Below are 144179 nucleotides of genomic sequence, written 5' to 3'. Positions count from 1 at the left end.
AGACCAGCAAGAAGTTAATATACAATTTGTCATCTCTGTCCTAGAAGAAAAACCTGCATTCTTGGCACATGCAGAGAAGAGTTTCCATGTCAGATTTTAAGGACTTACTAACGATACTCACAGTCCTCAACTACTGAACCATAATAAGCTTTCTGAAGTAATGCCCTTTTATATTATTCCCTGTCTTTTCTGCATCCTTTCTTGCTACCAAGCTGTGCTTCATGCAGAATCATTTCTCATTAAACTTTGTCAGCTGGCTATTGTATTCCATCACTCTTAATTCATTTTTTTAGCTTTCCTGCAGAATCTGTATCTAAGAATTCACATTTAAACCACCTCTGCCACATACACTATAAACACATCTTCAGAACACATCTTCAGAAAAAAAAAAAAAAAAAGAAAGTAAGTTTCTATAGTATTAGTTATAAAGCATAATGTATTCGCAAAGGATTTGCATAGGGAAATGCAAGTATATGAGAAGTTACACATGACTTTTCAAATATTAATGTTATAAGGCAATATTCTGCCCTTCCTTCCCTTTGATGCCTCAAATTGCCTGTTAAACACTTTTATCCTTCCACTATATTTTTCACAAATGTGGTCCATGATCGTTTCTGTGACCTGGGTAATCAAAATAGATTTAAGGTCAGACCAGCTTTCTTTCTGTCCCCTCACAATTACTGCAGCAAGAACTTCTTCAGCTCTTGGTACCTGAAAATGTCTTCTGCTTCTCATAGTTTCATGTTTAGCATCATTCTGTGTGACTGAGAATTCTCAGTTAAAATATGTTCAGAAAATATGTTAGTCTTTCTTGTTTTATCTCTATTCTTTCTTTAAACTTGAACTCTATTAGAATGTTTCTAACTACAAGTCTTATCTACATAAGGAGACAATATTCGATGGGAACACTCTGCCTCACTTCTTGAGCTATAGTTGGGCATAGTTTGAGAGACAGGCTGAAGTAATGGGAAATGTAAGAACACTTTCTTTTGTGAGCAGGAAGGAAAACAGACTTTCCCATTATTCCATTTAATTTTGTTGGAATTTCTGTAAAACAGAGTACCTATCATTCTTTCAGATAAATTCCCAGACCACAAGACAACAGACGGACCTGTGTCTGATGCAGTATAGAATGCAATGTGAAAGCAAGTAAATGAAAGAAAAATGAAACAGCATATGCACAATTTCTGAGCATTTGTTCGACATTACAGTTTGTTTCTTTCAGATAGGAGAAACAAATGTGGGAGTTGGAAGTACCAGAGTACATGCAGCCTTCAGTAAGCAGGGAGTTCTTTAACATGATTCATCATGGTTTCTGTGACTTACATGATCAAATACATTGAAGGGCACTTGTGCTAGCACATCTTATATTCATACCAACACATAACTGAGTGATCAGTCCTTACTATAAAGCTAGTTCTTACAGTTGCAGGAGACAAGATTGTTGGTGTTGAAACATATAAGCTGAAATAATTTTTGGTATACTATGACCTTCATTTCTACAGAAGTTAACTACTTGGACCTCTGCAGAAATGGGCACATAGGAACAATGATGACACTTATAGCAAAGTCATTTTAAAAAGCAGAATTATCACAATCTTCCACTGTTTTCTCTTCTTATTTTTATCTAAACTCTCAAAAACTGTAACAGACAGAAAAAAATAATCTTCGACACTCTTCTTTTATGACTATGTATAAAATTTTCAAAAGTGACTCCTAGTTTCAGTGATCTCAATTTGAGCTATAAATTTCCCATTTTCTACTGTTTAGTTCTGAAAGAGTTACATCTTTACAGCTACTCTTAAGTGTAGTTATTCTTCTGGTCATTTTGCACTCACAAATATGATTTCTGACCATCTAACCATGAGTAATTAAAAATCACCCCCAAACACATAAAACTAAGGCATTAATATTAATGAAATAGGAAATACTTTGCCGGTCCATAATCACTCCCATTTAATTTAGATTACTAGCCGATTCCCAATTTTGTGAAGAACATGTAATTTTAAGCAGAGCAAACAGCATGCATTTTATTATGAATGAGCTACAGAACATGGATTTCCAAACCACTAGTTTTACTAGTTCACTTATTTTCTGTTTTAGAAGACAAAACACCTATGTTTGTTTATTAACAGCAGAGTTTAAACATGTTCCTTTACGTATCCTCAACCTTAGGCTTTCTGCAAATAGAGATGCCAGGCTGTCAAACAACATTATTGGACTTAGCTACACACATTTCATTGAAAGCTGCAATATCTCTGCATAAAGACATGTCTAGGAGAAGTTTTTATTTTCCTCCTTATCCATGACATAATGCATTGCTTAATTGCCAGCAGCCATAGTAGCCTCCTTCCCCAGAACTGGGAAGAGTCACAGAATTTTTCCCTTTAATTCCTCTAAAGTACACAACGTTCCAGTTTTCCCTGGTGATATTATGCTTTTGTGATGAAGTCTAGATTGGATTTGTGCATTTGCTCCAAAAGGTAGATTAGAGGAATGCATTAATATTAATTTGCAGTACGTTTTGTAGACTGTGTTTACAGTAATTCTGTGATTACTCTCTGGTAATGGTGTACTAATAATGCTAGTTGTTTATATACAACTTCAAAAATAAATAAGAAGCAGCTTCATTAGCAATGGACTCTCAAGAGTGATTTCATAATGAGGATAAATTTCCTCTATTTAATATGGAGAGGTTGCAGATATATTCAGATACAAACAGGTGTAACATCATTAAGACAGTCAGACAGACACAATCAAAAACTCACAAGCATTTTTGGCTGGATTCACATCCACTACATTTTAGGCATTTAGCTGAGACACATAAATTAGGCATCTGGTCAGCAGAGATCACTTTAAGCCAGTTTAGGCTACTAGAGACCAATAATGCAATCAAAAAGTGAAGCTAAAATGTAGGACTGGAAGGTCTGGAACAGGTCTTATAATAGGTTTTCAATGCATTTATACACAAGAAAGATTCCAAAAGAGTTCAGAATTGGTGTGAATGCCAGACTTCAGCAGCAGCTATGACAATGATAATTCTGAACACATCACATGTTTCTGCACCACTGTGCTAGTGGGGACTATCTGACTGAAGAGATACATAAAATTGCAGCTTGTAAACTGATATTCATGAATGATCCTCATTAAAAAGTGGGAATACTATTACATGACCAAATGCATCTTGGAGTGATACCTGTGCTACTTCACCTATTATTTCCTTTCCACTTTTTTTGGACATATATTCTTTGCTTCCTGTAGCAACCTGATACCTACTGAGCAGTTGTTCTGCTGTGAGCAATTAAATATCTGTCAAGGGTGGTGATACATGATGATGGATTAGGCAATTGTTACCTGTTTGCAATTTTGGTCAATGAAATTAAGAAAGAACTTCAGCATCTTTGGCTGAAGGTCCCTCTGTTAATACCAGTGATTAACTATTAACAAATGTGCTGTTATTATTTTAATAAGCCTCTCAATATGCTTATTGAGCTGTGGAAAATCTTCCACCTCTCTTAAAAGGTTTGCTTCAAAATACAGAGGGGATCTGCTGTGCATGGAGATTGAGTCCCACAGTGTGTCAGTTTTACAAGGGTGGTGGTGGAGGTCTCAGCACAGAAAGATATGGTCCTCCAGCTTCTGTTCAAGTTTGTTCAGCCTGGAGAAGAGAAGGCTGAGAAGGGATCTCATCAATGTTTATAAGTAACTCAAGGGTGGATGTCAGGAGGATGGGATTAGACTCCTTTCAGTGGTGCCCAATGATGGGATGAGGGGCAATGGGAACAGATTGAAGTATAGAAAGTTCCATCTGAATACGAGGAGAAACTACTTTGAGGGTGCCAAAGCCCTGGAACAGGCTGCTCAGAGAGGTTGTAGAGTCTGTTTCTCTGGAGACGTTCAAGACCCTCCTGGACACATTCCTGTGCAACCTGCTCTGGGTGAACCTGCTTTAGCAGGTGTGTTGGACTAGATGATCTCCAGAGGTCCCTTCCAACACCAACCATTCTGTGGTTCAGTGATCTGGAAGTCTGGACCCAAACAAAAAATCAACACGATCCTCACCTAATATATTAGAAAAGTTCCCCAGATGCGTATCACTCTGCTAGCAAACAAGGACACATTTCCACTGTCAAAGAGATCTCAGAGCACAACTAAAGGCTTTCGGCCATCACAGACAAGGCACCCTCAGACTTGCCGTCCATGAATGGCTCCATCCACCACCTGGTACACAGAAACTCTAACACACATCAGCAAGAGCCAAAATCACACATGGCCTACAGCACTTGTCGAGAAAGTGTGAGACTGGGCATTAAGCCCATCTCCATCAGGGGAGGTTTCTCCTTGAGAGAGGAGCTGGGGGCTCAGCATGTCTCTGGCAGATCCAAGCCTGCTGCCCCAGGAAGGCCTCGTGCTTCTGCCCCAACGAAGCCCCTGCTACCTGCAATGAGGCTTCACATCATGGCACAGTGCTGCACAACCCTGCATGCCCAGCTGTTGGGATGGGCTCAGGGTCTGGTGTGAAAGCCTCACCCTGGGGTTGTGGTCACCATTTGCTGTGAGGCAGCTCTGGCAGGAGCAGCGGAGGTCACAGAGTGCTACTGGTGGCCAAAGCTCTGTGTGTGCTGCCGATCCAGGCCTAGAGCCACAGCAGGGCCCCAGGAGGGTGTTCCTTCACCAGGCGGGAACGAGCTTACAAGGAAAGTACAATGATGAACTGACTGAGGCAGTGCTGGAAAACTTGTTATTGGACTGCCTCAGAGAATGTGGTTGCTTTTCCCTCTCTGCATTTCCCCAGAAGGTAGGACTTGAATTAAAAATCCACCAGCAAGAGTGGCTTTGAAATGTTTCAGGCCATCCTGTCCCACAACAGTTTGCTGAGATCTCCAGAAGGCACCTTGCAAAGGCTTTTGCGTCCCCCAATGCCTGAACCCAGTCCTGTTGTGAACAGTTACACATTCGAACTAAGTACCTCTGCTGCATTTAGTACTGTAGACACCACGGTGAGTGACAGAAACTGCCTATCAAGGGGATGTTTCTCAGGACCCACACCCATACCTACCTTAATCACAATGTCTCTCCTCCAAAGCACTTAGCACAATTACCTTCCTTATAGTGTGAATTATAGACATTCAATTGCTGATTTTGTCCATTTGATTAATGAGGACATGGAGACATAAAAGCTCAATGATTTGTCCAATGCCACACAAAAAAAAATAGTGTTATGGTAAAGATTAAAATTCCCTGAATGGTTATTTTTGTCTTTTCCCATTCCAGTTTCTACTTACCATTGCTTTATCCAAAACTCCTATAATTTACTGACATTCCTAGTCTCACTGAGTGCTCACCACTCCTACCACATGTTTCTCCATCCTTTCAGTGAAATTTTTCACTCCTCTGCTCTGTATCAGTTAATTCTTGGAGTGACTCCATTGGATTCTGCAGATCCCAGAATGTCTTGTTGGAGACATTTACCTTTTCTAAAAACAGTTTAGAAATACTTAGAAGGGATATGGGGATCTAACTCCATAAGAGATGTGTCTGTGTGCATGCTGAGTAAATGCATTATGCACACAGAGGTGTCCTTATCACCCTCGCAATTTCATTCTCAGCATTTCCAACTGCTCAAGTGGCCTACATCTGTGATACATAGTCATAATCTTCATAAGACTTAGCGTTCATAAACACTTTTCCATCTCCAAATGGCTTCACAGACTTTAACTGAGTATTATTGGGCAGTTCAATATGGGTCTTGGAGGAGATACTGTAGAAAAATACCTGAATCCTCCACCCTCCCCCAAAAAATACCATATGGCTCTTCTACTATTATTCTGCTATATTTTCATCTGGTCTTGTATACTTATTTCACTGGATGCTCGCCCTGCAGGACACTGCTAAGTTATTCAGGCAGTGAAATGTGAGGTTTATCTGGTTCCTAACCATTGCAGCCTGCTGGATAAAAAGTTTGATCTCTTTCCTCCCCTATCCACAAGCTGGAAAACTGACTTCAAATTTAAACAGGCACTAAAAATGAAAAATCAGATCTAGTTCAGCATTCATATATAAATTTAGCCTGGTTCTTGGCAAAACACCCATGGTGCCACAGAAATCACTGAATATTAAAAATGCATTAGAAGTCAAAGGTCAAGATTAAAAGGAGAACAGAGAGTGTGCAGTTGCATATCATCTTTTCTACTCAGAGATGGAGCATAGTTTCACGTAGAAATGTCTGGGCAGATGTGTCCATGTCACTGTTGTTTTAAATCATATGTATTTTCACATCACAGCTCTGTAACATTATCTTATGATCTGATCATTATCTTATGATCTAAGAAGTTGACAATTAATATAATAATTATTCTCTGACTGTTTTATTATATAAGTAGCATGAGGAAAAATGTTTGAGCTTGGAGTTTGGACAGAGAAAAGTGTGAACGAGACTACATGTACTGTGCCATTGTCTCTGTCAACTGCATGCTATGTAAAGTTTTCCTGTCTCAAAAAACATGAGGAATCGTCTAGAACTGTGAAACAGCTGTGTTGTAAAATCGAATTAATTCTCTTAAATAGTTTTGAAATCCTCAAATGAGAGAGTTAAGTGCTGATCTTCATGCCTGCTAATGTCACAGAAAAGGATAGGTTGTCCTCTATAGCAGATGCCCAAGTGGTTATGATTATTAAAATACAAAAAAATAATAATAATGAACCAGACTTTTATCATGGACATTAGAGGATCCATTAAGAGCATACATTCTATGCCAGTTTTTCCTTCCATGTTTGTGCTCTGCATTCTCTGTGTTGTACTATGCTCAGAGGTAATGCTCAGCACACAACTGAAGCAAGTAGCAATGGACTAGCAGTCAGAAATTATCTGTAATTTACTATTTTGTCTATGACTTTTGATTGCTTTATACCCACAAGCAGAACAATGTTGCAACTGTATTTCTTACGTAGAACTATATCAGTAAGGGACTCTTGGGCTTTGAATCTGTGTTTGAATCAGTTTAAGTAGTATCACAAAACACAGAAGTTTCACTATAACGTAGTACACTTTGTAGAGATGGCAGATGTATGTAATTACCAACATTTAACTACACTACCGATATTATTTCTAGTTCATGTTGCTGAAGAGCTACACGCACTGTTCAGTAAAGGAAGCAGAAATCAAACCATGTTACTTTTGCAGCTTACTATCATACCAGTTCTGAATCCCAAGACTCACAAGAGAAATCTTGCTTGTCCTGAATCACTCCTCTCAGCATCTCTGTTCCTCAAATATTTACATTCAAGGGTTCTCAGAAGGAAACACAAAACATTGTAGGATAGATTCATTTACAATTTATGCTTATTTTTTTTTTCTGTTGTTCATTAAGTCCCAGTTGAGCATCCCATGGGGAAAAAGAAAGTCATAAACAAGAACACATTTCAAGAATATACTTGTCAAATATCTTCTCCAAGGACATACTGAATCCTCATACTGAGATTGTTTACTGAAGGTGAGAAAATTCTAAAAGGATATAACAAAACAAACAAAATCAATTACTAAATATAGAAACAGGAATCAACACCTTCTGTGATCATTGCCTCAACATTCATGACAAGACAATCAAGTAAATAGGCAAATTTCAAAGGAAATCTTATATTCCATCCTGCATACCTAAATTGCAGACATTTTTACTAACAGATACATGTTAGAATTTGATATGATTTAATAAGGAGATTGAACATTTTTAAAGATAATAAGAAGATCCACAGACACAAGAATAAACACTTCTAAATATTCTTGGGAAAAACTAAAATCACCTGGGCTTTGAGGGTTAGGTCTGTACCATTTTGACATTCAGGAACTTAAATCCCATTAAGAAGATCTTTTTGGTAAAGTAGCAGTTTATTTATAGAAATAGAAGTTAATTCAAATAAGGCTAACTCTTTAACAGTAAGGGTCCTAATCATTGCCACAATTCTATCAAGGGTAAAGTGGCTTCTCCATTGACAGAATCTTCAAAGGAGGATTTTTTTTGAGGAGGAGGCTGTTTTGCTTTTTTGTTCTTGTTTTTGCTTTCCTCCCGAAATATTCAAGTCTATGACAGCCCCTGCACTTGAAACAAGAACTAAGTCACAGAAATCCTCTGTATTCCACAAGAGGTCAGATTAGAGAATCACGATAGCCCCACCTCTCTTTAAAAAAATCTATGAATATGTAAGATTCCACCTGAAAAATGACTTCTCCATTTTGATATCACTCAAAGAGAAGTATAAATGTAAAAAATTGACTGACTCAAGCCTATATAGGGCACAGCGCCTTGGTCCTCACATTTAGCTTTCCTTTGACCTCTGATACAACTGCAGATAAAGTCTTCAACCCCTCTGTATTCTTACTTTGCACAACCATAAAATATAAACAGTAAGTTCCCACAGCATAGTCTGCTGAGCTGCTTAACTGGTAAATATTTTTAAAGGAAATCTAAATCCTTGGATTGAAGAGGAGAAAAACATGCAAATTATTATTGAATGTGGGTGTTCACAGTTCTATAGGAGCAGAGAATGTTATCCTCCCTTGTACATTATAATGTCTTAGAAATAAATGTCAACTGTAATTTTAAAAGTACTAAGAGCAAGTATAATAGGCTGTTCCCAGGTAATTTCTCCCTCTTGGCCTCAGCTGACAGGGCTGAATTTTCTGTATCTTCATGAATCACCTTAATGTAGTAACTGAGGAGATGTGTAATAAGATTTGTATATTTGTAACTTTGCAGGGCTGCAATATTTGCAATTCAGTTTTTAAATACCAGCTGTTTCTTTTCACACTTATTCCAAAGACTTTGGCGATTATTTTTACAATAGACAACATGGATCTGTCTGTGGGATACCCCCTTGCCTGAAAAGGAATTTGCTCAAGATCCAGGCAAAAGGCATCTGAGGCATAGTAAGGTACTGCATTGCATCAGAAAAAGGTCTGGACATCCATGTGGGCTAACAAATGCCTCTACTGAATGTGCAGCTGTTGCTTGGCCTGAAAGTCACAAGCACCATGTCTGTGCTCACCTCCGGGATTCGCCAGCATACCTGGATCTCACAGCCACTGTGAGCTAACATCCTCGGGGAAGGAAGATCTGTCTAGCCCTGTGTTCTCTAGACCATTGCAGAAGTGTCTTAACATTACCTTTCAAGCCCTTTACAACTATTAACCACTAGGTAATTAAAACTAGATAATCACTTGTATTAATTATATATCCAAAAGTGTTTATAGAACCTATCAGTCCTGTTTCTATTAATGTTACATTCAATGACTGTAGCTGAACCACAGGGAAATAATCACCACCATAGTTGGTTTTATTCTAGAAGCTGAATTAATTTATTTTGCTCTTTTTGCTCTTCCCCTTTTTGTCCTGCTGTTGACAGTAAAATCCCTTATTAATGTCCTTATTGAAAGGGTTGTGCGCAAAGCAGATAGAAGAACTGTCAAAATTGTATACTTAAAGTACCAGGTTTTCATCTTTTTCATGTTACCAATGAGTGACCAATTAACTATCTCTGAAGTACAGAAGCAGAAAATAGGGAAGAATGAATGTCATCAAATGCCCACTTCCTTCAGTAACATGAACCAGATTGCATTGGATACACCCTTTTTAACCCAATGAATGAACTTTGCCAAATGCAGCACAGAAAAGTCAAAATGTCAGAATGCTCTTTGTTTGCCTTAGTTTCTATATCCTGACTGCTAATTTTGTAAGTGATGCTTGCCCTTTAAAAAAAGAAATCCCTGTATATCCAGTACAGTAAATATTTCTGCTGCATGCTATTATTTGCCCCTAGGACTCAAAGCTATGCACAAATTCCAAGGTCCCTGCCAATATTTCCACTGGTTCTAAAACAAGCTCTGCTTCTGCTCCCACTGATGTAAGGGGCAGACAATAGCATTCACACTGTGCGCAAATCCATTCTAGCCTGAGAGATGTTGAAAAGATTTTGTTTTTAAAAAAGGGGGGAAAAAATTATAAATATTAGCTCCAGAAACCATCACACTAAGGGGCCCAAATTTTCTGAAATGTTACCAGGAACAGATGAGAAACAACTGTTTTCATTTGTTTTTCAGATCTTCTGGGTAATGGAAAAAGAAACAGCTTCCCCATGCAGCCTCAGAGCATGATGGTGGGAACGTCTCTACACATTAGTGCTATTAACAAGCTGTGCTATTTCTTTTCCTGAGGTCTTCGTACACCCTGCTCTTTTGCTTCGCTGTACTGGCTTATTGTTTGAAATAGACCTTTTTATCAATGTCAGCAGCACATGCTGTGACTCAGAGTTTGTCTTTAAGGTGTACCTCCCAAACTTCACTTCAGATTTGGGATGTGAATCCCTTGTTACGCTTCTGTGCTTGTTTCTTCAGGCTAGAGATAAGTAAGTACTGGAAACCTACCTTCTCTTACTTACTTCAGACATAGAAAGTTCCTCTAGGAGATTAAGTACCTCAATAGAATAAATGTGCTAGAGAACCTAGGGCTTACTGTTCAGTGAGAAACACATTAACGCAGAGTTTCTCCAATTTTCTTTAAAAATAATACATATCTAAAAAATCTCCAACTGCCTAAGCTGTTGGGGGTGAAACCTTTTGTCCTCTACTTCAGATCTATAAAGTCTCATTCATTAAAACAAAACTCACAGCTGACTTCTAGCTTACATTTGCTCATATTTAGCACCCACATATCAGAGTGCATCACACAGCCTATTCTCCAGTCCCTGACTCTTTTGAATTATGAGAAAGGAGAAAGGTCCCAGCACAGCACTGAAGCTCCCCAGTGAGGAATGCATGAAGGAAAGTGCCTCCTAGGAGACCCACCCTCCAAGAAGCCCTGTTGAAAGCAACCCTTTCCACCTGTAGCCTTGACATGTGGCCATTTTCTTATTATGTGGTGTCAGAGTCCCAACACACAAGTGAAACATGTTCCACTCAGTGGGACAGAAGAGCATGGTATTCATGCATCACTGACATAAAGTAGATCCCACCCGTGTCTGAAGATACGTTAAATCTAATTTCTCCCTTCTGTAACATAAGAACAGTCAAAAGCAGAGTTAAAGAAACTAAAAGTTGAAAAATTCAAGACTGAACAAATACTTTCCCCCCTTCACATTGTTACAGGCATGTTGTTACACATGTCAGAAACACATGCTGTTCACCACTGAATATTTGCTGCTATATACTCAACTGTGTCTCAGAAGTTTCGGCTCCTTCTTGATGCTTGCCCAGGAGAAGCTAAGCTCTCAGTATTCCTGGCAAGTTCTGTTACGTAGAAGATGATCAAAGTTTCAATGCATTGCACTATATCCATTCCCATTCTCACAGATTAGTACCAAAGGAAAGCAGTACAGTTGAATTCATGTAACATATGTATTACTTACACCCAAGCTGTGATGGCATGGAGCAGACAGAGTAACAATAACACTGTGTGACAGCAAATCAGCCAGTATATCCCACAGAATCTATTCAATTTTGGTAGGATTAATTTTTCACTTTTCTTAGCATTCCCAGTTCATTGTCTTTGGGAATCTTACATTAAGTTCCATAATTATGTCTAAATTCTTTTTATTAACTGAGTGCATTAATTTAAGCAGAACTTAGATGCATCTCTTCTGTGCTGCAGTATAGACACATTACAAGAGCTGACTGCAATAAGCAGTCAAAGCATAAATGTCCTCCCTCCTTTTCACTCCATGCCTTTGTCAGCTAAATTCTAATTAGCAGAGGACAGATAACACTAGACAAACTCCATAAATATGCAGACACAGCTTCCATAAGTACACTGCTGTACTCATAATATTATTAACAATAAAGATATTCCCCACTGTTACCATGGGACCACATGTCTGATAACGCTGAACTGAATTACTGCATGTACCGGATATTCACACTGAGTAAACAAAAGAAAGGAGAGATGGTAAAGATTTCAGCCCAAATACTGACAGGAACTCAAACTTGTAAAAATTGGAATAATAAAGTCATATTTGCTCTGGGGATAAATCAATCTGGCAAGAATAAAGACATTGAAGTCCTGTGGCAAGGATGAGAGGTGAGAATGGAAGAATTTAAAAGTATGGGATCTTTCCTGCAGACACTTGCAGTCACTATGAATAACATATTTCTCTTGCTTTTTGCCATACAGTATTTTTTTTTCTTTAAAAAACATTATAGTTTAGCTGTTAGAAAAGCACATAATGTAGTATGTGGGGACAGTCAAATGCTTTGATATCTTTATAATGTACTGCAATTTCTACTATGACTTTAAAAACTCAGACAAACCTGACAGGACTTTGGGAATTTTCACTGGCAGACTAAACAAATGAACAAAAGTTCTTACATAATGTGTACAGTAAGGTGTAGTGAACAGGACCTTTTGCTACCCATTGCAATGCACTTAGTGTACTAGCTGAAACCTCTTAATTAAATAGAAACATTCCAAGAGAACACAACAGTTTTGAAATTATGTTTGGCACTAGGTAACATTCTTCTCTTTAAATCCCACCTATTCACAACAGCAGAAGAAAATCCATCTGCTGTCTGAATTATCATGCATGTTGTATCCAGCTGTTCTGGAAAATCCATATCTAGCACTTGAAAACATTAAATTTTAAGTTATATACACACATCATTAGCTTTTAATAGTAGAGCAAACGGAGTATTTTCATTATATCTGCCAGTCTACGACATTTATTTGAACCAGCCATGAATTTTGTCCTTCTTTAAAGTATCTATATCTCTATAAACACAGATATAATTTTCTGATCATTAAAACAGGATCCTACACTTCTGAAAGGCTGGCAACAGAAAAAAGACATAACTATCTCAATTAAAAGCCACTGGTTAATTGATTATTTGATGATACCTCTTTACTCAGGCTCTAAATCAGGCTCATCAACTCACCACTATTCAATGGAAATCTGTGGTATTTATCAAATGAATAGTCTGAATTACATTCTTGTAAGTAAATAGCCAAGTTTATGCAGAGTGACAGTAAGCTATCTTGTGGATGCTGCAGCACAGATTGGCTTTTCTACTAGCATTGCAAGCGCAACTGATGTGGTTTTGGAATGGTTTTTGCATCCTGTAAGTAGCAGGAGAATATTTTCTGGTTTAACTCTACCTATTGTAAAACCCTGTAGGCAGTGGGGTACCTGCACAAACTAAGCCCATACTAGAGATAACATCACTTTAAGATAAATCAGCATTTGAACCTCAATCTGATTGCTTTCCAGTTCTTCGGTTCTCTGAACCAGCTCCTGTGGTTTTAGCTACAGCCAAGTCAAACCAAAACCAGACAGAGACTGTTTCCAGGGTCTGACTCAGATGTATCTGATAGTGCCTTGAATGAAAACTTGAAACCTGATCTGCCAGAAATCTGAACTCTGAGGTTGTGGCTAAAACTCAAACAGTGAAAACGCTTGAAAAACCCTGGGTAACTGACATGACCAGCTTCCCAGCCATTTTTTTTGGCCCTCTGCCACTTTCCTCCTTCCCCAGTTCAGCCCACCACTTGGCAGACAACACAAGCATTTCTGCCAAACAGCCCAGTGGGCCATTCCAAGGGCAAAAACGAATGGCCAGAGGGAGGCAGTGACTACTTGTGACTCCACAGGCATCAGAAACTTGATTGTGAAGTTTCCACTTCAGCTTAATTCTATTTTAGCTTAGTCCATCCAGATCCTCTTGAAGACTTCAATATCTACAGGCAGTGCTTCAAAGAACTGTTTGTCGTCACTGAAGACTCACTGATTTCTGCAAATATGACAACAGCAACTCAGAACTTCAAGTTGATAGGATAGATGGTAGCCAGAGTAAGTGCAAAAGTGTAAGGTGTAAAAAGTCCTTCAGCTACCAGCAAAAGAGCATGAGACACACGAGAGATGTAGTACAACATTTAGTTTCCATTCCTTTCTGTAGGAATGCAATGAAGATAGCAGTATTGTTCTGTGTTTGCAGCCTGTAAAAGAACTGAGAAGTAAATCATATTAGTGTTCACTCTGGTTTGTATCCTCAAACACTGTTAAAACTGGAGTGAAATGGAAAGGGAAATGTTTGGTAATTCATCTTAATTGAATGACCAATATATCAACCCTTGATATTTAACAACAAAGCAAAACGTTGGTGTAGCTTAGGGCAAATAATTGAAATAATGTTTTATGCTGTATTTCCATGCTGGAAAACTCCCTACAATGCACAAAGATCAATACTCAGCGTGATGGATGGATGGTTTTGAAAGCTTCAAAAGTCAGCTGGCTGACTTCTAGTTCATGAGCTATAAGAAATGTGTCAACCATTGCAAAATTGTGCCATTAGTTTTGGAAACTCATTTAATATGCGTGTGTGAAAAAGAACTAAAGGATTTGCAACCTGCCTGTGTAATAACTTTCTACACATGGGAAGGCAGCTCAGCTGTTTTCTAACTCATCAAACTTTCTTCACACCTGGGAAGGCAAAATTGGAGTCTAAATTTCAGAAAGATTTTATTCTACACACTGACTTTATTTTGTGAAACAGAAGTTTTATTGAAAAGCATAGTATAGTAAAGTCAAGGGCCCAGCTTCAGCAGAGGGTCCAGATATGACTTCCAGATTACCTACAAGATGGCAAGTCAAGGGAAGGGTGGTCCAGTGCTCTCAGGTTGCCAGGGGAAACATGGAAGTGGAAAGGAAGAGCCATCATTTAATGTGGCTTCCTCATTGTTCATCCTGGAGGAAAACCTTGCCAAAACAAATGAGCTACATCTGCTCAACTTCTTGTGAGGTTGTCAGGTCTTAGACACTTTACCAGTGCGCTTTACTTGCTTTTTACTTGTTGTAGTAGAACTTAGTGATTGTTACTGATGTACAGCGACACAGAGCAATGGCCTCAAAGGGTTTATAGTCACCCTGATACAGAAGGTATAAGCAGCTTGATAAAAGCCCTTGTTTCTGACTAGGCACAACTTTTAACTTTGAAGATACGCAAAGGTTTGGTTTAGTCCAAATACTTAAATTAGAACAGGGTAGCACACCTTCACTTCACAGTGAGAAAAGGCATGAGAGGCTATCCAGGCTGCCTCTCATGGTAGAAATATATCCCATATGTCCTGTGCTTGGGCTGCAATGTAATGGTGCATGGAGATTCTATAGTCCATACTACGAGATCCCCTTTTCTCCTTCTGTTCTCCATTTAACTCTTCACTGAAGCATATGTCAGAATCTCATCTTTCAATGACTTAGCAGAAAGCATTAAACAAGCAATAAAGTTCAGAGCGAACAAGGAAGTCTTGTTAAGTGGTTGTTAATAGTTCTTGGTCATCTTTAAAAAGGAGACTGTTTACCATCTTAGGACACAAGGAGGTGAAGTAACCCAGCTGCTGCTGATCAAGGTTACATGGATACCACCATCAACATGTCCCAGCTCCTTGCCATTACATACTCGATCTACTCTCACCCTGGAGATTACCACTTCCATTTCTCCTCTCCCAATATTTATTTAGCTGTGTGCTTGTTTGGTCTCTAACACAGTCCTGCAAAGGAAACTGAGAAAAGGAAAAGGTAAAGGAAAATCAATGTGTATCACCCAGATCCTTTCAAAGATTGCAGAGTGAAGAATTAAACTATCAGAACAGAGTAACTGGTAACCTCAAGGTGAGGCTAAGGGAGCAGGGAACAGGCAACTTGAGAACAAGAACTAAGTAAACTGGAAATCTGAAGCTACATTAGGCTTTTTGATATTTTTTTTTGTTTGTTTGGTTTTTGGGTTTTTTTATTTTTTTTAATATAGATATGTATTTTTTTTTCCAGACTCTGATGTCAGTGCAGCAAATACTTAATCTAAAGAGAAACTACTCTAAACAAGATCAAAGGTAATGACTAGGTCGGTTGGATTTTTGTTTGCATGGTGGTCCAGATTCAACAGAAGATATGAAATAGGCACCCAGGCAGCAGATTAATGATCAAGGCATTCTCTTGTAAGGCAGAAGAGCAGGTCCAAATTTCCCACAGCTGAGGTGAGATCTGAACTTCCTGCATATGTTTTGTAGTCATAAGGCACTTCCATCATGAGTATTTGTTCCCACAGACACACTTTACATTTATTTCACTGTTTTGTTTTCTGATGAGCACAGTACTTCCAGTGTGCATTAAGTGTCATCTAAACACTCCTATCCAATTGGGATTCTCAGCTTTAAATGGAAGATAAGTGCCTAGATATTCATCTCATCTGCAATGGAGCTACCTGTGATCCTGCACAGCAGGACTCTGGATACCACGTAAGTCCTACAGGGCAAACAACAACATCTGTGGTTTCTTAGAATAGGTGTATGTCTCATTTTGCTTTTACTAGATGCATCACTCAGGGACTCTAAATTCTGCATAATCTAAAAATCTTCTATAGTTAATAAGCAGCAGAATGTTTGATGGTTTCTTTAGGTTAATCAAACACTCTGTAGTGTACCAAACATTATCTTAATATAGACTGGCAGAGTAGATAAGGTTAGAACAGCATTCACCTGTATCAGACAAAGTCTACAGGACTGTCTGTAATGCAAATCTTCATTAATTTCCATATTCACCTCCATTCTGAATGTAACCTATCAAACTCACCATGCACAATGAAACCTCCCCACATAAATTCAGAAATAATTACTGCTCATAGCTACTGCATTCTACTTTGAAATGCTGGAGGACTCCTATGCTACATTTTCTTGCCCTTGCTTTGAAGATGCACAGAGACACCGGGTATTCTTATAGAGTTCCATATCACTTCCTTAATACTTCTAAGGCATTCCTTAGTTAACAAACAGAGCAAGCAGATAATGAGAGAGCTCACATTGGCTTGTTACCAACCCCCGCCACATTCCTCTAATAATTTTAAACTAAACTGGATATTTTTTTTTTTTTTTTTTTTTTTAGATAAAGATATTTTTTGATCTCACGTTATTTAAGGTGAATCCTAAGCAAACTCTGAGCAATGAGTCAGCCATGAACTCTCCCAGGTTATTCTTCCTTCACCATTTTCTTCAGGACACATACTTTTTTTCTATTTTTTTCCAAAGTGCCGTGTCTCTGGGTGGGTAGGTTTTCATACATTCAGATGCAAAGAATGTGATCTTTGGTCTGTGGAGGAAACCTTATTTGTCTACGTGGAAGGAAAACCCATATCTAGCTTTTCTCAAGGTCTGGAGTAAGTTTTGTGGCATATCTTCAATGTACATTACTTCTATACAGATTTTACTTTAGGTCTTTAGTATTGAGCAGTGCATCCAGACTCTTATGCTGTACAACCAACAGATCCAAAAAGTACACACTGTCCTCCAATATGGGCATTCACATATTTAAATATCTTGCTTTGAAGCATAATGAAATGTTTTTGGTTTTGTTTTTTGCAAGTGGCCAGCCCTGCCTTCTGGTCAGCGCACTGGTAAGATCGCACAGCTTGCAACAATTGAACAACGCCCTCAGACACATGGTGTGAACAGTGGGGTTGTCACATGCCGGGATAGTAGCTGGACTCAATGACCCTTCTGGGTCACTTCCAGCTCAGGACATTCTATGGTTCTATGATTCTGTACGATAAAATGTTTCCCAGCATTCAGTATAAATGGAACAATTTTAGCCCTGTAAGTCCATAAAAGCAGAGGTGAAACCGTATTTTGCATAGTTAAATTAATCTCTTGAAATTTCTACTACTCTACAACACTTTCAAGGATCCTAGAGATCAGAGGCATGAACAATGTCAGCTCTAGGAAAACAGGAACATATGAACATGTGCAAATAGCATGAGGATAGAGGCTACTATGCAATATACTGCAATTCTGTAGAGACTGAGTCTTCAGTGAGAGTCTATCCACTCAGAACCTGCAGTGCTGCTGAAACAGAAATAATGCACAAACAACACAGTTGCCAGAAAAAAAAAGTGGAAAATGTTGACAGGCAATATTTTCAGAATCAATCATATTTTTCATACTGAAACAGCTTTGCCTGGTTTTTTATATATTGGAAATTACAGTATAGTTGAAAGTTTTAAGTCACAGCACACCTCTCACCAACTTCAACTACAGCTGTGTGTGTTCCAAACTATAAAGATGTCAGAGTTTCCCAGCTAAACAATAACAGGAACTTTTAGTGAAAGCAAAACTGTATATTTTCCTTTGATTTGTTTTGAATACCAACAAAATTGGAAGGAAAGAAGGGAGAAAGGATGCCTTAGGCAAGCACTTCAACCTAACTGGTTGAATGGCTTATGAGCATCTGTAAACAAGCTCCGATAGTGGGAAGTGTCATGGAAGTCACACAGTTTTTCCCAATACACAGAGATCTGAAATACTGTTAAGATTTTTACCGAGGTTCTCTGTACGTCTGCAAAAAAATATCTTATCTGTAAAGTACATTGTGTTTTTCTAATATTATCACTAGATGTAATCCAGGTACTATTAGCTTTATTTCTATTTACACAGATGCAAATATATATTTTCATAGCCCCCTTCAATCCATCACTGTGAGATAAAATAGAAAAATATTGAGTATCAATTATTTTTAATTACAATTTCTACACAGAAATTCATCTAGAATTTATGGTTTGTTAAGGCAAGCATGTGAACATATTTCCTCATAAGACTAGGCATTTGCAAAAGAAAAATTAATAAATAATGTGTATTGCAATCTTTATGACCACAAAAGTATAACTGCTTTACTGTTTAATTTTTGTTATAAATGAAAATATGATCTGCTCTAGAAATTCCTTATACATAACATCTTTGTCCTGAATTCCACCATAACTCAGCCCAGAGGATTCCAAAGGCATTTGTTGGTTTTGTCCTACCTTATTCACCTGCAATTAAAGAAAATCGTGAAAGACAGGAAAAAAAGTTTATCATTTTGCTCTGGAAGAAAGTCCCTTATAAAAGACTTAAAATTTAGTTCAGTGAATTTTGAATAATACGTGTACAAGAACAGATAATTTTTCTATTCAGCAGCAGTAGTGATACGTGCAAAACAGATGCTAGCTCTTCTTATAAATTTCTGGCATTTGACCCTTTAAATATGGAAAAATAGCAAGTTGAATTCCAAATTTTTTGCAGCACAAAAATGGCTGCTTTGTATCTACCATCTATAAACTCTCTTTCAGTGTTTCCCGTCTAGTAAACAGGATTAGTTTCTCTTCTGATTTTGCTTTTGTGACTTCCTATGAAAATATTTATATTGTCCTTATGAAAGAAACATACATAAGGCTATTTTTATTTTACTGTCTTTTGAGATCTGGCTCAAGCTGCTCCATCTCCCAGCTATTAGCCAGAAGCAGAACTCGATCCACCTGATACCTCCACCATTAGAAACTGCAAGCAGACAAGTTTAAATGTCAAGTGTGAATCTTTGTAGTGAATTTGATTTAAGACTAGTGAAAGATTTACTTAAGTTGTTTTCTGTGCAGGAACTGATCTGTTCCATCACTGCAGGTTATCCAGACATCCTGAGATCTTCCCTTGTTCTGGCAACCCCATTATTTCTTTTCCTGTAGATCTATCTTATTTTTCTCTTCACATCCATCACAATCTCTCTGACCTTTTTGTTCTTTATGACATTTTTCCATTGAGCCAGGCTCTTCCTCAGGCTTATCTGCTGTTATAGCAAAGGTCCCAGATGCTTCTTCTAGTTTTTAACCGGGAAGCTGTAGCTTTGTCACTTTCTAAGGCTGTTTAGATTATTTTTCTGAAGAAACAGACTGCTGCTGCAGACCTAGGAAAGTGATGTCCTACAAACCTGATTATAAAGGAAAAGTGAGCTTTCCTGGACCAGAATGCAACATAGTCTCCAGGTAGGTAAAGCAAGAGGAGCTTAATACCTCTAAGTGGTTTGTCTGTTTCCTAATGGGAGCATGCTCTGTCTTAAAGGAAATGGTAGATCTTAATTAGATCATCAGTCCTCATACAAAAGTAGCCTCCACAAGGTGAATTTAAGTATAGGTATTTGGACTTGTACCAACCTTTCCTATATAAAACCTCTTGTACGACAGACGAAGATCTAACAGGGACCTTGAAGAATAATTTACTCAAATGATATTTCCATTCCCCATCTGTTGGAAGATAATAATAATATTGCTCCCTATCATCCTTTGATGATCTTGTCTAGTGAGACAGCTTGATCTTTGTGAAAGAGATTTGTGCCTTTTTACCATACTAGCAGCATGAAAACACAGGAACACTTTTGAAGACCACAAATTGTTACTGTCTACTAATAGAAGTGTTAGCAATGGGTATGGAGACCACGGGTAGAATATAGGAACATTAAAGAAGAGAATGAACAGTTTTGATTATTTTAATGAGCACAATACATTTTACTTTTATGGAGATCTGGGTTGAATTTCTAACTGATTTTTATATTTTGTTCCATGAATTAGTTTTCTATTTCTAATTATTATTGCATTCAGTTCTCTACTGCTAAACAATGAAAGGAGAAATAAACAAGAGACTATTTATGAAAAAAGAAATGACAGAGCAAATATGAATCACCAGTTCAGCTTCTTCTGAAAGCAGATAATCCAGATTCTGTGAAAGGGTGAAATGAACAGCTTCCTACACAGTGAAAGCAATTTCCCTCTAAAAGTGAATCTGTTTCTGAGCTCTTCAGTGTAAGAATTATACATAACTTCTGATTAAAGTGATGTGGCAGGTGCACCTGCACCCCACCTTGAAAGCACCAGAAGCTTCTAAACCAATGTACTACTATGGTAATGTACACACCCCTTGATCAACAGAAAGGGCCCTTGGCCAATGAAATGCCTCAGTTAAGAGTTTCTGGACCACTGACCATACATGACCACAGCTCAGATTCAACCAAAGGGCCCGTCTTGAGTTATTCTTTCTCAGGGCAGCAAATCTGCAGCTGGAGACTCTCCCCTTGGCTCAGGGGCACTGCCTCAGGAAACTTCTTGAGGCTGAGCACCTCATCTTATACAGGTGACTGATTGTGCATTTTCACCATTCTAAAGTCTTGGGGATCCCCTGAGTATGAGTCAGCTGTGTAATAATTGGATTCCCCTTGGTATCTCAAACCTTTGGTTTACTGAATGTTTGTCACAGCATAAAGGGCACATTTTATTCTTGTTTATCACTAGTTAAACAACTTTGTTTGGAAGAGGAAAAATAAATTCCCCCTTTTGAGTTTGTCATCTGCCTGGGTTGATTTTTCATCTGTCTCTACAACAAGTGACAGCACCAATGTTAAAATTTAATGTTCCAAATATTGCCATGTTACAATAAATCAAACTGTTAGAAGAAGCTGTAAGACTCTCTCATTCTTTTTGAGAGAAGAGTTAACACTTTAATTTGAATGGATGTTAGCTTATGATTAAGAAGCAGCTTCTTCATAGGAAACTATGAATTTTTGTCTCTATGGCAATCAGAGTGAACTGCATACATAGTTCATAAAAAGTGCAGTGCATTGCTCTGTCAGTGTCAACTAACATTCTGGGGCTTTATTAACAATAGGTTATAAGGATAGCAAGCTTGCAGGTAGAAATAATGATCTAATGATTGTTTGGAAAATTTTCACTCCCTTGCTCTAAGCTCTGGTGTATTTTTTTTCTTGTTAGTCTACAGCGCTTTCAGATATACAGGTAAAAGAAGAATTTCAAAGCAGAGGATAGTATATTTAGTTACCTGGCAATAGTAACTCTTAGCACCTAACTGCTTTTTTGCACCCACAGATCTCAAATTCATAAAATCGTAGTATCATAGAATGTCCTGACTTGGAAGGGACCTAACTCCTGTCCCTGCATATGACAACTCCAAAATTAACACCATGTGTCTGAGGGTGTTGTCCAATTCCTTCTTGAACTCTGTCTGCCTTGGGGCCGTGACACCTCTGTGTGGAGTCTGTTCCAGGGCTCCACCACCCCCTGGGTGAAGAACCTTTTCCTCATGTCCAACCTAAACCTTCCCTGGCACATCTTCCCTTGGGTTCTATCATTGGTTGCAATGAGGTCTCCTCTTGGTGTCCTCCAAGCTGAACAAACCAAGTGACTTTAGCCACTCTTCATAGGGCTTCCTCTCCAAACCCTTCACCAACTTCGTAGCCCACTTCTGGACACTCTCCAGTAGCTTAATATCTTTTTTATCCTGTGGTGCCCAGACCTGCACACAGTGCTCCAGGTGAGGCCTCCCCAGTGCAGAGCAGAGCGGGACAATCACCTCCCATGCTGTGCTGAATGAGCCCAGGACACGGGTGGCCTCTTGGCTGCATGGGCACACTGTTGAATCATGTTCAACTTGCTGTCAACCAGAACTCCCAGATGCCTCTCCGCAGAGCTAAGTACTTTACAATCGTGGATATCCTTTGCTTTAAAAGTAACCTTTCTAAATTAGGGAAAACAAAGACAAGAAAAAGAGCTATAACAGGGTAGAAGTCTGGCAATCAACAAGCTTGTAACCAAGTTGGTTTTCTCCTGCTGCTAAAAGCAGGTGGGGCGTAGGTGAGAGTAGGTATAAGCTATTATATTTGGAGAAAAAGGCAAAAGCAGATGGGTGCTGGAGGGATATGTGTGGATGGTGGAAGGACTGATTGAAGACCAGTTGTATAATGATACTAAAATAAAAAGCCTGTGCCAAAAAGATTGGGAAGGTATAAGAGAATGCTTGATACTCTTTGAAAGAAAGGCCTTGAAGTTTCTAAGACTGAACTGTCTACTGTATTTGCGTCCAGGATTTCCTCACATCTCCTCTAAACCCATTCTTCCTGAGAGCTGTCCCCATGCTGAGAGCCCTAGATTCTACTGGAGTTCCCAAACTAGAGGCCACCTGCCTTTTTCACCTTGTCCAGAATGACCACGGACTAAGCTATTCGAGAAAACAGTTTCAACATGTATGAATACAAAGATTCACAATTTAGGAAAGCTGTAGGCCTGTTTTCCAAATTCCAAGTTCTGCCCAGTTTGAGTCAAAGAGTTGAAACAAAACCTCTTGTAGCCTTTAAATGTAGGCGAAGAAAGTGGTGGTTTATTCTACAAACATCTAGAGCTGTACATGAAAAAAAAAAATTATTCACAGTCATTGTTTCTGATTAAAATTGGCAGTGCCAACAGTGATTAATCTAATTCTCTTAGAATTGTATTGGGAAATTAAGATGTTAATGGAGAAGATCAGAAAAAAATTGCTTCTATGTTCCTTAGGAAATAAGGTACCATTGCCTCATAGCTCATGTGCCAGGTCAGCCTCCCTCAGTCTTTGCTATCCCAGTAGGTACTTAATTATTCATTGGACTAGAGGAAAGGGAAATAAAAGTTCTGTAATCCAAAGATTAAGGTGTCTAATGGGAGGAAAGTATCTCTTTTTGTCTCTTTTGGGGAACGAATTGAGCTAGCCTAGATTTTAATGGATCTTTTCCAATTTCCAGTAACTTTTCTTTATGAGGCAAGGATTCCCTCCTCAACCTTTCTAAACAGCACCTGCATATATTCCTGTGTGATTTGTCAGTCCTGCTCATAGGCACTTTGTTTTCTGCATACAATGAATTGGGTTGCTAGACATCCGACTCAAGGTTGAATATTCTGCCAGCTGATGGCATCCCAAACTTGCATGCCTAAATTATCTACACCTAGGACTAGAAGCATGGGAGGATTTAGCTGCTGCAAAATGGAGAATCAAATATCCTGACAGACAGAGGAATTGAACCAGTCTTCTCCCCATGATCCACAGCACTTCGTACTGAGCAGCTGGATTAAAGGGGGTCATGCTGTACTGAGACTTATCTCCAGTCAGGACCATGACCTTAGTCTCTATACTTCCTCCTCCTCAGGAATATAATTATTCTAGTTATTTGAAGGCTTAGATAGTTTCAGAGTTCTACAGACTGTCTTGTATTTGGGGAACTAAAGTAGCAGCAAACAACAGTGTATGTTTCGACCACCACTGTGCTTTGAATTCATTTATGGAGTTCTAAAATGCGTTCTGTTTGCTTTATTTCTGAAACCCCACACCACTTCTGCCAAATAGCATTATCAACTCCACCTTACAGAAGCAGACCTCAGGTGCAAAGAAGCTAGTGCTTTGTATCCGGTCACACTTGAGTGATTGGGAAAAGTTTGAAATTAATGTCAGCTCTTCAGACTTCCTGCCTCCTGCTTTAAAACTTTATCATTACAAATGAGAGAAAAAGTAGGGGACACTCCCATGCACATGAACTTTTGTATGGTTTTTTTCACCACCAAGCCAACTGCTTGGCATCTTATATGAGAGGTTCCATTATATGGAATGGGAAGAGGAAAAGTTAAAGAGAAGATTCTCTACCAGCCTAACCTGCTTATAGCCCCAAAAGCAACATTTCGTCAGCCCTGGAAGGTAGGGGTGAGACTGGATTTTTTCAATTATTGACATGTAAATTTTTATTAAAAAATCCTTCTTTCCTCTTAACTTCATCTTCCTCTGTGATTATATCCTAGTATGATTTACAGAGCACCCAAACATTTCGTCAAAGACTGAATGGGAAAGCAGCAGCTTTTCCATACAAACTGATTTGTTACCAAAGGATAAATCAATGTGGCAGGCAGAAATACAGTGGAGAGTATAACAAAAATGGTAAATGCAGAAGGCCTCCCAAATGAGAACGACTGGGTGTTGTAGTGGTGAAATAAATGATTTATGGTGCAGAAAAGATAAAGTTTCCTTTGTGGTAATGTTATATTGCCTTTAAATGGAGTAGTATGGTAGGGGAAGAAGGAAGAGAGAACAAGGAAAAAGAGAAATTATTTATTTCTAAGACATATGGAATGCTAAGTGATGCTTTTTGAACTACCTTGCCACTAAGATTTTATTCAGGAAGGTGTTTTTCATGGGTTTGTATTCAGGGAAAGCAATAGTCTAGAGAATTCCCAAACATATTTATGAATTGCTAATATGCATGAAATATGAAGGTCAGATGAAAAAAGTATTTGTTAATGTAGAGTGGAATATTCATACAGCCAGACAGCTACTACCAGGCAATTAAATCAAGGAAGTTAAAGGTGCAAACCAATTTTAAATCCCCTTAAGAAAACATTCTCTGCTTAAGGCAGGCATGAGCTAGGTATTTTACATTTCCAAGTAATTACAAGTCTCACAACTGCTTCTTACTGCTTAACAATGGATTAAAGACTCTAAAATTCAGAATGGGTTGCGACTTGCTTGCAGAACTCTGAACTACTGCGGATGGATCAGCTGTTGATGCAGAGGGATGATAACTATCAAGTCTGGGTCATGCAGTAAAGCCTCAGGCTCTGGTGAAACTCTCATAGCCCAAGCTATCTTATGCTGCTTAATCTATAGTCATCGCAAGTTAGTTACCCCGTTTCAATTTTATTATGTGCATGGAATGCTCGAAGTAAGGTACTGTCAGCACAACTGAAAACATATCATCAGCAAACACCCTTACTAGAGGGACAGTCACACTCTGTATTTTTGGTATCTAATTTAAATATCTGAATTAGTACCCTAACCTTCATACAGGCTGCATATAGGATAATCAGGGATGCTCCAGAAGGATATTTATCTAAGATTCAGCTCATAATGTGAAGAGCTCAAATGCCTAATTTGAGCATCTCCTTTAAATGTATAATCCACCTGTGAGTCATCACTACTCACAGGCTCTTTAATGCAAGCACTTTACAGGCACAGTGCACACTGAGGAGCATGAATTAGGAGAAAGATCTAATCAAATGTTTTGATTTACCACAGCAAACACAATTCACAGAGGTTTATTCTGGAAACTTAACAGTGGCTGCACTCCGATCAAACCTTCATTTAACTCTGTATGCCACCACTATCAGAGAACAATAACTGACACCCAGGGAGCGCCTGGTGCATCATAAGATGGTGAGCAGACAGTGATGATCCACTCATCTGCCAAATATGCCCCCAGGTCCACAGTGTATTGTGTTGTTATGTTTTTACAGAACAAACTACTTACTTTCACCAGCAGCATTTACTTCTTTAACTCATTTTATCAGTATCTTGTGAAGTGCCATAAAGGTAAGCGTAGCTCTTTGCTCAACAAAGGGGCTCTTAGGCAGGTCACTCACTCTATTCAGCCTGAAAGAAAAGTTTTATACAAGATGCTTGCCAACTCTGTGAAGTCTTAATGTCTAAAGCACTTTTTTTGCCTTGGGGATAGTCAGATGTGAAGACAGTTAAATTTGGCCTCCTTTCTAACAAAATCACATGTTCTATATGGAGACTATGTACCAAACTATAGTGGTGATCCCATGGTTTGAAATACATCCTTATTCATAAGAACTGGCCTATGATCACCCAGCTCTCTGCGTCAGGATCATCAAACAAGCATCCACAGATAGCTTTCAACATTTAAAATCTCGGACTGTATTTGGTTGTGATCCGAACTTAAAATGCTCTCTGTGATACTACCAAAGCTTCAAGTCAGTTTATGCCCAAATGAAATTTCTAAACAAAGATCTGAAACCCCTGAAAGTACTCTTTACTCACCCTGGTAAACTTAACTGCGAGAGACCCCAACAGGTGCTGAGGCTGAATATTATAAAGTGATTTACAACAGTGACACTTCATCATTCTTGGACTTTACTACTAAAAATATATTTCTTCTGAAGGAAATTTGAATCTACCTCCTTTTGGGAAAACTCCTAGATTTAAGTTCTTATAAAAATCCACTTTTAGCACAATCACAGCACCACTGTAGTCTTTATTTTTTATCAGTACCTTTTAAAACACACTCATGACATCCACCTCAAAATGAATCATTGTTTTTATAAAAGCAACAAAGTTAGTCAAACAGATAAAATATTAATCCTAAACCAGGGAATGAGACAACAGAAATTGCGGTCTTAAATTTCTTACCATAAAGGTTTAGCAATTCACTTCTGTTCATGGTGGATGCACTCAACCCAGCCCTCAAACTACTCCCCCGTGACACTGGTGCACATTAATCACCTGTGCTACCTTTGGGAAGAGATGTCCCCTAAATCAAGTTCTACTCGGGTGTTGGGATGCCTATTGTCAGTATTTATAGGAAGCAGTGAACAAGGATTCCTGAGTTCTCACCTTCACTGAAATAGTGAAATAGAGCTACGCAGCCTATTCTGGCCTCAGTTTCATTAGTTAAAATCAGTACTTTACAGGGGTTTATGAGGCTTCATTAATCACAGACTATAGCAAATAAAGCTGATGGACCGAAAGGGGCAGGGTGTCACAAAGGTATTTCCCTACTCAGAGGAGAAAATGGCTCTGTGTTATCCTCTGATTCTTGGAGAAAACATGCACAAAAATATGGTTTGCTTTTAATATAATATGAAACTAGGATGAAAACACATCTTTTTAATTCTTTATCTACTTAGAAAAAAAAAGCCAATATATGTTCCCATGTCATAGAAGTATAGAAGCAGGATTCAAAGTGCAAATATATAATTGTCACTCTGATCAAACTGAGCATCAGAGAGTGTCACTTACTGTCTCTTTAATGCTGCTGCAGTTTTATAGAGAGTGGAGAGCTTCTGCATTTATTTTCCAACCAGTTTTCTCCAGTCTCTTCATTGGTTACCTGAGAAACAAAAAGAACCCCCACAGGAGGAGCTACAAAAATTCATTCCTTTTACAAAAGATACCTTAAAAAACAACACCTTACCCCCTCCCCTACCCACTACCACATGCACACAGAGAGAGAGGAAAAAAATTATATTAAACGTTAAGTTGCTGATACATACTAGGCAACAATTAGATTTTGTGCTAGATTTTGTGTTAGAAAATGAGTGCCAACAACTGGGGAAGAGAGACGTAATTCTAAGTTAAATTGCAAAACAGAGAATGTTTGTGAGAAGGAATGATTGAATGAAGCAATAAAGAGAGAACTGAGACAATAACTAGAGGCTGTGTAGCTGGACACATTTAAAGCAAAAATAGAGTCATTCTCAATATGAACATAAAAGTGGGAGTGGAGGGTGTGAGAGTCCATTGCAGCAAATGCCCAATATAAATTGTATAATAAAAGCAAAGCATCTGGATTTTACAGTGCAAACATCAAACTGTAAAGGTCTGACTGGGGCAGTCCTGGATCCGAACACCATCCTGCTCTTTCAAGAGCCCTCTGTCTATATGATAATTATGAAGCCCAGAAAACATTACTTAAAGATACATGATCACAAGTGGGGAATAACTCCAGTAAATATAGCCTTAGATAAGTCATCTCAGGTTTTGCACAAATAACCCAATGAATATTGGGGCACGTTTCCAAAAGTTGCAGTTCATTACTGGTGGACACTGGGGTCAAATGAACAACTTGCTATTTCCAGCAATTTCTAACTCTAACTGCACATTACCTTTTCATCTGTTTGAAGTAATCTTGCTCATTGGAGCTTTTGTTGGTTTAGTACATCTTTGTCTTCTGAACACTTTGCATGAGTATTTACTTACTGAAAAGGCAGCACAAGTCTTCTGATCAAAGATAAAAGTCACACTGTGCATTTTTTTTTTCTAGTGAATACATATAACTTTTTAAAGCTAATTTTCAGTCAAAAGGTTAAAATATGAATTTGACTTTTGCTTTCTCCAAGTATTTGTGGGAAAAGAAGTCATTCTAAGAAGTACCTCCCACTAAAATCAATGTATGTATGGATTACAAATTCCCAGGTGGTACAAACAGAGTTGCAGCATGCTTAATAAAAATTGAAACAGTTAAAAACCCACAGAAAACAAGTGGAATAATTTGTTTGCCTCCTTCAGATGCTCATGCAAGTGGATCTGGTCCTTAAAAATGTAGAGTTCTACCTCGTATACAAGCTCCTCAGACTTCAATCATTCATTCCATCTTCCTTCACCTTCTCTGACTAGGTTTTCCCTCAAGCATTTTCTCACTTTAATTTTTCTCGGGAGTACATGGGGACAGAGAGACTTCCTTTTCTCCTTCTCCCATGCCTCATTCCATTTAGAAAAATTCTGAAAATACTTCAGAATTATCATCCCTCACAATGAAAGGCCTAAGGAGTTTGCATCACCTCAAAACTTGATTACTGGAGACTTAATTATTGTCTACAAGCACCTTTGCTGTCACATGATAGTCCCTGACTAGAAACATAACCAAGCTGGAAAAGTCCTGCTGCAAGATGTGTATGCAACAGAACTAATCAAGCACTGGAACAAGACTAAGGGAGGTAGTAGTTTCCCTATGATCTGAATATTTAAATCAATGTCAAAGACATAGCCATATCTCAGCCATAGCTTGTTATCCCTGTGTGAGAGTTAATGGGTGACATTCTTCTGCCCACATTATCCAGAAGAGAAGATTAGGTGGACACGGTAGGTTCTTATGGACTTAAAAGGTGAAGGTTTTAATTCTAATCAAGCTTCCCATCATGTTAGACAAATAGGCTACAACAGATGATATGAGTCTTCTTTTGTTCTTTGTTACAGTATCTTCTGCTTTTAGAATCTTACAACTTCAGTGTCTTTTGAATTGCAGCCCACTGCATGTGCTATGTGGCACCATAAGTCTGATCTGTAACCCACTGAAGTGGGTGGCACTCACTCATTAACTGAGAGTATATGTGACTACAACCTTCGTAATGGCTGTGGCAGCAGAATTTCAGTTTTCTTATGTACGGTCTTTATAGGAGTCTTCTGAAGACTGTGTATTTGTGTGAGCATACACATGCACATGAATGTTTGTACTCCTGATCTGGTGAAAGATGTACCTACCAGCTTCATTACCAAAACCAGCATATCATACCAAAAAAAAAAAAAAAAAAACAAAGAAAGAAAGAAAAAAGAGAGGGACAAAAAACTGGCAAGGGCAAATACCAGACTGGACTCACAAAATGAGATGGTATCATCGCACCTCTATTATAGTTTTGACAAACTACCTTAAGAGTCGCTTCAGAGGTCGGTCTCCTGGAAGGCGGGTCATTTTGAAGGCTGAATTCTTTTATAGGTGGACCAGAGGATCTTGTGAAGGCTACCGAAGCACACAGGAGGGTATCTTGTAGATAAGAACAAGATTAATATGCCTGTTAACCTACCCAGTTTGTTGTCAGGGAGCCCTGATCCTAACTGTTCCAAAGAGTTAGATGCATGTTATGATTCCTGATGAAGAAAAAGCAAGGAGTATAGTATCTTTTGCCCTTCTGAGCTATTGCCATAGGTTTTCTGAGTGTTACATTAAAAACCTATCAATATCTATTCAGCACTGATGCCAGCAGAAATATGCTGGAGAAAGATACGATCATGTCTGCCACTACAAATTTCTAGTTTGAGGCATAGTTGATTATCGTACAGTTAGTAATGGAAAAGAGAGTCTATCATGAGTATTTCCTTGTATATATATATATATATATATATATATGTATATGTATATATATATATATATCTTTTTTTTTTTTGCCTTCCATTAATGGGCAGTTCAGGATCATCAAGTGCTCAGATAAGAAAAAAAAAATATCAAAATAAGCCAAGTTTAAAAAAGCCTCACAATTTTCACTGTAGCCATCAGCCTGCAGCTATTATAAATGAGTAATTTATAAGTGTGTAATTTACAGAATGTGTATGGAAGTGCATTTAATGCTGATACAAAGACAGCTTGGATGTGTAATGAGGTTTTTATAGCATATTGTGCTAGGCTTAATGTAGGCATGTAGGTACAGCTTCCTCAGCAATCACTAAGGGCTGGTTGAGGGTGTTTTCTTTCTTTTCATTGTAAGTCTGAAAAATGTGCATTTAAATAGGACTCTAGGTAAATTTACATAATTATTTCAAATCTGTCAATGTCTATTCTTTGGACATGATCACTCTGTAATGTATGGAGGCTACATTAGTTATGACAGTTGTTTTTTTTTAAACTGTCACAATGCTACCAAGATCAGAAAAATAATCCTGTTCTTAATGCATGGATGGATCCTTCTGGAGAATGACAAGAAGCATCCAAGGGAGAAACGTCTACTTACCATAAAATGAATTTTCAATACATTTCTTCTCTTTTTTTTTTTTTTTTAAGCACATTTGCATGAAAACATGATCTCTGACTAAGGAAGCCCCTTGTCTCTGCATTGCCCCCCACCACTACCACTTTGGTGTTATATTTTAACATTCTCTTGTGGTGATTAGGGTCCAAATGCTGTCAACAATTACACACATTCTTAATCTTTCAAACATGCCCACTGATTCCCTTGAAGCAATACACAGTGCAGCACAGCCTTAAGTGTTTCTAAGACTGGGGCCCAGATGATCATTTCCAGATGAGTGTGCGCTGTGAAGAGAGTGGTGGAACCATCACTTCTGGAAGAAGGAAATTTCAAGGAACTGAATTCAGCCCAAGGTTGTACCACCCAGCAATTTCTTTGCCTGGAAGAACTAGAGCACAGGGAATTTGGGACTTATGAGAAACACGGGGACAGACTTTTAAGCAGGGGTTGTAGCAATAGGACAAGGCACAATGGTTTCAAACTAAAGGAGGGGAGATTCAGGCTAGGGGTGAGAAAGGAATTTTTTACAATGAGGGTGGTGAAACACTGGAACAAGTTACCCAGAGAGGTGGTAGATGCCTCATCCCTGGAGACATTCAAAGTCAGGCTGGACAGGGCTCTGAGCAACCTGATCTAGTCGAAGTGTCCCTTTAAAGGTCCCTTCCAACTGAAACAATTCTATGATTCTTTTACCAGTGGATCTCAGGAGAAGCCAACACTACATGGCCTCAGAAGGAACCTGAAAGAGACAAGAACACTTGCATACCCTGAAGGGATTTTCTTGGGATGCTGCTGATGAAGATGACAAAGCAGAGTTGATCTGTGTCTTTGTGGTATGAGCTGTGACTGCAGTCTGTATTAAGGGGCTCTTTTTTAGCTGAATCCACAGACTAAATTTTGGTACAGCAGTTTTTCCCCTCCAAGAAAGACCACTGCAGTTACTGGATCAAAACTGTCAGCTTTTCTAGTGCTCTTTTTTCATAATAACAGTACTGGAGAATAACAAGTGTAAAAAATGCTGATGAGATACATTAAAGATTTTAAGTCTATTTCCTCTTCACTCAGAAGTTACTTTTTCTGTAGGAAATCACATCTGTTCACATTTTGCTCTAAATAAGGAGAGATGGCTGGTTGTTTTCACGTCCATCTGAGCAAAATTTCTAGAAATGAACTGCATAGTTCCATGTGCTGGTATACTTTACCTGGGTAGTTAAATGTCCCAGTATAGTGGCAGAAGACATCCCATTTGGGGTGGCCACAATCAGGAAGGAAGCGTTTCCCAGGTTATCAAAGCCAACAGAAGTTCAGGAGAGGTTAAGAAAAAAATAATTAAAAAAAAAAAAAAAAGACAAGCAGACTTACTTAACTGTCAGGAAAAGATGAAATCTGAAGAGGAGGTAGTTGTGTTCCTCTGAGGGGTAGTTCCCATTTGGAATTTTCTCACCAGAAGAAGTAGCCATTTTTGGCACTGTAACAAATACACAATACTACTGAGAGCCAGATTTTCCTCCAGGTCAGGTACAGATCTGGAGAGAATAACATGAAACTTGGCAGTTTCATTGCATTGAAGCACACACAAAGCTCCAGTGCACCTTCTGATTCCCAATCTACCATTCAGTGTCAACAGAATTCAAAACCTCAAGGTAAAATTCAACCTAAACCACTGACTTCCATCCATTTCTGGGTTTAGTTAGAGGTTTTATATACAGTTTCCAACTAGATTCAAAAGTCAGGCCATCATTTCCAAACTAAACTTGACCCAAAGGTCCCAGGATCTCAGTGAATCTTTAAATAGACCCTGACCTGTGGTTCAGGTTTCCCACGCAATTTTGAAATTGGGTGAATTTTCACTGTGTGGCCTGGGGCTTTGCTGAGGATCCTTCTCACATCATCCTGCATGAACATGCCTTCCTCATTCTGTTGCGGTTTGCACCACTCTAGATAAATGAGAATAAACGCCAAGATTATTTTAAGAAAAATTACACACTGTCATCTTCATGTCTTTGTTTATAACTAGCAGGTAATGGACAGTATGGTTTCACACACAGTTGCTGAAGCAAAAGTATGAAAAATAATAGAATTTGATTGGATACTTAAACTAAGTAAACATAACATGTAATTTATCAACAGCATAAATACAAGCTACGCCAACATGTCTTTTCCTCTAGAATGATATATTTTACCAGAGGGATATTTCAGATTTTTCACTTTGTGCCAAGGTAAGTTTAATACCTCTCTAATCTACAACACATGGGTCTTATGACATTACACTTTAGTTGCATCACCAATAAAACAGCTCATTAATCAAACATGACACCGTAACCTCCAACAGTATAAACTGGAAAATGTGTTTTTTTCAATATTTTAAGTGGAATTATTTGCTTGAAATACTCTCTTTTGGTACAATAACCGTCTGTTAATTTTAACACTGGTCAAATATACTGACAATTATTTTCAGTCTTGGTTTAATCGAAGTATTCAATGGAAGAAAAAAACACTCTGTGAATACATTTATTATCAAATTATGTGGGTTTTTTAATTTTTGCATCACAGTAATTGCAAGTTTAGAATAGGACCATTGTGAAGGAACTAATATCTGTTCTTTGTGTAATTATATGATATTTTACTCAAGCTCAGTCAGTCTGTAGCAGGGTCTATTAGAAATAAGAATCGAATTTGTATACAAATAGATAATTTTCTTTATAGAATCTCATCTACTATAATGAAGCATTTTTGTGAAGCAGGAAAACATGCACTAATCAGAATTCTCACTTCAGCCTTTGGTTTGTAACAGTATCAGAATTTGAAAACAGGCACAAAAAATATTTCAGACAGAATTTATCAGCATTTTAGCATAAAACATGTCAGTTTAAAACAATAGTAATGGTTGTCCTCTTAAACAGACAAAGAGATCTGAATTCTGTATTGTTACTGTTATGTAAAATAGATACTTAAATAATCATTTTGCATACATTTACATTAATCTGCCTGGCAAATGTCAGTGCCCAGATGAACATGTATTTTGTTGGTCTACCAGATTTCATCTCCAGTATTCAAATAGGGCCTGAATCAAGAGGTGCTTAAGCATAGGGTTGGCTTTGAGCACATTTGTTAAGTCCTGTTTAAAACAAGGAGAAAGGGACGCTACAAGAAAACATTTTCTTATTGGGACTAGTTCACCAAATCAAAGGTATAGTTATCTTTATCACAGGTGTTAGTTGTCAGTCATAAAAGTATATCCAAAGGAACATGCCTAATAAGTATGGGAGGGTAGGTCTGTGAATAGCCATTAGCACTGTGGATTTTTCAATATTTTCATTTTCACAACTCAGTCTCTCTGTTTTAGCCTTTTGTCTGCAAAACAAGTACAGCAATACTGTTCCCCTTGTGTGATGTGAGACTAAAACATTCATGAGGCACTTTCAAAACCCACAATGACAGACACTATAAAATCACAGCGTTACCGCTGTTTATTAGAAAGCACATCTGATTAAAACTCTCTAACACTTTCCATTAAAATTATTATTTTGAAAACAAGTCACTGTTCTCATTAAGGAACGCCAAGCGGCTTTCAGATAAATTGGGAACTGACCTTAAACTTGATTCAGTACTCAGAGGGACTTGTAAAATTTCAGAAAAAGTTCAAAAACCTATTTTTACTGATTTCAGATGAATCATATGTAACCAGACTGAGGGTTTCTTCTGCTTGCATATGTGCTCAGGTTTAAGAGTGTTTCCAGAAAGAGTAGTAGTAACTTGTATAAATTTAGGCAAGTACATCACTGTCCGTAGACTCAGAGTCTAAGAAATCATATTTTTTACATTTCTCTGAACCTGTTAATAACAAACTCCTGCTGAATTTAAAGCAAACAACTTATTCCCAATAGTGTTATTAATTATTTTCCTGCTGAAAATACTTCAAAACACCTTAGATATTTTAATTTCATAAGAATTCATCAAAAATTATATTTTCCAAAATGTCAGGGCAGGTATACTGAGCCAGCCAAGAGAGGGTGTAAGACCAAAAAAGTGTGACATTTACACTAGGTGTCTGCCTAATGTAAATTTTCATTAGGTGTCATGATATTCAACTATTGTGAAATAGTAAAATACACCCAAAGAGTGCTATATTTTTTTACCTCTGGGTTCCGATGACATGCACAAGCTGTTGGAGTAATATTGTCACCAGCAACCCATGATAAAAAATAGTTCTGTTTAATACGGTTGGGTGCAGTTCACTCTTTCTATTGTAAATATAATGCAGAATATCACATGAGAGTCACTAAATTATATAACTGTTCATGCAAACCTTTGCATTACCCCTAATGGGCCCTCATAAATCTGGAATGTTTTGCTATTTCTTCCCCTTCTCAAGTATCCAGATTTGGTTGTATTTCTTTTCAAATACTTGTATAGATCTTTTTCTCCATTGCTGTCAGTCAAGTTACCATTGGGGTGAAGGTTCAGTACCAGTTGCTGTGCATAGCAGGAAAGCAAAACCTACAGACAATACTTGCCATCAGCAAGAGGTAGAGTTGAGCTGCTTGCTTGACAAATGCTTCTTAAACCTAAATAAGGCAAAAAGGAACAAGCACAATGTTTCAGAGAACCAGTCTGTAGTAGCTTGCATTCAAAAAGAAAGTGTGGGAGGCCAGACTCTCAACTGAAAACATTTAAAGTTTTGCTATTGTTTCTGAATAACAATAGACCACATAATAAAATCCCCATATAGAAGAATATAGAAAAGAAAGATTATAGAATAAGAAAAGAAGAATATAGAAGAAAAGAAGAATATAGAAAAAAAAAAAGTTTCCCACAAGAGTTGATGCCACTTTCTGATAAAACTAATTGGGTTTTTTTTTTCTGTATCAGAAAATGCCAGTCCATAAAAAAATTACAGAAATATATCAATTTCTATGAACTTTGACCAAAGCACACGGACGGTTATAATGAGTCAAGGCAAATTAAAAGCTGCTAACAGCTCCATTTTCTCATTGCAAAAATGAATTATGCAATCTCTGTTTTTTTCAAAGCAATATTTTTCTTTTAATTTCTTATTTTCTCACTGCTCAGTCCCCCACAGCCAACAGAGGACACTCATTAAGAGCTTGCTCCACCTGACCCTTGAATGGCTGCTTCATGATGAGGACGAGGAAGAGACCTCCTGTGAGGGCTGAGAGAAAAGCGTGGTTTCATTCCTCTGAGCTCTACAGGTCATGTTACCAAATGTTTTGCAATGGGGACCTGTTCTGTTCTGTTCTTCTTGAGGAATTTCACGCACTTCTGGCTCCTACTGATCCTAGTTGGTGATACCGGGGCTTTGCTGGAAGGACCGAGGGATTAACCGTCATTGCTTCAAAAGTGGACAAGTTAGGTGGTGGTGCACAGCTGGGTCAGAGATTTGTGTCCTGGTGCTCCCAAATCCTGCCCCCAGGCCTCTGACTGTGGCCTTTTGTTCAAAGTACCTGAATGAGATAAGTTTGGTTTTGAGTGTAGGCTCTGCTTAGTCATTCTGTTTCTATTCATATGGATCATTCCCGTTCTATCCCAGGGAATGTTCCTTGTGGAAAAAATCATTAAGAATGCAATCTTACCCCTTTCTTCTCAACTTTCTGGCTCTCCTTTTTGTCTGTTTATCTGTCACTTTGATCAGATAGTATCCAACTGTGCTTAGACATATTTTTTAATAATCTGCCCAGGTTCTGCCTCTGTCTTGACAGAGTGCACTTGAGTTTTCTTCCAAGATACAGTCAGTAAAATATCTTACATTCATAAAATACATCAGTAGAGGAAGAAAAAACAGACCTCTGTCTCTAATTACTGCACCACCACCTACTGCTTTCTCCACCTCTTCCCAGTATTTTGTGGTTCAAGAAACATAAGATTTTCTTATATTTTCTTCCCTATCTTTTAGGTTTTCAGACGTATTAAAAACTTGTCATACAGTATCATACAGCACTGCTGAAACTATTTCAGCTAAATTCATATGTCTAGTATTGAGAATTGCAAGCAGATAATAAAAAGAAATAATCAAAACAAGCCCTCCTATCAACTGTACTGCCACCTTGTCAGGATTTCCAAGCACATGAGTAGCTATATTTCACCATAATTTTGTAGAACTGTACAAAATAGACCTGCAAGATCATGAAACCACCTAATTTACCCTTCTCACATCAAGATCATCCATATCTAAACCATCTGTCACCTTTTTTTTTGCTTCCTTAAAGTCCAGTTGTACAGATTTAATTTCACCTGAAACACATTGATAAGAAAGTGCCAGTTTACTTTCTATTAGTTTTCTTTTCCCCTTTCTCTCTCTTGCTGTTCAAGAAAATCCTCAGCTGTTTGCCCTAACTGCAGGGATATGGTATCAATTTTAGTACTTTGAGTCAGCTGTGGTAAATTAAAATATTTTTCTACAACACTCTAGATAACTGGGTTAAAGAGAGTTGAAGTGGCAATGAAAAAACTGCTTTCTTGAAGACAAAAGAAAGTTAATGCCTTGGAAATCATGTTGTTTGGCTAAAAAACTTTGTTTATCCAAATTCTCCTTCTTGCTACCATTTAGAAGAGAGAAGTCTGAGTTTAAGCTGTGCTGTTTGAGAAGTGTGTGAGTGTTTTGATGGTATTCAAAACCTACTCATAGAATCTCTTAGTCTCACAACTTTGATTAGCATTTGATCAACACTCATTCATCCTATCAAGACAGAAAGAAACTGTCTCTTGTCTCTCTGTACAAAAAATTGACATGTAGTCCTATACAAGTGCACTGTTTCCCAATTCATTTAGGAAACTCTCCTTTGGTTGTGGTATTTTTCGGGAAAAAAAGAGGGGAAGTTTAGTAATGTGCTCCATGCAATTCTCCCAGTGCTACTACTCTTTTGCTTACTGCCTCTTATCTCTATTCCACTATGATAAACTGTCCCAAAATCAAGTAAACTGTACCTTCCTTCATAAAAATTCTCTTCTGTTCTCAGCATCACTCTGTGAAACATTAGTCCTTTGTTTTTAGCCTTTGTCTTCATCTCATATCTAATTGTTCAAAATGTTTGTTCTATAAGGAGAGATGGATCCCACCTATATACAAGATAAACCTGCCCTTTCTCCTACTCATGTATTGCATTCTGCCACCCTCATCATCCTTCTATCCAGTAACAGTAGTTGTCTGGGACCTTACAGGGAAGCTCCACAAAGGAGAAAAAAACAGTGACATGAAGTCTGAAGATGTTACTTAGTAAAATCTTTTCATGTACAGTTGTTAAATGAGGTAGTCACATAGCTTATAAAGCTGCTTACGAATCTCATCCTAGTCTACATTCTGTCATCCAGGGAGCATTTCTTCCTCAGTGCTTGGCCCTTCAGAGACAAAGGCAAAGGCACTTTTTGTTTGTTTTTTGCTAACCCACCTTCTTCCTGTACCTTCCTCAGCCCCAAAATTTGCTTCACTTAAGCGCCTTCATAGCTGATGGTGGAAAAGAGGTAATGACGGAAGACCTAGCAAAAACAAATATGTGACAGGCTAGCAAACGAGTTAATGTTAAAATTTTTAAAAACTTAAAATAAAAATAATTAAAAAGACAACAAAAGCCACAAAAAACACCACCTAAGAAACATTATTTCAGTCACAGGACAATAAAAGTTTGGTGAGCTGCTGGCTGTAGCTCTGCTCTGTGCCAAAATACATTTATTTCTCTCCTTGTTTGTTAGCTCTGCCTTTGTTTCTTCTCTGCCAGTTCAAGACCCATTAAGGCCATATATATTAACAATGGTGATTTTACAATCAAATATACAATGCATGAATTCACCGTGGCCAAAGCCAAATGCACTCTCAAAATGCTAACGCTTAGGGAAATAGTCCAGAGGGGGTTTTTTGCCATAATATTTATTATAGCAATACCATAGATTCTGTTAGTAAAACCACTGCTGTGTCAGCATGTTCTGGAAAAAATAATAAAATGAACTATAAATAAAATACATAAATTTAATTAAAGATTAAATCCTTAGGCAGAACCCCTTCCTTAAAAGGGACTATAAATACTTTTTGTTGTTTTATCTTTGTGATATATCATGTTTTATTCTCCAGTTTATATTTTATTAATCTTGCTGCTTATTTACAAACATAGTAATTATTCAAAAGATGAATGGATGAATGTACAGAATCACCGGATATAAAGCTATTCATGTAAAAAGTAATCCAATCTCTGCTATAATAATTCTACAGAAACACACCACAGAGGCGGTCAGGTCAAAAAAGTGAATCTTCTACATTTTCTGGTTGCTGCTTTAAAACAGATTTTTTTTTTTCTATTTTGAAAGTAATATAACTTGTTATTCTTGGGATACACAAAGATCAATAAACTAAACAAAAACACTTAAACATATATTATTGTTTTAATATAATTATTTATAATTTTGAAATGCTCCCCATTTCCCTGAGCTGCCTTGTTTCAGCATCAATCTGCGTTATGAGATTATTCTATTCTTTCCTGCAAGCTCCTGTGAAATGCCTGTATTTATGCTTAGGACAGAAACACTTTTCTACATATGATCAAAGCTGTTATTCCTACAGATACCCTTAAAGACCAATGTAGACCTTTCAGATACATGGTGGAAAACTTTTAGGATACTGTCATCCAACTTGAAATGCTTCTTTTCAGAAGAGAGCCTGCACTGCAGGCAGATGGACATAGTGGATGTTTGGTGTCTCTGAACAGCATGTTCTAGAAATCCAAGGTAGCTACAGATGAAGTTTCTTACCTACATGTATTGCCCTCTAGAGATGTCTCTCTAAGCACTGAGGGTTGTAGATGACACAAAAGGAATCAGGAACTGAGATAGTAGCCCTAATTTTCAGTTAAAAATAAAGGACAAAAGAAAAAGACGGGGCAGTTTATATATTGATTCCAATGTCAAAAGAAAAGTCAAGAGCAGCCCAAGAGAGAGGTATATCATGCATGTTTGTGACAGCAGCCCACAGGTGAGTGCTGACATTGCTGTGGGGAATCTGAACCTGAGATTATCAACTGAAAAACAGCAGGCATGCAGTGACCTGGATTCATGTTCTGATGTCCATGGAGAAGTTAATGAATTTCTGAGCATCCTTTAAGCATCTATTATACAAATATATCGCAGATTTCAGGAGAATATTGACTCATTGAGGCTAACCAGTAGGTAGGCATTGGCAACAGCAAGTGAACAAGATCATTATTTCATTGCTTACCTTGAGGGAGATGACCAGGTAAGTCCCATTGAAGTCCTTGTCTCTTGTTTCTTTTCACCCGTACTGATGGCCAGGGGCCAGAAGGACAACTGTGCATCTGAGACTGGTGCTTTGTTATCAAGGGTGAAGCCTTGTTCCCTCTTCCAGATCTTTGGTTTAAACATGCCAATGTGAGCTAGTCATGGTCCAGACACATGTAAGAGCTTGGTAGATGACAAGGGCAAGAACTTGGCATGACACATCTTGCAGTGAGGCCTGGGCAAGCGTGTTTAGACATACAGGCATGAGAATGGTATGCGTGAAAAGTCTGATATGTGTGAAAGAAGACCATTGACTTTAGGGACCTTAGAAAACCTGATAGATACAGACAACAAATACAGAAATGCCAAATCACTGATGGCCATCTGATTGCATAGAGCAGCCTAAAATGTCTAAAACTGGAGATTAATCTCAGTTATGAAGCTTGGGCATGTGCATTCCAATCTTATCACTGCAAATAAAAGACAAATTAGCTCCTGAAAGGCCAATCTCATTAAGAGTCTTGTGGGTTTATGTAACAGAAATAAATGTAGGACTTTAACATGAGAGGGCTTATAGTTTTATTAATGGGATAATAAAACAATAAAACGAGTAATGTGTTAATATGTTAGTTTGAGGTATGTACAGACAAGGTAATAAAGATGTTTAAGTAGCTGATATCCTTAAAAGATATTAGCACAATCACATCTTTTACGTCGTACATTTTGAGACAGAAGGTCAAGTTTTTATGTTAATGCATTATGTTAATTTTAAAGTTAAATTTACCATCTGACAGATTAAGGTGTCTTAAGTATATTACGGACTACATAGCCTTATATAGCTGAAAAATGAGTAATGGCCCTAGGTGTCTTTAGAAGCTAACAGTGTGTGTTTGCAGGAAAGGAGAGGAGCTGAGAGCAGTTTTCCCAAAACAAAGCTTCTGAAATCTATCATTCCCCTAGCTCCTGCCAAGTTGAGATTATAAGTATGATAAGAAACTAAAAAGTTCAAATTATTACTCGACTTTCTCAACGGAGTGGGAAATTGAATCTTGTTTCTTTCTCTTGTCCAAGTACACAGTGCTTGCTCTAATAACTTCAATAATATTAATAACTTGTATTTGAATGTTTAAAGAGGCAGATGTAGTAAAGGCATACAGATGTGTTGGCTGGTTGTTTTCTACCTAGCAGTCAACCGATCCTGTTCTCATCTGGTGAGATGATGTACCCTGCAGTGTATGTCTTCATGCTACTCACTGGACTAGGGCAGTTATATCCAAATTTGCCTTAAATTAGTCAGTTTGGGAGTTGGCAGCCATTTACCAGTGACAGCATGGAGCTCAGCACTAGCAATCAGCCTAGTCATTTGCCCTGCAGGCTTGTTTTCCAGGTGACATCCAGACTGCCACTTCTCTGGATGGATCTAGTTAGCTGAAGATGAATCACTGCAGCTGTACTCCGCCAGTGTTATTAAGCACCTGTCCTGTTAGGAGGAAGTCCTCTGATCCTTTAAGCACACAAATTGTACTAGCTCTTTGAAGAACTTCCAGGTGAGGAAAAAATAATCCTCTGTGCCCTTATTCTGTTAATTTAGGGAGGTAGGACAGGAATATCCTATGTTGAAGGCAGAGGACGGCCATTTCTCTCTCTGCTATTACACCCCTTTTCACAGGGCTCTCCCAGATACAATCCCACCTTCCCAGCCCTGGCAATCCTTCGTGCTGCCCCATGCCAGCTCTGCATAACACACCTCTCTCCCTCCAGCCTCTCCAGCACCAGCCATCACCTCCTTGCAGACCCTCTCAACAGGGAGCATTAAGCAAGTGGCAAGCTTGGCCAGATCCTTCAGACTGTTGCCCAGAAAAAATGACATTAGTTTTGCCACTAGCAAGTCATATATCTTTGGTATCACTCTGATGTCCAAACACATCATCCTTCACGAGAAGAACATCTAAAGCCCCACTAACACTCTGTATGAACATGGCTTGACCTACCACTCTTTTTGCTGTGCTGTTCAGAGCCATAAATATTTTGTTTTTCTCAACAGAGCAACATCATGTCTTCTTCTCTGGCTAGGCTTTATAGAGAAACAGCATGTATCACCATACCTTGTGTTGAGCCGGGGATGGTAAGCGTGGCATGAGAATATCACTCACACGTGGTTGGGGGGAGCACCTTGCACATGGCAGACAGCAGGCACTGGGGACAAGCTGACACCACGCTGCCACACTCACTTATGTAGAAAACCCTTTGAGCATCCACAGGAGTCAACACTGAGGTGCTGCAGGGACCTTTAATATCATACACTTAAGTTAGGTACTTGAAAGCTAGACTGCAGCTGAAGCAGAGATTTGAAAACCATGATTTTGGCTTGCAGACCTAAATGGCTTTCAGTAGCTGTATTAGATGCCTATACCTGGGCCTTAAAAGACAAAACTCCCTAAACTGCTTTAGATTACTTTGTATTTCAGTTTGTATTCTGAGGTGCCTCAGAATTAGGAACAGAAATATTTACCATAGATATAGAAACAATGTGGCGGTAGAAGCCCTCATAAGATCATCTATTCTCCTGCTCACAGGGGGATCATGTATACTTGCATCAGTACCAACAGATGTTTGCCTAATCAAGGCCTCCAAGGATGTAAGCACCACATCTTTAGGCAATCCATTCTAGTGCTGCACTCCCTTTATTACTTTGTTTTGGTTATTTTTTTACCTAATGGCTGACCTGGATTGTTCTTGTGGAAATTTAGTGCTTATCTCATGTACACTGAAAAGTATAGTCTTTTGGATCTGATTTGCTTTGATTTCTTTATCAGCAAAACCAAAATTCTATATGAGCTTGTGAAAAGTGGCAAATGCTTTTATATTCCCTGATATTTCCTGTTAATCAGATCTTTGGAAAGAAAAAAAAATTAAAAAAACATACAAAAAAATGCTTTGGCAACATATACCAAGTTTTAAGTTCTCTGAGATGTTTGTAAAGAAACTTGTTTTCAACACTTTCATCCTCCAGAAAAATTCAAAGTTTACAATCAGCTCTGCAGAAGCTGAACACAGCACAATCTCCACATGGGTAGGTGTTTCCCCATATTATCTGCAGCCTTAAATGTTAGCACAGCACAGATTCAAAAAGTTTTTCATATTTACAGTCACAGCCTTTAAAAAAAAAAAAAAACAAAAAAACCCACTGCACCTTTTATAGTAACAAAACAAATGCAAGATACCACAGCTGCTTTATGTTCCTGTTTCTAGTCTACTGAGCTGCTGAAAAAAATAGATGTGAATGATTAGGAAAATAAGTAAATAGCTAGTTGAAATAAGCACAGTATTGTTCAATTACATGTTAATACAAAGTGACTAAAACCCACAGTTTTCAGTTTTGTGGAAGGACAGATTGAAGAAATACAGCTAATGCCTGTTGAAGTTAGGAAATATCTCTCTACTATGATTGAATGTCATGAATCAAGGAGGCATCATTTTATCAGACATTAGTTGGATTCTATTCAATACAATTAACCATTTACCTTTCCATTCACCCTCATCTTGAATATAACTCTCTGCCATGCTGAAACGACAAGGTTATAAACATGCAATGACAGAGTATCATGAGTTGCCTGTATCTATCAAAGAAATAGTACAGAAATCAATAGCATAGAGGAGGAGGAGGATCCTGGGAATTACATGAGTAGATGAAGGAAACATATCTGCAGGTATGCCAAGAGCCTCCTGTCTGTTCTGTGACAGATTGTTTCAACACCGCTAAAGTGTTCCCTTTATTGCTTTTCCTCCTGTAGCTATAATATAAATATCTCTCAGGAGACCTTGTACATGTTCCACTTAGATATTTGGATTTGTATCTATTGGAAAATATGTTTCCCACCCATCTTCTTATTCTCCTGAAGTCACTTGGTTTTCAGAACTGAATAACATAATATCTGTTCTGCAGGAGATATAAACTATTTCACCTCAAAGTCATTGGCAGTAAACATATTCACTGGTGTATGTTGACTATTAATTACACAGGTAGGAAAAAGTACAAAATGATACATCTGAGAAAACAAGACAAGTAGTAATAGTTGTGACTTATGTCATTCCTAAAACAAAAATACAGTTTAAAGACTGAAGCAATGAGAAACTGTCATTGCATTTCTGTGCAGTCAGAAGGAAATAGTCCCGTGAATAACTAAGCAGAATTTAGTTATTAATATTTCTAACATGCATAATAATAAAAGTACTTTCTATTTTATTACTCTAAAATTGGAAGAGCCACAAAAATTTGTATGCAAGTGATGTAAAACTCTTAAATTGTATTGGTTAAGAAAAAAGTTTTTTCTAAATCTGTAATTTTTAAGATTTACCATTTTTTACATTAACTGAAAAATTCAGTTGTGACTGAATTTTTGACCTAAACATTGAACTTTTTTATTTAAAAAATAGAAAAGAAGAGGCTAGGGCTAATTCAGGACTTTTTTGTGGGAGTGAGGATAGTAAATTCATTAAAAGGTCATTTCCTCAAGAGCAGCTTCAGTAGAACTAATTGACATTTTCCAAAAAGATAAAGGATTATCAGATGTATAATAAGCACAGAACCAACCCTGAAACTCCATGAGGCACCCCTAAAGAGCCACAGAAAGGTAGCAAGAGGAAACAAAGCACCTTAAATATGACTAACTGAAAAAGAGAGAAGAGATTGAAATGGTAGAGGCCAGCCTGGTGAGCAAGCAAAAGAATTAGGTTAGCTGTTAAATCCACAAAGCTGGTACCACTTGTCTTTTTTGATTCTATGCTGTTCTGTTGCTATGAAAAGCTTATTTATTTAAAACATTTGTGTAACTCCATCACCTCCATGTGAACAGTTTTGGAAAAGAAAATCCTTACTACTGAACAGCAAAACCAAAGTGAAACACTTTAAAAAATGTCAACCACAAGAGAGTAGTAAATATGTTTATAACAAAAATACTGCCATTAATTATAATGAGATTTTCTCATGTGGAACATTTACAGGATTCAGCCCAATAGCTAAAGCATAGCACACACCACTGTTGTTCATAATACTAAATTTGCTCTCTAATGTCGTTGCACTATAAAGTAATTATAGGTGCATTTGATGTGGAAGTGATAACTGTGTAGTTTTGATCTGAAGTGTGTTCAGGTCTAGGTGGCCCACTGGGCAGGTGTCACTGTCCACCTCATCTACTGGAGCTGACAGGATGTGTCCTGGATTTTGGATACATTTGATTCATCTGCCTGAATGATCCACTTACAGTTGGGTGAACCGTGGATAGGGCTGTAAGTTTTGCCACTGGATCACTTCAGTGATACTCTTTGTAATCCCTCATGCTTTTTTTTTCTGTGAACCAAAATCATTTCAGACTAGTTGCTCAAGGGAGAGGAATGATGAAAGAGATTCTATGTTCATTGAAAAGTTGGAGGGATAACAGGTTGTTTTCTTAATGCTTTGAAATACAGAAAACCACTAAAAGCAAAAATATTAGCTTTCTGCCCTTGTCTTCTGACCCTTCAAACAAAATAATATATATCCAATAACCAGACAGAAAGATCCAGGCCTCCTTGTGTGAAGGCCAAAATAGCTTCAAGGCTCTATTTCAGCAAAAAGATACTGTTTTATCACCCAGACCTGACTACACTCTTACTTGGTAAAACCAGACCTGCATGCTATTGCTCGGTGTGGTCTGAGCAGTTAAGGATCTTCTGACTGGCCTGGAGGCATGAACTTGAATTCATCCAAGTTTTTTGATGAGTAAAACTTCTGATTCTTCTATGCGCCTTCTCTTTGTTTCTGTATGATAAAGGTAGCACCTTGTGAGAATTTACAGGCTTTAGAGGAACAGTTAATAGAGTTTCCAGACAGATCAAGAAACAGGTGGCTAGTGGGTTTAGGAAGGAAGGGGACTGTGCAAAGTTTGGAAGTTCAAGGAGACAGAGTCCAGTTAACTCCTTTCTCCCTCTTCCTGTTAGCAACAGAGTGAGCTGGTGACACCACATCTAACATCCCACCTTTATAATCAAAACTTAACAGAGAGCTGTGTTGGATATTAGGGACAGAAATAATATAGTCCTGTATGTATAAGTGAACTCTGTTTTTTAATATTATTTGACCTGCAGTGTGTGCTCACCAGCATGAAGGATTAAATGGACAGTTATTTTTTTTTCACCACTGGCTGTTTAAATGTTTTAACAGACTTAATTCACCTCTTCACTTGGTTGCACTTTCATAGCCATTTCCCATCCACTTGGCAGCTCTCTGAAAGGTCTCTCTCAGATTGGCCAACATGAATGCAATCAAATAATATTGTGGGGAAATAAAAAACAAAAAGCTGAACAAAATAAAAGACCTTTCAATCATGCAATTGTGATTCAAATTTGCATGTATCCAAATATTTTCTTTGGTAAAGCTTTTCACAATCCCCTGTGCAAGGCAGCAATCAGCTGTTAACAGGAGATAAATTAAAGAATGGAGAATTATAACACACATTCCCCCTGCATATTGGCCTTAACACAAACATCAATCATTTTCCAAGGTAATTAGTATTGTGTTGGCCCATAGGGACCAGGCGAGTGAAAAGGGTAAGATTTAGTGCTCTATGCAACATGCACAAACACATGCACATCCACACACATGCATGCACCCACAGCAAAGAGGTTTTTTTAGTGCTAGAGAGCTCGCTGTAAAAGCTCCCTGTGAATGTGACAAATGTCTTGAGACAAATTTTAAAAACAGAAGAGCCATATACTGATCAAATTTATACAGATGCAAACCCAGAACAACACCACTAATGTCCACACCATTTCTCAAAGTTCACACAGAAGTAAATGAAATCTGAATCTGGCTTAAAGTCCTTGCCAAGTTCTCAGGCAACAATACTTTCTTGATTAAGCAACAGGCTATGAAGAACAAGGAGCTATTGTCCAAGCAGCTGGCAGCAGACTGATTAATAATAGCACTACCAGACATCTGAGACATGCTAAAAGTTATTGAATTCATTAAGCTAAACTCTGTTGCAACTTGAAATCACTAGGAGTCTTGCCACTGATCACTGTTGAGGCCAGCCTGTCATTATTTCCCATATAAAATAGGCAATAAAGCAGCAGTGCCAAAATAACATTGAAAACCAAAATTGGACAGACCCTTAGGAAATACACAAGTTGTGAAATCATTTAATTTTAGAAGCTGAGGATGGACAGCAAATCTAATAGAAATCAGAATAAAAAGTGCTATGCTACAGTTCTTCAGACACCCTTAACCCCAATACACTATTAAATTATGTAGTAATACAATCCTAACTGATGAGTTTTGTCTTTGTTTTTTGTTTGTTTTCAGCACACACACACACACACACACACACGTGCAGACAAAAGTAAAATGAACAACTCTGTGATTCCACAGTCACATGAGGAGGTTTTAGTATCCCTTTTAAGTCCATACACAAAAGAAAAATAAAGCAACTTTCACACACAAAAGAAAAATAAAGCAACTTTCACTATTGGACTTAAGCATTAAACGTAGGAAAAGGACGTGCAAGTCGTCACTTGGTGGCAGATAAATGATTAACAGGCTGTCAGATAAATGTTTTTAAGAGTTTTTACAGTTTTAATTCCTGTTCCCTCTCCTTTCTTTTTTTTTTTCTTCTTTCGTTGTCATTCTAACTGGAGTCACAGATGGTTCTTGACTCCAAAACTATTAGAAGCAAAAGACAGGTTCCCACCATGCATCTGCTTTTGAAACCACATCTCATCCCACTTGGACACATTTCTGGTGCTCTGTCTGTGCTCACAGCAGATGTACACCTTCCACAGGCACTTGCCAGAATGAGGACTGCCTATACCCACAATACTGATTAGAGAACCAGATACTGTTATATCTTACTTTCCTACAGATACAAATTACAACCCAACACAGGGAAAATGCAAAAATACCTTTAAATGTCCTCTTTGTTGTGAATTACCAGAGGATTTTTACATACCTGCCCTGAGCTGCTGTTTCCCATCTCAGCAGTGCTCAGCTGCAGGGTGTCCCAGGGAGTGGTACAGCTGTAAACCTCCGGTGCAGGGCAAGAGAAACTGAGGCACCAGCGAGGAAGTGATTTGCTGCCTGTCATTCAGCAACTCGGTGGGTAAATGTGGGTAACCCAACGCACTTCTGAGATTATTGCCACGGCATTGTCAGTCAGCTTGTGCCTTATGCCAGTTCAGAAGACGAAAGGTTAACCTGGTCATTGAGAAACTTGCATCCAAACAGCATACCCAGCACTTCCAACTGCAGAGCAGAACACAGGCTGTACTTAATGCAATAAGTCTTGGATACAAAGGCCAAAGAAGAGGAGGGATTTCTTGCCCTGCTGACAATGCTGCAGCCTGAAAATGAGGAAGGTTTGCCCTTCAGCTATTGCTGTGGGATAATACAGACTGGACATTAGAGACTAAAACAGGGAGACTTTCCACTTTTACCCTGTAAGTGCCCTTTTCAGGTGTCATGGAAAGAAAACAAATTGCCAAGCTCTGAAGGCAGAGTTGGTGTTCAAACTGAACAAATTGAGCCCTTTGTGGGTCTACCTGAGCTAGCTCTCAGTAGCCCAGCTTGGGTGTGGGAGGCAGTATGGCCCCATTTTTCTGGCAGTCTGTCTAAACTAACTGACAGGCTAATCAAGCTGGGAAATCTCTGCTGACATGATTAAACTGCATTCAATGCCAAAACTAGTTGCTTGGGGATAGCTCTGTATCTGCACACCACTGACACTAGAACTAAAAATATCAACAGTGGAGAAAAATCAGCGTGGAGGAGATGGCAGAGGGTTCTCCTGTTCACTTGCAGCACATGTAACAGCAGCTCTTGAAATGATTCTCCACGATCAGTGTTTCCAGCTCACAGTCCTTGTGTGTTATTATTGAGCCTGCAGTACAGGAACCAGCAAGCCGAGTGGAGGAGGACGAGGAGACTGGGTCTGGAACGATGTGAGGGGAAACAGCCTGGAAAAGGTCAGGTAAGGAGATCAGTGCGAGTGGTGACAAGAAAGGGATATCAGAGGTTTGACCAGGATCTCAGGCATGCATTGACAGACAGCCTCAAGACAAGAAGTTGGTGGAAAGGGATAAAAATGTACAAGAAGTTTGAACCCTGCATGAGGAGGCAGAAGACATAAGAAGGAAAAGCTAAGCAAGAGCCTGGTTATAGAAACAGAGCAAGGGTAATGTGAGTTATGATCCCACTTCTTCCAGCATTTCGTCTTGTGGGACCCAACAGCTTTGTAATTTATTAATCCTTTTAACCTCCTTGGAGGTCCAGTCAAAAAGAAATTCTGCACAAATGAGGTCAGCTTTACCCTCCTTCCAGGGCTCAGGCTGTTACTAGTTTATTCTTTCCCCCATGCTGTGGATGACCCAGAAGAAATGACACGTATCCAAGAGTGAAGAGCAGGGTCTAGCCTTTGCTGTTGGGCTTGGTCAGCTTGCAGAGGTACTGATAATAAATTCAGAGATTCTAAGAGACATCAGACACAGAAGTACATTTATTCAGAAGTAGTATTTCCCACTTAAAAATCAGGCACAGGTGATAAGGAGACTGTGTGTGGAGGATTTTTGTTTGTATTCTTCTCTTTTGCTTTTATGTTTCTGTTCTTGAAGAAACCTTTGGAAAATAGCAATTTATTCAGAGCCTGTCACACAGCTGACAGTCTGCTGCTGCTATCAGAAGATACATCTTATTTCTGTTGAGCTAGTTGACAGACACTTGTAAGGTTTCTCTGCTTTACATCTCAGCTCCAGGAGACATCCTTACAAAAAGAGAGCATTCTATCTATTCCTCTTGTGGCTAACAGATTATTATTATTATTTGTTTCTTATCCCAAACAATCAATACTCAGCAGTCTGTCCTGAGCCACACTGCTTACATTTCTTTCCCCTGTTCGCTAGGTGAGCTTTGTCCTATTATTAACTTCATTTTCCTGCACATAAAGCTGACTGGTGAGGCTCTTTGGAATATTGCTGTCAAAATGATTTTTCAATAGAAAACAGTGTTTCTGCAAAATTGAATTTTTTTGCTGGGAAAATAGAATGAGTGGCCAGCACTCAGCCTGCCTCAAGGGCCAGGGTATCTCATGGGATATGTCACTCCAGAAACGTGTATATACATCGTAGATCAAGTGTCAGGCATCACTATGTAATGCCCCATGGAAGGAGGTATTGTGTGGGAGATGGCAAGGAGGCAAACATGGGAAAACAAGGAAAGCAAGCACAAGCAAACACAAGAAAAACATGGACCAAAGGATTTGGCAGACTGTGTTTCTGTGTGATTTTGCTGCATCCTCTGGACATGCAGCTTGAGATGAAACCTTCATTTGGGTGAAATTTCAACACACATTTTAACAGATTTTTTGGGATTAAGAAGTCCGTGATCTGACTTCAAGCCATTTGACTGCCTTTACAAATAGTTGCAATATTGTGCCACTAAACCCTGATTTATCCAAAGTGAGATAGCTCAAACTGTATATTATGCAAGCATGGTCATATGGCTTTAAATCAAAGTATGGCTTTGCCTTGCTTACATATCATTTGTGAAGCAAAAAATATTCACTAGTTCATTTTTTAACCTATTTTATTAAACTAATTCCAACGTTCTTTTTTTCTGAAGGGCAGAAATTATGACTTTGTGTGTCCAAAACATATTGTGATCCTGATGGTCTCACTCTCCAGGACCCTGTAAGAACTTACCATGTCTTGCATGCTTCAGAGTGTCAAACAGGGTCAAGGATAACCCAGGCAAAACCCTTCAGTACAACCTCACCTCTGTTGAATCCCCTATGACAGCACTGAAAGTCACAGCAAGGAAGTGAATTACAGTCAACTTCCAGGAGGTCCATGCTCTTTTTAATCAAGTCCTTAATTTCCACCAGTTTAATAGTGCCCAAGGAGCCTCAGTCCGTGCATTCAAACAGGCAGACCAGAGCCCATCTAGAAAGCCAACCAACCCCCATGAGAATTGCACATTATTTTGTCCACAGGAGACAGAGATAATCAAAGGAGATCATCCTGCTTATTCTTCTCTCTTTATTTAGATTGAGAGTCTTTCATAGCAGGGAGGTATTTTGTTCATGTTGCATAAGCACAGGGTGTATTCAAGTCACTTTTTCCTGTGTATTACACTGATCCTTTCCTCCTCTAAGCTTTAATCCCTAAAGGAAGTCCTGTCAAGCTCAGGGACAAAACCCTGTGCCAAGGAAGTCTGAACAACTGCTGCTCTTTTCTTTTCCTGGGATGTTGCTGTATTTAACTCACAGGCACATTTTAAATAAATGATAAAAAAATTTTGCAGTTATGTTTCCAAAGGATTAAAGAAAGTAATAAGTGGCTCTGGGACTTCCGTTCATCTACTTTTTATAAGGCATAGAAACTTTAGCTGATGGTATCCTTGAGGATATTTTCTAAGGCTGAGACACCATAATATTCTCCTGACACAGTCTGAGGAAGGGAAAAGAGAGCAAAAATGTGGCTGGAGCTGCATGACAGAAATGTAGATCAAAAACACTTACCTCTGCATTACAGTGTCAGCCTCTTGATTCTTCTCATGGCTTGCCCTGCATTCCTGAGGAGCCGGTCATGTACACCTTCTGGGTTTAGGAAGTGTGTGGCACCAACAGCACAAGCACAGCTTTACCAAAGTCAGGTTAACTCAGGAGGTCAGCTGACCCCTACACACACACACAAGGCCACAATTCCCAGATTGCAATTGCTATTGAATCTACAATTTCCCAAAATGTAGGATTTACAGTATTAGAAAGGATGAGAAAGCTTTGGCTACAGTACTGTGGTACACGCATTGCTCTGCAGCTACCACACCTCTGTTAAACATGAGCCATTTTTGTTCCTTTTGACCATGAAGTCAACATTTCTGTTGGCATTACTATTGCCTTTAATGTAGTGGTTTGGGATTTTTGTGTTTGTTTGTTTTGTTTTTCTACAGGATAGTATCTCTTTCATTTATCAAAAAAAATCTAGGCATGACTAAGATGTCTGTGGGGTGTAATAAACTCTGTCAAACTTGTGCTAGAAAGTGAAAGTGCTGGCAGGCAGGAAATGCTGGAAGAGATGTTATGTGGTCTCTTTGTTAAGGTTTTTTAACTCAAGCCTGGCCTGGCAAAGTCCTTCTCTGCTCTGACACAGATTTCCCACCCCACTCCATCAGAGGGGATGAGGCACTCTGGCCAACAGCTGGTCACTGGCAGTAGTCTCACCTCCAGATGTACCACCTGAGGATGCAGATTCTGAAAAACGACCAAAGCAAATATGTTTAAGTCCAGCTTCTATCAATGTTAATCCCTGAAAAAACAGGCCTTGAGTTTCTCATATGCCACACACAAATTAACAGGTACTTGGATCATAATCTCACTGTACCTCTCCTTCACTGAGCACCACTCCACCTGCGTAAAGAGGATAACAATAAGCCTTCATATTAAAGAAATTAATGATCACCTATGAAAAGTATGGTCAATCTAAAGACCAGCAGCATTTAAAAAAAAAAAAAAAAACAAACTGACATTTCAGAATTACAGCCCATACTGTCATGGCCATATAAGTCAGATTTACTGGGGAAAAAAAGCAGTGAGAGGGACAGAAGGGCCTTATACATATAATGCAGCCATCAAGTCTGTACCTGGTGTTTGAACATGTGCACACACACTTCCTGTGATAAATGGGGAAAAAAAAATTAGGAGCTCTTCTTTAAGTCTCTGAATGCCTAGTGGGCAATCTCTTTGTGGTTGAGCTACCTATTGCATTTTTACAACTGGAAGGTGAGAATTCTACACAAAGTATCACCAGGAGCTTCCAAACATTGTCACTGTCATACAATGATAACACTGAACTGCCTTAGTGGCTTCCTAGTTGCTGCACTTATTTGTCAACCCGGTCCTCAAAGCCCAAGTTTATCCTGCCAGGGAATAAAGAAGAAAGAAGTGAAACAATTGGTAGAAGAGTTGTTTGTGCATCATACTCTGGAAACAAAAAGCAGAGGAAAATACTTCCTTCTCCTTCCAACTTGACACATATAATAGCATGTTTCGATGCAGCCCTTTATGTGCAGCCATGTTCAATAGAGTGAAGTTCAATCACTGAGACGAGAACCGCTGCAGATCACAACTAAAGTGGCTGGCATTTGGAGATCTTAAATGTCAAAAAGAAGCCAGCAGTCAGTCATTGAAAATGAATAAAAATATCATAGCTTGAGTTACATCTGACTACATAAGGCTTTGTATGAATTAGGTGGGCTTTTTTGACAAAAAATTCTCCCTCTTCCCAAGCCAACGATCACCACTTCAATTGGACTTGGATAACATGCTGGTATAAACACAGATGCCTTCAAAGCTGGGTCAACAGTAGGTCAACTGTCCCACCAAAACTATTATTTCCCACAGGGAGACACAAGCATTAACCTGTAAAGGAAATGGTTTGTATAGACAGACTTCAGCATCCAATTCACACTGAACTCAGTGATTTGCTGATAGAAATCTTTTCTAGAACTAAGGTATATGCTTTTAGTGACATCTTCAACAGTTTTTGACCCATCATGCTTGGTGCATTCGTATATGTATATGCATAAGCTCTGGAACTGTTTCTAGCACTTTTAGCTCTGAAAGTCCAGAAAATGCAGACTAAGCTTGGTTGGCAGCAATGCGTGGTCGATGAGTCCACACACACATATAAACATATTCCATGCATCAATCAGAATAACCACTGCTAATTCAAGAGTCGTTTTCCACTGGCTGCATCAGTCATGACCCCATCAAATGAGAGCTGCTTCATCTGTGATAATGAAATACCTTATCAAAGAATGCATCAGCATCTCCACTACTTGGTTGCTTTAAAGAAAGATTACCTATATGAAAGTATAGTTTATATGCAGGTATCAGTCTTAAAGTAGAAATTACTGGCTAAAATTTTATGGCTTGCGATAGGTCAGATTAGATGATCACAATGATCCCTTCTGGCCTTAAAAGTCAATTAATTTTTAATAAAAAATTAATTTAAGTTGAACTCTGTCTTGTCTCTTTTATGCTGCTGCATTAAGATGAATTATCAGGATCTGTCATGAAAAATATTTCAAAAAAATCTTACAGAATAACTCTGGAAGAGAATGATATATCTGTGGACAGGCCTAGAAATGCCCTTAAGTTTTAAAATTTTATTCACCTTATGAAATATCTCTCCCTCCCATCTTAAGCCTCAATATTTGTAACTCAGTACTCCTAATGTTGCACTATATTCATGAAAGCATAAATGAAAAAATTACCTGCTATGTGAAATTTCCCAGACCACAGCTCCTACCAGATGTTTGCAGCTTACTAGGTAATGTGTATTGTTTGTTCCTACTTGATGATATCATAAGCAGAGAAGGGGTACTTCCTTGATTCTGAACCCTTGTAAATCTCTCAGACTTTCTGCTGTTTTGCTGAATGAGACAAAGTTCACAAAATCTCTTATCTGTGAAGTCAGAAAATTGCATGTTTCTCAACCTAACACAAGGGCTACATTTTTGTGTCAGAGCAGAATAATAAAGCCAAAGAATGTGCAAGAACAAACAGTTTGTAGAAGATAATGGAAATATCTCTTAGCATTTTGCCCTTTTCCCCACCCATTTTCTCTATGCAGAGTTGTGTCATATTCGCTTTTTTGCACTTCCTACCTTGTCTTCAGTTTTCCATGCTGTCTGTAACTCTGCTTTCCACTCTGCTTCCTCTCATGATAGCTGACCGAGGTTGAAACAGGAAACCAATAAATTCTACGGTTCTGTCAAACTTTCAAACCCAGAGCACTTAAGTAACTTCTAAATTGGTTGACCACAGGATAGACAAAAATACAGTAATGTGTGTACAGTCCTTCTGGAAACAATGCTTCATCTAATTAGCTTTTTAGCAACTCCAGTAGCAACCACAATGACAGCCATGATGGTAGTCACTGTGTAGTGAAAGAGCATTAACAGCATTTTACATTTATATTTTCTGCTGCACCAGAGAATTTTTTAATTTAATTTCAAATCTCATTACGTAAAGTCTGATCAAAAGTAACAAACCTAAAAGGAAAGTGATCTCATTTAATTGTAGTGCTTGGTTACACTTCATTTTTAAAGGTTGCTTTCACTTTATTTTATAGAACTGGTAATTTTTTTTATGACAAATTGTAAGGGGATTTCATTTAAAATCCTACTCAGCAAGTTGGTATGCCTCACTACCAGAAAGTGCAAACAGTGAAGGAATTATGGGCTTCATTTATCTTTCCCTTTTTATCAGCCATGTGTTACGTTAAGAAACTCACTTATTCTGAGTGCTGTTGGCTCAACTTCTTTTGGAGCTGCCATATGTTACATTGCAATGATCGATCATTGTGTACTGCTACAGTGCTATGACAAGAGAATGAATAGCAAATTAAGAAGTGTCCCTGGGGAAGGAAGCCAAAACATGCCCAGTTTAAGACTAATTACAATAGTGGTTATCACTGAAGACTCGTGAAATATAGACCAAAAGTATAATGATAGTCAGCCTGATTGTTACAGATCACCAGTACTGTCATTGACAAAAAAGACATAAACCTCAACAACCATATAAAGTGGGCAAAATTATCTTCATTTTATAGACAATTTAAGACATAGAGATTAAATAACTCAAGTAAAGTGATGTAGCAAGTCAATGGCAGAGTCAGCAATACAATGCCAGGCTCTTCACTCTATGCCAAGTGTCCTTGTCACCCGGACACTGGCCTAAGATTATAATAAGGTTCTAACCTGATCAAAATTAAGACATGCCACAACTTCTGCTTGTAAGCAGGGTTTGGAGTATCTTGGCATGTGTATTCCAGTGCAAGTGGTGGTTCAGAGTGTTCCCTGCTCCTGTTCCACAGCTAATGCAGAGGCCATGACCACTTCTTCCTTCTCTTTTCATTCTTCATCCTGATAGTTATCTCTTTAGGGATTATTAAATATGGTTATATTATGCATTCGAAAAGGTAGAAAGCTCATGTCTTTTTCCACTGGGAGGACATTGCACTGTCAAACAACAAAGATGGGATTTCTGCATGTTACATCTTGACCACAACTCTACTGTTATACAGACTATCAATCTCACTCAGCATTCCAATCTTGTAAGGCAGAATCATGTAAAAAGAAGAACCATTAGTAGTAGTACTAGTGATCTACTAGTGGAAATGGAGAAGAACAGTCAGCAAATAGATTAAAAAGCCTACATTCAACCCTTTGTGAGAAGTGAGATGTAAAAATGTGAGAAATAAAGGATAACTGAACAGATGGGTTATTATCTTCATTGAAAAACAACATTTCCTCAGGTGAATGGCTTTACTGATTGATCGAGATTGGCACTTTGTTTTCAACAGTGTCCTTTGCTGAGTGCTCAATTTATTAAAAAAAAAAATAAATCAAGCACTGTTGAAAATTTTCCAGTGCATTTAGGTTTGAAAGCACAAACCTCCAGCCAAAGCTAATTTTAAGCCCAGGTACAGATCAAAGTCATCAACAGACTCAGAAGTCTATGTTAACAGGAGATTTTGATGGAGACAGAGCATCAGAATCTAAGCAAAGTAGATGCAGAGAAAAATCACTGAAGGTGTTGGTCCTAAAATAATAATCCTGAAGGAAGAAATTTACCCATTGTCCCCCATATATCCACAACATGAGCCTTCCAGAGGAACCATCTGAAAGAAACATATTTCTAGTCAGCTTCAGTTTTCCATCTTGCAAGCATAGATGAGAGATACACAAGGTCAGGCTGTAGGAAATGGAGGCCGGGAAACAAAAATTATTTTGATTTTAAAAAGAAACAAACTAACAACAACAACAAAAAAATGCACACAATACCAGAACAGACAAATTATTTTTTAAAGGTTATCTCACTCCCAGAAACAGGTTGATGCAGCTGGAACTATTTAATCTAAGATTTTTAAAGAGTTTGGACGTGCATTGAAAATTTGTGCCATGGTTCATTTTGATTTCTAATCTGACCAAGGAATAATTTCAATCATTTTGGGTTTCTTCACATTGCAAAAACTGTCAGTAGCAATGTTTGAACCAATTTTATCCCCTTAATGAGGTTTACACTGTAATAGTATCCCAAGGCCAAACCTATCACTTCCTACTGACTTATTAAGGGTGGAGGGGAGCGTGGGTAATGTTTCATCAAGACATCTCATGTAAAGTAACTATTTTTTTCCTGTTTATTTACACAGAAAGAGTTACGTTGTGGAGCTGTTAAATTGGATTTTAAATGCTTTGGCAGATGTTACATTTTAAATGGGATTAACCTCTCTCTTCAACCTCCAAAGTCTGAACAAATTATTAAATATATCCTGCAATGATACCAACAACAAACAGTTGGTTAGAATCCACCAGGTGAAAGCATCAGTGTTATAGCCTTAAGCAATGCACAGCTAGACAGGGAGCAGAGAAGAAAAATGGGATAGATAATTATGAAATATATTAATAGACTCAGCCAGGAATAGAATTGCCATGCTCCATTAAGAAGATGCAAAGGCACGTGGCAGCAAGCTCTGACGCACCAGGTGTAGTATGGGAAAACCAGAAGAGTGTGTTTCTTCAAAAGCAGAAGCCCCAGGGAAGAAATCATCCTCTTCTCCCATGAGCTTGTGTCAGATGCCCCAACAGTCTGCTGGGAAATTTATCTATCCTACACATCTAATTTTTGTCTCTTGCAAAGGCAGAAGGAAACTCTGTGGAGACAGCTTGTATTTAAGATTGATCATAAAATAATACTTTTTCTCTGCCAAACAGCCAAGGTTTTGAAAGGAGCTTTCATTGCACATCACGAGAAGCTGTGGATTTTCAATTATTTTAGATGGGGCAGCAGGGGGAGGATGTTGGTTTACGTTTTCTTGTTGCTGCTTTTTTGATGGAAGACAGTGTACTTCCCCAGAACATCCAGCTATTTATGGGATAGCTCAGCCATGGGAATTTGTGAGAACTTTGGATTTTAGGCCAATGTCCTAAGCACCAAGCTACTGGCCGCACTTGCAGGGGTTGGTGGTTCACTGTTCCACTGTGGTCTGACCCAAATTCCACATCAGAAATTTTCTTGAGAAAATAATTTAGTCAAAGCTCACATGTTCCTATGAAGAACTTCAATTTTATAATGAGTTCTCTAACAAAAGATATTTTGCTGAATATGTTCTGCTCAGTCTTCTCACGGATCAGAAATATCTTCACTTTCAATAGCTACAAGATAAACCTCTGCCCTCACCAACACCTATGTCGCCATAGCCATTTCCAGACAAATTAGAACAAAGCAGGGCAAAGGCTATCACTGCCTTGAAAATCCCACTCCATGCCCGCCTTTCCTTCTTCCTGCTGCTGCTGCTGCTAGAGACAAATTATTTCAAGAGCTGTATTTCTTCAAAGCAGGTTGAAAATCTCTTCTTAAAAACAAGAAAACAGAATAAACTTTAAGAGAAATAAATCCAGAACATAACCCCTGTGTCACTGCTGTTAGCATCCTCTGTTTCCTTTCTTTGAGCCTGTCAAACTTTGTCCTCTCTTCCCTCCTCCTGTCTGAAAACAGGGCTGTGCTTTTTGCACCCATACTCATTTAACCTCACAAGAGGGGGTCCACGTTTATTTTAAAAACAGCAAGTAGGCAGGCACCAAAAAAAGAAAAAAAAAAAAAAAACCACACAAAAAAAACCCACAAAAACAGACAGGAAACACAATGCAGGGCCTTTCACAGGTAGCTTTGTTAGCAACAAGCTGTCCTCCTTACCAGAAGGGTGTAGGGCAAGCTCAGCAAACAGATGTCCACAGGCACAGAACCACCCAGGCTGCCTGGTCTCACCGCGGGCTGTCTCTGCAGATCAAGAAGTGCCTGAGCCCCACAGACGGGACTGCCACCTCTACCAGGAGGGATGCTGGGCAGAAAGGAGAAAAGGAGGGAGGACCTTTTGTGTCTGTGCAGGTAAATGAAGGGCTGGAGAAGACACAGGGCTACCCTGGGTCCAGCAGACTGCAGGAATGGCAGCTCTCTAAGCACAGGTGCATTTGTCACACATTGCCAGGGCACTAACACCTCGTTACTTCTAATCTGCCCACAACATATTTCACATGTGTAAACAAGTTATTATCCAGAAAGAGTGGTTCTTGGCTTAAGGGGCAGCCTTCATGGGTGCATGAAAATCAGGTGAGAAACATCAGCATACCATAATTGAAGATCTAGGTTTTTGTGCATGCAAACTACACTTCCAGCCAATAATGTGTTTCACATAATTTTCTAGCACTCAGAAAATAAAATAACTTGTTACCAGTGAGATTATGCAGTTACTCCACTAGCTCAAAGTGGTAGGGATTAAGCCAGACCTATGATCTACAGTGATGCAGTTACAGTTTTTGTAGAAACCACACAATATAAAATATTAACTGCTCAAAGGTAGTAAAACATAGAAACAACTATTTTGTGCTGTTTCAGAAACTTCTCATCAGAAATCCATCTGACGATGTTCTCATTCCTGTTGGCAGACTGCCACATGATAGGTGTTACATGGAGTAGATTCATATGAATGTCTGGAAAAAAAAACACAAAAACCCAAAACAAACGACTTCAAAATTCATTGAATTGCAAAACTGATTTTGTTTCATGTTCAGGCTTCTCAGTAGTGTCTTCTGTGAAGGGAAGCATTAGCTGCTAAAATGTTAGGCTTTGAAAATATCTACAGTTGACACAGATAGGGATGAAAGAATTTTCTGATGAAAACAAAAGTTCAGGTCATCTAGTTTAAAAAATAATGTAGATGACCGACTATCCAATTTTAAGATTCAGTTTCAGTATGGGAATAAAAATACCCAGTGAAGAGCCATAAGATATTCATGGGTAGGTATTTGCTTTTACAAAACTTTTAACAAATCCTAATAGTCAAATTCATTTAAAGCAGCAGTCTCCTAGAAGAAAAAAATATTGTAACAGGAAAAAGGTTTTCATTTGTAAAATAAATTGTTCTTTGTGAATTGTTTCTCCAGATGAAATCTCTATTTCAAATAAATGGTTTCATTCTTAGTCACTATCCCATGTTCTTTTCTTATGTCCCCTGAAAAAAAAAAAAAGTTTTCTTCCTTTTCACACAGGAAAATATGTAAAGTCGAAACTGTTTATTACCTGACATGTACGAATTTGAAAATAAAACAAAGGAATGTATTTTTAAAACAATAAATTTCCAGTATGTTTACCCCTTGCATAAACAAACAGGGCTGGAGTTTGCAATAAATATTAAAGTTAATTTAAATTGCAAATCTGACCTTATTAAAATGGCTTTTCAGAGAGCTATAAACAAACAGTGTGAGAGCTGGTAATGTAGCCAAAATAACAGAACGCATTCACAACTAGCATCCTAATTAAAGTAAAAAAATATTGTTTTCACAGTTCTGAAAATCTCAGAAGGGGAGGAGGAGTGGGGAAAATGTTTTAAGGAAATCTCAAGGTTCGTGGGAGAAAGATGTCTCCTTTAAGAATTCTTGGGAAATTTAATCTTTCAAACTCAAAATAAATTCTGATGAACAGCTTAAAAATGTTATTAAGCACGTTCTAATGTAATGAGTTTTGAATACTTTTCTCCTACAGCTACTACATTGCCTCTTAATGTCTGAAGCACAGCCACTAAGATTTAGTGCACTTTCTGTGAGAATAAAAATGGAGCAATTAAGACTGTGCTTGTATCTGCAATGGATGTGGAGAGCTAATAAATTTCAGAATTAAAAGCCAACAGATAAGCTGGGCTGGTTTCTTGGTTTACAGAAAATCTATACCTGAAGGTCTATTTAAACCAGTGTATTGTTAGCAAGCAAATTCTTTCCTTTTACTTAGAAAAATAATACAGAGGCTGCAGAAAACCAGGCAAATTGGATGGAGCACAGGTGAAACTCATCAGGATATTTCTAGTCTCAAAAAAGTCTTACATGCTTATAGCTCTTTCGTACAGCATATGTGACTCTCAAAAATGTAAGGGAGTACCAGCTCTCTGTGTAGGTGTTCTCTGATAACAAATGTGTTTTTACTCATGCCCATGTTGGAATGGTCTGCTTGTGCATTTATTTTGTTGACGTTGGTTTAAAACAAATTTATTTTAATGTAATTAAATTCATTACTTAACTGTGTTGTCAAGAGTATATTCTCATTTGAACTCACCATGTCCAAACAGAAAATGGCCAAGAACTATTTTACTGATAGGAAAGGAGTAAGCTGAATACTAAAATGGACAGTGGTCCTTTAAGGCTACTTTAGGTAGGGTCTGGATTCGGTTGTCAGTTGCTTTCCCATTTAAGTGGAGCTGGCAAGGAGGGAATAGCAGTGTACAGAGTCAAGGTGCTGTTTCTCATGGCTTCGCAAGCACAAAACCTCCAAAAAGCAGAGACATATATTTCTTCAATATGTAGAGCTGCACCTGAAAAGCACCACAAAGCCTCTGACTAAAACTTCTTCAGTCATCCTTACTGTAGCAAAAGCAGCACAGCAATTCTTTGCAGGGCCTTCTTTCATGTCAGGGTGGTGCCTGGTGCAAGTACATATGGTTACTCACACCCATCTCTGGGCTCTGAGGCAGTTTCTGGATCTCCAGAAAGAAGGACGACTTCTTTCACTGACCCTGCTCAGGGTGAAAATGTCAGAACCTCCTCTGTTTGCAGCAGTTAGGTCATGCAGATGTGGAAAGCACCCAAGTGCAAAAGCAAAGCAGGAGAAAAAGAAACGGAAAAAGATAACCAACCTACTGTAAATCTTGAAAAAAGTTATCAGACCTACTGCAGATCCTGGATTAGATTTGTGGCACGTCTGTCTGTTTGCAAAGGAATTCCCAAAACTACTTTATGTGCTGCAAGGACTCTGAATAACAGCAACTGAACTTGCTAGAAGCTATAGCGTTGCAAAGATATTATTTTGTATAAGTAAGGTGTTTCTTTTCCTAGGATCCTTCTGTGTTCAAGCTTCAAATCCCTCATCAGCCACATGCAAAATGTGGAAACCCGGATTTTTAAGATTATGTGGATATGATGAATGTGGATTTACTTTCTCCAGTTCCTGTATATAGAACTTGGAGCTACTTCAGCTAAGACTGAAGCCTGATCTCTCAGCTCCAGTTGAACCACGAGCGGCAGAGCACAGACACAGGTGGTCAACATGACCCCGCAGCTGCCCTGGCCCGTCCTCAGGCCCCTTGACCTGTGTTCTCTTCTGCCTCACCCATAACTGCACTATAAAGTGTTGGCCTAAAGACCATGGGCTATCAGGGTGCACCGAGCTTTTGGTTACTTCTGGCATAAAAACGACAGGGATCACAGTTTGGTGAGATGCTTCATCTGTATAACAGTACAACGAGATCAAACAAAGTAACTGAGCGCTAACAGTGAATCCAAAATTCAAGTATTCACCACGTGACAAAGGATCTAAGATTTCTGCCTCACTCCTTATGCTGTAAAGTCTGCCTGGGTATTCCTCCCCATCTGGAAAAGAGTCTTCAGTTCCTGTTGGCATCTGAACAAATACAGCCTCTTTCTTAGATCAAGGATAAAGCAAAAGAAGAGAGAATTTAGAACAGACAGCCTGCTTCCCCCAGCCCTTTGACTGAGAAGGGAGGGAGCAGCAGATGCACACTCGTACCAGACATGCAGGAATGTGAGCCATGTGGGGACAGATCCAGGGACTGGGATGGAGAGGAAATGTAATGGGAGCCAAAGTCTCAACCAAGGATGCACTACCTGCATCTGTATCGTTATTGTGAGGGAAACGCAGCCTAAGAGAGTATTTTCCATACTACAGCAGACGGAATGGGTATTATGGAAGATACTATATTTTAGGAGATGACATTACTAAGAGAAGCCATCATACAACTTCAGTTCCCTTTCTTTCATACCTTTCTTTGCTACATGTTACCAGATGAATGCGAAGTAGCCCAAGTGGGACCATTAAATACACACCCAACATTAATTCCACCTTTTAAATGGAAAAAAAATAAAAGATTCAAAATTAGGACGGCAGGTATGGCAGATGTGACTACAGGAATCAACAGATCCTCTGTGACAGAAAGAAGCTTCTCAGAGACTTAAACTGATATCAGTGTTATCCAGACAGCTCTGATTACAAGCCCTGGAAGCTGTACAAATTAGATATGCTTTAGTGACAGCAATATTCAGCTTCTGCATTCATGACATATTGTAAATGTGATGGGTTCTCAGAGGGAAGACCACCTTATTAGTGCAAACATCTGAATTCTAGTTCAGCTTCCCAATAAAGTTTATCTCATTCTAGGCTGGGGAATTTTTCACATGGGAAAAAGTAAAGAGTTGGTAATTTACATCGATTTTTTCCATTTGTCAGACTGAAAAATCAGTCAAACAGCAACAAAAGATTTCCTTTTCATGGTTTTCCTGCAGCTGAAAAATTACTCCTCCTTCCAAGCAGGATATCCAGCAGATTAAAAAACAGTATAAAGTTTCCCTCAGTCACAGATAACATTTGTATTACTAACTATCAGAGCAGATACTGTTTTCTGACCCCCAAATGTTTTCTCACCCGTTACAGACCATGGAATGGGAGTACACATACCATGATTAGGGTCATGTAAGTTAGGCCATATGATGGTTATCAGTGAGGTCATGAAAAAGGAATGAGCAAAAGGCTAAAGTCAGGCTCTCAGAGGTAAGAGGCTTCTGAATGGTGATTTCATTGGCAGGCTCATATTTGGCCCTCTCTTCTATCAGACTCTTGTCTGATTCCCAGATCCAAAATACTGTCCCAGCTCTGCTGCTGGGCTCCTTGCCAGCCTACACCAGATTTTTGCCCCACCTGCATTTAGATCAGAGAGCTGCCCCACAGCACCACTGTCTGGAGAGTTGGAGAGCGTTCACAGGCGAAATCACACTGCATAGCTCTGACTGGAGCATGTTTTATAAGAATAGCAAATAGGTGACTAATCAGTCACTTGAAATACAGGGCAATGGAGAATGCTCAGAGAGATGCAGAATTGCATCTTAAAACCATAACTACTTGTGCCCTGGGCATGGAAGATGAATTATTGCCTTCCTCTTTACAGCATTCTTTTATATATATTAAAAGATCAAACAGCCACACGTTCATTTATTTTTCCTCATACATAACCCATGTTTCTCTAGGTCATTGATTATTTCCATTGCTCTTGTCTTCAATTACATCCACATATTTCTTTGCAAACATATAATTTACACTAGTAATAGTCAGTAGATGGGATGACCAAACCCTCCAAACTGAATAAAGATAACAGCTCTCAAAAAAGACTGTATTTGCTATTTGGACTTCAAATTTTAATGGAGCAATATGTAAGAAACCTCTCTGGACTTGTTTCCAGACTATTCTATAAAATGATTCATCTGAAGCAGAGAGACATGAGAACTCTGAAAAGAAGAATAAGTGAGAAAAATGTAACTTGGAGCTAAATTGGAATGGAATGGAATGGAATGGAATGGAATGGAATGGAATGGAATGGAATGGAATGGAATGGAATGGAATGGAATGGAATAGAATAGAATAGAATAGAATAGAATAGAATAGAATAGAATAGAATAGAATAGAATAGAATAGAATAGAATAGAACGGAACTAGAACTAGAACTATTTAATTTGGAAGGTACCTTCAACAATCTTCAATAATTTACAAAGTAAATTATTAAGGGCATTGTCCAAGTGCCTCAAATACTGACAGGTTTCGAACACTGGCCACCTGAATTACAGGACTAACAGCACCCATAGTTTAGATGGGTGATACAAGATCTGTCTACAAGAAGAAACACTCCCTAAAACACATGATATCTGCACGGCCCAGAGTGTGGGCTCACCCCTCTGGAAATATGATAGCCCATCATCTGAACCCAAAGTGGCATAAGCCTGGCATACAGGTGTCCCTGAAGATACATTTAAATCCTGTCTTCAGCTTATAAGGCTGTTACCACCTCCTCAGTTCAAAACCTTTCCCCAAAAGGCACTGACTGGCTCAGAGGTGAAATGAGTGATGACTGAGATGTGGATTGCCCTGCACACTAACATTTCTGAGATGAAAACACTGCAAGCACTGTAACTATCAAAACAGACATCTCTGGGAACCTCTCATGGCATGAGCTGTCTGTCCTACAACTTGTTTGTATTCGCAGAGATCCAGAGGAGTCAGGGAAATGCTGTTTCCTCCTCAGTGCTTCCCTCCCCTCCTTAGATTTAATAATAATAGTAATTCACTGTGAGCATGTACAAGCACGCGGGTTAGAAAATTTCTGCACGTTAATCCCTGCAGAGAAGCTGATTTTTTGGTTGATACTATAAACTGAACTTCTTTCTTTTTTCTTATCAAGTTACAAATCATCTACCAACAGACTTCTTTCCTGCTCTCCCAGCTTCACACTGCCCCTGCACCAGACTGACTGGTACCAGAAGAGAAGGGGAAGACCGAAATCAGACTTCCAAAATAAACTCAGAAAGCACAACATTCAATTGCCACAAAGCACATTTGCAAAGAACACTGAAAGTGTTTTCAGGCACAAGCAAAAACCATCCTGAATCATGAGAGTGAAATGCAAATGTCCATTGCCAGATTATATAGAAGACATGTCAAAAATGAACTTAAAAATTATGTTCAGCAGCAGCCACATGCAACAGCTCTGACTGCTTCTCTGTTACTGTATTAGATAACGATCAGATCGGGAAAAGCATTGGGTGACACATGAAGGAGGCATTGAAACACATCTCTTTGTTTCTTACTTCATGGGGCTGACTGAGTTCAGTCAGTCATTATCTAGCAAACAGAAAGGAACAGTTAAAGGCTAAAGGGTAATATTCAGCTAGTCTGTAGCCCACAATAGGTGAAAATATCAGCAGGAAAAAAATGCACCTTGACTATGAAACTGATTATCAGTCTTTAATAGAACTGGAAATTTATTGAAGATATGGTACACGTATGCTGCATAGCAGGTAACATCATGCAGGTTGTTATGGAAACATACTGTCCTAGTCATTTGGGTGGAAAGTCTTAGAAAATTGAAAGGACCACTTGCAAAATGCAACCAACAGCCATATCCTTATATCTCAAGAGCTGAATCAAGTGTGAGCCCCACCCCGCAAGACAAACCTTTGACACCAAAGAAAGGATGCTCACATGTAAAAGGGAGAGAAGCACAGACCAGTAAGGAGACTTGCTGTTGTTTGAGTTCCCCAAGTACCAGAACAAGAAGTTATGATACTCTGTGACCAGCAAAGCAAAATGTGACCATTCGAAGATGGTTTGGGGTAAGAAAAGTGCTGGAAGACTGATGGAGATTGACTCAGACAAGTACTAAATATAAGGCAAACAGAGTTACGGTTTGATTAATAAAGCAATAGCTCAGGCCCTGAAATAAAGCCAAGCTGCCACTTGTTCATTTTGTGGAAAAAAAATGACTTGGATAATAGCCCCAGGTAGCTAGAGAGTTCAGTGAGGAGTAAGACGCCAAGACAGACTGACCTGGAGGGCTATCTAGAAATCAACCTACAAACTCAGCTCAGCTTTGATGGTCAGCAGGACAGTGAGTAGGACATGATGCTTTTCTTCAAAAAGACTAGGGGGAAAAGGCTTAGTACTAAGCACTGTTTTAATAGAGCTAGCAGGTGAGGATTTGACATTTCTGACTGTAGAGCCAAGCAGAGAAGCTTCCTTTGGTGGAATCAGTGGGAATTTCAGGCAGCAAGAGCTAAACGTCTCACAAGCCCATCAGGCAAATATTTAAAAGAATAATGACACAATAAATGTGGCATTTTATAGCTGCAGCTAATGAGCAGGCTTCAGCACCTACAGCTATAACATAATTGAAAAGCAGAGCATTACTTAACCTATTTCTCATCAGTGTAGGTGTTTCATCCTCAAGGCTCACTTCAATCTCCTTCACTCACTTATTCCACCAGTGATTTGCCAAGAGTATTTCCCCATTTGATAGGCTTGTGAATTTTGCCTTCTGTAAAAAAGCAGAACTGTTAATTGGAATAACTCTCCCTGAGATTTGCTTCTGTTCTTTGTTTTGATGGGTAAACACCGTGTCCCACTACTTTTTCCTCTCTCTTCTGTGAAGATATTAAACATGTGCACTGCTTTTACATGACCTATCAAAAGTAAAAAAAAAAATAAAATAAATAATAATTTCATGCAGGTTTTACAATAGGCCTCTTTAGAATTAAAACAGATAAATAGGTAGAATAGGCAGGTTAAAGAAGATGGCAAAAGAACAAGGCATCTGTCTGAAGCAATATAATTGCTACAGCTTGATATGGACCGATTCTGAAGTTCTGTTCACCCCAAAACTCTTACTCAAGTCCACTTGAGTTGTAGATGTTCAACCTACCCTTTTGATTAATTCTACAAATAGCTCATGAATCAAACTTCGACTAATTTTCCAAAGCACTAAAGATTTTCCTATCACTCTGATATCACAGCGCAGAACAGCAGCTGCTGGCTGTTCCGTTGATGTAAAAAGGGGGTTAACAACACTCTTGAGAAAGTGTCTTGGAAGTGAAAATGCTGAAAATGAGTAACTCTTCATTAGAGAACCAGACCTTAACCTCTTCAATCAGGTCTGTTCTAGGACTCTTTGAGGTCTAAGGAAATCTCCAGCCAAACCAGAAAACCTAATCTTAACATTCCCAGCATTGACAGAGGTGGGAAAGAAATGTAGGGAAAATCCTTCTTTATTCTATTGATAAAAACTATTTGAGTGATTTCTGCCCTCAGATAAAGATATGAAAAAGTGGAAAAATCTGATTCTGCAGGTCACCCTTACAGTCCTGACTAAATAATAGACACAAGGGTGTCAGTGACCCTCTTATAAAGTGGTTATCTGCTGAACTGCTTAGAGCAAGTTGTGCCTGCACAGAACTGGTCCCACTGATGTGTTTATAGCTCTAAGCCTAAAAAGGCTGAAGGGGTTTAGGTGAAAGAAGAAAGGAATACATGTTTTCTGGGATTTATGTCTACAGGGGATGGTGATTTAAAGAATTGTATGGTAAACACAAGTCGAACACTAATCCTCTTTAATTTCTTGTCTCTGTGGCAGGAGTAGAAGGCTCCACAGGCAGCAGAAGTGCTCACTTGGGAGAGGTAGGCAAGGAGGCTGAGAGCCCTGGGCTGCCTTTGTGCATCCCGGGCAGGGAGCCGGGGCACTCATGCAGGAGAGGCAAGGCAGCGACTAACAGATGTACTGCTCTGGGCTGGAAACAGCTAGTCCTCTTCTGCAGAAACCTTGCTTGCAGCTGCTATGGCAACAGGATAAGAAGGATGCAGAGACTCTGTGCTGAGTCACCTGCTCCACCATGAAAAGCAAGTGAGACTGTTTCATCCTGAAGTGGGTGGGTTTCTTCTGTAGTTCAGAGAGAAGCATCACAGTGCAGTTAGTGCATATCACAGCTGTGATGCCTGTACTCAGTACAAAACAGGTCCTGCTCACTACGCTCATTGCTGAAACACAGCCACAGCACAGAGGGACAGCAATGCAGAAGATAGTGTACCAGGAATCAAGAACCGGTGAAGGTAGGCAGAGCACAGTGCACATTATTACAGCCTATAGGGCTCACAGCTTTAGTGTCACAAAGCCTGACACTGCCTAATTAAGTCCTACAAATAATCAGGCCTTATCACACAGAATCACACACAGAATCGACTGGGTTGGAAAAGACCTCAGAGATCATCGAGTCCAACCCTTGTTCCAGCTCTAGTCCGTTTACTAGATCATGGCACTAAGTGCCATGTCCAATCTCAGTTTAAAAACCTCCAGGGACGGCGAGTCCACTACCTCCCTGGACAGGCCATTCCAATGCCTGACCACTCTCTCTGTAAAGAATTTCTTTCTAATATCCAGCCTAAATTTCCCCTGGCAGAGTTTAAGCCCATGCCCCCTTGTCCTATTGCTAACTGCCTGGGAGAAGAGACCAATCCCCACCTGGCTATAACTTCCCTTCAGGTAGTTACAGAGAGTGATGAGGTCACCTCTAAGCCTCCTCTTCTCTAGACTAAACAACCCCAGCTCCCTCAGCCTCTCCCCATAGGTCTTATGTTCAAGTCCCTTCACCAGTCGTGTTGCTCTTCTCTGGACCCGCTCTAGCACTTAAATGTCTTTATCTCATAACACATCTAAAAGGCAGTTATTGAGGAGGCACCATGCACCCTAACATCATTGCATACCTTTGGGTGATGCATGGGCTGGTGGCCTACAGCAGCCTGGGTTTCCCTCAGAGGTTTCCTGTCCAAGTTCTGGCCAGTTTGTGAAGACTGACAAGCTCATAGTCCCTGAGCATTGGGGCTCTGGGCATATGCTGAGATAATCAAAGATGCTTGGTTCCACTCTCAGCTGACTCCATCACTTGTCCCAGGAGTAACTATGGTTGTGCTGTACTATACGGGGAAAGCTTTACTATCACTGTCTAGTGAAAAATAACACTCCTGTAAATATACATCGTTATTTTGGGAACTGTTTGTTTGTTTTTAATTAACATAGTGGTCCAAAGAACCCAAGCACCTTCATTGAGCAAAGCATACTACAGGAAGCATAATGCCCCAAAGAAACAGCTCCTACAAAAGCCAAGACAAAGAGTAGGAGCAGGAAATATTGTCACATCTGTAGAGCCAAGGCAAAAGGTATTTACTAACTGTCATGCAGGAAGTCTGTGCCCAAGACAAGCTGCTTTAAGACCTGTCAGTCTAACAGCTAAACCACAACATGTTCCTCTCTGTATAAGCCCAGCCCTGATAAACTTTCAGCTTGATTTTGAGCCTTTCATTTCACTTCACTTTCACTGCTAAAAGTAATACTGATTATCCCAAGAGAGGGAGAATATTTCTTTGCCTCTCTGAGGTGCCATGGCAATTAACATGGGTATAACTTTTTAGGAAGCTACAGAAATGAAGGCACTGTAGAAGTTCAAAGCAATATTATTATATGGCTCAGAAAATGGTACAATATGCTGACAGAAATTACACAGTATAGTGCTTAATAAACTTACAGCCAGCATAATAAAAATTCTGTCAGTAATAAACTCCTTTCCCAGTTGACTGCAGACCTGTGTTGCCAAAAATTATCACCTCCGTGCAGATCCTATAGCACTCCACCTTCATACTCAGTAAAATGGTACCTCAATGACATTGGCAGCCATTTTACTTATTATCTACAGTAATGAAAAACACAAATAATTGACCTTAGAATTCCTGGGCTTAGTCCTAAATTGATGCATTAAAAAAGCAATAAGATTTTATGCACACTTAGGTGAATGTGTTTGTGTCCAAGTGAGAACGCCATCAAGCTGTGGACCTATCTGAATCTAATATCTTAGAGGTAACCTTTATTCTCCTTTACAGTTCTCTTTCTTGCTGGCCCAGATGTTACTTACACAATCTCTTATTGCAGAATCATCTGGGCAATCTGTTCTTATATCCCTGTCTGGCCTGCAAAGCAATGAATACACGTCCAGAAACCTTAAAAATACTATAGAACAACAATAAAGCATTGGTGGATATTTGTTCTGTTACTTTAACAAGTAGCTGTAAGTGATGTATTTGTGCACATGAGAGACTGTGAAGGATAAACATGCCACCACAAATACCAATGGCCAGTAATGTCCATGGGACCATTTTGAAAGGCATTTGATTTACTTCTTGTTAGGCATAAATGATCTGGTCATCGATTATCTGATCAAAACCAACATCTTATCCACCCGGCTGTCAGCACTTTCCAAAAGGAGAACAATGCAGTCAGAGAATAATTTGAAAATAACTAAGCAAAAGCTGTTCATGTAAATAGATCGATGGACACATGCATAGAGAAAACAAGGCCTATTGACAGATTAGTCATAAAGAGAAGTGATTAGAATTCATTAAATTAGTATTACCAGTTCACCAGCTTTAGCAATCACACTGCAACAGATGCTGTATTTCAGAAGACATGCTTCAGTAGTCTGACTACAACGTGTTTGAAGTATTTGAATGCCCATTAACTCCTTTGCCATGAACTGGTTTGAATCCAGGCACCAGTACAACCTTTTGTCTCTTTCCGGATGATAGGCCACATATCAGGATGTTTACTGAATGCAGATAAGACTTAGAAAGCAGTCTCCCATGCTGAGATATTAACAATCACTTGTTAGCTTTTCATTAAAAGAAAAGAATTAGTCCTAACAGTGTCCTTGGCCAATCTTCCCACGTCCACCACAAGCATGCTATGCATTACTCAAATCTTACTATTTGTTGCAAAGCCGTGAATGGTGGCTTTTTATTTCACGCATACCCATATTTCTGTTTCTATGCACTCTCTTGCCTTGTCACACTGCTCTGAAAGCTTAGTGCTGAACATGAAAGCTATGGGTTCTGTCTTTCCATTTCATTTCCCAGACTAGTCCAAAACTAACATCATTAAGAGAAAGTGTCAGCTTGTCTTTCCTAAGCAAATTGAAAGACAACTCATAGGCCAAATTCAGCTGAAATCTAAAATAGAGCTGACAGTCAAAACAAGGGGCACACAGAAGTTGTGGGGATGGGGAAGGCAGGAGAGGAAAGGAGACCCCCTAGGACCCCCTGACACCAGGGTTGGGTTCTCTGGTCTCTACAGATATTTTCTGTTTCAAAGGCTGTTGAAGCTGTGTGACTTCCAGAGAGATCACAGCAGGGCATGACAATAGAGTGTTTGTCACATCTGTGAGTGGTACACACAGATTTAACAGAGAGCTAAACTAGCCTTGTTCCTTCTTGCACTAAACATTTGTTTATTAATCCTTAGTAAAAAAAAAAAAAAAAAGCACAAAAGAGAGAGCTGAGCAAGTCATTTGGCAAAGGAAATTCTGAAGAAGGAAATGTTTTTTCAACACAATGTCTCAAGAACAATACAAATTTATTGTACAGTGTGAAATGTCTAAATTCTTTTGATATATCTACAGTGCTCTTACCTTGTGTTATGTCTCCTAAGGATGTGATGACCAAATGCCACAAGGCCTTCTCAGAAATGTAGCATAGACCTAATAAATACATAAACAATCCAACATTTCTTTGACATTTATTGACTTCCCAGAGGCTCATGGAATATGAAAGACAGGCCTCTGGAATTTTAAGCAGTGTTGCCTTATGCAGTTGAAAGGCAAAAGATGGAAGGACTTTGTGTACTCGCAGTCTGAGGTGCAAGGAGAATACAAGAAGATGAAGGTGGGAGGAGAGGAAGTGGCTACTGAGTGTGTTCTGAAGCCAGAGATAATGCAGGTACCAATCTCTCATCCAGAGAGTTAAACCTCATCTGTCAGACTGAATTGAGATTGGTGATAACATTCGTATTCCATAAAAGAAAGTAGAATTTAGGGTTGACCACAATTCAAGATGCTTTCTCACATCACATACATTGCTGAGCTTTCTCCCTTGTCCACTCTATTGGGCTATGGATACTGCTCGAACCATTCAGTGCAGAACCAGGAAAAAGACTTTTTCTTCCCTACAGCTTCTCCCCACCATCAGACAGTGGTAAACGGGAAACAGATTTTATCATTATTCAGGTATTCAGTCTTTCTGCAAGATGCCTCAAAATGTGATTTATGAAGATATTTGGTCTGGACAAGAAGTAACATACTGCTCATAAAGCAAAACTAGCATTATTCGTGATAGCTGGTCCAGTGTGAAGATCTCAAAGTTTCTGCTGTTTACTTAAAATGTATTCTGGCTGCAAGCAGCACACTGAATTGCAAAACTAAAAATGTAAATAGTTTATAGGTCTGTATGTATATGTATCATGAAAGAAGCAGAATGTAAAGACAATGAAATAGCTCAAACTCCAATTCAGCTACCATGCTTGCAGAGCTTGATTTACTGTTTTTAATAGGGTGTTTCCTCTATGCTGGAGCTGTCTTAAGCATGATTAAATTACCAAAATTTGTTGCAAGCCAAGAACATACATATGTTTTTACAACAGCTCAGCTCAGATACCATAATGCATGTATCAGCAATTGTAAACCACTGTAAGATAAGGCAGAGTCCAGAGTGAACCCACATGTACTCCCCCAACAGAGCGAACAACCTCAACACTGGGAGAAAATGGACTGTCAGTTTGATTTTCAGTGCTAAATCAGAGAGAACAAGGGTCTGGATATTTTTATCCCAAATCCAGACCCACCAACCTGACGGCCAGGCTGTGTGCTGCTCTGAACTGTGAACGCTTTCGTCTCTGAAAAATCCTGATCTACTCTGGAATGATAATACATCCTTTAAAAATCAGCATTAGGAAAGGCCACCCATATCTACTATAATCCATGAAATATGCACAGGAAGCACTGAAGTCAAGCTTGAAGTCACTTGTCTTGGTGCTTTTGGTTGAATCCAAGACAAGGAGACATACCGGATGCATCACGTGGATTCAAGAAAGCACCATACTGAAAAACACTCTTCTTTTGAATTTCTTATGCTCCTCAAGCAACAAATCCAGGAAAGTTATTAGACCTCTTATCTTATTTTTGCACATTTCTTGTGAACATTATGGATCTAGTGTGGCTTCTCAATCTAAATACCCCTAGAGTTAAAATCCTGATCTGTATGCAATCAATGGAAGGTCAAAGACAGAGATCACTAAAGCTACAATTTCACTGCAAATTATAAATTCATTTTTCTTATAACAATGATGAAAAATTTCACTGCCTTGATATCCTTTCCTCTCCTATTCCAACCACAGCACAGGTGACAGGTGCCCTGGATTATGCTCAAGATGATGCTACAGCAATGAGATGGCTTTGAAAGTTGCCCATTGATGGGTCTTTCTCTGCTCTTGAAAAGTAATTTTGAAAACATCACAAGGAACGTATTGCTATCCCTTTGCTATCCCATCAGGTATTTGTTAAACACCATCATATATTTGTGAGAAGCTGATTCTCATTTCCTCAGCCTCCTCCTTTTTCCCCGGAGACCCAGCTGCTTTGACAGAAGCTAGGAAGAAATCAGAACCATGTTGTCATTGTTCTCTCAAAGTGAATTTTTTCCCTAGAATTTTCCAATATTAATTTTTTTCCATACCAAAACCATCTTTTGCCACAGGATGGAACTTCCAATTTCCATGACAGTTTTAAAAGCTGAATAAATAGAATATGAAAAAGAAACCCTATCATTGCGTTCACCCAAATTATGTTAAATATTTAGGCATACTTTACACAACAGAAAAATGCTTCTTAGGGCTTGGCCACCATTCTCTGCCTAAAGCAAGTCCCAGTGTTCAGAGCTCGGCTTAAACCATTTGTGTGTGCATAGCAACTGATCTTTCATTTTCAGTTGTTGCATTGCCATGACTTAACTACAGTCCAAGTTTTAGTATTCCAGTTCTCTGGGATAAATTCCGTTACATGATGCTCACTTCCAATAATGCAGGCTATTGTTTCCAGGGTGGGGGGGTAGAGGCAGGAATGGAATTTTTAAAGGCAAGAGATGTAATTCCTGTATTTTTTGTCTGAGTTATAATTTTTCCTTTGTGATAGCAGTTTAATGAATAGATTTCAAGGCTGGAAAAAATTCAGTAATGTCACTGGCACACCATTTTTCAGACATGAAATTTCAGATACAAGAAACTCACATCAGTGGCAAAAGACTAAAAAAATCCAGGACTGGTGTCAAGACTGGGTAATTCTTCAGTAATTCACAAACATCCCAGTTGCAGGTATACAAGGGTTCCTTTGCTCCATTATTAGAATTCTACCAATTCTGTGTTGGGCTTGTCACTCTACAGGAGTATCAGCAGTACTAAAAGCTACTAACAGGTTAAGATGGTGCATTCTGTCCCCTTGATCTGAAGGTGAAATCCTACCTCCTAAACTTCCTTAATCATCTGAGTAGCCCTCCTGCCGTTTCACCAAGTGAGCTGTAAGGACAGTCTGCACAAATGAAGCCTAACCAGAAACCCCCACGGATCTGATCTGCAGAAGGGCAAACCACCCACAGATCCAGCCAAAGGTCACCAAGTTCCATACCTTCACTTCCCCTGGGAGTTAGGTCCATTCCCTCCCTTAAAACAGCTTATAACTAAGAGAGGGTTGGTCCTCAGCCAGTTCTTCCCAGGCACCCTGCCTTACTCCCTTGGTCTAGACACTGACGCGATTTCTCCATTTGATGTGGCGTTTTCCACATTACAGCTCTCAGGAGAAGACTGTGCTCTGCTGAGCATTATGTATGGCTCTCTGAGGCACCAGATTATAGCTCAGCTCTGTTACTAGAACTCCTTGTTATTAACTTTACTGCTCTGTGCTGTGTATTACAGCATGAAGCAGCCCAAGTGCCCACCAGTGCTGCAGAGCTGGGGCCAAACAGGTGGTTTGTCATTCCGGATGGGGAAGCCAGAAACAGGAGTTCTCACCAGCAACTGGCAAGTGCAAATTTACAACAGTGCCACGTCCAGGCTCTTCCTTCTCTCTCAGGAGCTGAAGGCTCTGTCTTAAGTAAATTCACTCACTAAATAATCCACAATAAACTTTTCAAAATGACTGGAAACATTGTTAACAGGCTGCCAAGCTGCATCCCTGTGCTGACTACACAAAACACAGTCGTCCTGGTGTTATCTTGCTGGCCAAGACAGGGTGATATAACTCACCTGTCCCAAAGATACTTGTAAGTAACTGTGGTCCTCTACAGGCCATACAATATCTTGGGATCTCTCTTCCACTTTCCTATATATTCTTCACTTATCCAAGTGCATTTTTTTGTGAGCATTTGCCTTCAAAGTACTGTGGATGGAGAGGAAAACCTATCAAGGTTTAACAATCACATTAGCACCTCATGGAAAGGCTTCCGTCTCACTCTTGCACAAGAAACTGAAGTTATACCAAGGAAAGACAAAATAAAAACCTAAAATGTTCCAGAAGATCACATTCTGTTGAAATAAACTACAAGGAAAAGAGCCATGACCCAGACAGCACAGAGTACCTAAGGACCTGTAAAGATAACCGACAACGCTGGGAGGAATTTCATGAAGAAAATAGACAAAAAAAATACACAGGCAGTATTAAGGTTATAAACCAATAAGCAAAATTTCTGCGGTTCTTCAAAGATGCTCCTTCTCATTAGACAGTGGGGCACAACACTCCCACAGGAAACATTACCTTCCTCCTCCGCAGAAACTCATATGAAATGCTGGTCACAAGAGCCACTTAAACAAGCACTAAGCTCCCTGTTCCCTGCCTCGTGCCTTCTGCCCACCACACAAACGACTTATCCACCCTTTAGAGAAGCAAACTTCATGGATGCCTTACATAAAATCAGGACTGAAGAAGAACAGTCCCTGTTCCAGTTTCACACATCCTCTGGGTCTGGCTACAATCAGCACCAAAATCAGAAACATTTCTCTTTTTGCCTTCCAGGAGGCAAGGCATTGCAATACATTTCCATGTCAGGATCTTGTATCCTTGTTTTAAATTCTACAAATTGCTTGTGCTTCCCAGTCCCTACACACATCTGGGTAGGCCCTTTTAGGGGCAATGCAGCAAGCACAGAAATAAGTGTGAACCCATAACTACAAATTTCCTTGAGCAAGGTGTTACCAGAGAGGCTGAGACAGGCCACGCTTATGCCCAGAGCTGAACTGCCTGACACTGGTGGCATGTGGGGGTCAGGGAAGGACATCACCTCAGGAAGTCTGGGGCTTAATCCACAGTGAAAGCAAATAGCTGGCTATTAACCTAGGGCACATAAAGCTTTTGAAAACCTGGTGTGAGGGAGTGAATTGCTTTCCTGGTAATCACTGCTCATTTACTTCTCCCATATTTCTGATTATGCTGCTCTGAGACACTTGATAATGGCCAAACCCATCCTCCCTTTCTGCTTTCACTCTGTTGACCCCTTTGTTTTTAGAAGTTGCTTAATCACCCCAAAGTCAGCCAGTTCCAGTTTCCAAAGTGCTCTTTGTATCCTGCCTTCACACGCGTTTACAGGGCTGCTGCCCCTCCTTGTGTCCAGACATCTTTAAGCAAAGGACTACCTTGTTCAAGGATAAAATGTATGACATTTCCTCCACCAATGCAAACATGCTGCTTCTTTCTCACACAGTGTCTCTATCCTTTGCAGCTGCCCAAACTATCAATCTGATATTTTAAAATTAAAGCAGAAAATATGAGCCCACACCTCAGAAAAACTCAAAGCAACAGGAAATAACAATCTGGTGGCTGTATGCTGTATAAAGCTTTTCTCGCCCACTGTCACATGCGGTCACAGGTTTTGTCCTGGGATCGTGCCTGTGCACACTCACAGCTCCTGTGCAGTCTCAGCAGAGCACACACGGCTGGGCGCAGCAAACACCTGTGCACTCTCCTAGGGAGACCTTCCCACATCAGCACTGTGGCATGTAAAAGGCTTTTAGAATATTGACTGTAGCAGCACAATTATGATTGAAGGGCAAACACTGCGCACTGAAAGTAATCATTGCAGCAGATCCTTTCATGGCTTGAACACACGTGTTAAAAGATTACCAAGAGTCACACAAAAGCTGTGCCACTGGCAGCAATCGAGCACTTGGGGCTTTTTTTTGTTTTAATGACTTTGATCCAAACAAACCACTGTAAGTAATAGATGCTTTACAAAGCATTTGGGTTTTTATAGGTTAATCTGCTTAAAGCAGATGCAAAATTATGAAAAGACGAATTAGTATTCTCTGTACAGGAAATCCTGGATTTTGTGCACAGAAGGCCGTGCGTAGTCTCAACCTTATCTTTCGTCTCAAGTAAAGCTGCCTTCATTCCTTGCTTCCACGCTCGGAGAGCCTGGCCTCAAACCCAGCAAGACAGCTATTTTCTTAGTCGAACTTCCACTGCCATCTAGTGCCTCCAGCACAGACCGCAAGGTCCTCTTTACGAATTTGTCACCAAAGATAAAAAGTCCTGAGGTTTCGTGTCAAACCTCAATTTTTCATTCGAAAACCAATCTTTGTGATACCGCTATAGATTTTTTTTTTCAGAGGACAGATCAGACTTTCTGTAATGAGGTTTTTTTTGTAGCCTGAAGTATGAGCTACCCCTCCTCACTGTCTGGGCTGAGTGCTGTTTTCAAATACCATGTCAGTCACACTCACTGAACTGGAACAGCATTGCTGTTTATCTGGTTTTGGTTAGGACCGAGAGACTTTTCACAGAGAATTAGGCCTCCTGAGGAAAAGAAGTAGCTACAGTTAAGTAATAATGTGAACAGTGTTCATTTACTTCAAGAATATGACATTGAGAAAAGGTGACTGCAGTTACAACAAGTGGACTTGGCCTTGTTTTCATTTTGCTCTTTTGCCAGGTATGACTTATGTCAGGTTTTTTTTTTTTTCAATTAAAAGAGGGGAGCGAGCCTGGAGACAAGCATTTCTAAGGGCATATTATAGACTCAGGCCTTTTCTAGATGCACTGACACAACTCCTACCTTGTTAAATCATGAAAAGTACACAGGGACTGATATGACTCCAAGGAGACACTATGTAACCTTTACATCATTTCCTGTGTGTTTCTATACCAAACAAGATCATTTCCAACCTATCCTATTCTACTGGTTCCACTAGAGAGGTAGCTCTGCAAACCACAGCGTGTAGCCTTACCTTCTCCAGAAGGTGTCCTTGCAGGCGGCAGCAGCTGTTGGTGATGTGCCTGTGTTTCAGGTCACTGACTCCATCACTGTTGCCTGTTTTTTCCCTAGCGTGATACTGTGGGACAGAGAAACCATGAGACACCAACATACTGCTGGTACATAGAAAGAAGTGAACACTCTTCCAGAAACTCTATGAAAAGGCCCACATCCATAGTACAATTATCGTGAAAGGTAGAGCATGACCACCATCGTCAGCACTGCAGCTCTCTGACATGGAGATTTTAAAAAGCAGCATGTTCAGGGGCAGATTCAAAAGGAAATAAAGTCACCACCGTCACTAACGCAGGGCTGACAGCTGCCCAGCATGGGCACATCTGTGGTGCCTTGCTCTCAGAGCAACATCATGTTCCCACTTACACTTTCAATAGGAGGTGACACTGAGCTTTTAATCAGCACTTTTCCCTGCCAATGCTTTTAGTCTCCGTAGGAAGGAAGTTAAAGCAGCAGCTCTGTTTCAGGTCTATTAAACAAGAGTGTTCTGTGCCACTGTATCCCTGTGTGGCATCTGTTTTCTAATGAGGAAACTGAGACATTAGGTGAAAGCAAGAGACCACGTTAGGAATAAATACCACACTATGACATCCAAGACTTGCTTGTATCTTCAGGCTGCTTGTATTCCTTCTGGGTTGCACAGACACTTTGAACGACAGTTGCAGTTTTCTATCCTTTGACGCACTCCAAATCTCCATCCACCACTCCCTTAAAGCTCTGGTAAGCGTAGTGAACTTAAACATTATAGAAAAATCGATGACTATGCAGAACTGCACACAGTGTTCCATAATTACTCAAAACCAGAACAGTACATTTTGATAAGTAAATAGAGCTTTGCAGGTAAATTCATTATATTCTGCTCTCAGAGCACACTCCCCAACAGAAATAAAACTAAATAGAGAATCTCCAGGTCGACAGAAACATACAGCATGTAACACATGCTCCTCTTTTATCTGCAGCAGAGGGCACTGGTAATATTTACATGGTACTGAGCTCCTTGAAGGATTAAAGAAGTGGGATGTGGTCCATAATCTTTTGAAACAAGCAGGCACAGGAAGAAAAAGACATTTCAGATCGACAATGCACTGCTAACATCTCACAGGGCAAAAAACAGCCATCATCACACTTCTTATCAGCACATTACTTAAGTGGAAGCTAGCAAATTTTTCAGAGAAAATGCCTTCTAAAATGACCTAATATGGATAACTATCCCCTGCAAGAAGTCTTCAAAGGCATCTGAGGTTTTGATGTAATAAAAGCAAGCAGCACCCTTTCTGCATCAAGCTTCTTGGTGGGGGTGGGAGGAAGGGGAGAAAGGGGTGTCAAATGTGAACATTTTGGTGGTAAAATGAGGAATGATAAACAGAAACATGGTCTACTGGGAGAGGGAGGAGATCCTTCAGCCTCCTAACACTCCAATGCCTGATTGTATAAGAAAAGTGATCAAAAACCTGTCTGACATGTAGGAGGTTGAGTTCCACAAAGAAGGTACAGAAGATTTGCATCTGCTGTTCCCAGTTCACCTTGTAACACACAAGAAAAACACCTTCAATCCTTAATGCTACCACTGAGGATGTTATCCTTGTAGCCACCATATACGGCACTGAGGAATGTTGAGGGGAAAGGTAAAGATAGCCTGTGGGGGGGAAATACTGGCATGACTTGTGGCTTGGCAGCTAGAACAGTAGAAGAAAATTTAATTGCCTATAGGAATTCTGTTTATCAAAAAAGCAGGTTCCAGTGAAAACCTATTCAGTTCCATTAACTGTAGACTCTGTGGGAAAATCCAGTGAAGTGACAATATACAGCTCCAGCAGAAGAAAAAAATAATCAGCTGTAATACAGAGCTCAAAAGAGTAAATGGTACAAAAATATGAAGATTGTTGCATTTTCACGTGGATAAGTACTTGAGTGAGAAGGGTAACAGACATCTGTGAGTATTAAAAGTGCAAATAGCAAAGGAAAATGAAACCAAAGAATGTAAAGAATATCTTTACATTTGCAGATGAGGACATTTTTGTTGCAGAGATCTACTAGAACTCTCATTAAGAAAAAAAATATTGATATCTTACTTATTATGACATTTAAAAGGAGTCTCCCACTCGGATTCGGTAACACCCTACCAAAAACTCCCATTAGCCTGGGGAGTGGGAGTTCACGGCTGATTCATTCAATCCAAAGCACTTTGTCTCTCAAGGTGGAATCACAGGTGCTTCATGAAGGACTTAAGCCACCCCACAAGTAAATTCTTGAGCTCAATAAATTTAAGATACATTCTGCAGTTATCAACCTTGCTTTTATCATGAATTGGGCAGAAAAGCTGAACTACCTCCCTCCAGCCCTTACACAGATCACAAACAAAATGATGCTGGTTTAAAATCAATAGCAGAATAGCCACCTACAAAAGTGGAAGCTCTCCACTCCTGTTGTCTCAGCATGCAACTAAGGCAGGGCCCAAAAAACGTACAAGAAAAATTCCTTATTTGGCAAGGAGATGGGCCAAATGATTAATAAGGTCTTCTCAGCCTCCTCCTTCTGCTACAGACTCACCCTGCTGCATTCAGCGAATTTCCTATAATGCTGGCAAAACATTTGTTTAGGATAAAGTATCAGCTAGACAGCAAGAAAAGAGCCTGAAGCTGAACCATTAAGCAGAAATCTTAGACTGAATAGGAAATAGGCAGCTCATGCCAGAGACATTGTGCATCCCAACACAGCTTTATAGATCTCTGCACCGACACTTGAGCGCACACCTCGGCTCAGCACAAAACCTGTCTGATCTCCTGCCAGCAAACACTACCAGCTATTGCTCCCACTACAAGAGCAATCATATTAGAAGGGAATACAACATCCTTAATAGGATTTGCTCTTTGTCATTGTTGCACACTCTTTGAAATGACTGTTAACTCTGTAATCAAGCTGTAAGGCTACGGAGGTGCCCCCATGTGATTTCATATTGGCTGATGTGATGAAGCTTCCCAAGACCTTGGCAGGTGGGTGGCAGTAACAGAGAAATATCTTCCCTTTTCTTACAAGTCCTCTGCAACAAAAGCAAAGAAACCTTCTGCAACCAGGAGCAGGACTGATTCACACATACAAGTCTGCCTTGCAGCCACATACCCTGTTGTCCTGTCTTCTGAACTTTTCTAATCCTAGTGTTCTTGGAAAATGGCAGCAGTGTCTATAACTAGCTAAACAACATTCACTTTTTACCAACAATGAAGTCTTGTATTCTCTATAGACATTTGAATTAAATTATTGTTCATGAATGACAGCAAGGAAGATGACTGCATTTCCCAGCAGGAGCTGAGCAAAGTCAAGCTAAGCCTAGACTGTTCTTTACTTTCCCCCATACTACATTTTGGGGTTTGCTGGTGGTGGTTTTTGTTGTGTATTTTTGTTGTGTATTTTTGTTTTGTTTTAAACAGTCATTTTGGTATTATCTTCTCTGTCTTTGACCATCAAGGGTTCCCAGACCATGGCTGCACAACATTAGCCTCATGTACAAGGTTCTGTTTTCTCTTGCAAAACCTCAAATTAGTGCTGTACTGAGCCATCCTCTGACACAGTTCTGCAATTTGAAATGCATTGATGAGCACACTAAAAACAAAAATACTGTTTTCCTGCTCTCCATGACATTTTAACTCTCCATCAGGTACAATTCATACCAACAGAAACAGCATTTAAAAAAAAAAAAAGTCACAGTAACAATTATTTTTAGGTTACTTCTGTCTCCACTTTCCAGAGATATGTCTGGGTTCAGCCTGGGGTGTACAGAAGTAAAGGACAGGTTTAATGCACTACTTGCAAAGCTTCTTGGAGCCCCCTGACAAAACTGATGTTTGCTTTCTGTATCTGTTTCTAACCTTATCTGAAAGTATTTCCTTGAAGGGAAAAACACTGTTTTACAGTTGCTTGTCTTAGACACTATTGAAAACCACACAGAAGTATCTTGGCATGCAGTGAAAGCTTGGCAGTGCTGCTGCAACACACATTTTCCTCTGCCCAAGTGCTGGTAGGTTCTAGAAACAACACCTTTATTGTTTCAGTGACACTTGAGCATAAATGGAATGAACATTTCTGGTGGCAAGAGGAACTCGCTCATGCCAACTTTTCCTGCATTACCAGTACGGGCAGGATGATTGCTTAGGTTCCAGCCACACACAAAAAGCATTCACTAAGACATCCTTGTTAAGAACATGGATAAACATTTGCACTTCACTTCTGTTTCAGCAAGCCCTGACAGTAATTGGCAGGCAATATTTCTTCTCATCAAGTATCAAAGTTTAATATGCTCAAAACCTTAAAATAGCTACTTGATGATTTTGCTACAAGCCTAGCAAATATTTTAAAATGAGGGTTTTTTTTTTACAACCTTGTCCCCCCACTGTCAGCACACACTAGACTTTTATGAATGTAGTGCTTAGAAGGGGCTTAAAAACAAAACAAAAACCAAACAAACAAAACAAAAAAAAAAGCACACTGAAGTGAGGATAATGATGTCTCCAAACACTGTCCCTCTTTGGTCTTGCTGCTGAAACCATCACAGACAGCATTAATTATAGTGGCTGTTTTCATAATATGCACACCCCTCCAGAAAATGGACTCTGGATAGAAACTTCACAGAAGCCAATGAAAATATAAGTGAAAACAACAAACTTGCTGCTATCATGCAATTAAACAGATTTAATAAGGAAAGAGCAGACCACTACCACTCCAAATCCAAGCCTAAACTAGAAATTTACTTTTGATACAGTGAAACCAGAAGGTGACTGCAAAAGGAGCCATCATCAGTAGCCTAAAATAATAGTAATAGTTTGTCCTTCATTTTGAAGGAATTTTAAAATCCCAAGACCTGCTCATCATGACAAACCACAGCCGTGAGGTGGCAGAGAAGGGACAGAATTAACCTCGATGCAGTGTTTGTGTATGTAGCAGCACACAGCTGGCTACTGGAAGATGGTATTTCCAGGGTAATTCGTATCTACTGGGCATGATGGCCTGGAAAATAGAACTAGCTCTATGGGATTTTTCCCCATCCTCTTTTAAAGTTGAACCCTTAAGTCTAGGGGAAGAAAAAAAATGCAAGCATGCTTGAAGCCAGACTTGAAAGGATGCTCAAAGTAAAGCAGCCTTATTTAAACTTTAGAAGTATAATACATCTATACAGTACTGGTTCCATACGTAGAAACAAATTTTCAGCTAAATCTCATAAGACTAGTACTCAGCAGTTTCGCATGACTGGCCCTTAAATACAATTTAATTCCCTTCACTAAATTGGGAGGGGGGAGGGAACCAACACACACAGAGAAAATAGCAAAATGTATATTAAAATGTATATTGAGCACTAAAAATTGTTTTATCAACTGCACAAGTCCTAATACATATGGATTTTGAGATTTGTTAATGAGGACTGTTTGGCCGTTCAGTAACTCAGAAAAAACTCTTCCAACCCAATTAAGCTAATGTCAAGCATATTTATCAGGAATCGCAATGAGAAAACTGTCAGCTTTCTTGCTGGAGAAAACCAAGACCCATTTACAGAAGCATTCTGCACAAATAAAGGGTTTTAAAGTGTTTTATTTGTCTATTTGGAATGATTAGTATTTATAATCAACAACATAAATCCACCCCTCAATGAAAGATCTGACAGCTTGTTATTGCCAAACATATTACAGACTGCTGAAGGGTGAATAATTACAGACATATAAAGATGAATAACATTATATCACCATTAAATCACTCTGTTCATAACAGTTTAATCCTCTAACATTATAAATTAAGATTCAAAAAAAAAAAAAAAAAAATCAAAGCTTCCAGTGGTAAAATCATTGTGTTTAGCACACAATATAACAGTACAGTTTATTACACTAGTGCATTAAAAGGTAAAAAAACTGGATAGCTCCTTTGGAATAACTGCATCACTGCTGATCTCCTTACAAAAATGCTGCCTGCAGCCACACAAGCTACCAGGAAGTCTCCATGAAGTATCGTAGTAGTAAAATCCACCACAGCGAAAACATTGTTCTGAGAATTACTGCTCCTATATCCATATTACTTGAATACGAGGACCTAAAATTGGATTCCTTCACACCCAGAGTTACCAGTGACCTTCTGAAATCAAACAAGTAATGAACAGATTTGCATCCATATTTCAACCACCAAGTGAAACTGAAGTGAAAAAATGGCTTTTGTTTTTCAACCAGTTAAGTAAATAGTTACTTAACATGTGGAAGCCCTCTACAACAGTTTTAAAGTTTAGTGCTTTGGACAATTTTTCAAGGTTACTAGCATATATAAAACTTGCATGTATAAATTATTCATAACCAATCAATACAGTTGCTAAAAGATAAAACATTTTTACGTATCAGAGATGGAATGTGGAGATGTCTTCTCCAAAAGCTAATTTGGAAGATAACCTTTACAAAAGTTGTCCAGTAATGGTTTGTATTACATTAACTCTATATAAGATGACAACTTCGAAGACTGAAGTTAATATTTACTGGAATCAGCTTTCAAAATAAAGTGGATCAGAATAATACTTTGTATAAATCAAAGTATACTGCAAATCTGTTTCTGAAATATATTGCCTGCTACAGATAGCTGCACTCAGCTACTGGTGCCCTCTCAAGTCTGTGGAACTATTTGCTTATCAATTAAAAAGGATGTGAATGTGAAAAGTAGATGGACATAGGCTTGTTTCACATTGACCAAGAACAAATAGGAAAAATTCATAAGCCAACTGAATTTGGAATGTGTGGGGTGAAAAATCCCATTCAGTACCTCATAGTCTCAATGAATTTTCTTTGTAGTACATTAACTTGGAGAAAAAAAAAAAAACAGAATCCCTAGAATCCCTTCTTTCTCAACAATCTGAAATTCCCTTTCAACTTTACTCTGTCATGCCTAGGAAAAGTTTAAAAACAGACACACTTGTGTCAATACCACTGCCTGGCACTCTATGCAATTCTGTCTGTGTCTCTCTTACCTTATGAATAGATTGCAAGCTCTTAAGGGCAAAGACTTAAAAATTTTATTCTATACTAGGATATTATAGCATCCATATCTCCTCTGTTCTACAGTAATACAATAAGCTAAACAACATCGTTGTGCTTCAACTATTTTCTGCTCTAAGCTTTACCTGCATCAAAAGTGAGAGAAGGTTCCCAAGTTTCTAACAACAAAAGGCCAATTTTTCCACATGCGTCTCGACTCAAAAGTAAGCACTCTGCTTGCCAGCATCCAAGATGCAAAGTTTATACTCTTTGCACTATGCAAAAAACCCCACAAGGCTATCATTAATGAACTGCAAGTCATGGTATCTTTGAATCCATTTCAATCCTTTACTTGGAAAGAGGAGGTAGTTTTGAAGTAAGGCACATCTGGCACTGCCTGCTCAGCCATAAGGCACATTTCCATTCCACTGAAAATATAGGCTATTTTAAGGCTGGCAATGAAAGCTGGAAGAAGTAACCAAATGCGCTTGGAGTGCTGTAACGTAGCAGAAAAACATACGAAACAAACCAGGTACTTCATCCATATGAAATCTGAAAATGACAGACCTATGAAAATATGGGGTAACTGTCTCATAAGGCTTACTGGCACTTAGTTCTTTCTTTCAGAGTGAAAGGAATGGACACAATCCTGTTAAAAATGCAGCCTGAGATGGCACTGTCCTCTGTTAACTTCTAAAGCTATCTTAGAAGTGAGCCGGGAAGTTAAAATGTTATTAAAAGATATTTAAATCAATTGGTTTTGTTTTCATTGTTACCTTGAACTAAAATCTAACCCGAAAAATCCCACAGCAACCAGGGGATAAAGTTACAGTCATGTCGATACCCACTCAAGTAAACCTTTAACAAATAATGACAGAATTCAGACTCCTTGCCAACAGATCAATCTCAGCATAACATTAAGTTGTCCTCAAAGTTTGAACTGGCACTTATTCAAAGTAATATGAGAACTGAGCTCTCCAAATGCAGAAGCCACCTCAGCTAGCTTCAACATGAAAGTTGTCAAACTGTGCAAACTCAAATGAGCGAGTTCCAATAGCAGCCCAGCCATTAGTTGGTTTAGAAATGGTGACATTCTCCCAGAGTGGGTAACCATTTAGCAGTCCTGAGGCAGAAGTGCCCTGTCAAAAAGAAGAAAAAGTTAGCTTTATAAAATGCAGTGATTAAGTGTGTTGACAACGAGCCTACTCACATGGGAGAAGAGACAAGGCAGAAAGATGTTCAGGCAACTTTCAACTACATTTCACACATTTTCTATGCAGAGGTGATTCTGAATATTGCTTAGAATCCTCCAGTGCCCATCAGCTCTGTGAAACAGATCTAATGCCTTTACAGGGAACATATAAAAGGTTCATCTTCCCCTAACGCACAGCTTTGCAAACTCAATATAGAACCTGAAAGGTAAACTGGCTTTTCCACTTGTGTCAGGCTCCCTCAAACAGCCCAATTGTCTTAAGGGGACATGATACACCTGGCACTGTTTCTGCAGAGTTAGGCAAAAGTCAAAAGCAAAGAGAGATGTATTTTAGTCATTAAGCAGGGAGGAACAGAGAACAACAGAGCTTTCAAGTGTCATGTTGCCCTTCAAATTAAAAATGCCTTCGGGAGAAGTTACAAGTTATCCCAACAGTGTTCCACTGAACAGTATTTAGGAAAAAAGTACTTCAGTTTATTTGTATTTCTTAATCTGAAAGACAATTACAAACACAGGTAAAAGCAAAGAATACTTCTAAAAAAAGGTCAGCATGAGAATTCTTTAAAGAGGGCTCTACACCTCTGCCATTATATCAAAGACATATTTGGTACAAAATATTTTAACAGCACAGACAGAAGATTGCAGCATCACAATTTCAAAATTATCACCACCATTTCGTATTTTAAATTATTTATGCTGATCTTCAGTACTGCAGGTTAGCAAATGTCCTGGTCAATCTTACAGATGGCAATCGCTCCCATAAGCGTGGGAGTACAAATCCCAAAACTAAACTACATCCTTTCCAGCAAATACCTCAGGTACGAGTGTCCTTTCGTCTCTCAATGTGAACGCACAAAAGAAAAAAACAGTTTCTAATACTCACTCACATTTTAGGATGAGAGAAAGACTCAGTGCATAATTTTAAAAGAGAGTTTGCTTCAGCAGATTATCTCCCCAGCTAGGATTCAAGCTTCCCCACATTTCAGGCCATGTTACAGTTGCAAAGGTTACATTAGGCCAAGGGATAAAGCATTCAAGAGAAGAACTTAAACCTTTCTAGTTACTTGCACCAGTGTCTCATCCAGCTAAGTGCACAGGTACATTTAAAGTAGAGCTTAGGACTACTCCTCTCACCAAGTGGCCAAAAAGGGGGAAGAAAAAGATGTGGGCAGGTTTCTCATAAAAGTTTCATACTTTTTAAAAAAGAGTTTATTTTCTTGGTCCAGCGGACCTTTTCTGATTAGCAACATGATGATCATAGGTACAATTTCAGACAGCTGACATGTAAGGATGTTTATATCCACAATGAATTTGACATTCTTGATAAACCTAGGGTTGGTGCATGTATTTCTGTATAGGTATGTATGTGTGATGTCCATTTGTTTCTGTCTTTAATTATGCTAAGCAGCTACAAATGAGTGCAACTAAAATGCTCATTCTGAAGACAGTTTCAAAAGCATTCTAAAGAATTGTTGCTGCTATATTCTAAAAGTGCTTTGGGTTATAGTGGCCTAAATTGGGATTTTTTTTTTAGGAGTAACATATAAGGACTTCATGATGTAGGCATGAGATAAGTTATTTTTATTGCTCTAATCAATATTTTGATTTCTGGGCTATGGCCCAATTTACAACACTATGGCTATGCTTTTTCAGTAGAGGAAAGAAGGATGGCAGCTCATGTGAGTTCCCCAGTCCTTAACTAGCACCACATACAAGGCCTTAGCATGAAAAGGGAATTGGTGGTAGTCAGATTGGTAAAATGGGACAGTTTAGTAGTTCATTGACAGCATTCAGAACAGGAAGTCAGGTCATGATCTTTTCCTCAGATTAAATGAAAGCTTTGTTTGCCTCTCTAGCCCTCCTATCTCTAGCTTTCCACTCATCTTCACAGTTATTTTCTATACGGTCTCTGGTTTCTCAAGATATCTTTAAAAATACAGGTGGCAGAACTTTGTATGGTTTTTAAAACTGGTTTAAAATAACAGAGATATTATATTTTAGATAGGACAAACTAATGCAAATACACAGTCAGTAATACAGCATAGTTTGTCTAGGCCATTCAGGACTCGAAGTTTCATAACTGGTTTTCTAGTTTTTTGCCTGTGTCCTTACCTGAATGTTGAGAGTAAGGGTGTGCCATGCATTATCCCGGACGCCGGAAAGTCCTTTCATTAATATTTCTTCTCCAGCTGCAAAACATGCTTAAGGTTAACAAAGTGTTACTTCACCCCCTTGTTGAGACTGACAGAAAAATACCAAGACAACAAAAGGAAAAAAGTACCTATTATCCAGAGGACTGACATCTTACCAATTTCAACTGCATCATGGAAGGCCTAACATGCAAACCTGGACTCTACATGACCAGTGCATTCTCCTATTTTGCCAGGACTGTTTTTCCACTGAAATCTCCAAAGATCTTGGGAATTTCACCTGAGAAAAGGATTCTCTCTATGGAGAGTATCAGTTCATGAAGCATGACAGTAGCTATTCCTCTGCTTATTCTATAGATCTCCTGGCTTATGTGCTGGAACTTTTTTTAAATCAGAGGGTTTGAGATACCACATCACTATGTTGCTTAGTTCTAGTCAAAATGTAGGCTAAGCAAAAACTGGGTGTGACTGACACATGGATGGAAGACCTGAAAAAAATTAAATGCTCCAAGTAGAATCTTCAATTATTCAGTACATAGTTTTAGCTGAAAGCTAATTTAACATTCAGTATCCCTTCTAGAAAAATAAAGATCACTGGCAATAGCTGTACAGAAAAAAAAAAAACTATCATGCTGTGTAACAAGTGTCTTTGTCTGAAATAATGAGGTGGTTAATCAAACTTCTCTCATTGCACCTACAAAAAATTATTTTTGACAGCCTGAGAAACTAATTGGGTAATGGCATTACATCTTATTAAAAATAAATACTGAGTCAATCCTAAATATGAGTATGTTTTTTCATACAGATGAAATTTAAGTTTTGTAGTTAGACCTTGTGAAGTTTCCCTAGGCAGCACAAGTATGCTAAGGGACAATGTAAAGCCTTCTTTATGCTATCCATCCATGGTAAAAAAAAAAAAAAAAAAGGAAGAAAAACAACCCACAAAAAAAAAAGGGGGGAGAAATGAGAAACTACCACTACCAAATGTAAGAAGAGACAATTTTTAAGGTCCAGCACAGTGTGAAACAGAACATTATAGCCTGTACTCACATTAGATATACCGTAGATCTAGAAGTTGCATTTGACTCAACAAAAACTTTTGAAACTTTATTTATCAACAGAATCACAGAATGGTTGGGGTTGGAAGGGACCTCTGGAAATCGTCCAGTCCAACCCACCTGCTAAAGCAGGCTCACTTAGAGCATATGCATGAAGTGACATGAAAAGCATTTAAACAATAAAACCTGCCACTATTTCAAATAAAAAAAAAAAAACAACCAAACTTTTAGCTATTGACGAAGCATTGACATACACTCTTTCACGTGCCTGTCAAGTGCTCTATAGATGTACACATACGAACGTTAGTGACACAAGCAGACTGAGTTGGACTAACAACAGAATGCATCATTTGTGCAAACACTCAGCCACTCATGATCACCTAAGCTGGGTGTATGTACATTGATTTGCACTGCTTTACAAGACAGGCCACTGCATTTCAAGCAGGCTTTTCTCTTTAGGTGTAGTATAAGAATACAGATCAAAGCTTTCTGTAATTAATATTGTATCAGAATATTCATGAAAAGCAAAATAATTTACATTTGCTAGTGTAAAATACATTTTGTCAGCAGAAAAAAAAATAAAAAAAATCCAGAAAGCTGAGACTGAGAAGTGGACCAACCAGAAGCCTTCAGATGTTCTCTTTACATAAAAGACGTGGCCATCATTAGAGCACATTGGGCTAAATCCATAGTGATGACAACTGAATTACAAAATATTAACGTTAGTCATTTTTATCAAGACTACCAAAATGACATGTCCCTATGTCAGCAACCACTTTAGCAAAGAGCTGCTTACCTAGGTCACCAGTGACTTGGTAGGTGCCATCTGCAAAAACCCAGAAGAAAACACCTTTGGTACGTCGAACATATATCCCACCATTGTCAACTCTTCCTGCAATAAACACGCCCCCATCACGTGGTTTTTCTATGTAGATGTCACAAGTGACTGTAATGTTTACCCTATAAGAGAAGTTTAGTGTCTTAAGAAGCAAGGAATCAATGTTTTTCAGTAGACAGTAGATAGAAGAGTATTCCCTATGTAGTACAGCAATCTTTTTGAGGAACGATTTGGCAATCTAATTGGGACCTACAGGTGCAAGATGCACAGGACTTGTCTAGACTGGTTGTTTCCCACCTGTGAGTCCATAGGTCTTCTTAAGAAAAGCAATTCCTCTCAGAAACCAACAACAAAAAGTCTATTGTCAGCAACTTTCAATTAATTATTAAAAAAAAACAAATCCAACAGACACAGAAGGCTTGCATCTCCACAGTCTGCAAAATGAAAAATTATTTTTAAATAACTGAATCAAATCCAAGATTCAAGGCCAAGTCTTAAGTAATGCAGATACCCTGCTCAAAAAAAAACTTTTTAAACAATATGTTCAAACAAGTAGAAATTATTTGATTTTCCTATTTGATTTTCAGCTCACAGTAAAGTGCCTGTTATACATATAACGACAACTGTAAAGGAGACTAAAGCACCTAGAAAATTTACACTTCTCCCACCCTGAAGTTGCACTACAAGCCTCTTAACAATACCGGTGAAAAGCATTCTTTGCCTTTGTTAATGTACATTCAAATTAAAAACCCACATCCCACTTCTGAAAGGACTTGCAATATGGATACAGCCACATGGTTGCGTATTTAGGAAGTTCACAGTTATCTATAATTATTTACAGAATGTGAAAAGACTTTCTATGACATCAGCTCAGCTGGTAACAATCTCCACACCCCTTACATAGTAGTAAGAATAGCCTGAGATTTCATTCTAGCATAATGGTATTAGAAGTACCATATTCTTGAATAAATATTCATGACAGAAACAAGATTTCTTTCTCGCCTCCCTATGTATTAAGCAAGAGACTGCCACATCATGCTTAGGCAATTATAAGGAGATTGGAAGTAACATTGAACGAGTTTAATAGAAACATTTTCAGGATACAGCTAAGTTCAATAAAATCAGAGCAAAACATCAACAAATTCAGGAGTAGAAACAAAAAGTTTTCACAAGCACAAGATTAAAATCCAAACTAAACCCACCTAAATAATCCTGAAATTTAATCATAATAAATTGTCATTGGTGACAGAAGTCAGATACTCCACAAAGAACGATATTTCAGTGCAAGATTGGTTCAGTATTTCAAGAGTTGAAAACATCAACAAGATGAGGCCCAAACTGAGGATGAAGCAAACAATTCAGAGGGCTTGAAATTGAAGACTATCATTAAGAAAAGTTACAGATCAGTAAAACTTGAATAATCAGCTGAATATTCAGGAAACACACTTGTTTCTGAAAACACGATGAAAAACCAGAAATAAATGGAATAAAAATGAAATAACAGGAAGTTTTTAGGAATCTCAGTACAGTAATTTAAGAATACACCCTGTGTAGGGATCAATGAATATGATCTACTCAATATGGGAAAGTTGATTATAGGGGGAATACGAGACCTTACTTAACAGAGCACTGCAGAAGAAAACATCAAGTAACTGAAGAACAACCTCCAGCTACAAGATGGTGATATTATTCCTGCCTTCAGAGCAAAGTGATTCATTCACTTGTCCAGGTCAGCAATTAAAAGCAAGAAACATGTTCTGAAAAAGCATTTGGGGTATCAATGATCCAAGCAAAGTGAAAAAAACATGACAGGATAGCTATTTTAAAGAGCATGTCAAAAGAATTTAAGCTAGACTTTCGAAGAACAAAATGCTTTAAGCATAAAGTTTATTATTAGTTACTATTACTAAACCAATTAATTAACAGGCTCTTTCCCATTAAAAAATAAATACATATATATACATATATATACACATATATGCTAAAATATGCTGCTTGATTACAGCTCCTAGAAAGAATTGTGATCTTAACCATACTCTCATCCATCTGGAAAGTATCAGTTACATTTACACAGAAATAAAACTGTTTTAAGTAGCAGCTGAATCAAATCCATCCAGTTCCAGGAACTGCTCAGAAGATGGCAGTCTGCAACAGCATAACTGAATTAACTTCCAGACTATTTATTTGATATGGGATTGATCAAATCTTTAACAATCAAAACAACTCAAAATTAAGTAATTAAAACTGAATCGAGCTTTTTTTTGTCCCATCTAAAAATACATCAAAACTCAGTGCACACTCAAAATTAGAATTTTGACTTGGTCTTTCTAGTACACCAAACCAGATCCATTATTCTGAAAAAAAAAAAAAAAAAATGTTCCAAGACAGTACAGCAGTGGGCCAAGCTACCAACAGATCTGTTGGACTTTCCATCTTCGGATGTTTTTAAGACTCATTTAGACAAAGACACAGCTGATCGTAGAGTTGGCAATAGCCTGTAGCAAGGCTCACTGACTTTCGGTAGTCCCTTTAAGTCATCATTTCTACATGTCTCCAGAGAGACGTAATGCAAAAGCCCTCTGTCCAAGTGAAATGAGGCTTGAGACAGATTAACAGATCGTAACTCACACTAGTAAGGAGGACATTTCCCCAGATGTCACTACAAAATAGTATTTACCTACCACTGAAAATTTCCTATGACACTGATGGTCTGGTCTGCGTCAGAAGCCCAAGTAATGGGTCGCTGAACCACCACCTGGCGGAGCGTGAACACATGATCTCCTGGGTCAGAAGCATTGATGAAGTATTCAAATACTCCTGTCTGATCTGCAAAATTTGGGGCTTCACTGAAAGGTGGATTACCTGTTCAGAAAATAACATATATATCAACACCGAAACATTATTTTTCTTCCGTGTATTTTTGTTTTCAGAAATTTCCCCTGAAAATATTCTCCATAATTTTGACTCATTCTGTCAAAGCACAGTCTCCAAAGGTGAAGTTTTTGGAGTTAGAAGGTGATTTTAGTTTTGGTTTTGTTTTTATGCAGACCCCAGCTTCTGCAAACACATGAACAAAGTAAATCAACATACATCATGATTTGGATTGAGAATTTTTAAACTGTTATCAACCACCCAGTTAAGACATAGACTTAAATACACCTCATTGCAAGTGAAGTATACTGGCAGAAGTTGTTGGAGAAGCAGGTATAAACAAAAATAAAACACATATTCAGACTACTATATGTTGCTTACATTAGAGGACTCAAGTAACATAATTATTGTTGCCTTTCTACATTAAGACTATAGCTGTGTGTGAATTAAGTGTTCAGATAAGAGAATTCTGACTTACGAATATTGAAATCATCTTTGTAATTTGAAGGAAAGGGCTGAGATGGTGGAGGTTCTTGGCAATGACATTTTTGCCCTGTCTTGAGTGTGGTTAAAGTGTAGACTTCATCCACATTTAGATCTAATGAAAAACTTCCCTTCCGTACCTGGAATTAAAGAATGCTCAAGCTGCAAAAATCAAACAACTAAATCACAAAATGCCCAGGTTCCTGAATTAAAGGAGATCCTCCAAAGTCCTGATTTAAGGCACAAATCTCATCTTCTTGCCTCAGCATTTAATATCTATTAACTATTTTGAAAACGCTTTTCCCCCAACAATCTTTATTGCCTCCAGGTAAGCTTGTATATAGCTAGTAAAACTGTAGTCAAATGGAGACAATAAAACTTGCCCTAATTATGCAGTTTAGGCATGAAAGTCTAGGAGTTCAGCAAAGGGGTAAGAAATACCTGAAAAATACCTGAAATTACAAAGAGACTGTAATTAAAACTGGTTGACTTACCTTCACAGGATGGAGTTGATGGAAAAGACTAGAGTTTCCAGATTCAAAACCAAGTCTGGAATGCCACACTTGAAGAGTTTCCACCTTACACTATAATAAGACAAAATATTAAAAGAAAAAAAAAAAAACCAACAACACAAACACTACACCAAAAAACCACCACAAACAAACAAACCAACACCACACCGGACACACTTGAATATCACTTGAATATTCACCTTGAGAAAACACCAATACTCTAAGGGTGTCTCTTTTTTTATTTTAGAGCTGCTGATTACATTGGAGGCCACCACTCTATTCAGCTAGCCATTACATGTAGCTTATGTTTTTGCAGATTTTATGTCAATAAGCCATTGTCCTACCATGCAGTAATGCTGCTTATAAAGACAGAAAGCATTACAACACACATGCAATTTTTAGCTTCCCTATTACCAACAGCAGTATCCCTATAACACAAGCGCTCTGCCTAGGAGCAACGAGGCTAAAATAATCTCCTGTTAATTTCACTTTAATGAGACATTTCCTTTAGTTGCTGGTTCTTCAATATTCATTTTTGAGCAAAGTACTTTGCTTACAGATCTCCAAACTTCTGTGATACTATGGTCTATCAAGTACATTAGTTACAGATTTTAATCACATCTAACTCATACAATTTTTTTTAGTTACTCAAATGAACAAAGCAAGCAACCTAGAGTTTGGTTTGGCTAAGCTGTCTGATACTTTCCCCAAAGGGAGCTGTATATCAGAAGTGATGCTCAACTACTTTTCCTAAGCAAACCATTTTATTGCCAAAACCATTTTCTAAATGAAAAGAAACTAATGCAACCAAAAAAACAAATTCCAAATAAACACACACTTTCAATTTCTGAAAAGTAATTATCCAAATCAACCAACAAAGATTCACTCCAGTTTACACCATGAAAGGACTGTTCACATTTCAGAGAAATTCAGTTCACCAAGATTAAAAAAACAAAAAACACAAAACAAAACACAAAAACACAAGCGAACAACATAAAAACAACAAATAAAATAAAAAATACACACACACAAGAAACACCCCAAAAAACAAACAAAAGATGCAGTATACAATCAACTCCAATTACTGCCCTGGCAAGGAGCTGACAACAGCTAGTAAGGTCACAGCCATGCTGGCCAGTCAAATTATGTCAGCATGTCAGAACACTGAGCCTGGGAATAAATCCTAAACAAAAATCCAATTGCATTTCTGTTCTAGAAAATTTCTTCTTTCTTCAATTTACAGATGATTAGACTGGGAGGTAGTAATTTTACAAATTTGGTTATGACATCACATTTCATGGTAAAATCAGAACTCGAATGCTTAAAACTTTGCCAGGTGAGTATCAGCCTCTAGGACTGAAGGTAAATAACTCAAATTTCTTGCTAACCTGTGATATTGTCTTGCATGTATTTGATTACAGACATCAATTCATTTTACAAGACTGATCAAGTGTATTCAAAATCTACTTACAAATGACCCTTTGAGGGAGAAAGTTGCCCTCTGAGGTGTCACACTGAAACGAGGCAGCGGAGGCCTGATACATTGAGAGTGATTATGAGTCTGAAGGAAAAAAAAAGTGTAACAGCAGGAACATACATTACTGGAATACATCACACGGTAATGTTCATTAAAAACATATAACATTAACTGAAATTTAAAAAGCAACATAGGATCAATTTGCAACTATTTCACTGTTATCTTAATGATAATTGCAATACTACTAGCTTAATTTTATTTTGAATACTACTTTAAAAAAGCACAATTTAATTTCCTCCTAGAGTGTCTATTACAAGCTAATTTGTGATATAAAGACGACATATATATTGGTCTCCAAGAAGATCCAAGTAGCTATTCAAAGTTTAGACAGAAAAAAAGGACCTCTAGTGGTCTCACTGACAAAGCTACAGACACAAAACAACATATTAACAGATCCTGAACTACACAAATCAAAACATAAAAAAAACATTTCCTTTATCTTTCTAGCTCATTGGAACTGCTGATGCACATACCATAGTTTCTATGATTATGGTAAGGTTTCCTAGGCCGTCTGTCAGAGCCACAAAACTGCCACCTCCTTCTAAGTGTCCATCCACTTGCAAGTATGACCAGCCAGGCTGAGTAAATTGTGTTGTGTGTGCTGAGACAGAACAGGACAAAAACCATAAGAAATTTTTTTTTTTTTTTTTTACATGAAATAAACAGTTGAGCCAAAGAAAGCATAAGTGGTCATCTCATAAGTAAGGTTTTCAGCATGCGAGAATGCCAAAGAAGAATATGACATAGATCATTAAAATCCTGAGCAACACAGAAACAACTGCTCAGTTGTTCTGAACTGTACATATGACAGCATGGTCATTTTTCTTAACACTTTTACATATACAGGTCATCAGCAGAAGAATAAAACTGAAAGCTTTTGCCTTGTTCGTCCTTTACAGCATTGCATACACTACCTGCCCTACTGAGCTGTGGCACAAACAGTAACATTCTACAGGACTAGACAGAGCAGTCAGTGAATCCACATGCCCACAGACACAATATGAACATAATTCCCTTTTCCCCAAGCAAGGGAAGTGCTGACTTACACAAGTAGGTCAAGAATACAGAAGTTCTTTGTTCCATTTTCTCAAACTGAGAGCTATCAAGTATCTACTTAATGATTAAAGAAAAAGAGGAAAAGGAACTAAGAAAGTACACTAACCTTTGTGTGCACTTCATATCAAAATACTTTAGTAGTTACTGTTATAAAAGGCAGTAGTTTATTCACTTCCCCTGTATCTAATGGTCAGGTATTGAGATTTTTCAGGCTACTAGATCCTTCTGCTTCCTATTGAAAGAAGCTCTTTCTTCTTCTAAGTACCCACAAAAATAACTTAATTTGGTACAAAAAATAATACACATGAAAACCACTAAATAAATAAAGGTGACAGAAAATACTGTAATGCTCTGAGACCATAAAACTTTAACCCACTTTCTACCTGTAATCCAGATAGGAGCTTCTGCTTTGTAGTGGCCACTCCATGGCTCTTGTGCTGTCATTAGTGCACATCGACCAAAGGGCAACTCTTCATAATAACTAGCCACCAAGTTCCATGCAATGGTTCTGGAAGAAAAACAGGTCTGTTTGCTCCATTCATATGCATAGTATTAATTTACTACAAGAATTTGTTCCTCTTTTTTCTCCAGCATACAATAAGTTTAACAAAACAATTTTCAGCTGAAGGAAAAAAAAAAAAAAAAAACCACACACACACCCCCCACATACAACATAACCACAGGAGAGGAAAATAAAGAAATCAACTTCCAGTGTTGAGAACTTCTTACAAAACCGATGATACATTCTCTTTATTAAAGGAAATGTATATTGAAGGTTAAAGACTTCGTTTATATTTAATTTTCCTGTTGGTTTGAAGGTGAAAAAAATAAGTTATCAAGGTTTACAGCTTTTTGCTGGGGTGGTTTGGGTTGTTTGTGGGGGGTTTTTTTTGTTTGTTTTTGGGTTTTTTTTTGGTTGGTTGGTTGTTGCTGGTGGTGGTAATTTTTTTTTGGGGGGGGGGAGCTTGGCAGGAGAGGGAGAGTTTGGAGCGGCTAAGTACCACTGAAAAAGTAATATCCATGTAAATAATGAACAGATAACAACACTAACCAGCCATCCTCCAAGAGTTGTGGCCTTTTCAATAAATTGTCAGGGTACCAACAAGGGTAATTACTTCAGGTCTTTTGATTTGGTCATCACTGAAAATCTTTTGCCAGGACTTTTAAGTTAAAACCCCTGCACAATTAGTATGGAAATACAGCTTAATAAAGCAGTTACGTAGGAAGCAAAAGTTGGCATGCCATTCTGCTACTGCATATAGGTAAATGCAAAAGTCTTTGACATAGATTTATCACACTATACACACATTTCAGAAAAGATCCTGAAATCCCACAAAAGTTGCTCATAAAGTAAACAACTCTTGAATTGTAAAGTCAACAACTTGCTCACATTAAACTTGTTTTACAGAGTTGTAAACTTAAAAAAGGAATGTGACGAACTCAAGTTTCAAGGAAACGAGCTTAGCAGAAAGATAAGCTCCTTTAATCAGGAAGACTGTTTTCAATATAAAAGCCAAGATAACTTCAATATTGGATATACAGACTTGGAACTAAAATCCACAATAATTTCTAAATACAATACATAGGTCTGTTTGCCAGGCTGCTAAACAAATGGGGCATACATAATTACAGACGTCTAGTAAAAAAAAAGGAAAAAAAAAAACACTGAAAACAAAGACTCCAAAGCAAGATATTGAAGCGTATAATAGTCAAAAGGTAATCGGAATGTTCTGGAATTCACATAGGAAATATTCATCTGTTAGAAAATTTCATCTTTCAGAAGATTCATAGAAATAAGGTGACTCCAGAAACTCCGCTTTACAAGTATCCAGTCACTTTGCACTATGCTCCATTTCAAGCATTTCAGACAAAAAACACTTCTCTTTCTCGTTCCAAAATGAAGTTACATAAAAACTAAAAACTTTGAGCAATTTTGCTCACATCTTGATGCCTACATTTTCTTTAATCAGATTTTTTTTTTCTTTCAGATTAGTAGTTGTTGCACTGGAAGCATTAAAGTACATTGTCTATTCTCTTCTGAAATTGTGAGTTATGTAACTTCCCAGTAAATAGAACATCTTTCTTCCAGATTTCAGTTTAGAAAAAAAAAAAAGAAATGTGCAGGAAGCAGTAAATGTATCAAAAAGCAATAACAAGTTTTAGAACAGACTCTGAGAAAGAAGTTGTATGGGAAAACTAGGTAATGGCCCCCATACCTACTACTTTTAACTGAAGACAAACAACCAGTTATAAACCTTATGAAAAATACAGATAAAATAGCTTTACTGTTCTTTTCTTCCAATGTTTTTCACGTTGTTAGTTCTTCTTAAGAACACTGTCTTTTTAACAAGTATCATCAGAGCTTCAGAGGCATCTGAACTCACCTGCATAAGCCATTGGATACTGTGGAACACTAACTCAAGAATACATTAAAACTTGTAGGACTCCTATCCCAGAAATAGTTAAGGACAGTAGACTTCAGACCTTACTATAACTGAATTCAGACTGACAATGGAGAGAGTTTCAGTTTACCTTCTATTTTACCAGAGTAGATGAATGTGTTCTGTAGTACTTGAAACAATTCTTATAGGAGAATTTGTGAAAGCAACAGCACACACCACTTACGAGGTCATGTTTCCGTTGACGTAGTTTTGGTTCAAGATCCGAGCCCAGCAGCCTGCACCTACTTCATCATTGAAAGTACTGTAATCTTCTGAAGACCAGAGCTTCTTCTGAGTTAACAAGGCATTTGGCACTGTTTTTGTTCCAGGATAGTGAGCTCTACACAATATTTTTAAAAGAAAGAGCATTTATCACCAAAAGAAAAAAAAAGGCCTAGAAGTACAAAGAGCAGCAATGATTCCCCTCATCCAAACTGAAAATGAAAACCAAACTTTCTTTGGAATAATACTTATGGAATAGAAGATAATGGATCAAGAGTGAGCTATAATATTCCATAGCTTATTGTATTTGCATGAGGAGATTTCTTGTCATACATGCCCTCATATAAGCAAACCTAGCTTTAAATATATTGTGCAATTTCTGCAGCTTGCAAAAGCAAAACTTTATCCTGACATTGACCTTGAAGATTTTCAAAACTTATGTGCTAAATAGAGAAAATACATGCTACCTTGAACTATCTTAAACAAAACTGTAAATATAATATCCACAATAAAATACAGTACTAGGCATTATTCTAAGAACTTAACCACACGCATGTCCTGGGATTGAAACATGAACTTGGCTAATTTTGCATACCTTTTAAATAAACTCAGTTTTCAAAAAAGCATGCTAGCTGAACTATAACAATTGCAGAGGTGTAAACTGAAAATAGTTGAAACATACCTTGAAAGGTAATTTCTTTCCAACACCTTCCTTAGTATTAGGAGAGATGCTTTTTCCCAAAGACTACTGATTATACTCAATCACAGCATTGATTCACTGTGCCAGATTAGTCTGACTGAAATAAAACCTTTCAAATTACTTGCAGAAAACAGGGTCATGATTCTTCCCTCACTTAGAACACTCACTGAACACATTAAATAAATACACTAAAATTAAACTACCAGCACTTGAAAAGAAGGCATAAATATTTCCTTTACAATTAGCCTCAAACTTGACAAATTGATAAATTTGTGACAGGGACAGAAAAAATACCCTTTTTTTTCTAGACTGACTTTGGGGTTTGTGTTGTAGTGTTGTAGTCCTTCATATACAGCTTCATTAACGTATATGTATATTCATAACATAACTGATAGTAGAGATTTCGGCTACATCCTTCTCTGCTGTACTGATTACTGCGTATTTCCCCTCTGGGTTGGAAACACAAGTACTACTTTAATACCAAGCAAAGGTTTTTGTAATGACAAAGTGTGTTGCTTTTCTTTTTGTGAAGTTACAGGGAGAACAAACAGATTCTAGAGTTAAACTCCTTCAGTGCACCTTTACTGACAGCTTTGCTCTACTTAAAGCCCACACACTTATAGCCTTCTCATTTTGCCCCGTGGGTATGCAATCAGGTAAAACAGTTTCATCACCAATTCAGAAACTAATGATTTTTCTCTGCTCTAGATGCAATTTCTATCACTGCTAGTGATCATAATTTATACTGTATTTGCTTTTCATTATAACTGCTGTTAACCAAGGGGTTTTGTTTTAATTTCAGTAATATCTAAATTAGTCCTTAAAAGAACATGACTAAGGAGTATATAACTCCTATTCCATATGAAAACTAATTTTTAGAAAATAAGTACATCCATTAAAAAAAAAAAAAACTCTTAATAGCACTGTAGTGTATATACTTTAAAAAGACCCACTCAAACGCACAAAATAAACATTTGCTGTCAGATTATAGTGAAGGCTTTCACACCCAGTATGTGCTGGATTTGTTGAATGGTATGTGATTTACATTTAAAGAAAGCATTACAGTCCTCTTTTAGACATCTTGTGCCACTCAACAGGCTCAACAACTAACACAGGGTGTGCAGCAAAGGACAGGAGATTAGCTGTGCCCAGAACAGGGTGCTCTGCTCTTTCAGTAGTGAAAACAATCTCTCTAATTCTCTGAAAATGAAAACTCCTACAAAGAAACAACTATACTCCAATTACTCCCAGGAAATAATTGGTCAACCCAAGGACCACTACCATTTGGAGACACCTGAGTATCCTGATCAATGTTTCAGGAAAAGCCACAGACTCCCAAACACCTATCTTCCTTGCTGCCTGAAAAGACGAACTGTAGTAGAGTTTATGCATCATTCCTATAGATTGTGATGCTTTAGCAGAAGCAGTGGGATTTTGGATTCTCTGCTCAAAAGGTCAGAGTCAGTCCACACTATAACAGAATACCATTGCAAAGAGAGAGGAAAAAGTGATATATATCATGAAACAGGGGAAAGAACAGATCTTTTTAGAGAAAAGGTAATGAATAGCAGGAATAGAAATATAACAATGGTGACACATAAGTTTAAACCTCTTATCACTACAATGAAAGAATTTATCAACAGCTATGAGTATTTGCGCTCTTCAAACCACTGTCATTTACTAAACAAAAACAAAAAAATACTAACAAAATAACATACAGTTGCTAAAGTAAATCCGATATATTCAAAAAGTAATAGTAATTAAGAAAAGCTCTTCTACTGATGGATTGCAAATGCTGCTTTGCACAATTATGCAGAGTGACTTCATTTGGACAACTTACTTAAAAACAAAAAAACTTTGCATTATTTTTTGTTTTCCATATAGCAATGGCCCAAAGGAGAGGAAGGGGAAAATCAGGATGGAAATTGCAAGGTTTACCACCATTTTTCTGTCATGCATCAGTAAAAGACTACAGAAATTAAATAAATCTTTAAAACATCGGCCTATATAATACCTTCACTAAATGAAGCTTTGCAGAAAAGAACTACCTATGAAAACCTCAAAATCTAGTCCTCAGAAATTTCTCTGTGAAACAGAAATTGGCAGGTAACAGCACAGGCTTTCCTATTTCTCATTCTGTCTCAGCACACAGGTCTGGGACAACTTGCAACACTTTGAACTCCCACTACTACAGTTACCACATTATGATTCCATCATGCAGAAATGTCATAACACCATCTTGTTTTTCTTAGGGTGTTAAATTGAGCATAATTAGGCCTAAAAAATGTCTTTTAAAGGCTGCTGTTTCTGTGACACATCTAGCCAAATGTGGTTAAGAACACTGATGCTTCTAACCAAAGAGACTTGAGTTGTCACCTAATGGCACAGTAAATTCATATTAGATGAAAATGAAAGTTGTTACTCCTAAACTCACTGCCACTTCCTAAACACTTGCCATATTCTTCCAGTTAATAGCAGGAAGAGAAGGGGAAATTTTCAACAGAACAGCTTAGCCTTGAACTGCATAGCATGCAAAAATCTAACTGTTTTAACTGTGCTACAAAGAACTAGCACATTTAAAGTACTCCTATGAGTAACGGTGGAATTTGCAAGTCCATCCTTGAGAAACACTGTTTTCAAGGGCTACAATGTAATTTAAATGTGTTCCAAGTAGGAGTAATACTCCTTTAAAATTAATTATACTTCATTTCACTGGTAAAATTAATGCAAACATAATAGCTCTGAAAAGCTGTTTGGAAATATCATATTACAAAGAGCTTTGGTGACCTGGGTCATCCCTGTGTGAGTGAACATCTATTAATAGTTTTACAGTGTATCTTCAGGGACCTCTCTAATTTCTAGCCATTACAACATCTTTCAGATGAAGCCTGATGCAAATAGAGCAAAATAAAACAGAATCAGCAGCTTTAATCTCCCATTCAAGTTGTCTGAGAGACCTCACAGAACACAAATTATGTTACCATGTCCAAAATTGATTTTATTGTACATTCACATAAAATCCTGGCTATCTAAAATACTTTTTATAGTTTCAAATAAAAATAGCAAGCCAAGAATTTTTTTAAAAAGATACCATAACGAGATGTGCACCACTAAATGTAGCCAACTAATAATCCATTACACAAGAGAGTATTTCATCTCCCTGTTAAAACTGAAGCAGAGAAGGGATGTAAAACTTAGACTTGCAAAGAGTTAAGCAACTACAGCTTACTGAGATAGTGTAAAAACAGCTGAGCTTCAGGGACTGCCTCTGGGTTCACAGCTGCAGCTGCCAAAAAACAGAAAGGAAGCATGCTCACTGCATTGGGATCATGGTAACTGCAGTGGATTTGCATCTGGCCAGAGTGAGTTCACAACTGCTATCACGAGTTGATCCACAGATGATTCAAGACTTCACTCGCAAAAAGCTGTCAGGATATTTCCTGTTTTTCAAAATGGGGGAAGGATTTACTGGGGGGGGGTGGGGAAGGTGCTGACTGCCTGTCTCTATTTGGAGGCAAAATCTTGGTTTCTACACCTCCTGTTGGTCAGATATATAATGATGAATGGAAAAGACTCAAGTTGAAACAAGAAACAGGCACATTTGAAGCATGTGATTGGGAGAAGCAAGTTTATGGAATCGAATAACTAAAATTTAGAGCTATTGTAAAGAGAAGAGTTAATGAGGACATCTTCAGACATTTCTATTCAGCAGACAAGTCAGTAATCAATCTCAAATTTAGTCTAGTACTTTTGCAAAATATCAGTGTTATGTATTAAAAAACAGAACTAGAAAACCAAGTCAGCTGGTTACATGCTTTACAAACACACCCTTCTCATCAAAACAAAGTAGGAACTAAGAATCAAGAGGTTAGAGTAACTAAAAAGAATCATAGGCCAAATCCATTTCTGGATCACACCCATTCCTGTAACAGACCAGCAGAAGTCAGTAATACAAGGCTCTATACAAAGCTGTAAAGCTAAAGCACTTTTTGCATACCAAATAAAGGAACCAAAACAACCCTCAGAATAAACAGGGTTGTCCAGAAAACCTTCAATTCATCAAAAGTGCAACCACAGCCAATACAAATCTTCCACATGGTAGGAGACTCACAATTCAATTAACAGGTTGAGGCTGTCACCAGGACAACAGCCCATGTGATTTGATGTGGGTTAGTAAAAAAGATTATAGTATCAATCCGTCATTTCAGGTAGGACTATAGAGAGGTAAACCTTTAGCTGTGCTAGTTACAAAGAAGCAAGATGAAGACAATCTACGAACAAACCACCAAGAAAGAAAAAAAGGAGAGAACCCCCTACCCAATGACATCGACCACTCTGTGGAGCTCGGAGTCAAGCAGCAAGACAACGGAAATGGGCTCCCACAGTCTATCGCTGGCTATGATCCTCACCTGCTGCAGACCGTGCTTATCCAATGTGTATCTCAACAGCTTTGAAAAAAGAGGAGAGCAAAGAACAGAGAGAAAGGACAAATAAAAAAATGTTTTTCAAATTGTCAAAAAGAAAGGTAGCATTCTCTTCAGCACTATTTGTACATTTCAAAAAACAAATCACATTCCAATTCTTGTTTTCACAACTTGGACAACAACTGTTACATCAAACAAAATGTAATGGATTGTTAGGCACAAAGTGCCTTCAGAGGACACCTTCTTCCTCTACCACGCCAAACCCTAAAGCACATAAGAAAAAATGAAAAACATTTAGTTCTTATCTTCTTAAACACACAAAACTGCAAATAAAGTTAACGACAAAGCATATCACATTTCATGCAAGATACTCTAGTTGCAGATCAGCTACTTGGGTATTACAATGCTGAGGGTTACACTACAAGGAGCACGTACAGGGCAAGGACAACAATTATAACTCACAAACCCTGTGAAAGCACAGTAAACAATTAAGAAAAGGAGCTGATTCCCCCAGTTCTCCCTGCTAATCAACTATTTCAGTTTAACAGTGAAGCAACACAAATGAGATCAGCTCTTCCTCAATGCAACCAACATAAGAACAGGAAAAACCTTCAGACACATACACACCTTATTACTCAACTGCGTTGTATTTCAAGTTTTAAAACTGCAACCACCGTATACTTCCCCTGAGACATTTTAATGCCTTGAAAGTCCATGAAACAAATCTAAAATGTCACGTAAGATCAAGTCTAATGATGTAGTCTCTTGAAGTCCAGAGTTCCCTTAAACAGCATTTGCTGTACTATTAAATTCAGATAACATCAAATGCCTATCCACCTTCAAACCATTCTCTATATTTCTACCATATATAATAATCTTTAACAGGGAACACTACCTGCAGGAAACCATGTCACAAGATTTTTTTCCACAGATCAGAATCTGACCTAGCTTATGTGCAGTCTGATGGTAGTCTGAAATGTCAAGATTTCCTGCCCTAAAGTCTTAAGAACTTTGAACACAATGTTAGTATTACTGCTGCATTGTATTTTCCTGTTACATCTTGCATTAGAATAAGGCAGCATTTGGGTTGCAGACTTGACATACATACAAAGACTGAAGTATTTAGCAACTGGGGAGGTTCCAATGACTAGAGATAATGCCCATACTCAAGAAGGAATATCTGAAAAAGTACAGGCCCATCAATCCAGCCTCAATCCCCAGGAAGGTTATAGAGGAAGTCTTACTGGAAGCCATTCCCAAGCACAAGAAGGACAGGAGGAGACTGGGAATGGCAGCATGACTGCCCTTGGTAAATCCATGCTGCCATTCCCAAATCATCCCTGACAACATGACTGCTTTCTACAAGATGACTACCTGTGCAGGCAAGGTGAAATCACTGGATGTCATACACCTTGACTTCAGCAAAGTCTCCCATCAACACTGATAGAAAAGTCCAACCAGGATCCAGATTGCTGAAGATGTCCCCATAGGCTGATATGAGGGCAAACACTGTTTGATAACTTTAATAAAACTAAGGAAGTACACATTTTACTTTGCTTGCATGAACAGCTTTTGCTTTCCCTATTAAACTGTCTTTAGCTCAACCCACAAGTTTTCTCACTTTCACCCTTTGATTCTCTCTCCCATCCTACAGTGTGGCTGTGTGGGGCTGAGCTGCGTATCAGGCTTTACCCACAACAATAGTTATACGTTGAAAAGGGGAGGCTGTTATCTAGAGAGAAATAACAGGCTGCAAAAAACAGGCTGACAGGAACCTCATCAGGTTCAAGAGATGCAAACACCAACTCCTGCACTTAGGACCCCTTGCAACAGTACAGGTTGTAAACTGATGAAAAACTCAGGTATATGAACTGAAAAGGAAATTTAAAAAAAAAAAAAAAAAAGGAAAAAAAAGGAAAAGAGCTGCTCTACCAGTAAAATGAGTAAAATGTATTGTTTTAAATTGAGACAAACATTACATCTTAAGATCAGTTACCTAAAGCCAAAATTAAGTTTCTACCTTGTGTTTTGAACTATGTAATACAAAAATCCTATTTGAAATGACTGCAAAAGTAGCATTGTCCAAAATCATAAAATAAATCCAGAAACAGCATTTTCTATAATTAATCTTTATTCTTCTACCAGCTTAGCATAGTCTTAAACAAGTCAATTCATCTTTCTCTCTTACAACAAATGTTGTCTACCTCGGAGAGCGCAAATAACAGTGATTTAAACCTGTTCTTCCTATTGAACTAAAAAGGCATTGCTGGATAACAACACTAATGATTTCTCTAAAGTTGCAACTACATTAACTATGAAAAACAACAGAACAAGAACCCCTTAAATAAAAGCCTTATTCTTTGACAGATAGCTCTTAAATACATCACCCATCTTTGTTCATTAGGATTTACCATGTTGGGTTTTTTTTAAATGGCAAACACTAGGAGACAGGAAAAAGAAAAAAAAAAAAAAAAAGAGAAACTGAAATAGCAGCAATCATTTCTGCTATTTGATCATTGTATTAGAAAGACTCATGCTACATCAAGTAGAAGTAAAATAAGACTTACTCTGTCTGGTTAATAAAAACTGACAAAGGCAGATTGTTTCCCCCACCCAACATAAAATTATCGTCCACTAATAATGACTTACTAGTAAAAGAGAACTTAAATGATTTAGAACTATGGAAAAACATTTTCACGTTGTCTACTTCTAAATAAAAATCAGAAAAAAAATATTGTGGAATATATTCAGGTCTAACTGTGTACTGGTATATAGGCCTTTAAGAAAGGACTTGCCAAACAGAGCTTTGGGTTCTATGAGCTTTGTTAATCACAATAAACAAAATCCATGTCTAACACAGAAGATGTAGTACTGACCATACTCCCATCCTGGGAAAAAAATAAAATACACATATACTATACAAACACTGAAACAGCACCCATCAAAACAACATAAGAAGACAGAGAAGATGGTCTTGTGAACAAAATAAGAAAGCATAAGACAGTTTAAGACTTGAGGTAACTATATAGCAATTTGTGTTTTTTTCATTTTCAAGCACTTTATGCATACTGGGTAATTTGATTTAGTAGCAGATAAAGTTTTTTACTTCTAACAAAATTCTTGTTTTCAATGGCAAGTGCTGCAACTCGCTAGTATGAAATGGTGCTGAGCAATACGTTCAGGGAGACCATCCCTTCAATCAACGAAATTGAAACACACTGAATGACAACAGCTTGGTCACCTTCATTGTAATGAGAAAATATTAAGTGCTTCACCTTTCAAATCACAAGCCAGCAGACAGCAAATATGGAGCGGAAAAACAGATACAGAAACTTTACCTTAAGTCTACCTTACATATGCTTCAGATTGCAAATGGTATTTCAGGCAGGGATAAAGCTCCACAGGGAATAATTATACAAATGTAAAAATTACCTGATGCAAAAAAGAAAGTAAAGGAAAAAAGAAAATGAAAGGAAACACAAAAAAGAGGAAGGGCCAGTTACTTTCTTTTGGATGGACACCCAAGCAATCATTTCAATTATTTTCATAAATTCTAAATTAAAAAAATATAACTTTCATCCCAGGTTTCCATTCCAAAATAGAAGAACTAAGAAAAAGAAGAAAAAGTCACAGAGAGAGTTATACTTGAAAAGAACTTACAGAACAAGTACAGGAAAGGATTTCTGAGAAAATAATTTAAGGCTATTTAGGAAAACAGACTGACCAGCAGATTTTGCAAATTGCTATACATGGTTATGTAAAAGACATACTGATACACTGTACTTTTAGCAACCTTCTGAATCTGAGCATTTGAAGGACAGACAGCTATACAGTATCATCTTTTTCTAGGTCAGCAAGAACTCTGGCAGGTGGTGCCTTGAAGTCAGCACTGGCTGAGAAACATGGTGTTCTCATTTTGTACTAACCTTAATTTCCTAATAGATAACAACACTACTGCACAGGAAATATTCTCCTAACTCTTTATTTTTTGTGATCAGCAGGGGTGAGAAAGCTGGGGAAAAAACCATAAGACATTCAAGGAAAACCTCTGACAAAAAGAACTCTCATCTTAGAGAACAACTAAAACATGTTGATGCTCCTAAAGCCTACAAGCAAAAAACAGGTACTGCTAGCCTTGATTCTATCTAGCTCTTTAAGAAATAAGAACCATACACTATCAGGGCAATCATTCTGTAGGTTTCATTAGCATGGAAATCATAACTAAAACATTTGCTAATGCACTATAACTTGCTGATGTGCAAGTCTTGCCCAACCTAAGAAAGTTATAAATTTTTAAACCAAGTGAGTTACTCAATGCTGGCATGATAACTGGTATTTCTCAGGCAGCCACTTCCAGATAAGCAGTGTTTACAAGCTCATTAAATATGAAAGCAGTTTCTTCATAAAATCCCTGATTAACTGACTGACTTTAACCTTTGAACCATGCATTAGTTTAAACAATTATGAGCATATCACAACCCCTTACATATAAATAAGGATAAATTGGACACTAGTGACCCCAAGCATGTTCTTATCACAATAAGGTTAACAACAGTGGTAAGCAAGTTAACAAATGTAACACAAGTGAACAATTTATAGACATATTGATCATTTCCACTGGCAAAATGCTATAATTTTTTTAAGAAGTATTTGTAATTTCAAGAAATCAGAGATTACCAAGAAAGCAAGAGCAGTAGAATAAGTATCAAGCCAGTTGACAGAAGCAAGGTAGTAAGAAAGCGTATTATGGAGCAAGAGCGCAAGCAAACAATCAAGTTACCATTTGCTAGACCTGCAACCGCAGGCATTGCTAGTTGCTAAAATTGAGATGGTTTTATTATTTTTAAAAACACTTTGCATGGTTGTTTTCACTTCTGCTTTACTGTGTGTGCACTTCTAATACCGTTACCAGACATAAGCAACAAACTCCTAGCTTTAGCACATGATCAGAAAAATCTCAAGCAAAGGACATGTAACAGGGAATGCTGCAAGCGCAGGAAGTCCCAGGGTGATAAATTCCAGGGTGAAAGTTCAAGTTCACCTGAAATCAAAACTGACTGCAGACCGAGAATTCAGTCCTAAGGGTTTTCTGACTTTGAAGATGCACACGCAGAGAGGTCTCCTGTCATTTGCTAGTGCTAAAATAAGAGGCCTAAAATACAGATTCTACCTGAACATTTGAGAGAAATGATGGAAGAGTGGTAAGGTTACTCTATACATGTACTAAACTGAAAGAAGAGAGGAAGACAGGAAAAAGTAACATGTCACCACTGTACAGGATGATGAAAAAACTGGGAATGGCTAGGAAGTATGAAATAAGAATATATGAGATGAAGACTTAGAGAAATGAAGAAATAAGCAATGTGTGAAACTCCTCCTTTCTCCCACACTTACCCGACTACCTCAACAGCATTGTTAAGATACGGATCAACTATCATCTCCTTTGAAATGCTCCAATCTCCATCCGCAGCGATGATGCCAATGTTCCTTAGACCCAGTCTGTCCAAAGACTGCCGAAGTACCTTAGTAATAGATAACAGGACTTAAAGTACAGCCTTCATCAACCAAGTAACATGAAAATTAAAGACTGAAAACACTTTAAGAACTGGAGGAGGAGTCATTGGAAGCATCTGTCTTCAGACCAAGACAGGTAAGTTCTCACTTCTCAATGGAGAGCATAATGACAACTAAAACAAACTTAATGATGAGAATTTTTAACAGTGAAGGGTTATCTATGACATTCAGCCATTGCACATAAATGGGCTTCTAATGACTTGGATTACTTTTGATACCTCATGTACATATGTGTACCCCCCTCAGACACTCTCCACATACTGACTCCATCCATTGCATACATGTAAATCATTACATATGAGTAATGGTTTTATCATAAAGTCAGGTTAAGTCGATCTAAAAATTATGAATGTGGAAGTGGACATGCCTCCCCAAGTGATAAGAAATGAAAGTTAACCTGATCTTCTAAAAAAGTATATTGAGATGAAAGGGATTAAGCTTTAAAACAGAAAAGACCTTGTAACCATGCAGTTCTCTAGAAGAACAGAAATCTTTGCCAAATATCTGTCCTTTTCAAGTGAAGATAACTTAAGCATTCTTTTCACAGGCTATTTGACTGAACAAAAAACATCCTTGATGTTATAGTCGATATTTAGGTTCACCCACTACTTGGCTCTCATATGTCTCATTAATTTTCAGGAATATAATGCATAAACCTGCAATTGCATATTTACAACAAAACTGAGAGCAGTCAGCTTTGAATTCAAACATGCCAGCAAATGAGAAGTCCTATTTTGTCTTTCCAGCTTTTCCTTACTATTTCATTGCCAAAGATGATAAACCTCTTACAGCTGCCTGTGGAACTTTAGACAAAATATATCCCACTCTAACAGTTAAGAATGAACCAAGCTCATACAGGGCTGGCATTATACAATTATGTGTTATCTGAGTAGTCAAAAAAAAAGGCATTGCAATCTTTGATATAGAAGAAGGATGATGTACTATGTGCTGTGCACATGCATAAGAAAGATTTTTCCAACCATGTGAAGATCAGTATGCATGAATCCTTGAATAATTTCTTGTAATAGCCCTCCAGCAATGTGAAGGAGAATAAGAGGCATTTCTATTTTGATGTGTAGTCAAATAAGGACACAAAGCAAAGTCTAAGTGTTGGTGACAATAAAAGCCTAAATCTAAAGGACATAAAACTTAGGAAGAAGAAGAAAAGTAGCAATGAAGTTCTGTTCAGCTGCTTGAAGCCTTTGAAGCATAAAGTTTACCAGAAAAATTCATAACAGTAGAAATACTTATTTACTGTAACAAGGTCCTTGCAATATAAATCTTTCTAGCTAGATAGATATTAGGAAAAACTGTCTAACCATACAGGCAGCTCAGAAGAACAAAATGACTAGACAGACTGAAGAAATTCCATGTTGAAAGATAAGTACCAAAGACTGTCAAAGAATGGTAGACAATCAAAACGCACTCAATAATAACACACACAGAATGGTTCCCGCACATCTGGTATTCGTGTTTATGTACAGATACTCCTTGAATTTTAGGGTTAGTTTAAGATTAGAATATTAAAAAATATAATTGAAAGAACAGGATCTTCTTGAATAAGTATTTATAAGAAACAGAATATTATTTTTCCAATCTTTTCCTACTTAATAAGAAACATAACTAGTGCTTTAGTGGATGAAGTAACTAAAATAACTTCTGACAAGTAAAAATTTTGTAAGGTAACTAAGAGCTCATCTACGTCATGTATTTGTCAGACATTACAGAAAATGTCTGATGTGCAACCAGACACTTCAGTAAATAGATATTTTTCAAAATGTCAAAGTGCAAATCTATCTAAAAATCAAAAAAAAACAAACTATCATGCTGATTAGATGCCACACAACATTGAAGAGTGTAAGCAAATTAACAGTAAAATGGGTGTTAAGTAAAAAGCCTTTAATGTACAACAGAGGGAAGGCTGACACTTTTCAGCAAATATTTGAGTGATTTAAGATCAAATTTTAAACTAAGCATTTAGCTCTGGAAGTCAAAAGCTTAGTTCTAATTCAACAGCACTTAGAACGTTAACAAGCAGAATGCCGCCCCTATACTCAACAGTTTGATCTCCACATTCATCCTCCCCACATCAGGAAGCCAAGGCAAAGAGATGAGAAAACCTTCAAGTGACATGACATAGGACTGAGCAAACAGAACACTTCAATTTTTTTACAAGACATAGAAAAAGCCAGAAAACCAGTTTCAAAGAAGAGTCAATCAGTGATATACTGAAATTAGTCTTTTATTTATAGCAATATCTGTCTTCTCTCTCTGACAATTCTTTTTACAAGGAGTTCAGTCTCATAGGCATTCCAAGCAACATAACATCTATTCAGCGAAGAAATAAAACTTGCAGCTCAAAAAACCCCACAAAAAGAGTTTATTCCTATTCATCTTATATTTTACTTGCATTGTTTTATCCCAGCTTGCAAACAAGTATTTTCAGTTCTGTTTAGCTTTGCTTCTATAACACACACACTGAAGAACTAAAAATTTCTACATGAAGTCTCCACACACACACACATTTTCCCCCTCCTCCACTACCAGCAAAAATTACCTATGATTAGGATTATCCTTTAGGATCCCACTAGTATCCTTAGTGATTTCTTCATTAGCCTATACCCAATTATAGAACCACTTTACTTTTTGAAAAAGAAAAGCCTGAAACCCACACTGCCCAAGGCTAAATATAATAGAAAACTTCTAGTTCCTGAGGGGTTTTTGTAATAAAGAGAAGACCCTATGAACTCACTTCCGAGCTTTAAAAAAAGTTCAGCTGAGGTTTGTGATGAGCAAACATTGGCATGGGATATTTTAAAAGGATTCTAAGCACAAGGATTCTCTGAACAAGCTTATACGGGGATTTAAGTAGCTTCACTAGCAAAATCTGAAGCACCTACACATCCACCAGAGTTTTGTTACTTAACGTGCCCAAAGAAACAAGACACCTTGACATAGCTGCCAAGGTATCCCGCTGTGTCACAATTCAGTGTATTTGTATTTTCTCTGGAAAGGATTCACTCAAAAACTCTAGTGCCAAACCTCTGTGTCCAAAATGAACTAACGGCCTAACAGCCTACAAAAGTGAGAGTCTAGAAAACACCTTTAATGAAATTAGTTGTGAAGTATCCATAACAGAATTTGGTCTAAGATGTTATAAGACTTGAAAACTAAGTTACTGTGGTGGCAGTAGACTGGTACATCAGTTTACAATACATAGTTAATCAACATTTTCGTTAACAAGAAACCCACACAGTTGGATATAAGGTACTCCTCTTTCTTTGTACAAGGTATATGACCAGTACAGCGCTTTCTGCACTCCCTCAGTCAAAGCACTACACAGATCATAGGAAACAGCTATAAGGGTAATCATCTAATTGTATATTCTAGGAAATAAAATATTTTAAAGAAATGCTTTATATGACTGCATTCTCAGTTTTCAGGAGTAGACAGAACTTTTTATGTGCCAGCCTTGTGAAAGATACTTTTTTGCTTTTATTGCACTGTCAAGTTTAACTGTTGTGTGCCATTCCTTTAATCATTCTACTAGAACTAACCACTGAACAAAATAGTAACAAAGGTTGCAAAGGACAAACTATGTGACTAACCTCATGCCATGTACACAAACTTAAGAACTGAAATTTTTCTAATAGCCACTAACTGACTAATTTCAAGCAGATGGGATCCCTGCCGAGTTCTAAAAAACCACAAAGAAACAGCAGTTTTCCTACACACTCAATTCTCCATTTAACTCTTATTTGCTCTTAAGAAGAGCAATAGCTAATGCTATTCTTGCTTAGCCTCAAAACAGCAACAAGGACACGAACAGAGCAGAAGATTGTACTTAACATTGCACTTCAACATAACTAACAAACAGAAGTGAGCTTCCAAAGAAGAGCAGGGGGACAGCAGAGGCATGCAGCAGAGACAGTCATTAGTGATCTCAAGATTGGTTACGTGAAACACTGTGTTCCTCCAACTCCTTTAGAACAGGAGGTACTGAATTTTGCACAGTTAGAAACACAGAGCCTTTATTATGTCTTCCATAACAAAAGAACCTGAAGTTTTATAGAAATAATTTAAGGGTATTATATCCACTGTAACTTCACTACAGAATTTCAAGTAATTCTAGATCTTGAACTTATAACTATATCCAAGACAGTACCAAGATGATGAATATGTATGATTTCAGTAGCATCAACTGGAGCTCCCATTAAAATGTTGAGGTCCTAAACACTTACCATACACTGACACACTTAAAGTTGAAAATAACAACTTTAGACACAAAGAAAAGATCTAGAGATCTGATCCTTCTAGCATTCCACGGCTTCAACTGCAAGAAACAGAGTTCAGTAGGTGAAGTAACTGCAGGATTAAGGTTCCTGTTCTAGGCAGATTCAGATGAGCTAATTGTTTACACATGATAACAAATATTTCACTTTACAGAAATAAGATACATACCTTAATATACTTGCTATTAAATGCCCTTTCATTCCATATCTATAAAGGAAAAGTAAAAAGCCATTTAGAAAAATCTGGATATGTCAATGCATAATAAAAGGTTTTATTTCTGTATATGTAAGATTATACAAACCATTAATAAACTCAGCAGTTTCAGCTTCCTAAAGGGAAGTGCTCTGGTTGGTTTTGTTATCAGCTTTTCAGGGGAAAATTCTGTATGAAAGTTCAAAAAAATACCGCTGGTTTATCTGTCTCTAAGGTCTACTGATTGCTTTCTTGCTGAAAAGAACTCTAGAGCTGCTTCAGCTCCACAATGGTAGCAGTGTTATATATTATATTATATTATCAATGGGTCTACAGATTGTTAGACAACATTGTGAAACACACTGTGGTTTCAAGGTGCAGTCCTAATGTATGGGCCCTATTGCCATATACTGATATAGGAAAGCCAGAATAAATTACATTTAAAATAACTGCCTACAGTTTCAGGAGGCTATTCAATGACACAGTTCTTTCTAATTTACAGAGGACTACATCCATACTTGAACAGAAGAGAGATCCAGTATAGCTTAAATAAGCAGAGAAAATTCTCATTTCTGTTGTCCCGGATTATCCATCTTTTACAAAAAGAGTATTTAAGCTAAACACAGCTCAAAATTCAAAAGCAGGAATGCTGGTCTTCCTTTCTACCAAATACCCTGGTCAACAAAATACACAATCAGAAACCTTACTTTATTTTTTACTAACTGCAAAATGAACACTCCGAGTCACACTCACCAATAAAGATGGAAGTACCCCCCTTAGGTGTAGATTACCCAGCCATGTACAATCAGACAGTTTCTTGCACATGGGATATGTCCATTTGATTTTGATATTTCTAGATCTTTCCATAAGTGTTAACATGTCACTTCAGAAATAAGCAAATCAAAATGTTACTTACTGAAAGCCCCACTGCATCATAAAGCTAATAATGATATATAACACATGCTATAAAACAAAATAGCAGTAAAGGCTAACAATGTAGAATCAAAACAGCATTAAAATTGTTCTGACAGCTTCTGAGCCTTCACAGACCTCACTGCTTTCCTGCATTTCAGATTATGCCCACAAAGAAATCGGACAATACACAATGTCCCCACATGGTCTGTAGCAGCAGAAATTCCCTTTTCTTAGAAGTACAGAATTCAGAAGGCCAGTCACTGTGAAGTAACAAACAGACACCAGACATTACTCAAATACATAAAGCATAGAACTTACCTTCTACTCTAAGAACACAGCAAGAAGAAAAATTAACAGCAGCTGTTCTCCCTGTTCCCTCAGCTGAATTGCTAGAGCAATAGCATTACTCAAAGTGCAAAACTGACACAGCTGAAATAAGTCAGCAACATCCAGGGGGATGTGTTCCAGAAGAGATATACATCAGATATACCATCTCACATTACAGCAGAAAGATCAGACTTCCTTTGAGGGGTGGTAGCCATAGTTTCAGACACTTTGCTCTGGACTGCTGAAGTGATTTTGAGCTTTTCTGCAGTTAAACTGTCTCACACCAAAACACTTAAAAGTCCAAAATAAGTGTTTCAGAAAGTATAGGACTGATTTTAGAGGAATCCTAGCCACCTGAAAAGTGGTTTTCCAGATTGTCTGCTTCTGTCTCATGTCCATTTTTCTCAGACATTCTCAGACATTCATTCGCTACATACATATACTGCACTGTAACACGACACGGTAATTCTAATGTACTGTAACACATGCAGCTCTACTACTATAAATAATGCAAATAAAAATGGAATAACCTGTAAAGTATTGCCCTTCTGCAAAACTGTAACCATATTTTACACCAAGAAGTCATGTTAGCTGATTTTTCACAAACTGTCTTAACTAATGCTTTTTGTAATCTGGTAACTGCTGAAACCTAAGCAGAAAAAGCATGGCAAGCCCAAGACTCAAACAGATCTAAGAATTCTCAAATACTCAGTAACTTTGTTCTAGAATTGGAAAAGCAGGAGATTAGCCATTCTACACTTGTTCTGCTTTAACGGCCACTATTGCAGAAAGACTGTAAACAAACATAACTTCTGCCTTTCATCATGCAATAGAAAAAAACAAAACTGCAATTGCAAAATTATTTCTCTTCCCATCCCCTTCGTCCAGTAATCAACAAAGAGATACAAGACTGAGACTTTAGGAATGAAGATAGATAACGTATGCAAAAGATTTTGCTTTACTGACCCCAACATAATCAATGTCCAAATTGTGATACTGTTTAGCTCCTAATATCCAAGAAATGACATAGTAAGCAGTCACATCTGGATAGTCATAGGGCCAGTTTTCACCCTTCCCTATCCATGCTGGAAATGTCCAAGGTAATCCTGGAAAGATAGAAGAAAAATAAATGAATAAGTGGTTGTTCTACATTACTCAGTGAGCTTCAATGGCAAGCTGCGATCTGTTCTACCCAAGGCGAAGGGGCAGGCATGTACTTCAAATTCCTACAGTTCCAGTGAATACAATTAAACATATATTAAGCATACTGTCCAGTTAAATAAATTAAATTGTGATGGAACATATTAATAGCTGCCTTTTTCTTAAGCTAGAAAACTTTAGTGACTAGAGAACAATTGACTACATATAATCTTTCCACTGTGTGGTATTAGCTCTAACGGGTTTAAAATTACAAAGACATCGGGTTAAGAACTGACAGAGTTATACACAAATACTGAACATGAATCTCCTCAATATTAATTTCAGAAGAAGTGATGATCTGATCACAACAGATGAAGAAAGATTAGGATCAGGAAAAACCATTTCCAAGAATCAGCTATGTACTGGCTCCTGTAGTAAACGAGAACCACAAATTAACCTAATCAGATGTTGCTAAGTTTTCAGCTGACTTTCTATAAGACACCATAGGCTAATTCAAAGGCAAACCTACCTTCCTTTGTTGAGAGCTCGATCTGAGGGAAGAGGCAGGTTATTAACAATCACAATTAGTCATAGATGGTAAGCTTACTGCTTGTCACAGTGCCTGTCTAGCAGAACCTGACTGGCAAATCCTGCACCAAGTCAGGCCCTGTGGCTTGATATAGCCAAGCCTGATCCCTGGAAGAGGGGGGAATCACATACTTTTTACTTGATAGATGTTTTCCCTCATTTCATGTGACATATTTTGTAAAGTGTTTCAGTTAAAATCTAGGGTTCCATATTTGTACTGTCACAACAAATGGACAACCCACCATCAAAACAGGGAAACAGTAAAGTAGTCTTACAACTCAGCTACATACCTAAGACAAACAAATCAGAAGACAAGAACCACTACAGTGGGGAGAGGGTGAAAGGCTTATAAGAACATATAATTGAATTTAGTGCATAAAAGATATAGAGATTTATACTTCCTGTAAGTTTACCTTATGCCTCCCAATTTTTTTACCCTATTATTCAGAAATTCAGGTCTCATGATAAAACATTTATGCTCATTGTTGTGATATGTCTAAGGATTAATGTTGCCTGATACAAGCAAATAATTAGAGTAATTTCTTATCTTACACTGCTTGTTACATACATTCTTGCTGTACTACTGTAAGTAAAACACATTACATTTCAGTGAAGCATCAAGGCAAGTTTACCAAATACTAGATATTCTACTTGGTCTACTGCACCATCAAAACACCTGCCCATTAAAATTAATTTGCCAATTAAGGGTCAGATATGTAATTTAGTTAGGGGGGGGGAAAAGCATTTAAATGCTAAAGCTTGAAGCAATTTACCAATCAGTTTAATTTTGGGGTTCCTCTTTTTAGCTTCTTTCATCAGCCACCATTCATAGCCCCGGAAGTAGTTCTCATCATTTTCATAGTGCATATGGGATGGTTCAGTACCATCTAGGAAAGAAAGAGACCGGTAGCTCACAATTATCTTCTGTGTCATAAGCTGTTACACATTATAAAGCTTTCTGTATTGCTCACTGCCACAGTATGTAAACACATACCTCCAACACAGTTCACACATTCTTTGGCATGTATTTCAAAGTAAAATTAATGGTGGGAAAGAACATGCAAGACTTGCCACCCATCATTCTTAGCATATTAACTTTGTCAGCATAAATTTAGCATTTTTAATTTTTAGGGATTTTTGCTTTGGTTTAACGTCAGAACAGGATTAACTATTGAGCATTTTCTATCCCTACCTGGAATATTAAAATCTATATTCATTATAACTTTGGTCCCAGCAACCACTAGGAAAGTTACAGCATTAAGATTGGAGGGGAGAAAGAATGGAAAACACACACTTGTAGAAGCAGGCTATAGCTAAACTGAAAAGCAAACAAAATAAAGTTATAGTTTGCTTCTTTTGTGCAAGGCAAGACCAGGGAGGGAAAGGAAATGCCATGAAGTTTTTCAGCACCAGGAAAGAGGGTGTTTTATTTTTATAGTAAAATATCTAGTTTATGATTTCTACCATGTTCTGTGACTGTAGGAAGAGTTTTTGGAATTGAGGACTGTGCACTGAACTATGTCAGGCAAAGGTAAACAAACAGGAAAGGTGCAAAAGCATCAGTGTTGCATGGGAAGTCATTACATACAAAAGTCAATTAATAACTTATCCATGCAACTGCAACAATTACTTATGCTAAACTATATGCCTAATTGTTCCACATATCTCTTCGGATTAGTTTTTTTAAGGAAGAGTGCTAAATCAGCACATTTCATTAGAGAAAACAGAATTGATTTTTTTACTTTACTAACACCAAAGTATCTGTCAGCTCTATTTGTCAGAGACATAAAACAACAATCAGATGCCAAACAAACTCCTGATCACACTTTGGAGGTCAGAATAAGAGCTGCAGTTCAGTGTGTTAACACATATACACCTTATTGTTATTCTTCTAAAATCTGGAAATTTAAAATACATATATATAAAATGCCACAAAGACACATGCTATGCTTCCTACTCAGTAACTGAGGCTTCTTGACATGGCCAAGATTTACTTCTGGTGCATGAGGGAAAAAAGAAAAAAAAAAAAAAAAAAACAACAGATACAAACTGCAGTCCAGTTTCTGCTTCTCAGCTTCCAATCACAAGCAGTTACTAAACAGTTTCTACTATATGTAAACAGAGCAGGTTAGAAAAATTACACCAAGACACTTTGATTTGTAATTGTGGCTGGACACAAAAAAAAGCAGCACCTACTGTCAGACATCACTCTTCCAGTTAAATGTAGCAGCTCATTAAACCAAAGAAATACACCTGCTTCTGACCAGCTGTCTTCACACTTTCATGCTTTTAAGACATAAGGTACCTAGTTCTACACAGGTTTTACAGAGTTCATATTGCAAAGCTTGTGTTTGAGAAATGCTCTCCAATTCAGAAAGCTACTAGAGCTTCCTTAATCTTTGGGGGAAAAAGAAGAACTCAATCGCTCTAGAACACAACCTATTAACCATATTAGTGAGAACCGTCTTCAGAACGTTAGTGTAAATTTCTCTTCTACAAATCAGCAGACATTGCTTATGTTCTTCTGCAACTTCAGTATAACTACAGAATGCATCTCCACACTTCAGCTGAAGTGCCATATGCAGAACAGGTTACTTACAGCATCACTCCAATGAGAAGTTAAACCCTGCTCACACAAAATCCATACCTGTTGACTGTCCATCACCTCCAATCTCTACTTTGAGGATATGTAAAGAAGCGCCAAAATTTGGCTAGAAAAAAAGAGAGACAGACAAACAGAATCCTGCTGTTAACAATAAGAATGCAATATATAAATGTGCAATTTAGAGGATGCTAAATATCCAATACTTTTTTTAACACCACTTATAGATACAATTATACAAAATTCTGCTCCAAAAGAAAATAAAGCAAGACAAATAGCACTCATCTTCAAGCAGTTTCACTGATTCTTGCACCATTAAAGGCATTCCTCCCCAAAGGCACAGATTTTAAATTGGTTATGCTCAAGAAAATACTGAAGCACTCTTCAGGTAGAACATAGGCTATTTGAGGAACATAACAGTATTTTTAATGTTGTTTAAAGTCAAGTTTATTTTCTTTTAAAACCAAATTACTCAAGCTAATATATCAGTAAATAATTTATTCTTTGGTGTAAGGGGTTACATGGCTTATATGAAAGAACATCCACACAGGTCAGAAATAATCTGCTAACTACAGCCAGAAAGGCAAGAGAGGAAAAAAAAAGACCCAGCACACTACAGTGGAAAACAAATGGCCACCTAGTCCACTATTGTGTTCCTGTGGCATCTGACTGGTGGAGCAGAATATAAAATTCAAGCTCATACAGGTGATCCTACTCCTAGTGTGTTCTTCCAGCCACTAGTGGCTTAAAAATTGCACAAGCCAGAAGTTGAAACTAATCATTAATCACTAATTTTCATAACAACTAATGAGCTGGCCTTCTCCATGGAATTAACCAAGTATACTTTTGGCCTCTAAAAAAAAGTTTTAAGATGTGAGACCGCAGTTTGTTAAAAAAAAAAAAAAAATATGCTGCATAGACAATAGTTTCCTTGGCTTATAAGTTTTGGATCTTTTAATTTGTATATAAATAAGAAGCAAATATTCCCAAATTAGCATTTCTCCTGACATGTCTGATTTAACTTCTAGCACATTTGCTCTCCCAGCCTCATCGTGAAAGCTGACTGACACTAAAAGACGAGGAGAATGAAGCAAGGTATACCCCTCCCAGGTATCACAGCTTAAGAGGTTTTGGTGAAAGAACCTGTCAAAAACTCTGAAAAATCACAATCTCTCAGCTATATTTTCTTTAACTACATGGCCACTAATTCTCTCAGAAAACTCATATTTGTATCACACAACTTTGGTCTCCAAAAACCACAGGTTTTGATCCCCCACTGTCATATTATGCCTTACTCTACCCTTTAAAACCAATTCTTAAAACTACACAGCAAACTATTCCCCTCCAGCCATCTGGATTACACTACTTGAAAGTGACATGACATTCTCTTCCAGCAGAGCAATTCAGTGTGCCATAAGCAAACAAGTTATTACTATCCAGTGCAATAATCTTACCATATATTTAGCTGGGTAACTCCACAGGTTACATTTGCGAACAAAGGAGCTCACAAACCATTAACATTCACACACCTTCTAGAGTAGCCGCACTTCTACTTGCGACTAGCTTGGAATATATATCTTATTGAAATGATGCAGTGTGCACACTTATTGTCACATTATGTGAATCTATCTGTACTTCATTAAAAAAAAAAAAAAAAGAAAATGGCTTCCTGCAATCACTATTAACAGCTAAACCCTTCATTTTAGCCACAAAATCAATTTCATCGTCATTAAACCCACAGAGGTGACCAAAATATCTTGAAAATATATATTTGAAAATATATTGCGAAAACGTAAAAGGAATTTTAATAATAATTTGAAGAAACAGGCTCTTGAACAGCATGCTGTTTGTGAAAAACAACATCTAAAACTTAAGGTTCCAATAAAAATCCACATGAAATAGATGCTGTACGTGATGGGATTTTGTCTAATTTCAAGTAGAACTGAATATACTACAGGTATTCCAACAATGCACAAGAAATTCAGCATGAAACTAGGCATTATTGTAGCAGTGAAACTGACTTTACCTTGAACAGATAATCTAAAATCTGGGAGCGGTAAGGTTCTTGGTAGTTCACCAGCAGTCTAGATGTGGCCTAAAATTGAAAGAAAACATGAAAATAGGAAAACGTCACTTTTAAGTATGTACCAGCTTGTCAGTCTAGGGCTTTCACGCAACTAATAAACCTAGAAAAATAATTATAACACCAGGAAAACAGGTTAAGCCCCTACAAAAACAGTTTCTTCTAGCCATTCAGTTGTGCATTTCTGGTTTTGTAGACTGCAATTACCTTGTACCGCAGTTACCTGCAATTTACTGCAAAGAGGGTTCAATGAACAGAGAAAGAAAGACATCTCATAAATTTACTGCAAACAAAACACAGCTCCTTCCCAGCACCATTTCTCCCCTAGACTCAAGTCTCCCTGCTTGGGCTCACCATACACCAAAGGCAACGGGAGCTCACAGGACACACAGGCAGGAGGAAATGTAAAGTAACTCAATAGGTCGAAGAGTGTGCACAAACCCGCTGGATCTCACAGCGCTGCTCGCTGGAGCACAACAGAACATACAATTGGCTGTCGCCTCTCCCAGCTTTTTAAAAGCCGTAGATACGAGTGGCCAGGAAGACCCTCTACATTAAAAAGCCCACTCTAGCTTAGCTCTCCTGCAGCAGCACAAAGGACGGAGCCGGCCCTCAGTACTCCGAGCAGCCTGTGGAGAACCAGCCGCTGCCCGGCTGAGCAGCGCACGGGCACAGAGAGGGGTCGGACCCAGCTCCGCTCGCAGCCAGGACCACCGCTCGCCCCGTGGGGCCTCCATGGGACTCCTCAGAGCCCAGCCCCCGGAGACCCTCCACGGTGCTCCGCAGAGTCCCTCACCACCGCCCTCCGCGCTCGCCGCAGAGTGCATCCCCCACACCCCAGCACTCAGGGTCCCCTGAGAGTCCGTCCGCCCCCTCCCACCCAGGGCTCCCCTCCGAGTCCATCCCTCCCAGACCTCAGGACTCCCCTCAGACTCCAACCCCTCAGCTCTCAGAGCTCCTCTCGGACACCCCCCAGCCCTCCCCTCAAAGACCATCTTCCACTCCAAGCCCCCCTCACCAGCCCTCAGAGCTCCCCTCGGGGTTTCCCCCGCCTCCAGCCCTCAGGGCTCCACTCAGACCGCCCCCCGCCAGCACAGGCCCCGCCGATGCCTCAAGGGCCTGCACCCAAGCCAAACACTCCCACTGACGGAATCCCGCGCCCAAGTGTCCGTTACAACGGCCGCCTCGAAAAGGGGATTAGCACCCAAGCACCGGAGCAGCCCTCACGGCCTCCGCCGCTTACCCCGCCGCCGCTGATAGCCCCGATTCCGTCGAACTGCCTGCCCAGCCCGCCAGCATCGTCCAGCACGTAGGCTCCCGTCAAGAGCGCAGCGGCACCGACCCCGGAGGGACCCGGGCCCCAGCTATAGCCAAGCAGGAACCAGCCCCACAGTAGAACCGCGCACCCCATCACAACCTCTCCTCTCTGCTCCGCGGCGCCGGCAGCTTCCCAGCCGCACTGCCCCGCCCCGTCCCGTCCCTACGGCAACACGGCACTGCCCGGCTCCGCGCGTCACATGACTGGGCAATCATCTGGGGGCGGGGCGGGGCGTGACCGCCCTTCACCGCCCTTTTGTTAAAAGGGAAAAGAGAAGCCCTCCCGCCCACCCGCCTCTGAAGTTGGTGGTCGCCATCTTAAGAAAGGGCGAAGCAAATTCCGGCTGGTGGAAGGAGAGCTGCTATGTTGGAATTGGGCACTGAATGGAGAGTGAAGCCCCTAAGGAGCCATCTCGGGTGTGGGAAAGCAGGCGGGGCGAGGCGGGGAGCGGGTGGGGCGGCACGGCGGGACAGGGTTTCTCTGCAAACACACATGGAAAGTGCGATTAGCGCCGCACGAGCAGCCAGGTTGTGAGAGCTGCACCAAACTGGCCTTTTTTTGGGGTCCCTGTCACGGCACGGCAGCTGTCCTGGGAGAGAAATCCTGCTTCCCCCGAACGTCTCATTTCCCGGCCCTCCCCAGCCTCCCAGTAGCCGTGGCTGCTTTTGTCCCGCCCTCAGGCTGCCACAAAATCCCTCGTGAAGTAGGAAAAAAAAAAACAATCGGTACTTGGGAGGAGAAAACTCCCTCGCGTTGTGAGGGACCGTTGCCACTTGCGCAGGAGCGGCGCCGCTGGGACACCCGGCCCCGCAGGGGCATCCGGCAGCGCCTGCCCGGACACCGCGGCGGCCGCAACGGGATCCGCAGCTGCGTCAGCCTGACCCCAGGGCGGGATCCTGGAGGTGGGGTTCGACTGGCCCCACCGGCGCGGCTGACCGAGCCTTCCTGTTGACAGCCGGCCCGGGCACGCTGCCGGGTAGCCGCAGGACAGCGCGGCCGGCTGAGGCGGTGCCGTGGCGCACGCCGGGGGCTGCCCTGGGAACAGGCGCGGTGTTCGCTGGGGCTCCGGGTCAGGAGGGCACTGGGCTCAGAGAGAGGGTGATCGGGAGACTGGCGATCAACTGGATTGTCCCATAAAGGTGTTAAAGCGGAACTGTTTGCCTGCTGGCCTTAGGGTGCTGTACAGCCCGTGCTCCGCGTGCTTCCGGGAGGAACGAGGCCCCAGGAGGTGCCGTGGCAGGTGTCACACAGGCAGTGCGAGAGGCCTGTGGAAAAGCCCCGGGTTTGCACTTTTCTGGCATTAAAGAATGCTTTTAATCAAGCCACTACCTCTTTTGCCCATGTCATTGAGGTATATAATATCTCAAAGATGACATGACCAGACTGACGTTTCCTGTTTATTTATTTTTTAATAACAATACCAAGCACTCACAAAACATTTTACACTTTACAACAACATTAACTAAGGAACCTGCTCACACCCAAATGAGCTATACTGTGTCATTATTACATGCAGGACAGAGTGACTTCCTCAAGGCTACAGTGAGTCAGTGGCAAAGGTAGAATTAATATTATAATTTGCATTTGTTCCAGCAAACTGTACAGCTTTGCACACCTGGAAGGTTTGCAAAATCATCATGAATGATTAACAGGATAATTTCTTAAACTAATGTGTCAACTTATTACAGGTAAAAGGCTTCAGTCATGAAATTCAGTCTCTTAATCACTCATAGGAGCCTAAAAGTGTCAACTTGCAAAACTCATATTTCCATCCTATGATGTGCTTAGGGCCTCTCTTTTTCAGTTGGTATAGATAAGCATTCTTAGAATCCATTTTGGTGAAGAGGATATTTTGGTGGGACTCTGAGGACTTTTATTCTGCATTAGAAATCTCAACCTTGCTTTTTATCTGTTTTCCTAATGACTTTGTCCATGACCCAAGGACCTGTGATCCAGACCTTTTGTAAACCCAAATATAACCAATAAAATTATTGAGAACTTAAAGAAAGCATCTGTTGCTTCTTTTGTAGGTAAGACAATTTTCCACTGTTAATGCTTTTCTATTTCCATTTTTCTTTCTTGATAGTTACTGAATCTCAGCCAGCCCAAAACCCACCTGTTGTTCTGCAATGGCTGGTTTATGATGCTGTGTATGTCCACATATACATATGGAAAAAAAAAAAAAAAGTGCTGCTTGCATCAGAAATTTAATTGTTCCAAACTGACTTAGCCAAGAGTTGCTCTTTACATATACCTTTACTTCCAGAATATATAAAATGCATCATCTGCTTTCTTCCTTCCTTTGATCCTTCAGTCCCACTATCAATTGTTAAAGAGGAGAACTGTAGAAATGTATCAACTATGTTCCTCTATTTCTAATAAGAACTGTTTTTTCTTCAATGAAGTATAGGAACCCTCAACAGAACAGCAGACAGTGTTCTTAGTAGGTACCATGTTAGAAAAACACAGGTGAAAAGTGATAAAACAGATCTTCATCTAATGACTTTTCTCTCAATGAAAATAATTATTTGACTGAATTATTAATTTTTATTATTAATTTTATAAATTAATCTAACCTGTCTTCCGCCCAAGTTCCCTTTCACCGGACTGGAGAGGGCTATGACACTACTGCAAGAATAACCACAAGTACAAAATGATTTGATAATTTAGGCTTTAACAAGCATATTGGTAGAAAAACTGTGGATGAAAAAGTCATGCTCTGTCTGGAAAAAAAAGAAGGAACCAAATCTCTGCATCCAGTAGTTATATATTATAGAGCTGCATGGTATTGCTCTCAAGGAAGTCAGCATGTCCTATTTTAGAGCTTTTAAATTTGCTCATCTGTTTCATTTCTCCTTAGCATCTGAATCATCAAACAGGCTAGTTTTTGTGTTACCCAATAGATGTACTTTTAAAGTGAAATTGTACCCAGTTTCTTAGAAGCAGAATTTAATCATTTCAAATGGGATTTAAGAAAAACATCTGAGTGCACAATAAATTATTCTGATCACAGAGGGAAAAGAGAAACTACGCTCACGGAACAATTTTCCACCTGTCCAATAGAATGTAATTATCTGTTAAAATAATGACTCCTGTGAAAGCCCCATCCAACCTCAGATTTAGTTTATATAAAAATATATAAATATGCAGCTTGTTGCAGTACATAACATTCTGTTATCCTCTGTTAACTAGAACTGTTTACAGACTTCCATCAGTAGGCAAACAGACAAGAACAGTAATACAAATTCTGAAAATAATTGCTTATTTTTGCACAAATTCCTGAAGTCCTTATGATATATTTTTATGGGGTTTTCTTAGGTGGATTCTTATTTGATCCTATGATAAATTTGTTGGCAAAGGCAAGCGCCAAGTCTTCAGTCAAAAAAAAAGTCCCTATGTTTTGAACAAGTAAACAAAACTAAATACATATACAGTCCACAGTATTTTATTTCTGTGGAGTGGTTTCTGTGCAGAATGTATTGTGTCCTAGATAACAGGTTTGTAATATACTGCACTGATACAATTAGGGAATATTTTCAATAAAACTTTTATAAACTTACTAAAAGTATTCCTAGATTTACCAAGGTTAGTGCAATCCTCTGTGCATTCTTCTGTATAACTACATTGTCTTTGTTCCCATGGGTAAGTTTAGATTAACAAGATATAGAACAAAAAATAGGCAAAAAAATTTAAGAGACACGTGAGCTGTTTCCTCATTGCTGTATCCAAGAGCAGCTTCCTGTTGCTTTATCTGATGAAGACATTTCTCATCTCAGAAGCAGACACCGTCACACTACAGATGGCATCACAGTGAAACTGCCACGCGGGGACACATGGCTGCGGAGGTAAGTGCTCAAAATCCAAGAAGTCAGATACGCACCTTATGTTCTGGTACAGATTTCAGCCTGGCTCTCCCTTAATGTGATGCTGACATTGTACAACAAAAAGAAGGGACACAGAAGTGGCTGGAAAAGATGGTTTTGGGAGAAGGAGTGTTTCACCCCCAGCACAAGTGAAACATGAAGAAAAACGGCAAATGAGATTAAATTATTTAATTGGGAAGAACATGCCAGCTTGATTTATTGTTGTAATGCTATTGTCATGGTCAAAATACCTGTTGCTTATCAGAGGGAGGAAGGGAAGGATGGAGAAAAGCACTATTTGAGTTTTCAAGATTCTGAGGTGTCCTCTCTCCACTGCACAAAGTGCCTCAGGTTTCACAGGGGGTTCCAGTAACTCTTCTGTTATTGTTCTTTAAAAATTTATGGCACTAACAAGGTATGCAGTGCTAATTACATGACTTTACACAATGCTTAAAACTAGCAGAAAAATAAGCTGTGCTAAAAGTAGCTTCTTAGAATACCAAGAATGTATGTGAAAATATTTTGTAAAGCATCTTTTTGTCTTCACATAGGAAAACATGATGCACATAAAGATGTAGCAAAATAAACTCACCTGTGTGACCTACATCTAAAAACCACAGTGGTTTTTTTCTAATTGCTCATGTTAACAGAATTTTTATGCTCTATAAAACTGTCCATAAAGTGTATTTCAGAGTTAAAATGACTGAGCTTTTAGACCTGTTCGAATCTCTACAGGATTTCATAGAGACCTGTGAGTGAAATTTTAGTGTTGCATGAGGAAAAATGCTGTTCATTTTAAGCAGAAATGTCCATGTTACTAACAGACATATTTCAACTCTCCTAAACTGTGAAGTTCTTCAAAATTAAGTTTAGAGACCTGCTTGTTAGGAAAAAAAGATCCAGCTGTGGAAAGTTCTTGTACTTGAGGAAATCAGCTTGGCACTCTGACTTATTTTGAGAACACAAAATGAACTGCTTTATTGAAATTGCTTTGAGAGAAAAAAGAAATCAAGAAAGCCATCTGTTCTTCCATCATATGGCTGATATACAGTAGCACCAGTACAGCAGCTACTGCACAGATCTAGCTCACACATTGTTTTCTTCCCCTAAAACCTGTCTAAAAAGCCAAGTACTTTGCAAAAACTTACCACATTGTAATTAATATTGCATATAGTAACTTGCTCTTCTCTGAACTTGAATTTGAAATAAGGGTGAAAAGTAAGAGTTGCAGTTGTTTCCAAAATTCAACTGGTGTTTGCTAGCTAATGGAAGAGTGTTTTTATAAATTAGTGACTAAACTTTTCTGTTAATAACACAAAATTCTTACAGTCCTCTTCATCATTTCCTGATTTCCCAAATTATAACAGAATTCATCCATCTGAAAAATAAAAAAAGACTCTTCCATTCTTCCCTTCAAAAGTTGTTTATGGAACAGAGTATGGAATATCATTTTGTATTTGTACTTATGGAAGTATCATTTTACACTTAATTTGTTACTTTCAAAATGTCCTAAGTGGAGAGGCCTGATAAAGCTCTCTTTGAATCTGAAAAGGATACTGCAGGAATGCATCGATACAAATACAATATGTAGTGAGTATTTTTTTCCAGTTACAGTCACAAGGTTCCTTTACAGGCTTGTTTGCATACATTACTTGAAGTGTAACTTTTGATAGTCTGTTTATCTAAATGTTATGTCTGACTGCCTGTTGTATCTTATTTTTTCAGAGTTTTTGTACAACAGGTTTTCTGTGGCAAAATGACAGAGAGGCAGGCACAGTGATAATCATTGAATAATGTGACTAAAATAAAAAATTACTGTTGAGAATATTTTTAATTAGAAACACATCTGATACCAAAATAAGTCTATAAAATAAGTCACAAGTCTGCAGAATTAATCACAGTGAGTTTGAACCATGAAAGTCAAACCATTAGACTATATCGTTAAACAGAAAATTCTTGGTAGTTTTTTAGAAAAAATGATCAGTGGGCAAAATTATCAAACATTCTGTTGTAGGATAACTGTAATCCAATACCACCTTCCTGGGCAAAACCAGCAGGTACACTCAGTAGCTGAGAGAAAACCTGGGAACCTTTCAGTCATGCATTCAGGTAAGACAAATTATGTTGCATTATGTAGTCCTACTTATCAGGATAAAACCTAAGCAAAGAAGTGTGACTTGGACCATTTCCCCTGAACAGGGCTCAAGGTAACTGTAATGAAGTGTCTTATAATCAGAGAAAAACAGCCCTTTCTGCTTTTATATTTCCGTGCACGAATCTGCAGCATGCGTTGTGGTATAATTCATTTGCTGGCTCTTTGACACGCTTCAGTGTAGGTCATCAATATATACTAGAATGACACACTTCTTGTTTTTACTCTCATTGAAAGCATGTCCTTGTATAAGTAGCATCAATGTGTCATCAAAGTTGGGATATGGATTACCTGGGGAATTTTAGACACCAAGGCTTTGTTCATAGAGACTGCTTATGATACTGGTTAAAAATGAAATAAAAATAAAATGGAGGTGCATTGACCTGCGAACATGCAGGACAGAAAAAATTGCCGAGAAGGCAAATTTCATGTGGTCTCATCTCTCTCTTTGAATCCCATCTTCAGTGGGGTGGCGGGTGGCAGAAGACCTTAAGGCGGGTGGCAGAAGACCAAAATAAGGTCTTGCCCCAAAGAAGATGCATGTTATATACCTTCTGATCAGTAAGATCGACAAAGCAGAGCTTCTAGAAACAATGAGCTAAAAAGAGAAAGCTGAAGAAAAAGAAGGTGGGTGGTACGAAGAAATTGTTGTGTTGGTCTGTGAGCAGATATGAAAGAGCTGATAAATATAACTGTGAGAGAAGCTGTTGTGTGTAATATGGAGACAAGTCAGGAGCTTGGAAGGATGAGTGTAATATAACAAGTCAACTAACAATGGAGAAAGAGTTTGTGGGGGAGGAAGAAGGAATTCCAGTTTCTCAGTCACACGATTCATAAATGCTGCTGCACACACTTGCCACATTACACACATGCTTTTGAAAGGGCACGTTTCCCTATTAGACATCTAGAGACATGTCACAGGAAAGAAGATGCTAAATTGTGATTAGAAGAAGAGGTAGGTATTTTATCTTTTATTCATCTGGTCAGTCTGTGCATGCTTGCTCTGCTTTTGGTGAGAAGTGGGTCAGCAAAAGCCTGGGATCTAATTTCTAGAGCTAGATTTTTAATTTGTGATGCTTATCTATCTGGTAGGCTTATGATGCCCTATTTAGCTTGTGGTTTTATTAACCCACTCTGAAAAGCAGTTTGTCTTAAATACAGACATTGCATTTTTTAAATTAGTTATCATGCTCAGTGGACTAAATTGGAAAGTCCTCAGTTTTCTTTGTCTTTCTAGCCTGTGAATGAGTTTAGCTCCAACTGTGAAAAGTTAGCCAACTTGATCAAATAAAGCAGTGGCTGGTAAAATGAGATATGTACTTTGTAACTATTTCTGTCACTGCTCCTTTTTTTTTTCTTCTGAATGTGCATGAAAGTGCTTTTTGTTTGTTTTGGGTTTGTGGGTTTTTTGTTGTTTTGTTTTTATGGGGAGAAAAAAAAATCTCTAAAACAACTTCTCCACAAGGGCAATAAATTTACTAGGGTTCCTCTGACAGACCCACAAACCTGCACATCAAACCCATAAAAGGCAGAATGAATTTACCTACCACATAGGAAAATTCCTGCACCCAGGTTGTCTCCAGTTTGAGCTGTTTCCTATGTGGGACCAGTTGTAGATGGTGCTATCTTGCAACCTACTTGTTCTACAACGTCTTTATCTCCTCTGCTAGCAGTCTAGGCCCAAACCGCAGATGACTTACCACAGTCAGTCTCTGAAGCACTTGGTATATTTGGCAGTAGAACTGGACCACAACAAATATTCTCCATTCTCGTATTTCCTGGACTTATCAATTAGATCTTTGGGGAACAGAATTACTCAATGTCATTACTGAGTGTGCTGTAATCAGTGAGTACCAGCTGTCTCATAGCTATGCTTGTATTCCCTTTCTTACTTAAAGGTCAGCTCTTCTAAGTGCTTCTGAGACTCACACACACAACTCCTCCAGTCTCGCTGCATTAGTCAGGGCTGCCATTTTACTGGTATTTTGATGTTGAAGGTGCTGATGCCCACAACCCTGGTAGTGCCTAAGGTAAACTTAATTGCTAATGGGTTTATAAACTCATGCATGGCAACTGCAATTCCTAAAGGAAAGAAATGTAAATGAAAAATTGTACTCCAAGAGTCTCTACCTCACATGAGTCTAAGTGGGATCCTGGCAGATTCTCCTGTGCATGCAGGAGCCCAATTGCCTGCCAGGTGTCACATGAAGGTTCCTGGGACATGCAGTAAGCTTTGCTGGAATAGCACAGTTGGTGGCAAGATCTTGGGCAATCACATACAAAAGAGGGGAGGGGAAGTGGGGAAGTGTGAGGATGCAACAAGACAGGAGAGTGATTCTTGATAGGGAGACACACCAGCCACACATTCTCCTCCTCTGAGAAGATCCCAACCTCTAGTGGTACCTGAATCCCTGTGTTTCTATCCTTGTCTCCCCATCGACTTAGAGGGGAGGAAGATACTGGTGATGACAAATATGCCATATTTATATGGCCAAAACCCTGTTCTGCTCACCAGAATAACAGAACATGCACCTCTGTTATTTGTGGCAAACTTTCTGATCTCCTTCAGCTTTCCCAAAAGAAAGACCTTGGATTGCAGGACCCTACCCTTCTGGAAGTGTCTTTGCTACTTATGCTGCTTCTGCTGTAGAACCTTGTGTCTGACTGACCTTGACCACCTTAGACATTAGAGTTCTATGCATATGTCCCTCCAGGAGTGTTTAAAACCTTTGGTCTCCTACAAACACAGTTTCTTTCTTCTAAAAAAGATACTCAGCAAGAAGCCCATAAAAAACAAACAAAAATGTTGCTATAGCTGACATTTTTCCTTTTTGGTAACAGAAGGCTGGAATTCTACCCACCAAGTCCTGAAGAACTAACAGATGACAACCCATCAGACTACAGAGACTTTTTTATTGCATCCAGGCCAGAACTGGCTCAAAGATACTACCCGGGGTGGACAATGAACACCACTGCCAAGTGCCATGACGATCACACCCTGGATAAATATTTGTTTCCATTTGTGTACAGCATTGTGATGATGATCAGTATTCCCACCAACTGCATATCCCTCTATGCATCTTGCATTCAGGTGAGGAAAAAGAATGAGTTAGCAGTCTACCTCTTCAGCCTATCCCTGGCTGATCTTTTGTACTCACTGATCCTACCTCTGTGGATTGATTATGCCTGGAATGGAGATAACTGGAGGCTCTCTGCCTTACTTTGTCAGATTTCCTCCTTCATTCTGTATATGAATTTCTACACCAGTACTGCATTCCTTGCTTGCATCTCTGTTGATAGGTACCTGGCATTAGTTCACCCCTTGAAGCTCCAGCACTTGCGCACAAGAAGAATTTCTTTGCTTGTCAGCATAATTGTTTGGCTTCTGGAAAGCATCTTGAATTCAGTCATATTAGTGAACAAAGAAGTATTCAATGATCCATGCAATTTCACTAATCATACGTTATGCTATGATAAATACCCCCTGGAATGGTGGCAGGCACAGATAAATTTATTCCGGATATGCTCAGGGTACCTGGTCCCTTTGATAATCATTGTGTTTTGCTACCATAAAATTTACCAAGTAGTAAGGTATAATCAAGCCACAGTAGATGAAGAAAAGAAAAAAGTGAGGAAGCTTATTCTGAATATCACAGTTACTTTCCTTGTTTGCTTCACCCCTTATCATGTTATATTGCTTATTCGCAGCATCAAAGAACCTTACACCACTGACCCAGAGCTTTTACAGTTGATGTATAAGGTTTACAGAATAGCACAGGCCTTAACAAGTTTGAATTGCATTGCTGATCCCATTCTTTACTGCTTTGTGAGTGAGACTGCACAAACAGACATACTGAATTTGCTCAGGTGTTGCTTGTGCCTACGAAAGCGTGAGGGAGACCAAGAGAAAGACCACGCTGTGTGCAGTTATGCTACAAAGAGCAGTGCACTGATCACCTACAGAACTTCCTGTGAAATGGAGACTATCAGAAATACCTGAGAGAGCATGTTCAAAGAAAAACTGGATAACCTAAAGAGGAAAGAAAGAAAAAATCTTCCAGCGTGTACCTATGAAATACCCCAGAAGTCACATATACTAATCTAAGTGAAACCGGTAGCTGGAGCTAGTAAGAACATATTGCAGGGTCAACGAAATCAATGGAGCATCAAAGTGTATCTTTAAATCAGGCATGGTACATAAATCAGTGTCAACAAACAAATGTACAGTCAAGAAAAATGACCATGACATGCTGAAAAAATTACTGAGGTTCCCCCTCAGAACTGCCTCGTGTTGCAGCGTGCTGGGCACGCATGTACCCAGCTGTAGGAAGGCTGAAGTCCTCTTAACCTTGTCATTTGTTTTCCAGTTTTAACAGAATCCTAAAACTTAGCTGGGAATGAGCCTTATGTGTGATTTGTTTTGTTTTGTTTTTAATCAGTACTGTGAAAGAAATTAATAAAGTACGCACACACGGAGATCACTCAAATGATTGACAAAGGAGTGAACAGAGGGTGGTACATATTCTCTCTAATATCACGGTGTAATTTATGCTGCTGTGATGGTTGCTGTGTTTCAGTAATGACTCAAATTTTCCTTCAGCAGACCCCTGACATTAGCCAGTTCTTAAAATTGTTTACTTCATGTAGACAGGTACTTACCTACTCTTAAGATTTCAGCTTTTGTTTTCTTTAGTAATTATGTGTTCTAATTGTATTGAGTTTGTGTGGCATGGTTTTGGTAGCCAGGGGGCTACAGAGGTGGCTTCTGTGAGAAGCTTCTAGAAGCTTCCCCCATATCTAATAGAGCCAATTCCAGCCAGCTCCAAGACCGACCTGCCCCTGGCCAAGGCCGAGCCCATCAGCAATGGTGGTAGCACCTCTGCAATAACATATTTAAGAAGGAGGGAGGCAAACTGTGCAAGAGCAACTGGAGCTGGAGAGAGGAGTGAGAATGTGTGAAACAAGTCTTCAGGCACCAAGGTCAGTGAAGAAGGAGGGCAGGAGGTGCTCCAGGCACTGAAGCAGAGATTCCCCTGCAGCCCGTGATGCCGCCCATGGTGGGGCCAGCTCCTGCAGCCTTTGGAGGTCCCTGGTGAAGCAGAGATCCACCTGCTCCCTGGGGAGGACCCTGTGCCAGCAGGTGGATACCCAAAAGAGGTGTGACCCTGTGGGAAGTCCACACTGGAGCGGGCTCCTGGCAGGACCTGTGTCCTCCTGGAGAGAGGAGCCCAGGCTGGAGCAGGTTTGCTGGCAGGACTTGTGACCCCATGGGGACCCAGGCTGGAGCAGTCTGTTCCTGAAGGACTGCACCCCATGGGAGGGACCCACACTGGAGCAGGGGAAGTGTGAGGAGTCCCTCCCCTGCGGAGGAAGGAGCGGCAGACACAGCGTGTGATGAACTGACCACAACCCCCGTTCCCCAGCCCCTGTGACACTGGGAGAGAGGTCAGGAAAATCGGGAGTGAAGTTGAGCCCAGGAAGAAGGGAGGGGTGAGGGGAAGATGTTTTAAGATTTGATTTTATTTCTCATTAACCTACTCTGGTTTGATTCGTAATTAATTAAACTAATTTCCCCAAGTTTGTTTTACCTGTGGTGGTAATTGGTGAATGATCTCTCCCTGTCCTTATCTCAACCCATGAGCCTTTCATTATATTTTCTCTCCCTTGTCTGGCTGAGGAGGGGACTGTTAGAGTGGCTTTGGTGGGCACCTGGTGTCCAGCCAGAATCAGCCCACCACACTAATGTGTAACCATATGTCAGGTGGTTTCATTACAATATCAATACTGGGTGTCAGACCGTTGAAGTTTCATTACCTCAAGTATACATAAAGAAGCAAATTCTAGCCACAGGAGTTTTAACTCGGATGGGGAAAGGGAAGGATTAATAGGTGAGGTTTCATGTCTTCACAATTTCAAAGGACCCGCTGTCAGCCTTGCTTATTTAGACTGAAATCTGGAGTGTGTTTACATTTGCAGAGCCAATTGAGCAACAAAGTTTCTATTCATTTTCTTAACTGCACATGGAGGCCTCAGTTAGAGAGGTTGCAGGGCTCTCAGTCTGACAGACTGACAAAACAACAACCAACCAAACAAAAAACAAACAAAAAACCAAACCAAACAAACACGCAAAAAACACACAAGCCAAACTAATAAACCAGCAAAGAACACAAATCTACCAACAAACAGTAAGAGTGGCAACAGAAGAACCAACATTTGAAAAGGGTTGAATTTAGCACAAAACAAAAGTGTATCTAATTCAGGGACCTGGTCCTGCACAGGCCCTGAGCAACTGCATGGCTCCCTGAACAGCTGCAGGCACTCTGAAAAGAGTTAAAGCCTTTTCACTTCTGTTCGGTTGGCAGTAAGAATCTTTGTTTGCGGTGGTTGTCCAGTTTCATAGGGAACACATTTTATTTTTTACATCAAAAAGTCCCGCTGTACCATGTCTGTTTAGTGGAGACTTTGACCAGCACTTTCTCAGCACACTTCTACGTCTGACATAACACTTGAAGGACGAGCACACAGTGGTTACAAGCATTATGGAAATTCTTATGAGAAGATCCCTCTGTGTATAGGTTATACATTTCTCCATTACAAGGAGCTGCTTTCATTGTTTTCCCGAGTTCCCGTTTGTGTCTATTTATACTTTCAATTAATTTAACATTCCGAGAGGGGTACTTGAAAGGGTGAGGGGTCTGGGCTTGTTCAACTTGGAGAAGAGGCTTTGAGGGACCTAATGTCAACCTTGCAGTACCTACAAGGAAGATATTGAGAAGATGGACCCAAGCTCTTCACAAGAGTACATAGTGGGAGGAGAAGAACTCATGCACGTAACTTGAAGCAAGAAGAGTCAGAGCTGATATAAGGAAAACTTCTGAATTATGAAGACTGCAAAGTAGTGGAGCAGGTTGCAACAAGAGGTTCTGCATGTTCTGTCCTGTCAGGACAGAACTGGACAATCCCCAAGTAACCTGGTGTGGCCTCATAGCCTTCCTTCCTACGATCAGAAGGTTGGACTAGAGACTTCCTGAGGTCCATTTCAACCAGAACTGTCCTGTGATTATATGAACTCTTATAAATGTGTATGTCACTATTCTGGTTGTTGCCTTCCCCTCAAAAAAAGAAAAAAAAGACACAAAAACCAACAAAACAACGTATTATATGTTCCCTTCCCCTCTTTCTTTCCATCAATCCACTTTCTGGATTTTGGTTTGGTTTTTAGTTTTTGGGTTGTTTGTTTGTTTGTTTTTTGGGGGGGTGGTGGTTGTTTTTTTTTGGGGGGGGTGTTTTTTGTTTGTTTGTTTGTTTGTTTGTTTGTTGTAATACCTTCTTATATATTATGAAGGAAAAAGTATGCAACCAGCAGCAATGCAAATTACATCACCATAGATTTGTTCCCATACTGATCTATGTATTTTGCAACAGAATGTAAAATTTCACTGTACCACTGGAATAAAAGCAGAACCAAGCAAAACTGTAACTTCATGGAAAAAAGAATTCAGTGGTGTATTTCTGGACCTTTCATATGCCAGGGAGATTGGAAAGTTAATTCTGTTTGTTTGGGGTTTTTTTTAAATTTATTTCAAATAAAGAATAATGAAAAGTAAAACTAAGCAACAAAAGTGAGTCAAATTTAACTTGTACGTCAGAGAGTGGTGAGAGGTTGCTGCTCTGCAAGGAACAGGGAGCCAGGAGCTATGGGTGACAGGCACGCAGGCTGGGCAGCATCCCCACCAAGAAGCCGTGTGGCCCCACAGCAGCCCAGCAAGGCACACAGCGCACGTCTGGAGATGATAACCAGTGTTGGCCAACAGCTCTGTGACCACCAGACAAATCCATATTGGCAAAACGCTTCTGAGGTCAAGCCAGGAAGCCCAGTCAGCAAGGCAAGGTCAGGATCAGTGCAGTACTGTGTCGGCACTGGCGTCTGCACAGGTGGCCAAAGCCCCAGGAGGCAGGAGAAGAGACCACAGACTCTGTTAGGAAACTCAGGGCCATGACTGTGCAAAGAGCTTAATTTCCACAAAATTTCACCCTAAGATTTTATACTTTTTATTTTTCCACCATTGCTAATGAAAGCCTGAACTTGGATTGTTTTACATTGGTATGTGAGGATGTTCTTTTGACAGCATCATTTCCTGTAGTACCTGCCTGCATTCTGGGGTCCTGTCACTTTATGATACTAAAATGTAAGTACCTAATCCTTTAGACTGTTCTGAAATGCTCAGTTTATGTGTTGAAATCACAGCCCTCTGCAGAAATGAGGAAGCTTTTAGTTTTGAAGACTGCAATGTCTTGTTATTCAATCATTTGTATATTCACCTCATTATTCTTACACAGCTAAAAATTTAGACTTTCTTTCATTCTCTCTCCAAAGTTGTTTGTCCTAGCTGGACCAAATTTACCATATGTAAGTGAACATCTATGTTATTTTTAAAATTACACAGTGTTACAGGGGACATCCTTCTCCCTAAGCAGAAATAACATAGTGAAAAATAAATGTCTTCATCCAGGCTCCAATCCACACTGCATTTTACTATTGTTGAATATTCCACTTAGGATTCCTGATGGCTCTGCAGGCAAAAAACAAGTGCAAATTCACAGGAACTCTTCCTAAAGAAAGGCCATTCCTTATAGAACAGAGTTTATAAAATCCAATGGTCTGTTTAATGGCAAGAAGAAATGCATGCATTCAAATTCCAGTTTTCCTCACAGACAATGCTTAAAAGCATTAATGTATGACCTAAGCAAGTCACTGTAGTTCCTGTCTTGCTTGCTAATCTATACTACAAGAATATGGATAATTAAAAGGGCTGTGGTAATAGTTTAGTTAATATCCACAGAGTATGAAATGCTACTGCCAAATTATATTGTTGTCAGCATAATAACAGCAGAGGTGAATTTATATGTTAATAATTCACTTACAGCAGAATCTATCTTCTGAAAATCCAGCAAAGATACGGCTCAGCTTCCTAAGTTGGGAGCTTTTCATTGAACTGTGGTGACCTAACTGGTGGAATTTCAGACTTAATTGAATCTGTTTTTTTCTAGAATCTCAGCCATAATCTGCATCACTGTATTCATGATGCGGATTGTTATTTTTTTCTAATGTAACTACACATCAGCTTTGCTTTCTTAGTGTGAGTGGGGTCGGTCCTGACTCACATGGTCATAAAGCTAACAGACTCTTGCCTAGACTTTTTTTTGAGTCTCTAACATGTCTAACTTCAGAGCCATTGAGATTGCACAAGGGAAGTGTGAATTTGAGTTATAAGGTCAATATATTCCACTTCCTGTTTCCATTCAAGGAGAATGACACTACTAAAATAATTCTGATTAGTGACGGTCTTTAGCAATGTCACTCCTAATTGAATGCCAGTAAAGAAGGGAGCATTTGGGATAGTTTAGCCATGTGCCACTTTCTGTGTTACTCAACAGTTTCATCAGTGTCATCATCTGTCTAGTTCTCTGTTTTCTAAGGTGGTAAAGGAACAAATGTTTCATTTGCTCCCTGCCTCCTCACAGCATAGAGAGAGAACATGGGTGGGAGTATTAGGGCGCTTGGGACCAGCACGACCACAGCAGCAGAGCTGCTTGCACACAACAGGGCTGCAGGGAAGGAAAGCAAAGTGCGGCTCTGAGCTCAGCAGGGGTCAGGTCAGTGGTAGCTGCGGAGCTGCTGCTCCCACAGGCCAGGGCTGCCAGCTGCTGGGGTTTTCCTTCTTTATGAGATGGCAGCTCCTCGTGGTCCCACAGCCCTGCGAGGTGACAGCTTCTTGTGGTCACAGAGCCCTGTGTCATGGCAGCATGTCCCTGCGAAAGGCCACCTGCTCTGCCACACCTGTCCCCCGTGGCACTGATCCAACGTAGCATCTGATAAGTGATGCTCTGGCACTGATAAAGGGAAAGAGACCAAAACACCTTGTGCATATCATAAAAGGTTTTCTTTTATTGCTGCACCACAATGGCTGTGTTACTGATAAATCACTAGCCTAAGCCAACACAGAGAGGTTTTGGCTGCTCACCTATGAATTAAAAGTAACCAAGCAATTTCACCTGAATTTTCTAATATCCTAGAAAGACATAAAGTCTGTTCTGGACTGAGGCTTTGGGAAAAAGAACAAATACACCACCAACAATAACAAAAAACAAACAGGAAACAGTAAAGAAACTGCTGTACCAAATGACACGTAAAAAGCCTGATACAGGTGAATGACAAAGACACTGCCCAGGACACAGTCAGGTCCTCACCTGTGCCAACCCAGAGGCACTGCCAGCAGAGTGTGTCACCCACAGCCTCTATCCAGCCTGTGTACAGCAGAGCTGGAACATGTGTCCCATAGCATCTCTCACTGAACATCAGAGTGCACACATATATACTGGTCACACCACTAGTGTGGAGAGGGAATGCCAAAGCACTGGGAGGTGTGAAACTCCTGCCAAAAAAAAAAAAAAAAAAAAGGTGGGAAAACAGGTCAAACGCTTTTTTGTTCTATTTTTAGATTAACTTTGAGCATTTTAGTGGTGGGAGTACAGGCTCCCAGCTTCTTTAAATGGAGTACAAGATAATTTGAAGAATAAAAAAAGGCTCATAACAGCTGAGGTAGCTCTCAGGACCTGTTACTTTAAATTTAGTATTTTTATAAATGTTATTGCTATAGCAACTACTTGGTTAAGGAAAAAAGATTATTTTTCATTGTTTTGTTTTCTTGTTAAAGTCAAAATCCATTGCTGGATGAACAATTGAGGTGGTGACAGATTGGGTAAAGCACACCTAGCTTTGTACTAGTGTACAATCATATATAAATATTTATATAAACATCACATTTAGTTTTATCTTCATTACATATGAAGGTAAACAAGATAGGGGTGCAGCTCATGCTTTATCATGGTTTTCTCTGTGGCTCTTCAGATCATCTAGATGTGTCACATTGCCTTTCAGATGAGATACTGAAGTTCATTTATCACAAGCAATGACTTTCACAAGCTTTTACCAAGAGATGGTCCTAATATCCCCAAATTCGTGCTATATTCCATCTCAGCTGAAGCTTTATTTTGATTTCTTGTAGAACTTTGACCTTACCTGTCATTTCTTGCTATTTGAAAGCTTCCTCCCTTTTAGCAGCAGATATTTAAAGTAATGCCTGTTTTTTTCCCACCTCACTCTACAAATACACCCAGGAACTATCTTATTTCAGATTTCTAGCATTTTAGCACAGAGTTTATTTGTGTCTTGATCCCAGCCCTATCTCAGGAGTATTGGAAAAGAGAAGTATTGGAAAAATTGTTGCCTCAGTTTCCCTCATCTGATAGCTGGTACGTTAGCAGATGTCACAACAAGTTCTAAATCCAGAATGTTAGAGTGTAAAGGAGAGGTCTATACATTGTCTCCTGTTTGACATACTTAATTATACGTGTGAGGAAACTGTGAGGAAAATGCGGTTCATCCTGTAAACACAGCATGAGCAGAGTCCCTTAGGCTCACGTCCTTAAATGAAATGAACTGATGAGACTGAGGAGATGCAACTGATGAGATTGTCTCCTCCAGGGAGGTGGCAGAGATTAGCAACTCCGATGGACACAAAGAGAGAAGGTAGGTTTGGAAAAGACAACTCCAGTGAAAATGTGTCCTCCCCTCGGACTCCCTTGAACAGACTGCCTCAGATGGAAAACTGAGCCCAAGCGGTACAGCACCCACCTCAGGTCACCCTACTGGCTCCACAGCTCATACAGTCTCTTCCACTTCGGCTTTCCACAGTCCATCCATACACACAACACATTATTTCTGGGTGTGAGAGTGGGCAGCCAGTTGCCTCAGGACACAGCTCTTCCCTGCTGTTTTCCTCTCCTTCCCTTGACACCTCACTGTTCCTACTAATATGCTAGTTTGAGGCACCAGTTCTCACATATGACATCTCCAGGGTCTCACAAAGTGAGCTGGCTTATGGCAACTCCTCTTCTGACATATCTTTTCACCTTAGGAGACCCAAGGACTTCTGAATGGGAAGATAAAAAGCCCTAATTCATAAAGGGCAAGAGGAAATCTAACTATGCTAAATATCTATGAAGCAGTTCCTGAGATTCACTGTGAACACATGGCTTCACCCATCTTCTTTGCTTGTCCTCGTGGAGTGCAACACAATAAGTAAACTAAAGTTTCTGTTCCTTCTCAGAATGCAGCACAGCAGAAAAACCGAGAAAAGGTCAAACTGTTGATGACTGCCAACGTATTTGTGATAATCTCATGCAGGCAGAAGTGAGATTTCCTTCCTGGCCTGCAGAGAATGAGCACATGTCCCTGTCGGGCAGTTCAGTTGGCATATGCAAACATACTACAGGTTCTGTGTAGTGTAACCAACCTAAGAAAATGCTCCATACTGAGATATTGTGCAGGGAAATAATACTGCATTCACACCTGTAGTACCAGAAATGTGTGAAATACAGGATGTAATTTCTTGGACGCCTGTTTTAATGTGGTCAGTGGCCAGTCTTCCTTCGCCACCTGTATGGCTGTTGTTGTACAATGCAGTTTCTCAGTCCAGTCTCCGCAATACGATGGCGCATCATAACGCATGCAGTAAAATACTAAAATGTATTCTGAAGGCACTGCCAGTGACTCAAGATTTAATGTTGCATTGAAATTTGCAGCTGTTGTAATTACCTATGTTCTGTTTGAGAAGCACATTTCATGACTAAGTCTAGTGTTCACACTTAGAGAATGATTTACTTTTGTGGAAAGCAGGAAATAAATTTAGGCAGGAGCATTTAGCAGTTTAAAATTAGCTCCATTTGGAAAGGAAAAAATCAGTCCTGAAGATTTTTGATCCGTATTACACCACTAGTAGATTCAAAATTTGACTTTAGATAAACATGGCATATGCGGTTGCAAAAAGAACTAGAAATGTTTGTGAGCAGTAAGCCATACCAAGAGAAGGCAATGGAAATAACTTTATTTGAGAAAAAAAAAAGATTCTTCCTGTCTCACTGTTATTTATACACATGATTTCTTCAGAATTTTTTCATGTGGTTATTTGAAAGCCACAGCTCTTGTATCTGGAGGTTCTTATGTATTTTCCCTTACCCGTTCTTGGGTTTATGTTTCACTGCACAAAGTCTTGGCAAAGTGAATTTTACACGCCTAAAAGTGGGAGAGGGGAAAAAGGATCTAAAATACAGTATCTTTTAAATGCCATTATTTTTATTTCAAATCTTAACAGTGATTTGCTATGCATTTTTAAAAGTTAACATTCAGTTTGCTTCTTCGCTGTAACAGAAAACAACCCATAAAGGGTGTCAGGATAGAGATAATAGAAAAGTGTAACTTCAACAATGATTTGGTAGCTATGAAAAGTTTTGCAGACTACAAATTCCCACTCAGTCACTCAGGTCAAACTAAAAGAACCTGGGAAGTGAAGTTAACTGGAAGCCTTTTGCAAAAAAAATTGCTAACTTGTACATGTAGGTTTATCTTTTCTTTGTTATGCATTCATTTTAATTCATTACAGGCGTATTGCAAGCGAAACCACTTCTGGATATTTCTTTGGTTTTTATCCAATTATGTAATTTATTTAGTTTAGCAATTCATTCAGAGAAACCAGGACCAAGAAGAAAGTGAACACTTTAATGACTGCAGTGAGAGGTAATAGGAATCCCTGTGCTGGATACATATTATTTTGTGGAAAATGCCTGCCTTCCTGTCACCTCAGCAAATTCATTTTTCCTTAAATGCTTGATCTTTTCTCTTCAAGTATTGTGTAGCATTTTCACTCAAAGAAATGCAGCAAAATATTACAGA

General features: G+C 38.8%; 2 protein-coding genes and 2 long non-coding RNA genes across 8 annotated transcripts; 1 reads left to right on the top strand and 3 right to left on the bottom strand.

Annotated features, from left to right (window-relative positions):
• Positions 1 to 25933: 25933 nt before the first annotated feature.
• Positions 25934 to 33613, bottom strand: LOC135579695 (uncharacterized). Its single transcript, XR_010473297.1, has 5 exons — positions 32750 to 33613; positions 32309 to 32414; positions 29852 to 29967; positions 27447 to 27537; positions 25934 to 26057 (listed from the first exon to the last, which is right to left on the bottom strand). It is a non-coding gene; the product is annotated as an uncharacterized LOC135579695 (long non-coding RNA).
• Positions 33614 to 35017: 1404 nt separating this feature from the next.
• Positions 35018 to 54912, bottom strand: LOC135579550 (uncharacterized). The gene is made up of 3 exons (XR_010472831.1): positions 40167 to 54912; positions 38353 to 38440; positions 35018 to 35514 (listed from the first exon to the last, which is right to left on the bottom strand). It is a non-coding gene; the product is annotated as an uncharacterized LOC135579550 (long non-coding RNA).
• Positions 54913 to 84397: 29485 nt separating this feature from the next.
• On the bottom strand, positions 84398 to 124573 carry GALC (galactosylceramidase). 2 transcript variants are annotated; one of them, XM_021292422.2, is made up of 17 exons: positions 124295 to 124573; positions 122995 to 123063; positions 121014 to 121077; positions 119140 to 119253; positions 117605 to 117744; positions 115373 to 115411; positions 105231 to 105361; positions 100176 to 100331; positions 97934 to 98058; positions 96968 to 97095; positions 96429 to 96518; positions 94940 to 95029; positions 94441 to 94585; positions 93773 to 93953; positions 91050 to 91213; positions 89158 to 89234; positions 84398 to 86971 (listed from the first exon to the last, which is right to left on the bottom strand). In XM_021292422.2, exons 1-17 carry the CDS (start codon positions 124460 to 124462, stop codon positions 86828 to 86830), a joined length of 2025 nt encoding a protein of 674 aa, XP_021148097.2. In that variant the 5' UTR covers positions 124463 to 124573; the 3' UTR covers positions 84398 to 86827. The 2 variants fall into 2 exon arrangements, with proteins under 2 accessions (XP_021148097.2, XP_005506216.2); XM_005506159.3 differs by lacking the exon at positions 105231 to 105361 and adding an exon at positions 110732 to 110859 and having other exon boundaries at positions 124295 to 124569.
• A 3508-nt stretch (positions 124574 to 128081) lies between these two features.
• Positions 128082 to 140800, top strand: GPR65 (G protein-coupled receptor 65). 4 transcript variants are annotated; one of them, XR_010472830.1, is made up of 4 exons: positions 128082 to 128214; positions 130247 to 130341; positions 133226 to 133475; positions 137136 to 140800. XR_010472830.1 is itself a non-coding variant. In XM_065063737.1 (4 exons), exon 4 carries the CDS (start codon positions 133347 to 133349, stop codon positions 134382 to 134384), a length of 1038 nt encoding a protein of 345 aa, XP_064919809.1. In that variant the 5' UTR covers positions 128082 to 128214; positions 130247 to 130341; positions 132058 to 132230; positions 133226 to 133346; the 3' UTR covers positions 134385 to 135959. The 4 variants fall into 4 exon arrangements, 3 of the variants coding, with proteins under 3 accessions (XP_064919809.1, XP_064919808.1, XP_005506215.2); XM_065063737.1 differs by lacking the exon at positions 137136 to 140800 and adding an exon at positions 132058 to 132230 and having other exon boundaries at positions 133226 to 135959; XM_065063736.1 differs by lacking the exon at positions 137136 to 140800 and adding an exon at positions 132055 to 132230 and having other exon boundaries at positions 133226 to 135959.
• The last annotated feature ends 3379 nt before the right edge of the window (positions 140801 to 144179 follow it).

This window comes from Columba livia, chromosome 5, assembly GCF_036013475.1.
Source record: "Columba livia isolate bColLiv1 breed racing homer chromosome 5, bColLiv1.pat.W.v2, whole genome shotgun sequence".
NCBI lineage: Eukaryota > Metazoa > Chordata > Aves > Columbiformes > Columbidae > Columba > Columba livia.
Note: the sequence above shows the minus strand (reverse complement) of the source record. Positions and strands in the feature narration are given on the sequence as shown.

What these genes read in the sequence shown, in the direction of transcription:
- GALC (XM_021292422.2), bottom strand. Translation starts at nt 124,462, where the DNA reads ATGGGGTGCGCGGTTCTACTGTGGGGCTGGTTCCTGCTTGGCTATAGC. An exon ending in ATCAACTCCATCCTGTGAAG is followed by an intron (nt 94,586 to 94,939) that starts GTAAGTCAACCA and finishes CTTTAATTCCAG; the next exon opens with GTACGGAAGGGAAGTTTTTC. An exon ending in GTCATAGGAAATTTTCAGTG is followed by an intron (nt 91,214 to 93,772) that starts GTAGGTAAATAC and finishes CTTCTCTTATAG; the next exon opens with GGTAAACATTACAGTCACTT.
- GPR65 (XM_005506158.3), top strand. Translation starts at nt 133,347, where the DNA reads ATGAACACCACTGCCAAGTGCCATGACGATCACACCCTGGATAAATAT.